The 112,649-nt window shown below is 44.8% G+C and overlaps 2 protein-coding genes across 3 annotated transcripts; one reads left to right on the plus strand and one right to left on the minus strand.

The window, feature by feature from the left end:
- The first annotated feature begins 11,906 nt into the window (after positions 1 to 11,906).
- On the plus strand, positions 11,907 to 82,108 carry ZCCHC14 (zinc finger CCHC-type containing 14). Of its 2 annotated transcripts, XM_004437041.3 has the most exons (13): positions 11,908 to 12,511; positions 36,296 to 36,419; positions 47,481 to 47,554; positions 64,595 to 64,666; positions 67,560 to 67,669; positions 68,489 to 68,583; positions 68,666 to 68,720; positions 69,720 to 69,999; positions 71,589 to 71,680; positions 72,024 to 72,151; positions 73,131 to 73,271; positions 73,356 to 74,816; positions 76,019 to 82,108. In XM_004437041.3, exons 1-13 carry the CDS (start codon positions 11,951 to 11,953, stop codon positions 76,072 to 76,074), a joined length of 3,249 nt encoding a protein of 1,082 aa, XP_004437098.2. In that variant the 5' UTR covers positions 11,908 to 11,950; the 3' UTR covers positions 76,075 to 82,108. The 2 variants fall into 2 exon arrangements, with proteins under 2 accessions (XP_014648131.2, XP_004437098.2); XM_014792645.2 differs by lacking the exon at positions 64,595 to 64,666 and having other exon boundaries at positions 11,907 to 12,511.
- A 906-nt stretch (positions 82,109 to 83,014) lies between these two features.
- MAP1LC3B (microtubule associated protein 1 light chain 3 beta) lies at positions 83,015 to 94,856 on the minus strand. Its single transcript, XM_004437042.3, has 4 exons — positions 94,702 to 94,856; positions 88,576 to 88,631; positions 84,097 to 84,203; positions 83,015 to 83,460 (listed from the first exon to the last, which is right to left on the minus strand). Exons 1-4 carry the CDS (start codon positions 94,739 to 94,741, stop codon positions 83,286 to 83,288), a joined length of 378 nt encoding a protein of 125 aa, XP_004437099.1. The 5' UTR covers positions 94,742 to 94,856; the 3' UTR covers positions 83,015 to 83,285.
- Between the last annotated feature and the right edge of the window lie 17,793 nt (positions 94,857 to 112,649).

The following is a 112,649-nucleotide window of genomic DNA, read 5'->3' on the forward strand; positions in this document are numbered from 1 at the left end:
AAAAGGTATCGGACCTGGTCCCTGCTCTCGAGGAGCTGAGAACTTAATTAAGCCACCAGGGCAAGTGTGTGGACAGGACTGAACTTCCGCGGGGACACGCTGGCACGGCCTTACCGTATTGTACAGCCAGGGACAGTTCTGACGGTTCCGACGGATGTTGTCGTGGAACGGTACCTCTGTGAAAAAGAAAATAAGTCTCAGCGCCAAGAATCAGATGTGTGACATATGGAGCAGTGGTTTAAAAAAATGTTAGCCACAGAAGCCACTCTTCAAGCAAAACGTTAAGCTGAAGCCAAATATACATTACATATATAAGCATACAAACACACATCTATATTAGCGCTGCTGTAGTTAAGGCGTGAGGGCAAAGGTCTGTAATGGTCTGGAAACCCCCAACATGATTAGGGTCACACAGTGGAGAGGACACAGGGTCTGTCCTTGCTGGCTGTCTACATGGGGCAAGTGGCCTCTCTGAGCCTCAGTCTCTTCATCTGTATAAGGAGAAGTGAGGGAAATGATGATGCAAAGTGCCCAGCCTCCAGCAGGTCTAGACGGGCATTTTAGCTCCTTGATGCCAGGGTCACCTGAGCCAGCGACCCTCCTCGCCCACGGAGCTGTCATCCTGGCCAGCCTCCACCTGCAACTGTGCTTCAGGGGATGGGGCAGCAGGATTTGGGATCAGGAAATGTTTGTTCCAGCTGGAGCTCTGCCAGCATCTGCTCTCCTTCCCTGAGGCCTGATCGCCTCCTCTGCCAGGTGAGGATAACGATCTATTGATTTCAAAGCGTGTCACGAGGGTCAAATGAGGCGTGACAGTACTTTGTCCCTGGCACTTCAGCCCTTCCTGCTCTCGGTGCCAAAACCCAGAGCTCAGCCAGGCTTGGCAGGAGGCAGGGTGAGCGGCCAGCCTCGGGGCCTGGCTCTGTCACTTGCTGTCTGTCCTTCGGCAAGTGACTTACTGCTCTGTGCCCTGTGGATGGAACCCCCTAGATAAATGGCAGCGGCCATGATGATATACAGCCATTATTATTCTCTGACACAGGAACAGCCTGAGCCAAACTCAGGGGGGAGTCTATGGTGTAAACAGGGTACACACACTAAGGTCAGGTACCATTCGGCGTCGGGAGCTTGTTCCAAGTCCAGATAGGACAGTTCTCACTGGGGCCCTGACTGGGCCCTGACTGTTGGTGGTATTCACAGAACTGGGCCTTTTCTGGGCCCCCCACCCACATCAGAACACGGGGGTGAGAGGCTCCCAGAAATTACAACAGCCACTATTTCTTGAGCATCTGCTAAGCACTCGCTAGGCATAATCTCATCTACCTCTCCAGCCATCTTCTTTTGTGTGTGTGTGAGGGAGACTAGCCCTGAGCTAACATCTGTCACCAATCCTCCTGTTTTTGCTGAGGAAGCCTGGCCCTGGGCCAACATCCGTGCCCATCTTCCTCCACTTTATATGGGACGCCGCCACAGCATGGCTTGACAAGCGGTGCATTGGTGCATGCCTGGGATCCAAACCTGGGCCGGGGCAGCGGAGCACGCACACTTAACCGCTTCGCCACCGGGCCGGCCCCTCCAGCCTTCTTTTGCAGTAGATATATTTATGTCCATTCTGTAAAGGAAGGGGGGAAGCAGGGAGAGGGGGCGAATTACAAACCGGGCTGACTACCAGAGGTCGTGCCCTAAACCTCCCTGGTCCACCAGAGGGAAGATGGGTTTGGGAAGATGGGCTGTGGGCAGACTTGGCATCGGCTAGGACTGCGATCAGAAGCAAGCAGCAGAAAGCCCAACCAACATGAACAAACATGATTTATTTTTCTCATGTGAGAAGTTTGGTTGAGCAGCTGGGTGACGCCAGGCTCGGGGTCTGGGTGAGTCTCCCTCATGCATGTCATTGCAAGGTAACAAGATGGCAGCCGTGGCCCCCAATGCCGTGGCCCCCCACGCTGGGGCCTCCCTCGACTGCACTGTGTTCAAGGAAGCTCGGATGGGAGGGTGAAGGGTGCTCTGATGCCTTTCCCCTTCTGTGAGAGAAGCAGATTTCCAGAAGCCCCTTGGCAGGCTTTTCCTTGCGTCTTATTGGCCAGAACTGGATCAATGGCTGTAGAGAAGCCGGACATGTGAAAGTGTTGTTTTCCAACCTTTGTAGTCTGCGACAGCGAGAGAAAACAGGTTGGGGACAGCCGTCAGGCAGTTCATGGCAGTGCCACACCCTCACCAAGTGTCAGTCCCCACCCTTGCCTTGGAGACGGGAGCAGTGTCCTGGGGCCACCATAACAAAGGACCACAAACTGGAGGGCTTAACACAACAGGAAACTGTTCTGTCACAATTCTGGAGGCCAGAAGTAAAAAATCCAAGAGTCCGAAGGGCCACGCTCCCTCCAGAGGCTCCTTCCTGCCTCTTGCAGCTCCTGGGGCCCCAGGCCTCCCTTTACTTGTGGCCGCATCCCTCCATCTCTGTCTCCACCTTCACATGGCCTTCTCCCCGTGTGTCTCCTCCTCAAAGGACACCAGTCCTATTGGATTAGGACCCACCCTTATGACCTCATCTCAACCTGAGTACATCTGCAAAGACCCTATTTCCAAACAAGGTCACGGTCACAGGTACTGGGGGTTAGGACTTCAACAAGTCTTTTTGGGGGACACAATTCAGCCCACAACAGAGACCGTGTCAGCCTTCTGTCTTCTTTGGACGGGAAGGTAAAGGGCCACGCTTGTCCCCTTTAGAGGGAAGCAGACATATTCCTCCAAGATCAGATCCCCCTGCCTTGCTGCAGTGGCCTGGGGTCACCCTGGCCTGAGCAGGGGCTTTCCCATCCCGGGAAGCCCTCCAACGCCCTCTGCTGCGGGGGCAGATGCTCCCCCTCCTGCTTGAGGGTTTTCCCAGACACCAGAGTCCCAAAGCCTGCCAGCGACAAAATAGTTTACAAACCCCTAAACTGCCCTGCTCCGAGCTGACCCCTCCTCCCCCCTGATACCTGGCACTGGCTGTCCTCCCATCTTCCCTTGACGCTCAGGGCTCCCGGGGGTTATCTTCCCAGGCAGAGGCTCACTCCTCCCCTGGCCCGGCACCAGCAGTGGGTAACGGCCCCCAGGTCACGTGCAGCCAGAGCTTGGAGTCCCTTCTCTAGTCCTCACCTTTTTGTTGGGATGAGGAAACGGCGCTCAGGAGACCTGCCCTGGGTCATGCAGCTTACCACCCATGATATGAGGGAGGAGGGTGCGATACGTGTTACACCGAGCATCACAATCCCAACTGCTAACACTGATGGAGCACCTGCTACCAGCCAAGCATCTCACACTCGCCCCTTCAGACTACGAGGTAGGAGCTCCCAGGAGGTAGGGGTACCTGCCCAAGGCCACGTGTACCCAGAGCTGCGATATGCAAAAAATTGCTCTTTACTTCTTTCTCTGGGGGTGGTTAGGGGATCCAATTTTCCATGACATCCTCCTAAATGGGAAATTATTTGTGTTAAGGGACTTTACCAAGATTCCTTCTAGTCTTAGAAACCTATAAAACCCCAGGATAAAATGTGGTTAGACCCATCTCGTCCCCGATCTTCAGTAACTGCTGAGCCTCAAGAGGGGACAGGTCTGATTTCCATCACCCTGTGAAGCCACTGAGGACACCCCATGCCCAACTCATCTTGGTCTCTTTATGTCTTGTGCAGGGACCAGAAGTTCTTGTAGATTGAATGGACACATGAATGGAGGTGCCACAGGGGGAAGAAATGGAATTGCCCAAGCCCAAATCTCTGTTTCTCTCTCATAATTTTTAGTGTCCCCCTACCCACACCCCAGACCTTCACCAAGAGCAGAGGTGTATTAACTTCTATGGCCGCATAACAAGTTACCACAAATTTAGCAGTTTATAACACCACCCATTGATCATCTGACAGTTCCACAGGCCAGAAATCTGCTCAACGGGGTTCTCTGCTCAGGGTCTTATAGGCAGAAATCAAGGTGTCAACCAGCTGGGTTCGTGTCTGTGGGAGAATCTGCTTCCAGGTGCATTCGGGTTGTGGCAGAATCCACTTCCTTGAGGCTGTAGGTCTGAGGTCCCCGAGTCCCTGCTGGCTGTAGGCCGGGGCCACTCTGCTCCTGGAAGCTGCTCACATTCCTTCCCATGTGGTCCCATCCATCTTCAAAGCAGCAATCATGTGTCATGTCCTTCTGACCCTTCTAACATCTCTGGTATGAAATGGGCCCTGTTTTTGCACAGAGGAATTTGTAGGAATCCGCCCTTAAGACTGAAGGAAAAAATGTAACAGAGGCCTGGCCTCCAAGGGGAAATGCAAATATTCATATGGGACAAACCTGTCTTCCACAAGGCTGTGGGACAGGCCATGTCTTAGCACAGACCTAGAAGAATCAGCCATTGGATTTTTTTCTCCTTTTCCAGACTTTTTAAAGTAACGAGCTGTCAATGCTTTTCGAAACTGATTCTCAGTGTGAAGTTCAGTGAGTTTCCTAATACAGTAAGTTCCTCGTCACTAGGCATAGATGATTTCAACAGCAACATAAGACATCTACGGAGGGTCCCCAAGCTCTCAGCACACAGGTTACAGGGGCTCCAGACAGTTCTGTCTGCCTCCCACTAGACTGAGTTGAATAGCGTCCCCTCAAAATTCACGTCTACCAAGAACTGATGAATGTGACTTTATTTGGAAATAGGGTCTTTGCAGATGTAATCAAGTTAAATGAGGTCATACTGGATTACAGAGGCTCCAAATCCAATGACCGGGGTCCTTATAAGAGGGAAATTTAGACATAGAGAGAACAGCATAGAAAGGCAGAGACACAGGGAGAAGGGCAGGTGAAGATGCAGGCAGAGACTGGAGTGATCTGGCTACAAGCCAAGGATTGCTGGCAATCACCAGGAGCTGGGAGAGAGGCCTGGAACAGCTTCTCCATCAGAGCCCTCTGAAGGAACCAACCCTGCTGACACCTTGATTTCAAACTTCTAGCCTCCAGAACCGCAAGAGAATAAATTTCTATTGTCTTGAGCCACCCAGTGTGTGATTTGTTTATGGCAGCCCTAGGAAACTAATATACCTACTATGTGGGTGTGTTTTTTAAATTTAACCTCTGGTAGGCCACAGACCTCACAGCTCCCTATTTTATTATAGCTTCACTCATTTACTTTCTGCCTGGCTCTTCGAAGCATTTTAATTTGCAACCCATGGTTTAATTAATACATTTAATAAAACTGGCTTTCAAAAGCAAATACTTCATACCATACATAAGAGTAAACTCCAAATGGGTCAGGGATATAAATATGAAAAAATAAAACCATATACATAATAGAAGAAAACATAGGTTAATTTCTTTATAACCTGGGCATAGGGAAAGGTTTTCTTACCACAACTCAGAATCCAGATGCAATAAAAGAAGAGATCAATAAATTTAACTACATAAAAACAAAAGAAAGTTTTTCAAGGTAAAAACACAATAAACGAAGTCAAAGGCAACTGACAAACTAGGAGAGAATATTTTCAACATAAATCACAGACAAAGGGCTAAAATCCCTAATAAAGAAAGAACCCCTAAAAACTGACAGAAGCAAAGACCCAAAACCTGATAGAAAAATGGGCAAAAAACATGAACAGGCAATTCATAAAAAAAAAAAAAAGATACAAAAATGGCATCCACATCTGGTTCTCTGACTCTGCCAGAGACTCTGAGTTCCCTGTTATAATTTAATGAATTTGTTTCTGCTCAAACTAGACATAGTAGATTCTGCTGTTTGCAATTTATTTGGTGAGCAAAGGCTATTTCCAGATATCTACCCACCTTGAAGCATGAAGACTTTCCAGCCCAGAGTACATCCAAAAATGATTTACACCATACTCTGGAGATCATTTTAAAAGAGAAGTTCACGGGCGTATTTTCAAGCAATCACAGTTTTATTGCAATAAGATCACTGCCTTCCAGGGTGACCACTTGGAAGTAGGGAGAGGTCCTGGGTTGGGTGAGCTCTGCGATGTTCGTTAAAAAGAAACCTTCTGTTTTAGAGTTATACCTTGTCACCCAAACAACACGTTCTCTTTGGAATGTGTTTTTCACCCACACTTGAGTCTGGGTACGTTTTGTAACCTCAAACCAAGCAGTGAAGGCCTATTGGGATGGCATTGGGACACAGTCCACTCCCTCCATCTTCATCCCTACTCATACTTCTCGACCCGGAGCAGGATCTAGAGGAGGAGGATCAAGTTTCAACCTGGCACAAAGTCCAAGGTAAGCAGAACTGCCTTTTGAAACTCAATCAGCAGAGCACAGAAACAACCCGAATGCCCAACAATAGGGGATTAGTCAAATAAATCATGGTGCATGCGAACGACAGGATTCTGGGCCCCCCTTGAAAACCATGATTTAGACGAGAGTCCATGATATGGATAGACACCTGGGATATGTGGTTAAGGAGAAACAACCGATCACAAAATGTGGAGTACAATCCTGTGGAATATACTATTTTTGTAAAAATCAGTGTGCATAAATACACACGAATACAAAAGTGACTGGAAAGATATATTTTAAAATGTTAACATTGGTTATGACTGAGAACTAAGATTATTTGTGACTTGTATATTGTTTTTCACTGAGACATAATCTCCTTACAAGAAGCATGTATTATCTCACAGTCAGACAAAACGACACAGTAATAGACATATATATAAAATCCCCAATTTATTTGCTTTAAAATATTCCAGAAAGACAGTGTGTGTATCTCCCCCACTCCAGGACAAACTGATGAAATAGGAATGGCAAAACGTCGTCTCTGCTGAAGCAGGGCAAAGAGACATGGCAAATGACTACACTATCCTCTTGACTTTTGGGCACGTTTGAAAACTTCCATAGCGAAACTTAAACAAAACACACAAAATGGATAGCCGCAGTGAATCCACTGTTGGCTTTCAGAGGATCTCATTATTGTGGTGTAAGAAATGTAGAAATGTGGAAAACAAACAAATACACAACAGAAATAGGCTGCGGGACTTAATGACAAGAATCCATGAGCCATTGGCTGTGTGACCTCTGGAGGCCTCAGTTTTCCCATCTGTAAAATCGGGAGAATCCTTGCCGAATAGTAGGCCTGTAATCCGTACTTAGCTCTGGTTATTACTGTGGTTGCTGTTGTTCAATTCGGAGGAACATGCTAGAAGCCTGAAAGCAAGACCTCCCTCCCACAACAGCAGTTTTCAGGGTGTCCCCTGGATCACCGGCAGCTAGAAAAATGCCGATTCCAAGGCCCCACCCCTGGGGGGTCTGACTCAGTATCTGGGGTCAGACTCAGGAATCTGCATCTTAAATAAATGCCTGGGTAACTCTCACTGGGGAAACACCACATCCACCCCAAGGCCAAAGACACCCTGGAAAGCAGGTCAGCCCTGGAGGAAAGCATGTGGCTGTGCGGACACAGGGCTGGGTGTCGTTTGGGACAACTGCCCATTTATGACTCTAGGTGGACTTTGTCAGCAGTCACGGCTAGGAAAAACTGGCATGCAACAGACACCTTTGGAATCTTTAGTTTGCAGAAATACTAAACAAACAACTCATCGAGTTTGTGCTTTCCTCCCGGAGGGGCAGAGTCTGGGCAACTGACTTAGGTCAGAATCTGGTTCCAACACATACGAACTGCACGGCCCGGGGCCCGTGCCTCAGCATCTGGACTCTGTACAATGGGAATGATGGCAGCGACACCAGGAGCCGTCGCGTGGGGCTGCACTCACGCAGGCTCTCAGGAGCCAGGCACCAAGCAAGGATCCTGTCAGAAAGATTAGGGGCCCCCTTCTTAAGGCCTGCACACAAGGAGTTTGGGTTCCCTCTGCTTTCTCAATCACAGGAAAGCAGGGCCTAGGACAAAGGAAAGATGGAACTCAGTATGTGCGTCCAGCTGGAGATCTAGGCAGGGAGACTGTGTGGGCACCTCCAGCTCCGGCTGCTTAAGGATCCCTCATCTTAGAGGGACTCTCAGTCTTAATTCCCAGTTTTCATTTTCCTAATCACAACCTGGCCTCCAGGGTCCTACTCTAGGGCTGGGTTCCAGAGGAGAAAGGAGAAGCAAGGCTGAGCGCTGGACTCGGAGTCCAGGTGGCTGATCTCTCGTCTCAGCCCTGCCACCCCCTACTGCAATAATTTAGTCAGATCACTAATTCAGACTCAAGAAGTAATCCCAGGCATGTCACATCTTCATTGCTAAATCATTTGGGGAATTTGTGGCAAACTGTAAGTCTCTTTCTCAAAAATAATATTAATTTCTGCTCGATTCCAGCCCTGTGGAAAATGTGGACAGGCATACCATCCTGCCCTAGACCGTGACTTCCCAAGGGCAGGGGGCACCGCACCATCAGCCCCTGGCCCGACTTAGGCACAGGGCAGGGATGGCCTGAAGGAGCGAGTGCACCTGCCGTCCCACTCAGCCTCGTAAGGGGAATCTCTCCCGGTCTGAACACAGGGCCCCGCCTCCCTTTTACCTATAGTCCCATTTCACTCACGTGGAGGAATGCCTCATCCTCTGACCCACCCTGGGCCCCCTCCCCAGCCTCCCTCCACCATCCCCAGCCCCTCCACTCTGTAGATGGGAGCAGCTGACATCAAAGCAGAGGTGGGGACATGCTCAAGTCCAGCTTGAAGCCACGGGTCCCTTTCTGAAGAGCTAGAGGCTGTTTTAGGGAAGGACCCCGGGGGATGGGGGGCGAGTAGAGCAGGCACTGAGCTGAGAAAAGCACAGCCTCAGGACAGGCCTGAGACAATGTTCAGAGGGACCTACAGGTCAGCGTCCACCCTTTCCCTGGGAGGCCTTTGGCTGCTTCCGGGAAGGGAACAGTATGCAGAAGGAAAAGCTGTGGACAGATGACCCCACCACTTCAGGATGAGGAGTTCAGGCCACGAGCTCCTTCAAGTTGGGGGAATGGGTCCCATTCTCTTAGAGACCCCCCAAACCCTTAGTGAGGTCTGGTCCTGTAGGGTAGGGATTTAATATCCGTTGAATTGCACTAAATTGAGCTGGACTGAAGTTGAGGGGGAAATGACACTGCGAGTGTCCTGGGGCTGAGGAAACAAATAACTACAAACTTGGTGGCTTAACACAACAGAAATGTATCCTCTCCTAGTTCTGAAGGCCAGAAGTCCCAAGTCAAGGTGTGGGCAGAGCCACACCCCCTCTGAAGGCTCCAGGGGAGGTTCCTTCCTGCCTCCTCCAGCTCCTGGGGGCTCCAAGTGCTCCTCGGCTCCAAATCTCTGCCTTCATATGGGCTTTTTACCCGAGTCTCTGCTCCTTCTTTTCTGTTTCTTATAAGGACACTGTCATTGGGTTTAGGGCCCACCCTAATCCATGATCTCACCTTGATTCTCATCTCAATTATATCTGCAAAGACTCTATTTCCAAATAAGGTCACCTTCTGAGGTTCTGGGTGGACATGACCTTTTGGGGGACACTATCCAACCCAGCACAGGCATTAAATAGCAAACAGCACAGCCAGAAATGGCCCAAAGGTGGTCGGGAGCTGGGGAACCTGGATCCAGGGACTTCTGTGGCTCAGGTGTTCCAGCTAGCGAGGGCTCCCCTTAGCATCTCTGACCTCCACTGCCAGCTGGGAGGTGGGGTTCCTGGCTCCCTTTTACAGAGGAGGAAACTGAGGCTTGGAGGGGTTGGGTGAACAGCCAAGGTCGTACAACCAGCTAGAGTTGGGACTGGAATCCAGGTCAGCTTAGAACCAGAGCTTGGGGGGTTCACAACCAGGCCAGGCTGGATTTGAGGAACCCCTTGGCACCATGAGGTCCCAAGACCTTTCCGCTCCGTGGAGCTGCGTTTATCAATAGAAGGCAAGGGTGTTGAACTGTCTTGATCTTCATGTTCCTTCTCTTCTGCATATCACAGATTTTGGAATATGGCTACTACCCTGGAATCACTTGAAAAAATGAGGTCAAAGGGAACAAGGATTAATTCAATTATTCATAGATATTAGTCTGTACTGGGAAATAAGGTGAGGAGACTCAGCTGGACCTAGCCTTGCCCCTGCTGCCTAGGCGTATTTTATACCCTCGGGAAGCTACCCTGACCTTCACCTGCATTCCTGCTCCTTCCTACACTGGCCAAGAACACCGCGGTGGCTCCGGGAAAATTTGTCCAAGGTGTGGAGAGGGGTAGGGGAGTGCGAAGCAAATTTTCTTTTTACCCCAACTATGGCTCTGCAATGTCCGTTCAACTGTGAAGTCCCAAGGCTGGAGAACGTTTTGTTAGGAAGTTTCCAGTACCTCGGAACATGTCCTGAAGAAATTCCTTTATTCAATAACTCGCTGGTGTGTACTGCCCAGAACCAGGGTGTAGGGTCCACGGGAGGAGGGAACTGCTGTGCACCCGGCCGGCCCCCCAGGCTTAGAACCTGGCACGCACCAGGCCCCCATAGAGCTGCTGAACTAATGAATGAACAGACCCCGTTCCAGATCACAAGACATCAGGAGAGGGTTCTCGAGCAAGCGCAGGGAGGAATGAATTTCTTGCTTCTGGCCTCGGTTTCCTTCTCTGTAAATGCTGGGCCCGCTGCCTGCGGTTGTAGGTCCCCAGCCTGCAATCCTGTGCCCACGCAAATGCCAGGGGAGGGGGCTTTCCTCCTGCTCCCTGATCCCTGGCCCGTGTATCTGCATCCTCTCGGTCCGAGCCGAGGAAGTAACCCGCTGACTAAGGGCTTCCCGTCCCATCCCCAGGCAGGTCAGCCGCCTCAGAAATGCGTACGCCGGCCCTCTGTGAGCTCACGGCCTTCTCACGGGCTCCCCGGGGCTGTTCTTAGTACCCTCTTCTTCCGGGGCAGCGCTCAGGGCTCAGAGAGGCCAAGCGACTGGCCCAAGGTCACACAGCTTGGCAGGCAGAGCCGGGATGGAGACTCGGGTCTCCGGAGGCCCCCTCCAGCGTCTTTTCGAAGAGCCCCGCCGCCTCCCTATTGTGACACTCCAGAATAAAACAGGAAGGCCAGACGCCCGGCTTTCACCCCAAACAAAGCTCCACGCAAATCTGCGGGAACAAAAGCAGCCAGAAATCCGCCCCAGGTTTTCCGCTCCGCCAGCCCCGTTGGCCAATCCACTCCGCCGGCCGCCGAGGGGCGGAACGGGGCGGTTCCAACATGATCGACAGCTCCCGGGAGGCGTGGCCTCGGCGCGGGCGAATCGGATTGGGGACTCGGAACAATCACGGGCCGAGAAGGGACAGGCCGAGCCAATCAGCGCTGGGGGGCGGGCCCCACCGGCCCGGCTGTCGCGAGAGGCGGCCACCCCGCCCACTTGCGCCTCGTCCCGGCGCCCGTCAGCAGCGGACGCGGCGGCGCGGCACGGCTCGGATCCGTCCGCGGCGCGGGGAGCCTGGACGCGAGGCCGCGGCGAGTGCCGGCGCAGATCCCTCCGCCGCCCGCCCGCCCGCCCGCGCGTCCCCCTCCGCCCGCCCGTCGCGGCCCGCTCCTGAGGCGCCCTCGCGAGGCGCCCGCCCGCGGCCTCGTCCCGGGTAACGGCCGGCCCAGGCGCGGCGGCGGCGGGAGGGCCCGGGCGGGTCCGGCGGGGGCGGCCCGCAGTGACAGACCCTGCGGCGCGGGGAGATGGGGGCGGCCGCCTCCCGGGCGACGACGACGACGACGAGGACCACCCGCCGCCGCCGCCGCGCCCCGGCCGCCGCTGGGGACGGGCGCGGGCCAGGAGCCCGGCCGTGAGCGGGGGGCCCGAGGCCGCTCGCCGCCCCCGGCCGCCCCGGCCGCCCTGGGCCCCCGGCGCCCCGCGCGCGCCCGCCCGCCGGCCCCTGGCGGGGTCTCGCCCGCGCCGCGCGCCCCGGCCCCGGCCCGGCCCGCGGCGCCCGCCCGCCCTCGCCCGGCCCCGGCCCCGCCGCGCCCCCGCCCGCGCCCGCCCGCGCCCCCGGCCCCGGGCGGCGGCCCCCGGCCCCGGGCCCCGGCGCGGCGCGGGCGGCAGCATGGTGGAGAAGCGCTGCCCGCTGCAGAGGGACGGCGTGTACCGCTGGTTCTCGGAGCTGCCGTCGCCGCAGCGCGTGGAGTTCCTGTGCGGCCTGCTGGACCTGTGCATCCCGCTCGAGCTGCGCTTCCTCGGCTCGTGCCTCGAGGACCTGGCCCGCAAGGACTACCACTCGCTGCGCGACTCGGAGATCAAGGCCAACAACCCGGCCGACCTGGGCAGCCTCACCAACCTGACGGACGAGGTGGTGCGCAGCAAGCTGCTCGTGTCGCTGGCGCTGCTGGGCTCGGAGCAGCGCGAGGCGGCGGGCGTGCTGTACCGCACGCTCACGCACATCGACTCCATCATCCACAACTACGGGCTGCAGCTCAACGAGGGCCGCACGGGCGATGAGTTCCTGCTGCTCTTCACCATGGCCTCCAACCACCCGGCCTTCAGCTTCCACCAGAAGCAGGTGCTGCGCCAGGAGCTCACGCAGATCCAGAGCAGCCTGAGCGGCGGCGGCGGCAGCGGGGGCCCCGGGGGCAAGAGCGTGCTGCCCACCTGCCCGGCCTGCCACAAGGTGCGTGCCCGCGCGGGGCGGCCGGCCCAGGCCCCAAACCTCCACCCCGCGCCGCGAAACCCCACCCGCTCTCCAAGCCTTCACTCCGGGCCCCAAACCCCCACACCTCCACTCGCACGTCAAGCCTCCACCCCAAACCTCCACAACCCCTTACCCTCACCTCAAGCTTCCACCTCGCGCCCCCAGCCACCTCCTCGCAACCCAGACCTCCCACCCAAACGCCCACTCGCGCCGTAAGCTTCCGCTCCGCGCTTCGCTCCGTGTCCCAGGCCTCCACCCTAGACCCCAAACCACCATGCACCACAAGCCCCAGTCCCGCAGCCTAAGACCCCGCCCGGCACCCCGCGGCCCTTGGGGGCGGTGGCACTCATCTCGGGCCGCGGCTGGGTCCCCGGGGGCCTCCCGGCCAGGGCGCCCGGGATCGGGGAGGCGGGGGGCCCGCGGTTCGTTTCGGTTGGGTTCTGCAGGAGAACGCCCCGGGCGGAGTTTGCGGCCCCTTTGTGCCTCACTTTTCCCATCCTCGGCTGGAAGCGCTCTAAGGTCTTTGTTTCTTTAGTTGGGCTTTTGGGTGAAAGATGAGTGTTACACGTTGTGTCGCCTTGGTTTCTTCAAATCTGGTGTTTATTACCAGAAAAGGAAGCCTCTAGTGAGGTGGAGATTAGAAGGCGCTAGAACCTTGACGTTCGCTGGGTGCCGTGCTGGTGCTCCCAAGGCACAGATATCCATTTCCCCTGAGTGGGCGGTGTCGCCGCTGGGAGATTAGTGTCAGCGGTGGGCCGCAGACTACGGCGTGTGCGTATAAGCATGTACATATGTGTACGCGTGCCTCTGAGCGTACGTGTATACGTGTATATATGTACTTGTGAATGTGTACGCACATGGTACGTATGTGTGTAGACACGTGTATATACGTATATCTTTGTATTGTGTGTGTATACTGTGTGTATTTAAGAACCAGGCTACTGTAACAGACAGGAAAACATGTTTAGAGCCTTGGATGCGTGTGAAACAGTTATTTCTCGGTGATGCGCCTTCCTTTGTAGAAACAAATCCCAGGCTGACTTGGAGTCAGAGGGTGTCGGACTCATAAGGAATGTTAGGTTAAGTCAAGATCTCCTGTCTCCAAATTAAACAGGAAGGGCACGGTGGTCATCCTCTTAGAAATGTGGACTTTTGTCTAAATGTTTCAAAACTATGTAAACACAAAATGTTTGGGGCTTAGGCTTATTTTTAATAGCCCCTTGGGACCCAGTGCCAAAATTGTGCTCCAAGAAAAAGAGTTTCTATTTGGCCAAGTGTGGTGTGTGTATTTAGATTACAAACTGACTTTCTTTGGGAAGGAAGAGATTGCAGTCAGGACCAGTCGTGCTCAATACGGTTTGACAGTGTCTGAGCTCTGAGTTAAAGCTTTGATATTCTCTGGTTTGCTGGTGGTGGTTTCTAAGCTGTCTTTCAAGCCTGGATTGCGGCTTTTCTTCTTTAATGTCTTCCTCTAAGATGTGGTTGTGGTACCTACCCTGGTTTTAATCTATGTCGTATCTTTTTTGGTGATGTTGACCTCTGAGACGGGTTTTCTTTTTAAGTGTGCAGTCAAGTTCCACTCTGAATCCTGTTGTGCACTGGGCAGAAAAATGTCATTGCAGCTACAACAAAGGGAAGGCAGGGTCCTAGAGAATGTGGTTGTCTTGGGGAGCTCAGCAAGCTCTGGGGTGCCAGTGGAGTGTCACCTGTTCATGGGCTTTCGGTCCCTTCTGGTCGACTTCACGTGCTGTTCGTCTTCTGTTTAGATGTTGTACATTGATGGTGTCTATGGCTGTTACTCCAGTCGTGTTCAGCTCTTGAAGGGGAGTTTTTTCTGTGTGCAGCTGTATCACTTTATCGAAGCAGAAGATGGCGATTTTTATTTTGGCAGGGCAGAGTGCTAAAGGTAGAACGAAAATACCTTTTATAAGAGAGCCTTTCTGTCCAGCCAAAAATCCCTTTGATGAGAGGAAGGGACTAATCTACCCCCCCCCCCGCCCCGCCCCACTCCTGCCCACCTGGGTGCTGAGCTGACCAGCTGTGTGACCTTGTCCTCCTCCTGGTGTTTCCCTGTTGGAGCAGAGGGCAGGTTACCTGCCTCAGAGGTGGTGGAGGGTTACATGAGGTCACATGGGGAGTGCCCAGCAGATGTGCAGTGAGTGCCTCCTTCTCTGCCCCTGTCCTCTCTGTCTTTACAGGGGTGCTAACTTGAGGCACATTGTTATAGAGGGAAGTGTTTATGTCTCAGAGTGTTTGTGTTTTCTAAATTGATTTTTGAGTAGTTACTTGGAGGTGACAGTTTTTTTTTGTTCATCCATGGGAAATTGGAGAATTCTGCCTCACCTTTAATAATGAGGTTATAATGAGTAACCTTGGGGCCGTTGTTTCCATAGTTCAAAACAATCGTGGTGTCTGGTTTTCCCTACATCCTCTGTGTCACTGCTAAACTCATTTCAGTGACATTCATTTAACTTTCTCTTCCTTTGCTGCTTTAAAGTTAGAGCCTGACATTGATAAACACTTTGCTGCTTGGAGTCAACAGTTCCTGAAATCTAGCATTTAAGCATTTTGTCTTCTTAGTATCTCTACGTCTAACATTTAATGTAATCCTGAAAAAGCAACCCCATTAAAGCTTTTTTTGCATTTCTTTTGTAAGCTATTGTATTTTGTTTTGAACTCTTTGAGCTTAGAAACTTTGTGTTTATCTTTGAGATAAAGATGTTGATCTTTTTAATTCTTTATCCTATTTAAAGTGATACTTCTTTTACCTATATTTTCTGATATAGTCATTATTTGCAGTTGCTTCTCCAAACCCTCACTGTGTTATTTTAAAAAAATTCTTATTGCTTGGAGGATGTGTAGAAGAAGTTGAAAAGTGTGAGAATGTGGACTAGATGTTTATTCGTAGCGGTAAAGCTGGTGGGAGCCTGCAGTAGCTGGACTGTGCTCAGTGGCCGACAAGTGCTGTAGGTGTGCTGCTCCTTAAGGCACATGCCGGCTAGTGATAATGGTCGGTTTGGACTCACACTGCCTCTGTGCTTTGATTTTATTTAAATATAAAGCTATAATTTTTGAAAAAGTTTAAATTTATCCTTTGCAATCTTTTCTCTGTGTAAGTGATAATGTGCTAAGGTATATGGTTTTTTTTTTAAATAACAGCATTCTTGAGATTTAATTCATATGTCGTAAAATTCCCCCCTTTAAAGTGTACAATTCAGTAGGTTTTAGTATATTTACAGGGTTGTGCAACTATAACCACTATCTAATTCCAGAACATTTTCCTCACCCCTGAGAGAAACCCGGTGCCTATTTGTAATCACTTCCCATTCACCCTCCCCCAGCCCCTGACAACCACTCCTCTACTTTCTGTCTGTAGATTTGCCTGTTATGGACATTTCATATAAATGGAGTCCTGCAAATATGTGGCCTTTTGTGGTTGGCTTCTTTCACTCAGCATAATGTTCTCAAGACTCATTCATGTTGTAGCATGTGTCAGTACTTCACTCCTTTTTAGGGCTGAACAATATTCCCTTTTGTGGGTAGGCCCCATTTTGTTTATCCATTCATCTGGTGATGGATATTTGGGTTGTTTCATGTGCTTATTTTTAGGCTTTTTTCCTTCATGGTTAATAGGCTCTTGTCTTAATCCCTTATACCTAACACTTAGATCTTTGAAGCATTATCAACACATAGCTGTCCTGAGGGACCTCATTCTCATGACCAGAGTCCGCCTGGTGGGTTGCTGGCCTTGTGTGCAGCACCGCGTAGATCTTCCCTTGGCCTCTCTTAGGAACTGCAGTGGAAGGTGGCCGAGAATACACTGTGCTCTCGAGACTCAAGGTCTGGTCGTGTTGGGTCAGTTCAGTGGTCAAGAGCTGGGTGGAAGCCTCAGCTCCAGCCACTCGCAGCTGAGAAGCTGCGAGTGCCCTCCCACGCTTGTGTTCCAGAATCCTCCTGATATCGGTGGAGATCATAACGGAACTACTTCGTGCAGTTGATTTGTTTTTTTAAGGGGGTGCTGAAACAGTGTTGTTAAAGTGCTCAGTGCAGGAGTGTGATGGGTGGTGGGTGGTGGTCTTCCTCTGGGTGTGTGTTCTGTGGCACAGTTCTGGAACTGTCTGCTGTGGTTTCCACCATGAGGGCTCTAGAGTAAGCACTGTAGAAACTTTGGGTCTACACACATACTGTGAATAAGCCTGCTCATAATCTCCTGCCCAAGGCAAGCAACAGCTTGCTTTGTTTCATTGCTTTTCCTTAACTGCTGAAAATCATTCAGTTCAAAGGTGAAACATTGGGTAGTTTGCCCTGTGGTTATCATGTGAGGTATAAATGGCTTCTTCTGGTTTCTCCTTTAACCCTAAATTCTTTGCCTGTTGCAGCTGAAAGTAATCTAGCATTCCACAAGAAGGGACTTTGTCTGGAGCAGTTGTTGCTATTGCTAATGGTTAAAGGAATAGCTGTGACCTAGAGGCACAGTTGTGTCTCCACCTTTAACACTTGTTCTGCTCATGAAATAAGTCCATGGAGTCTGAGCTAAGTCTGGCTGTCTTTGTTTACATTGCTTTGTTTATTATGCTACAGGAGATAATATCCTAAAACATACTGGAATTTTTTTGGGGGGAGGGGCAGCTTTTATAGGTCCCAAAACCGTCCTCTTTTTATAGTGAAGTACGTGATATAGCAATTGAGACATCCTGGGATGCAGTTTCCATTGCTTTCTTGTTGGTGGTGTATTCATTGAAAATGAAAACTAACCACATCTTGGAGTTGCATCGTATTGCTGTTCTGCTATGTTATGTGGCAGTTTGATTACTGTCCCTTGCCCTCACGTTAAATTAAGGCTGTCTCCTTTCACATGAGGTACTTTATGTTTGCTTTGTTCAGCTCAGCAAATGTCTGAGTTCCTATTCTTTATTGTGTTCTGGAGTATAGATGTAGAAACTGGAAGTTTTGTGTTATATTAGGATGTAATGAGTAATGTGGTAGTATTACTTATATAAGTTAGAACATAGTTATAGATGAACATCAACATTAGCCTTTTTTCTGCAGTTATTGGAGTTCGTTGTTTACTTAGGCTTCATTTTACCCATTGTCTCCTCAGCCCTGTATGCTTCATTTACCTTCTTTTTGGATTGAGGACATTTTGGATTAATTTATGTATTTTTCCAACGGGTTAACATATGAGTCTTACAACTTCAAAGGCAAGCTAGTAGAGGGTATCCGTGCTGGTGCATTTTTGTTTGTTAGTTGGTGACTGCTGACCTCCGTAGAGACTGTTAGTAAATCAAAAACAAATTTTTTATTATGTCTAGGAAAAACAGTTTCTATTTAAGTGGGGTTTTTTTTCCTGCCTTAGATGGATTAGATTTTAGAAAAAGATCTTTTTGCTGTCTCTCTTGTTTTTTTTTTTTTTTTTGAGAACCCCCCACTCAGGAGACTAGTTATTTCATTAGTTTAAGTAAGAACTGTTGCCACAAGTTCACTATACAGATAATTGAAGGGTTTCTGATTTTGGACTTTAGCCTTGGCATATACAGTTTAGAGATTAGTTTTAATAAGGTAGGTTTTCTGCAGTGTCTGTAGGTGTTTTGAATGTGAAGAGCCCTAACACATTATAGAAACATTTCCTTTCAAAAGTAAAAGGTGATAATCAAGAACTAAGAAAACAGGTTAATGCTTAAGCAGTTTGTTTTGTTCTGGGTTAAGAGGCCTGAAGTTCTTTAGAGTGAAGAGAAGACAAAGGCAAGACAATATCTTTCAGATAATCGATGTTCTGACAGCCATTTGTAAGGCATGATCAGGGTTTACTGAGGAGGACCAGACTTACGGTGCAGTCCACGAAGGACTTCGACAGAACTGTGATGGTGGCGCTGAAGCAGAGGGGAGCATGTGGGCGTGGGGACCGCTTTTCACTAGTGGACTGGCCTGTAAGGGCATTTGGGATTTTAGGTGGATGTTTTGCAGGTTCATAGAAAAATCACTGGCCCTTGAAATACCTTATCTGTACCCATACCCATCCGTAATTTCTCTTCTTCTGTTGCAGAGGCAGAGGTTTCCTTTCTGTCACAGACTGGTCCCTCTGTCTGTTTTGGTCACATCTTTCTGTTTCCTCAGGGACATTGTTAGGTCAGATGTCTGGACTTTGCCATTTCCTGTCCTTCTCCCTTCCCGCACACCAATCTTTGACCTCCACTGTTTTTCCACTTGGTGAATAAATACTTTCATGGTCTCTTATTTGTCTTTTAAACAAATCGTTTCTTTAACATTGCCTCTATTAACCATTCTTCTCTTGGTCCCTTCATTACCCAGTCCTCTCCCCAGTCAACCAACAGAAAGACCTTGCCATTCCTACTTCCTGGGGATAGTCCATTTGTAACAGTTTGGTGTGTATCTTTCTGACATTTTATTGCATATATAAATATATATTTATACATTCTTTTAAAACATTCTATATACGTATTTAAATACAAATAGGATCTCCCATACATGCTGTTCTGCGCCCCTCCCCCCTACAATGATATAGAATATAGCCAGGCTTTCAAGAAATCGATACTGCTATCTCTGACCCTCACCTTCAGTTTTTCCCTCAGCGTCCTGGAACCTGGCTTTTGTCCCCTACCTCTTCAACTATAACAATTTTTATTAAACGAAACTCAATATTCTCTTAAATTAAAAAAATTTAAATAGATAATATAATCAGAGGTAAAAAAAAATAGAAAATATACAAAAGGATATTTGATGAAATGGTCCCCCTTCCCTCCATGCAGTTGGGGAAGGACACACAGGACATTCAAGGTGTGAATAACGTTCTGTTCCTTTATCTGGGCATTGATACCTTTTATTTCACATTAAAAACACAAGGTTTCTTACCCTTTGCCCTGCCATCTAGTTCTGTTCCTGTTTGTTCCTTGTAGAACCTTCTAGAGAGACTGCATATTTACAAATGGATAACTGGTTTCTTACTCCACACATCGGTCTGTTCTTTGCTTTCTTCTCTTGGCAGTCTTTCTTAATGAGCATTCCGTATCAGTCCATAGAGCTTCTTCATTCTACTTTATGGTTGCTCTGCACGAATGTGCTATTTAAAATAGTCCCTGTTGATGGGCATTTTGTTCCCATCTTAATATTACAACTCATTGTTATTTACATATTATGTACATATCACCTACGTGTGACAAACAACTTGTGTGGCTTGTCACATTTTGGTAGGTGTGTTTGTAGAAGAGAAACCTGCAGGTGGGATTGGTGGTGGGTCAAATGGTCTGTGCCTCTATAATTATTTTAGATACTGCTGAGACCCACCTTTTGGAATGCCCACAGCAGTGTGTGAGGGCCTGTCTTATACTTCAGCGAGCGTGGAGGGTTAGCACACCGGCCGAGTGCTGCCATTCAGTTTGGTGAGAAATACATCTCAGTGTAGTGTAGTTTTATTTTGCAGTCCTCTTACGAGTGAGGTTGAACGTTTTTTCAAGTGAACCATTTTATTTATTTGTAGCCAGCTCTCCATATCCTTTGCCCATCTCAGTTGGGTTGTTGATCTTTTCTTTATTGTTTTTTAGGAGCTCTTGAAGTTTCAAGGAAATTAGCCTTTTGTCTTTAGTAGAAGTTGCAAGTATTTGTTTCACAGTTTCTTGTTTCATTGTTTGTTGTCTTTTGACTTTGGCATGCAGTTTTCTTTTTTTTTATGTCATGTTTATCAGTCTTGTATGGCTTCTGGGTTTTGTGTCATAATTAGAAATGTATTATACATTATGCATTGTACATATTATTATACATATGTGTATATTATGCTCATATACACATTATGCATTATTCATTATAAAAACATTCCCTATGGTGTCTTCTGGTATGGAACTTGTATGGTTTCTCATTTTACATTTAACAGATCCATCTGGAATTTATTTGGTGTAAGGTACAAAGCTAGTTCTGTGTTTTCCAGATAACAAGCCAGTTGTCCCAATGCGATTTGTTGAATGATCCATCTTTTCCCTCTCAGATTTGAAATGATATCTTTTATCCTATGCTGCATTTCCCATATATATTTGGGTTTACTTGTAGACTGTCTATTTGGTCGTTGATGTCTTTGTCTGGGTGATCTCTTATTTGCCAGATTCATTGGATACTTTTCAATCTTTATCTTTCTTATCTCTTATTTGTTCTATGGGTTCCTGCTGAGTGGAATCCCCAGAGCGGGGAGGGTTTTTTTTTTTTTTTTTTTAAAGCAAATAGGGCTGCTGTGGTGCCTCCCCAGATGCTGGCTTAGAGGGGTCTGGCCGTGGCCTGGGCAGCCTGCCGGAGAATCCTGCTGCTCGTTTTCCTCCCAAGTCCTCCTGCTTAGCATTTGTTTGCAGCTTCTCCTCTGCTTTCCTGCCCTTTGGATGAGGGTATTCCTCAGACTTTTCTCCTCTTTTCCCCCTCTCTTCTTACTTTATAATTTGTGACATTTTCAGCTGTGATTTTGACACTCTCACTGATGAATCCAGCTGGAGGTTCCAGGTAGCTCAGTATGTCCAAAGGCAAGTTCTTCTCTTCCCATCCTTGACTGCTCTGCCCTTGTCCCGGATGCCCCCAGCCAGAAGCCACACCTTTCATATAGTCTACCTTCTTTTTCATCCCTCTAACCAGCTTGTTACCAAGTTCTAAATCCTATAGATTAATTCACCGACACAGCCACATCAAACCCTGAATCTCTTACAGATTTGTTCTCCATCAGCATGGCCATACTAAGTCCTAAATCTCTTACGGATTAGTTCTCCACCGATATGGCCCCACCAAGTCCTCAATCTCTTATAGATTTGTTCTCCATCAACACGGCCACACCAAGTCCTAAATCTTAGAGATTTGTTCTCCGTGGCCATGGCCCCACCAGGTCCTAAGTCTCTTAGAGATTTGTTCTCTATGGACACAGCCACACCACATACTCAATCTCTTATAAGTTTGTTCTCCATCGACACGGCCACAGCCCAGGTCACTGTTCTCCTTGTCTGTCTGTCTCGTCCTCTCCCTCAGCCTCTCCCCACCACACTTGGCATGATGGTCGCATATATGGCACACTTATCTGTAGGCAGACTTAGATGTTGGGCACAGATTGAAATGGTCTTCAGGGAACAAGCATGGCCCTAGCCTCACTTAACTCCATTCCTTCCCCAGAGTCAGGAGCGCATGCTGTGATGCAGGTGAGTGAGAAGCTCCTTAGAGATAAGCTGTGGTCATTGTTTGAAGTCTGCAATAGACAACTTTATAGCTGCTCTATTTTGTTTTTTAATTAAATCATTCAGAAACTTTAGTACCTTAACTCTTTTTAGAAATAACAGTGACAGCCCACCTGGGTCTAGTCTACTATAACCCCGTGGAGTCTCCCGGCCCTGCTCTTAGCTTCTCACAGCAGTGCCCAGGGTGTCCCTGAGATGGTCTTGGTGAGGTGGTGTAGAATTCCTTCTCTGTGGCGTGCGGTTCTCGGCGCGCTGTGCTGTGGCCTTTGGGATCTGTCCATCGCCTGTCTGCTCACCTCTGTCTGTACTTGCAGTTCCTCGTGTTCACTCTGTTCCTCTTTCCCAAGAGCCTTTGCCTGTGCTATTCTCTCAGATGAGACACCTGGTACCAGGGGCACCCCAACCCCCACTTCTCGGCTCACACATACCAAGCCTTCTGTTGTCTCCTCTGTCCTAGACTTCCCGTACTATTCTAATGAGTTTCTTTAAGCTTCCATCACCAGACTTTGACTTATTGGAGGTTAGAGACCATGTCTTTCTCTTTTGAGCCTAGTGGTCCCTGTCCCCCAGTAGGGGCTGTGTCCTGAGCATCTGTGAAAACCTCGTGGGAGGAGGGGGTGTGGGGGCTCATGAAAGGCCACCCTAGTGAAAGCTTGTTTTTTCCTACTGCTTTTCCTTTCTGTGGCCGTATTAGCAACATCTGCTGCCAACTCATACTCTTCCTTAAATGCCTTGATCCGATGGCTCGTCTGTCATGCATTACATAGCTATAGATTTTAGTGAATTTTAGCATCTGTATTCTACTTTCTTCTTTTGCAAAAGCTGGCATGTAAAAGCTTCCATGACAAAACCAGGTTTATGGATGAGTATGCAGAGAGCTGGGGAAAGGGTGTGTGGTCTTGGGATGCTCTGGTAGACTTGTCTCCTGGGGAGCCGTGCATGTGGATTACTTCATCTCCTTGCAGTAGTGTTTGTAGTTCTAAAAGTAACACTGTTTTCATTATATTCCTTTAATGTTTACAAAATTGTAAATCATGATAAGCCTAGATATTTCAGTTTGCTGTAGAACGACTGTTAATCATCCCAATTAAAGTTCAGTTTACATTTCTTTTATACTTTAAACAGTGACATCAGATTAATTATAAGAAGGGAGCATTATAGAGTCATTTCCTAATTATTTGGGACTTTTACATAAAAACTTCAATAGAATTACTAGAAAGAAATTAATATATCCTTAGGTATCTTACTGATTCACAGTGAATCTAATTAAAATGTGTATATGTAGGAACTACTTCTAGAAATATTATAGTCTAGACTAGAAAAAATAACTGTTTGAAAAAGGAAGAGAATTAATTTATCGGGAAGAGAAACAATTCCCTCTCCCATCTCTTTTGGGCATTTTAATAAAATGTAAAAGCTCGGGAGTAATGCTAACAACCTAGCTATACTAAAGTTAATAAAATGAAGGAGCTATTTTGAAAGTACTGAGTGTTGAAGTTGTGTGGGAAGCACTATGTGGTGTGTGTACTCTACCTGGACTCAATTAAATATTGAAATACTATTGGGAACTTGCACACAAGTGGGAGGGTGGGTTCTTCTTCCGATTCCTGCTTCCTGATAGAATATCTTTCTTGAATGGGTACTTCTGCAAGGTGGGGTATTGCTGAAAACACCTGTATGTGTGGGGTTTTTTTCTTTAGTTTAAAGACTTGGTATGAAGGTCATGAACCAGTGTACTTTTAATATTTGTATTGGGGAGGCTAATTTACCAGTCAGCATGATTTTTTTCCCTTTCAGAATTATCGATAAAGAGATGAAGTAGAGAACAAGTAGTCAGAAAGAGGGAATGATGCCAGTGATAACATTTCAGATATTTACTATGTGCAAGGCACTACTCTGAGTGCTTCCAGTGTGTTTATTTAATCCTCATCACAATTCAGCAAGTTAGGTTCTATTTTTGCCCCCATTTTAGCAGTGAGAAAACAGACACAGAGAGGTTACGTATCAGTAATTTTCCAAAGGTGACATTAGTAAGTGGCTATTTTTATTATGTGAGTTAAAATTATGTTTAAAATACTTTTTTTACTTAATCATTAAAAGTGAGAGGAAAAACCTGAAGACTATGAAATGAGAAGAAGAAGGGAGGCCTACGCTCCATGTGACTTGTAGAAGTAGGAGGGAAGTGTGAGGTCACCTGTGCTTTTGTTCACGCTGCCAGCGCCCAGCCGCTGGGCCTGCTGCTGAGGTCTTGTTCGGCATCTGTCGTCTTTATAATGTAATTCCTCTCCCAACCGTCCTCGCCCCCAGTTATTCATTTTTATTCATTCAATAACCTTTAGTTGATAATCCCCAAGTTCAATGTATATATATATATATATTTTTTTAATTTAAAGGTAAAACTTACATTTAGCGAAATACACACATTTTAAATGTATCATTTGAGTGTTTTTTTACCATTCGAGTTTTGATAAATGCATAAACCTGTGTAACCAAGCCCCTATCAAAATACAGAACATTACTATCACCCCAAAAAATTGCCTCATGTCTTCTCTGGTCGGTTCCCACCTTCACCCAACAACCCTCTCCCACACCCTGCCTTTTTCCTGTTCTATTTTTTTCCCACCATTGACTAGGTTTGCGTTCTAGAGCTTCATTTAAGTGGAATCATGGAATTCCATTTTAGCTATCGGCTTGCCTTTTTGCATTATTTTCAGCAGTTGGTCTAGGGATTATAGGTATTCTTTTTTTTTTTTTTTTTTTTTTTTTTTGTGAGGAGATCAGCCCTGTGCTAACATCTGCCAATCCTCCTCTTTTTTTTTTTTTTTTTTTTTGCTGAGGAAGACTGGCCCTGGGCTAACATCTATGTCTGTCTTCCTCCACTTTATATGGGACGCCGCCACAGCATGACCTGCTAAGCAGTGCATCAGGTGCGCACCCGGGATCTGAACCGGCGAACCCCGGGCCACCGCAGCGGAGTGCACGCACTTAACTGCTTGCGCCACCGGGCCGGCCCCATTATAGGTATTCTTAACTTTTCACAGTCTGCCTCGATGGAGGTAATACTGTACCCTTCACGCCTCAGATAAAATGTAAGGATCTTGCAATTCTATTGCACCCACTTACCTTCTCTGCCCTTCATGCTGTGGTTTTCATATGTATTCTGCATATGCTGTTAACGCCCACAATAGAATATCATTTTTTGCTTTAATGTGAATGTATTTTTTAAAAATTAAGAAAAATATAGTCTTTTATATTTCTGATGCTTTTCATTCCTTACTGAAGACCCAGTTTGTTACCATATCCTTTTAGTCTGGAAAACTTTAATTCAGCATTTTTTGGAGTGCCGGTCTGCTGGCAAAAAATTGTCTTAGTTTCTTTTATCCAAAAATGTTTTACTTTTGCCTGTCCTGTTAAAGGGTATTTTCACTGGATGTAGGATTCCTTGTTGACAATTTTTTCTTCCCGCATTTAAAGAAGTTGCAACACTGTCTTCTGACCATCATTCGTTTTGTTGTTGCACTCTATCCAATGTGCTGTTTTTCTCTGGCTGGTTTCAAGATCATCTCTATGTCTTTGGTATTGGAGCAGCTTGACGTGATGTGTCAAGAGTTGTTTTCTTGAATTTATGTTGTTTGGTGTTCTCTGAACTTAACTGGATCTGTAAATTTATGTCTTTTATTAAATTTGGGGAGTTTTCAGCTATCTTTTCTCCATAGTTTTTCCTGTCTCAGTATATCTTTCCTTCTGGGACTCCAGCTGCAGGTATGTTAAATCTTTTGATGTTATTCCACAGGTCCTGGAAGCTTTGTTCATTTTTTTGTTTTTTGTTTTTTTGGTGAGGAAGATGGGCCCTGAGCTAACACCTATGCCAGTCTTCCTCTATTTTGTATGTGGGATGCCTCCATAGCATGGCTTGAGGAGCAGTATGTAGGGCGTCACCCAGGATCCGAACCCTGGGCCGCCGAAGCAGAGCACGTGAACTTAACCACTATGCCACCAGTCCGGCCCCCTGTTCATTTTTTTTTCAAATCTTTTCCTCTCTCTGTTTTTCTGATTGGACACTTTCTAAGTTGATCTGTCTTCAAATTCACTGAGTCGTCTGTTAATTCTAAACTGCTGTTGAGCCTGTCCAGTGGATTTTTTAATTCAGAAATAGCATTTTTTCATTTTAGAGTTTTCATTTTTTAAAATGTTTATTATTTATTTATTTTTTAGAGCAGTTTTATTCACAGAAAAATCGAACATCATAACCCTAATATAAACACTCAAAGTTTATAGTTTACATTAGGGTTCACTCTTGGTATTGTATATTCTGTGGATCTGGACAAATGTAAATGATATGTGTCCATCGTTATAATATCATACGGAGCATTTTCATTGCCCGAAAAAAGTTCTGTGCTCCACCTATTCATTCTTCTCCCTCACCGCCAGCCCCAGCAACCACTGATGTTTTTACAGTCTCCATAGTTTTCCCTTTCCCAGATGTCATAGAGTTGGAATCATATAATATGTGGCCTTTCGGACTGGCTTCTTTCACTTAGTAATATGCATTTCGGGTTCCTCCATGAATTTTCATGGCTTGACAGTTCGTTTCTCTTTATCACTGAATAATATTCCCTTGTCTGGATGTACACAGTTTATGCACTCACCTACTGAAGGACATCTTGGTTTCTTCCTGAATTTTCTTTTTTTTTGGGGTAAGGAAGTTTGGCCCTGAGCCAACATCTGTTGCCAGTCTTCCTCTTTTTGCTTGAGAAAGATTGTCCCTGAGCTAACATCTGTGCCAGTCTTCCTCTATTTTGTGTGTGGGATGCTGCCACAGCCTGGCTTGATGAGCAGTATGTAGGTCTGCACCCGGGATCCAAATCCGTGAACCCTGGACTGCTGAAGCAGAGCGCATGAACTTAACCACTATGCCACCGGGCCGGCCCCCTGAATTTCCATTTTTTAAAAATAGTTTCTCTTTCTCTCCTAGGATATCCTTTTGGTTCATATGTCATGAGCATAGTTTTCTTTATGTTCTTCAGCCTCGTTATGACAGCCACTTAATACTCCTCGCCTCTGATTCCAGCATGACTCACTTGTGCTTGCTCCCCTTTTTCTCTTTGTGTAAGTCATGTTTTTGTTTCTTTACATGTCTAGTAATTATGGATTGCTTCTCAGATTTTGTGAATGAGCCATTTTAGAAACTCTGGATTTTCTTCTCTCCTCCTAATAAAGAGTATTGATGTTGTTTTGTTTGTTTTAGCAGGCAGTAAATTTGCCTGGACTCAAAATCCAGAACTCTCTTCCTTGTGTTGATCAGCAGCTACAGTCTTTGTTCAGTTGTTTGCTCTGAGCAGGGAGTCTGCCCCATGCATGCCTACTTCAGGGCTCACTTGGAGATGCCAGCAGAATTTATATGCAGAATTTGGTGTTCCCTTCTGAGCTGCTCTCCTTTTGGGGATTTCCCCTCTCTCCTTCCAGCCACTCGAGTCTACCAGAATTCTGATCTCTGGTGTTTCAAGTCACTAAGACTGTGGGGTTCTATCTGAGCTTCAGCTGCCCCTTTCTCTGATGAGGACTGGGCCTGTAGGACATAAAACTCACCCATCACGAATCTCCTTTTCCAAGTGGAGACCTTCCTCAAGTGTCTGCCTGCTTTTCGTCCTGTTCAGTTTATTGTTTTTAATAATTTGTCCAGAGTTTGTGGTTATCTGCAAGAAGATTGGTCTAACTACTCAGCCATTATTGAAAGTAGAACCCACCTGCTTTTTAATCCAAGTGTTGTGGTAAATATTGACCATGTGCTCTAGGAAGAACTGGTTCTGTCTGAGGCAGTGTTGCTGTGAAGGAGAGTTTTACACCAACTGTGACACCTGTCATTATAAAGAGTAGGTTCTGTGCAGAGGAGAAGAAATGAGCTGGCCTGGTCCTTGAAATCAGAGGGTCGTTTGGAGAATGTGAGATGATTATTTGAATGTTCTGGCACTTAGTAGGTGCTAAATAACTGAAAGGAGAATCAGGCGCATGGATGAACTTGCAGCAGAAGTGTGAAACGACAGGCTGGGGCTCTGTTTTAGCTTTAGCCGTGGAATTCATTTGGGCAAACACCATTTATCTGTTGGGTGCAGGATCTGGTTATATCTGCTGTAGGTGCTGAATCTGGAATTTCTTGACCCGAATGTCTTTTCTGTTCAATCCAGTTGAGCCCTTCCTGGCCTGATTTTCCCCAGCATGGCTGACCATAGGAGATTTGGTCTCTGACTCTCTGAGCAGCTTTGCCTTGCTCATACTGGGTGTCCTGTCAAGACTCATTGAATGGAATTTGTGGTTCCTATACACATAAAACCCAAGGGCCTGTTTTACTGCTTCTGGACTTCTGATACACTCTCCTTTTCAGCCAGATGCTTCCTCTCATTTCCAGCTTCTTTCACTGCCTCCTCTTCCCTATCCTGGATGCCTGAATGTTCCGTAAGTGAACTTACACTGTGGTTCATATCCCATGGGAATCATAAAGTGACCATTTTAATGTGCTAACTGCTCTGAATGGTTCATCTCAGGCAGTTGAATATTATATCAGCAACCAAAATGGTCATCACAGCACAGTTTACTTATGATCAGACATTGAGCCAGTTTCTCAAAGAAAACCCCAATATTTAAACATACTTCTGGCCAAAATGTGCACAGTAACAGTATTGTGTGTAGTATGCACTTAATGTCAGAAGTCCTGAAGGTGAAAATAACCAACAGCGACGCCTTGTCTTCCACCCTTTTGGCTCTGCGTCCGCAGGATGAAATTCCACCTGAGATGCAGCGGAGCGGAGGAGTGGCTGCGGCTCCGCATCAGAGGCTGTTTCCACTATGAACCGTTTTTGATAATTTAAGTTTTTCTTAAAGGGGGAGGGAGTGTCTTTCTGGATGTATTGTTTTATATTCAAACACAGTGTTGCCTTCACAGTTTATTAAAATTGGGATGTTTGTTCTTACATGGCTGGGCCTTTTTGTGTGTGTGTGTGTGTGTGTGTGTGTGTGTGTGTGTGTGTATGTGAGGAAGCTTAGCCCTGAGCTAACATCCAACGCCAGTACCCGTCTTTTTGCCGAGGAAGACCGGCCCTGGGCTAACATCCGTGCCCATCTTCCTCTACTTTATATGGGATGCCGCCACAGCACGGCTTGATGAGCAGTATGTAGGTCTGTGCCCAGGATCCGAACCTGCAAACCCTGAGCTGCCTAAGCGGAGCGTGCGCACTTAACCGCTGTGCCACCGGGCCAGCCCCTGGCTGGGCCTTTTAAACTTCTGCTTCTGTTTGTTCCCTCCTGTCACTGGTTGCTCCTTACTGCTAACACTGCTCCTTTCTCCAGCAGCCATTGAGTCTCATACTCCCCTCCCCCCACCTTAAATTTGCTGCCTATCATCTGCTCTGTTCTAGGAGAATACACCTGAGCCTGTTGAAATTGTGTTTAAAATAAAGCTCTGAATGAGAGGCTGATGGTGTGGCTATTCAGGTGGAGGCCTTTCTTGCTGTGCCTACTCCTCAGGTGTGTCCCTGATCTGGGCCATTGTGGCTCTTTATTGAGCACCTGCTATGTGGCAGGCTCCCTAAGAGCCACCTTCCAGGGACTGGGTACTTTAATCCTGTAACAACTCTAGGAAGTTAAGATGCTCTTTAATCCCATTTCATAGGTTTGTAGAGCTGGGAAGTGTTGTCTTCATCCGACGCAGGGCTCGTGACTTTGAACCCCTGCGGATTCTGTGCTGCAGTCTCCGGAGCAGCAGTTCTGGGCGCTTGTACCCGAGTGTCGTCCCCCCAACCCCAGGTTCTGGTTTAATTGGCTTGTTGTGGGGTGTCCTGGAATCTGAATTTCTAAAAGCTTCTCAGGTGTGCAGAGTCAGGGCTGGAACTCCTGGTAGAGGCTGCACTCCCCTGAAGGCTGCTTGTGGAAGAACTTTGCTTTGTCGTCACTTTGCTGGAACTCGTCTAATTAAGTAGTTGGTACTTTTTGCTGAAATTTTTGAGCAGTAATCTTTTTTCTCTTTTCTTTTTTTAATGAGTAGAGCTCTAGGGTAAGAAATATTAAAAGGAATGTTTTTACATGGAAAACGGTTTTTGGTTAGTATTGGCTTTCACTTGGCCTAAGTCAGCAAATAGCTTTCACTATTAAACTATCTATTTTCTTGTTCTGGTTTTTAGAGACACATAATTACTATTTTAGTAGAATGCTTACAAATCACTTTTCTTTTTGATTTTATGTGTTTTTTTTCCATTGACTTAAAAGTATATAACAGATGTTATTCTTTCCTGTGTAGAGGTGGGTTACTTGGAAAACAAGCTGAAAATAAATGACTCTGTGGTAGACATTTTGGAGTTCACGTTTGTCCTTGAGGACCGCTGGGCCCTGCTGCCCTCAGTGTCCTCAGCTGCAGCCAGGAAGGCCTCTCTGCCCGGTTCTTCTTGCCTCGGGCCCACTCCTTCTCTTCCTAAACTGGAAATGCTTCCTACTGGTCCTCAGTGGCTGGCCCCTTGTCCACTTGGGTCTCAGCCCCGTGTCGTTTTTGGACCACTGGGCTTCATGCACCTCCCCCACCCTTACTTTCTTTGAAATTGTCTTATTTATGTACTTGTTTGCTCCGCCACCCCCAGCCGGGCCAGCATCTTTCATCTCTTGTTGGCACTGCTCAGCACCTCCAGTAGCTTCTTGACAGCGCCCAGCTTGGTAAGGAGGTGGTGGACAGTCATGGGAGAGATGAGCAGTTGCAGTTTTTTGAGTTGCTCCTCTTTTACTTTTTTATTTTGTTTGTATCTTGTAGGAAATAGTTACATTTAGAGTTAATACCTTTAACTTTTTTTCTAATTCTAATAGTGACTATTCTTTGTAGAAAAATTGGAAAACAGAAAAATATGTTTTTAAATCACCCAGAGATAATAAATAATATTACAGTGCATTTTCTTCTGTCTTGTTTCACTACCTTTGTGTGTACACACATTTGATGTATTATAAATTCTACCTTGTTTTACTTATCTAAGTGTGAGCATTCTCCATGCCTTTTGTTTTCTGAAATTATTTTTAAAAGGCTGCATAATATTTAATTGTTTGAATGTAAATTTATTCACATATACACATATTAATCTTGCTGGATATTTGTGTTGTTTATATTTATTTTTGCTCTTTTAAAGCTAAGATGAATCTCCTTGCACACAAACCTTTGACTGTATCACTGATTATATTCTTAGGATAGGTTCCCAGTGGGATTAGTGGATCCAGAAGTACAGATGTAATAAAAGTTTGTTATATACGCCTAATTGCTGTTGAGACAGTTGCACTGATTTGCACTTGCTAGTTGGGCTTGAGGTTGCTCCACTCGTGACATTATGAGCATTGACTGTTAAGAGCATTTTGTCTAACTGTAGTTCAGATAATTAAATGATCTTTTCAGCTTTTATGTGCTAGTTTTAGAATAGCTGATAACTTGTCATAGGAGAGTCCGTTTTTATGTGGCGTGTCTATTTAGAGGAGAAGGTAGCCCCGCAGATTCCAGGCAAGGTGACACGGGAATTGTGGTGGCTCTCGGAGCTCATCCCGAGGCGTGTGTCACTAGTGCACCTTTGCATGTGTGCTCTGCTGCAGGGTGGAGACAGTGGGTCAGGGATGGACCTGCCCCCGGGAGACCCAGCCTCCGGAAGAGGTCCCTGCCGGGTGTTCTCACGGAGCTTGTCCCTGTGACGGCACTGGAGCCTGTTTGATTCCTTCCCAACTAGACTGGTGGCACGTGCTGTGGAAATAATAGCAGCTAACATTTTAGTGACTACTGAGTCTTTTCCCAGCACACTGACTACGTTAAATGCATTTTATTTAACTCGCACAAAAACCCTATGAGGTGGGTGCAGTTATTCCCACTTTGCAGTGGAGGAAACGGACCCTGAGCGGAACGAAGTCTTGGCCAGATGAGGTCACACAGCCAGCAGGGGCTGTGCTGCTGCTGGAACCAGAGCTGTCACCTCTGCAGTCAGCTCTGCTCTCCCCCTGGATGAATCTGCACCACTCATGAGCCTCTGCAACTGCAGGACTGGTCCCTGCTGGCCAGCTGACCTTGGAGAAGTGACTGATGAGTGTCAGTCGTTCTTATTGTTCAAGTGGAGGTAGTGATTACTGCGAGGATCACATGGATTAATGTGTATACAAGCATACTAGATGAATGATAAGAACTGTGCAGAGTGTGGTTATAATACTGGTATTTTTCACTTTTATTCTCCATGGCCTCTTACAAAATGTTCACATCTTAGGCATTCACTGTGCACCTTGCTTTTTAAACTTAACTCATATCTTACAGTCTTTTCATGTCAAAACGTAGCTTTCTTAGGTTTTGACATGAAAAAACAACCCTTCCTTTCTTGACAGCTGCCTAGTCTTCCAACGTGTAGATGTGTCATTTTATTAACCAGTCCCATGTTAACGGCATGTAGTTGTTTCCAGTCCTTTGCTATTATGTACATCGCAATAGTGGAAAACCTAGTATAGATGTCATTTTAAATGTGTTTGGGTGTCTCTGAGGGTAGGATTTGGAACTTTAGCTTCATGTGTGGGGCGGGAGGCAGGCCATTGTCTTTTGTAGGAGTTCCCCAAGTAATTCTGACAGAGGGCCTCACCATTGAGAAGCATTGCCTTGTTAATAAATGGGGAATTTCATTCAAATTTGGTGATGCAGTCATCCATTGTGCAGATACTTCTCAGGTGCCTGTTTGTGCCAGGCACTGGTTGAAGTGCAAAAGGCACAGGAGTGAGCAAAGCAGACAGAAGTCCCTGCCTCCGGGATTTTCGAGAAGTCCTCGCTAAGCAGGGGACACTCAAGTTTAGATGTGACAGCAGTGAGGGGGCCATGCAGATGTGGGGTTGGGGGAGCATTCTAGGCAGAGAGTACAGCCAGGGCGAAGGCCTGCAGGCAGATCCGGGCTGCTGAGTCCAGTGGCTGCAGTGGATTGAGCAGAGGGGAGAAGTGGGAGATGTCAGAGATGACAGGAGCCCAGAAGTGGAGACCCTTGTAGGTCATGGGAGAGGCTGGCAGGGAAGATGAAGAGAGTGATTAGCTGGTACTGGGGAGCATATTGAGCGTGCATTTAGAAATAAAGCAAAGTGCTTGCAGAAAAAAGGACTTTGAACTTAATGGAAAACATCCGTCAAGGTTGAGTTGGGCTCTGCCACTGGAGAGCGTCTTCTCATTGCCTTCCTAGTAGCAGCAGAAGGCAACATTTGGAACTGATCAAGTCTTTATTCTTGTGTACATCAAGCTGATGACTGGAGCTCTGCTTGTGAGCGTGAGTCAGAGAGCATTTGAGTTAAACTACGTAGGTCACGTGGGGCAAATTAACTTAACCAAAAATAACCCCAAAAACAGCATTTCTGGGAAATGCAAGTGAAGACAGCTTTCAGTGTAAACAAAGGAGCAAAGTAAAGATAAAGGCTTGGTTGGAAAAAGTGAACATTTCGAAAACTAAGAAGAAATGCTTTGGGGAAAAAATACCAAGGAAAACAAATACTTCTTTTCCAGTAGTTATAATGTTAAAGAGTTTTCTTTCATGTACTTCGATAGGCTAGCTCATAGGTTTTCCCTTTCTCTTTGTAGCTGTGGCAAACGGACCTGTGCCCTTTAGCTTTTCCTGGTAACCCATGGAAGGAGCTCCCTGTTCTCTCTAGGTTTCCTCTTGGTCCTTGTGGGAATTGACAAGATGATGGGTGCAGCCGAAAACCTGGACATGGGGCCATCAGTGGTTCTCAACCTGGCTGCAGTTAGAATCACCTAGGGAGCTTAACACACAAAACAAAAGAACACCACAGCCAGTGTCTCGGCCCCACTCCAGAAATTCTGATGTCATTGGGTACGTGGGACAGGGCATTGGCATGTGTTCTTCCAATGCCTTTGGGGGTTCTGTGTGCCGTCGAGGTTGAGAAACACCGTTTCAGTCCAACTCTCCGTATTTCACAAGCTGTGTTCTTCTGGCCACAGCATTAAACGTTGTGACTGTAATGCGTTCTCCTCCGCTCCTCCAAACCCCACCCTGCCACCAAAAGCTGAGTCGGGAGGTTGGTTGTCTGTTTGTGGCTGTTGGGGATGTTTTAGGGTAGGCAAGTGGTGTATGTGTGTCTCTGCTTGGGGCAGGAGCGGTTTGTCACTAGCCAGCAAAGTTGGTACTTCTGTTGTTGGTTGTCCAGACAACTCAGCCTCTCTCTTTTTAGGACCAAGACTTAGAATCACTTAGCAGGGTAGCTAAGAGAATATGAAGGTTCGTATAAGTCAGGCCAAATAGTATAGAATCTGCTGTGGTTATGTTTGTTATATCATTAAAAATGTTAACCTCTTGGGGCCAGCCCGGTGGCATAGTCGTTAAGTTTGTGCACTCTGCTTTGGCAGCCCGGGATTCACGGGTTCGGATGCCAGGCGCAGACCTGTGCACCACTCATCAAGCCATGCTGTGGCAGCATCCCATATACAAAATAGAGGAAGATGTGCACAGATGTTAGCTCAGGGCTAATCTTCCTCAGCAAAAAAGAGGAAGATTGGCAACGGATGTTAGCTCAGAGCCAGTCTTCCTCACCAAAAAAAAAAAAAAAAGTTAACCTCTTGAGTTGTTTCCCAAAGTAATATTTACTATTTGGAAAAGTCTTACTCTTTGAGTAATTACTTGTACCTGTGGTTCTATTATCTGATTTAATGGGAAAGAAGTTCATTTCTGGAATACACTGACTAGTGGATGATGAAAGAAACTTTGCCAAATCTAAGGGAAATAATCCAATTCAATTAAATTACAAATATAAGTAAAAATTTTAACTGTCTTGATAACATCTTGGTAATGTTATCAGAAGAATTGACTTTTTGGAGGAGTGGAGTACTGGATAGGTAGGATTTATTTCCTTGAGTTATATAAACTTCCAAGTTAACTAGACTTGTGGTGAGTTACTTTTCTTGCACGAGGTCTCCCGTGTGATATAGGACCTGTTAGTCCTGTGCGGTGCGTGCACAGCAAGACTTATGTGCACAAAGCAGGAAGGCCTTGCTGCTGCAGTGTCTTTGACAAAGGTGGAGTAGAGAGAGCTTGTTGTGTATGTGGCGTGTGGTCTTACTGCATTATCTGTCTGTAAATGATTGGATGTCGCTGTCTTTCTAATATGGAAGTGCTAGTTCAGCCCTGCAGGAGTGGCAGCCCTCTCCATCCTCGCCTTCTCTCTCTTTGCCTTAAAGGCCCCCTGGCCAGACCTTTATACAGCTGGTGATGGGATCTGTGCTCGCAGGGAACTTACAGGTTCTTTTGATCAACTCCCACCTACCATCCAGGTAGTGAAGTAAACTAATGAAAATGAAGGCCAGAGAGCTTAATGACATGTGTGTCTCAAGTCAGCTCCGAATCAGAATTGTGATCAAAAAGTCCTGCTCCTCTTTTTTCCCACACTTTTCCCCTTTATTGTGTGCATAGCATCATGTTTCTCCACCTTTGAAAACTCGCCTCTTTTGGTAAACTTTAAAATCTTAACTTTTCTCTACTATTCTTTGAAATTTTGACATACATTAAATTGTGACTCTGAAGAAGATAAAGCATTGGTCATTCTTATTTTTCTAAATCCTACAAGTCATAAATATATTTTGGCTCTTATATTTTCGAATACTGATGATTATTAAGGGGGAAAAAAGACAGTTGTTGCCCCCTCCCTACCCTGCCCAAGAAAATCTCCTCTCTCAGAGATCACTGCAGTGAAGTTTGCTGTATCCTTCTGGGCCCCTGTGTAGTTATGTACACACAAACACGTTCACTTTAAGCCAAGGAGCCATGCTTTATGACTTGTTTTTTAAACTTTGTATGTGTTGAAGAGCTTTCGTTGTCAGTACAGAGGACCCTGTCTCGTTCTTGTATGACCATATCATAGTCCATCAGTCCTTCAGTGAGTCGGGTCTCTATCGAGAGCTATTGGAGATATTTTCGTTTTTTATCATTACAAACACTGCTGCAGTGAGCATCCCTACACACACCTTTTTTATGTGTAAGTGCTTTGTAAGATGGATTCCTAGAAATGAAATTGTAATGTAATTTTAGAATGTGCTTTTGTGTAGTGTACCCCCAGATCCATTGTATTCTGTTCTTTACTGTTGTTTTTAGAGCATTTTATGATTTATTCAAGATTTATAGAAGGGCAGCTTTAAGTCCTGCTGTGTAGTTAATTTTATAGGGAACTATGTGATGAGAAAAAATAAAAAATAAGGTTTTGCCTCAGATATAGGTATATAATTCATGCCAACTTGACTGACATAGTTTCTGTCCAGTCAAGTGAACCACTGACACAAGACATAAACACCCCTGTTTGCTTAAGGTTATCTGGGATGTTTTTAAATTTCACTGGTGAGTAAGTTAGATGGTGAAATGTTTGTCTTTTGTAGGAAGTACTTATTATTACACTAGTAATACATGTTTTATAGAAAAATTTGAAACTGCAGTAAACATAAATGACTTTTAAATAACAATGAAAATCATTCCATATGAACTAAAAGGAAGAAAATAAGATGATTGTATTTTTGTCCCCTCAGGTCACTCCAAGAACCGAGACCCCCGTCAACAGTGTCAGTAATAGTTTGGAGAATGCACTGCACACATCAGCACATTCCACTGAGGAGTCGCTGCCCAAGAGGCCTGTAGGAAAACACTCCAAAGGTGAGTCTGTCTGTCCAAAGGTCAAAGGAAGGAAGATGCATAGAGTGTAGAAAGGACATCTTTGCAGTGATGCTTGGTTAAATACTTTCAGATCTTTCATAAACGCTGGTCTTAGTGAGGTATATTATTTTTATAAATTGTGCAAGCGATATGTGAACATATCTTGGCTGTAAAAATCAAATATTGATGTTTATTAAGGGGAAAAAAAATGAAAGTTGTTACACCCTCCTCCCTGCCCCACACCAAAATAAGTCTTATATTCTGGAGCACTGCTATCCTGTAGAACTTTCTATGAGATTGGAATGTTCTCTATCTGCACCTGGTCAACACCAGACACATGTGCCTTTTGAGCACTTGAAATGTTGCTCATGCAACTAAGGCCCTGAATTTTATTTTTATTTCATTCCAGTGGCAATTGCAATAGCTCAGTATGGAGAGTGGCTACCATATTGGACAGTGCAGCTCTGGAGATAACAGAGGGCGCGATTCAGACAAAGCCATGAGTCTCCTTGGTTCTCATATGTCTGACTTTGTGCAGCCATGCTGGGCAGTCACAGAACGGAGCTTATCGGGCAGTTGGTGAGCTGTGTGGAGGTGCGAGAGACTTTGCAGGAGGAGAGCGAGGGGATGTGAAGGACCAGGCGGGGTTGACAATGAACCCCAAGTCTCAGAGTTGTCACAGGGGCTAGGATGACTCTGACTTAGACCGCTGGCCATGAGGTCCTGGGGCACACGAGGCTGGTCCCTCGCTCAGACAGGCTGGCCTTTGTTTCTCTTTGTGTTTGTGTCTCTTCTGGAACTGAGCTGCGCCAAGGTTGGGAGCCACGCCCTGCTTGTCTGATGTATTTTCCCTCCTCTGTCTCCCTCGTATCTCAGGCACAGTGCTTTGTACCTCACAGATGCTTAACAAGTACTTCACTTTTAAAATAAAGCCCCATTCTGACAAAATCTTACAGAGCCAGCCATCACTGACTTAGGCCATAAGCTGGAAGTACCCATGTCCTAACGGCTGTACCCGTGTTTCTGTCTATGTAAGCAGGTTATGGTATTAAAACAGTGAACCCTCACAGCAACCCCGGGAGCGCATGGTCAGTTCATTGTATATTCTCTGCTGGAGGGAGTGTCACTGTGAAGACGCAGCAGGACCTCAACTTCCAGCACAGATGGTTGTCACTCAGTCATAGGGACTTTCTGCCCCTAAAACTGCTCTTGTCCTTTTTCTTCCTACATGTTATCCAGGAAGAAGTGCCTCCCAATGGAGTGTTGCTTCCTTTGTCCCAAGACCATCTGGCTGGGACCTGTGCCCTGCACCTCCTGGTCTGAAGGATGGCCTCTTCTTTACCATAGCACTTTTTCCTCAAGACACAGTGACCAAGACCCCTCATGCCTACTTTTTTAAATATAATTGCAGAATATATGGCTCTTCTCTCTGTCATTCTGTTGTCTGTATGCTTTGGTGCCCTGAGAGCCAGTGGGAGAGCCAGCTTCAGCATTAGCCATGGCAGACATAGCAGGAAGGCCCATCTGTAGCAGGACCACTACTGTCCGTTCTCAAACACCATAACACTGAACAACATAGTAAGCTAGACATCGTTAATTATCTACGTTGTTCTCTATTCGGCGGTCGTAGGTAATAGTTTCTTCTGTCCAGAAATTGGCAAGCAAATTAACTTGGTTTTATTAGTCACATTTCTTGTGATATCCCTGTTGAACCTTGGTGATGGCTCTTCACAAAGTCTCAAGTCACTCTAAGTGTTATTACTATAAAGTTTTCTTGCTATCTTTTCTGTGTCTCATGGGTGCTTTGGTTTTTCTCTGGAAGTCTTCAGTGATAACAATTGAACTCAGAGAGAGGACAGACTTTTACATTTCTTTTGTATAAAAGCTCAGGGAGGGGCCGGCCCCGTGGCTTAACGGTTAAGTGCGCGCGCTTTGCTACTGGCGGCCTGGGTTCGGATCCCGGGCGTGGACCGACGAACCACTTGTCCGGCCATGCTGAGGCCGCGTCCCACATACAGCAACTAGAAGGATGTGCAGCTATGACATACAACTATCTACGGAGGCTTTGGGGAGAAAGAAAAAAAGGAGGAGGATTAGCAATAGATGTTAGCTCAGAGCCGGTCTTCCTCAGCAAAAAGAGGAGGATTAGCACGGATGTTAGCTCAGGGCTGATCTTCCTCACAAAAAAAAAAAAAAAGCTCAGAGAACAGTAGTAAGGACAGTCTGAACCCTGACTGCTCTGGTCAGGTGGTGTTCCAAGCTCATGACATATACTAACCCACATAACCTTCCTGAGAGCCCTGTGGGGCTCAGCTATACTCGTTTAATTCTAGTAACAATCCCATGAGGAAACTGTTACCCCATTTCACAGGTGGGAGATGGGAGTCACAGATAAGTGACATTCCTAAGGTAAACTGGGATTCCAGCCCAGAGCCAGTGCTCTTCACTGCTGTGTTGGACTGAAGAGAACAGAAGAGGGAAGTTGGGTGGCGGTGCTGGACAGTGCACACTAAGGAGTGGCAGCACTCTCTTGTGAAGAGTGTCAAGGGCAGCAGTCGAGAGAACCGTGCAGAAGCTCCTAGCATGGGAGCATGGACTGTGTATTCCTCTTGGGGCGTTGAATCACTCGGGAATGTCGTGCACGCTTTGGGAGAGCTCGGAGTTTTCGCCAGACCCTGTCCCTCATGGTTATTATCACTGAAACGTAGGGAACAGTCATAATGTACAAGGTGAGGCTGAAGTGACTTTTACTAATACTCTCAGTGAAAGAAATTCTGTAACTTTGTTCTCTTGACTTCAAGTAATTGTTTTTTAAAATTATCCTTTTGTGAGACAGTGCAAGAGAGTTTCATTAAACTTAATTGAATTGCAGAGCATTTAGCAGCAGTTCTGAAACTTTTTGGTCTCAAGACCGCTTTGCATTCTTAACAGTTAAGGATTTCAAAGATTCAGAGATTCAAACAGATTTTTTTTAACCTTAATAAATGCTGTTTGTTGTGTGCCACTGAGGTTTTTGTGTTTGTCATGCAGTATTATTATGATGAAAGATAACTTAAACATTGAACCCCCAAAACTGTGTGCTTTCTGTAGAACAAAAGCCAAAGAATTAGAATATGAATTCTAATAAGAGAAGAATTATAATAAAACCTAAATTCTAAAAGACCAGTAGTATATTACCTTTCTTGGTTTGCACTGGGGATTCTAATTTGCATTTGGAATTGAGAAGCCTTGATAGTTTTAATTTGTGTGTTGGCTCTTTATTCATCATTTTATTATGAAGACTTTAAAAGATACAGTAAAGTTCAAAGAATTTTACGGCGAATACCTACCACCTAGATTCCACATTTCATTTTACGTCACTTGCTTCTTCCCTTATCCGCCCATCTCTCCATCCATCAAGACACTGCATTTTTTGATGCATTTCAAAGTAAGTTGTTCTTTTGGCTTTTTTGCTGTACTTTCATGCATTGTTATTACTTTTTAAAAACTGGTTGCTTGCAGCCTTCCTCAGCCAAGGATTCTCATTTGAACCACAGATCGTAGCATTATTTGAGTGACTATTTTCTGAATTCTCCTAAAGAGAATGTGGTTAGAGACATACGAGAGGAGTTGATTCATCCCACGATGGCTTCTTTGGGACAATAGGGCTTACTTCTCCCTCTGGACCCCTGTTGAGAGAAGCTGCAGAGATTGCAATGTACATCGTTAACTTTTCAGGCTTTACTTCAAGGTAATATTGAACCACTTCATGTAAAATATAAGAATCTTACAACTGTGTTGGTCAATGGTGTGCTGAAGCCAGCTCATGCTGGCCCATGAGAGCAGTTGTTAAAGTTCAGGAATGTCACGTTGATAGCTTGAAATCAGCCGTGGTAGAAGTATTTACACCTTGGAAGTCAGTAAAGACTACAAATTAGGGACTGCCCTGTCAGCCAGTTGTTAAACACAGCCCGGGGCACCACTGGTGTGGTTCTTCCTCACCTGCCCTTTATGGCCATGTGTACTAGCTACATGGACATATGTACGTACAGCCCACAGCTCAGCTCCAGGAAGAGGAGGTGGGTTGTCCGTGACCCTTAGCCACTGCACCCTGACTTCAGCACTCCTTCTCTCTGAAACTGCTCTCATTGAAGGTCACAAATGACTCCTTGGCTGACAGATCGGCCCATATTGTCTTTACTTGGCATTTGTGATCACCCCACCCCAAACTCTGTCCTCCCTTGCTTTCTTCCCGTTTGTAAACTGTGGAACATCACACCTACAGCAGCGTTGGTGTGGCATGCTCTGTTGGTCTCTTGGTAACACACTTGCCTGGTTTCCTCTCGCCTTCCTGTCTAATTCTTTTTCCTTTGAGATTCCCTCTGCCCCGTCAGCATTACTGCTCTCTCGGCTCTTTTCTGTCCCACACCTGACACTCTGAGCCCATGCTGGAGCCACCCTTGATCTGGTGATGACTTTCAGATTTGTGAGTGCACCTGAGACCTTTCTCCTGGACCCCAAATCCCTGTGAACCTGCTGGTCATCAAATATTTCCACCTAGATGGCCCGCTGGTACATCAGTCACTGTGCCTAGAATGGACCCAGTACTTTCATGGCCGCCCCTAAAATGGCTTTCCACTATTCATGATTGATACCAACATTCAGGCACTTGAAGCAAGACCTGGAAGTCCATGATACAGCTCTCTGTCCCACAAGGGGGTCTCAGCCCTCAGCCCTAGCAGATCTGCGTCATGGTTTCTTTATGTCACCACGGCCACCATCCTGGTTCAGGCCTCCATCTTCTCTGCTGCCTGTGGGTTCTCATCTCTGGTCTGTCCTCCAGGTGGGGATCCATCGAGGATGCTGGATCACGCTCCCCTACTTAGGAAGCTGGTCAGCAGCACTTATGGCCGCATCTGATGTCCTACAGCCGTGACCACCACCAGGTGCCCTTGCAGCGCATGTCCACCTGATTGATGCCACTGTCCTATGAAGTGGGAACTATTCTTCCTTTTGTTTAGGGATTAAATAACTGCCCAGAGTCACTGAGCTGGGAAGGGTCACGTTTCAAGCTGAACCCCTCTGACCGCAGAGCTTGTGGGTTTGCCATGACCTGCATGGAGGCTGAGTTTCTTGATATGCCCGCGTGGGGTTTGTGGGCTGGCCCGTCTGTGCCTTTGCCTCCTCTCTGTGCTGGGCTCCTCTCACTCCTCTCTTCGCTTTCGTTGCTCCAGCCGCAACTGACCTTCCTCACTCACCATGTGCTGTCATCTTCTGGGCCTTGATCACTGTCCCTCTGCCCAGGTGGGCCCTTCCCTTTGAAGTCTCACTCAAACAGGCCTACTTGGAACTGTGTAATTTTTAAACACTTGTGGCGAGTGCTATGCCTGGTACATACTAATGCTGAATAAAATGTTTGCCTTAATAGGTAAATACGTGAAATTCCTCAGGACCCTAAGTTCAAGTGCTGTATCACTAACCATATCACTGACCATTCACAGGGAATGTGTATGTGTTCATTTCCTATTTTTGCTACTTTAGAAATGTCTTTTATCAGCTTTATGTTTTCTAGGTCATGCACTCTTATTTCTGTCTATTTCTGGAGAACTAACAAATCAAATTAATGCAAGGTAGCTACATGATAAAAAATCAAAGAAAGATAAATGATAGATTTCTTAATTGTAACCTGATCTGTCCTAGAAAGATGTAGGAAGGATCAGTTTCACCAGTGTTGAGAGTGTTAGCATTTCAGCAACAGCTGGAAGCAGCAGTGCTTCTCAGAATTATCCCCATTCGCATCGACAGCGAAATGGGAGTGAGAGAGTAAGGGGGTATTTTAAGAACGTTATTATGCAACTAATACTTTTAAGAATACAGTTTTCAATTTTTAAATGAAACTAGGTTTCAGTAATAGAATTGTAAAGCAGAAGCATCTTACGTGTTATTCTGGTTCTGTTTCTTGATTTCAAGTATGGAGACATGAGTTTAACGTATAGAACTTAGGAGAAGGAGGTGTTTAAAGTGCCAGAAAATGATTTTTTTTTCATATTTTCCCTCAGTCATAAATAATATCCTCTTTACAATGGTTTCTTTTAGCATAGTTTTGGTACTTTTTGAAGTGGTTTCTTGTTATTGGGTGTATAGAATTAAACTATCTAACAAAGGTACATTGAGATCAAGTAAAAGACATATTTGGCAGAAAACTACCAACCACCCATTTTTTTCCCTCTAGACTTTAGGGTAGAAAGGGGAAATCTTTCAAAAGAATGATTCCTTCTTGGAACTGAAATCAAGAGGCTGTGCTCCTAGCCCTGGCTTGGCACCCACTGGCTGTGCGGCCTCCAGGTCGGCCCTAGTCCTGAATCCTCTGTGACTTTGTGCCAGCCCCGCCGTGGAGTACCTGTCCTCCCTCTCTCACCTGGCTGTTAGACCACGCCTTGAGACTTGCTCTCCTGTACGGAGTTCCCTCCCTCTTTCTTCAGCGACGTTAGTGTATTGTTTTTTAAAATTAGGTATTGATCCAGTTATAAAAATGGTAATTTAATGCAGTTATACCTTTTATTAAAGCCTGTGTGATCTAGCTTGTAGATTTGAGGAGAATTCCTAGTGTGTATCTTCAATGAGAAAAGAAGAAAAGTTTGAACAAACAAAATTTAAAAGGCAAAAGCACACGGTCCTTTTCTTTCTCATCACAGCATGAGAGAGCAGGCTGATCTGGCGTCGTGTCCCTTTGTCCCAGCCCCGTCTCTCTGCCCTACACAGACGTGCCTACACATAGTCTCCTCATTCCACAAGTTTCTCCCCAGGTCGTAGCTCCTACCTTCCCAGGCCTCCTTTGAGAGTGCCTTCCTGGCATGGTGGGCTCGTGCTCTGGCGCTCTGGCCACGTGGAAGCGAGCCCATCAGGCCTTGAGCCTTTGCGGTGCTGCCAGTCTTCGTAGTCACCTTTGGCTCTGCTCGCTCCCTTCAGGTGACGGACTGTGTCTGGTCGCTCAGATTCACACACACTCCCTTGTACGCTTGAGAAAGTAGTGGGCCTTCCTGGGTGACAGGTGACACAGTCTGCAGGGCTGACCAGGGAGGTGAGAGGGAAAGCGGGTCACTTTATCCTCCAGTAGATGTGGAGTGGATCGTAACTAGGTATCTGTACGCATGTAGGTATACACTGTAAAGTTATGAAACCACATTACGGAAATTTGGGGAAAAAACTGCCCATAATTCCACCACCCAACACAATTGTCCTTACCATTTTTGATAATTTATTTTTAGCCTCTCTTTCTTTTACATTTTAAACAACTATAATCATGTTAAATTTATAATGTATAATTTTTCAGTTATTATTATGAGTGTTTTCTTATGTTTTTGTTTTTATAATCTCGATCTTTAGTAGCTCTAAAATTGAAAGCATGCTTAAACATCTTTTAATCCTAATTAACATCTCATAACCGCCCCCCCCCCATTAGCCTCTGTCACTACCCACATCTGTGAGAGAAAGTCACTCCACCAGCGCCCTGGTGCCTTCCCCACCTTCAGAGCCCCGTGTGACCATGGTGGTGTTTGCAGGGCGGGCAGCATGGAGAGGACTCGGCTGTGAGTGAACAGAACCTCTCCACCACGTATTTGGTCCACAGCAGCCTGCAGGTTGATGATGGTGCCGCCTCACGGGGCTGACACAGAGCACCGCGCTGGTTGGTCTGACGATTTCCAAGAGGTCCCACAAACCTTTCAGTCGTGGAGTTCAAAATGCCTTTTTTATTTGAAAACAGCCGAGTAACATTCATCTGCTTTTCACATTTTCCTGTCCAGATATGAGTCACTTCCCACTGTCAGTCCAGATGGGATGTTTTTCTTTTTACTTTTTTTTTCTAAATCGTAATATTATTCAGTCCTGGAACAGTTAGCTACAAACGTTAGTGTTCTGTGGCCAGGGAAAATGCTAACTACGTTTTTTTGTATTTATTGACTTTGTGTATTGTTTAAAAGAGTAAAAGATCTGGATTAGAGTGATGTCATCGTGGGTAAGTTTTAAGAAATACTCGTCGGGAAAACATAAAAGCTGTTTATTTGCTGACGATCTGACTTGAGGAAGTCAGATGGGAACAGTGAGTAGTTTCCCTGAGTGAAAATAGGGAGGTATACAACCTCTAAGTGTAGTGTTTGCTTTGTTTTGCCAGGAAGGAAGGAAACATTCTTATTTTTTTAGAGTAAATCCTTCCTGTAAGGTGCTATTTTAAGCTTAAAATACCCTAAACCGAATGGGCTCTCGTATCTCCCAAGATGCATATCGACCTTGATGCAACTTTACCAAATTAGAGGGGCTCATGAGAGGAGAATTTAGCAGATGAAGGGGCTTTTCCCCAATAGACCGTAACCTCTGTGGGTGCAAGAACCCATCTGTCTTGCTCCTGCTATGTTCCTGGCCCTGAGAACATGGCCTGATACCCAGAAGGCACTTGGTAAGACATGTTGGTGAATGAACGATTGCTGGTTTAGAGCAGGGATCTGAAAATATTTTCTGCAAAGATCCAGAGGGTAAATCTTTCTGGCTTTGGGAGGCATAAGGTGTCTGGTGCAACTGCTCGGCTCTGCTGTTGGCAGGGTGGGAAGCAGCCGTTGACGATATGTAAACAAATGGCATGGCCATGTGCCAATAAAACCATTTACACAGACAGGCAGAGGGCAGCCTGTAGGTTGTCAGCCCCTGGCTTAGAAGGGCGCTGTCCAGGGCCGCCTAGTGCTGTAGTGATTAAGTTCAAACACTTGGCCATGGCGGTCTGGGGTTTGGAGGTTCGAATCCCGGGTGCGGACCGATGCACCACTCATCAAGCCATGCTGTGGTGGCGTCCCACATACAAGGTGGAGGAAGATGGGCACAGATGTTAGCTCAGGGCCAATCTTCCTCTGCAAAAAGAGGAGGATTGGCAAGAGATGTTAGCTCAGGGCCAGTCTTTCTCACAACAACAACAACGAAAAAGAAGGGCACTGTCCGGTAGAACTCTCAGTGATGACTGAAGGTTCTGTGTCTATGCTGTACAGTCTGGTAGCCACTAGCCACATGGGGCCTTTGAGCACTTAGAATGTGGTTAGTGCAACTGAGGAATTAGATTTTTAATTTTATTCAATTGTAATTAATACAAATTTACACAGTCACATGTGGTTAGTGGCTACAGTATTGGGCAGTGCACGGTTAGCACCTTCCCCAAAGCATGATGACAGAGCAGTTCGTTATTCTCTGGGATGTTCATACACGTTAGGGGAAGAAAGAGTTCTGTGGCTAAAGCAACTGGGGAATTGTTGTTGATAAAAATAAAAATGCAGGACTTCTCAGAACCTTTAATATGGTTATGTACATGGACAGTCTATAGGAAGGAGTTTCTTAGATTTTTCCTCTAAACTTTTTGACCATGAAGCTTTTTGAGGGTTGCCTTGAGCATCTTACAGTACTGGTGTTCCTTGGAGAAGACTTTGGAAAACGTTGGTGTGGCAGACCAGGAGATTGGGTGTCTGCAAGAAGTGTACCATCATAGTTTTGATAAGTTATATTGAGTGTTTCGTACTGGACAGTTAGATTTTAAAGATCTGTAGAAATCCCATAGTACATTGTCACATGACGTCTAAAAATAGTGAAAAATAATGGAGGAAGGTGTATATAATGTTCACGTATTGAAGCCTTCCTCGTTTGTTATGGTCTTTCCTAGTTATCTGTAAAAGGTGGATTTTTTGACTGTTCGTGCCTGCAAAAATACATAAGCTTGAACAATTAGTTATATTGGTACTTGAGGAATGTTTGTGTTTGAATCAGAAATAGGACATACATACTTTACTCTGGTTTGGGAGCTTGGAAACTGCATTATGTTTGATAAGTGGCTGCTGTTGTTTTGTAAATTTCGGGTGTACATCATTATATTTCGATTTCTGTGTAGACTACATTATGTTCACCACCCAAAGACTAATTACCATCCATCACCATACACGTGTTCAGTCACCCCTTTCGCCTTCCTCCCTCACCCCTTTGATAAGTGGCTGTTTTATCTTCAGCACATTTTTTTTTTTTTTTGGTGAGGAAGATCAGCCCTGAGCTAACATCTGATGCCAATCCTCCTCTTTTTGCTGAGGAAAATTGGCCCTGGGCTAACATCCCTGCCCATCTTCCTCTACTTTATATGGGACGCCACCACAGCATGGCTTGACAAGTGGTGCATCAGTGCACACCCGGGATCCAAACCTGCGAACCCTGGGCCGCCAAAGCGGAGCACGCACGCTTAACCGCTACGCCACTGGGCTGGCCCCTATCTTCAGCAAATATTTGTGCTCAAATATTTGCATCTTACATACCTAATTTATATCTTAAAACTTCAGTTTAAGTGCTTAAAAACTTAATTGTATCATTTTATTTTTGAAGAGAAAGAAAACGCCCCCATGTATGTGGAAAGGGAATTATAAAGAAAGAGAGGACTCGAGAGATCTCTGGGGACGGAGTGTCCTTCCTGTCCTTGTCTGTCTGCACAGCTGCCATCCCTGACAGTCCTGGTTGCAGTCTTTAGAGGTGGCGTTAGGGGTCTTCACTGTTTCTTCGGTAACTGCTGCCCTGATCACCTCCAGCCTGGCCCTGTCAGTCAGAAGGATGAGACCGCATTCTGTTACCAAGAAGATCCGAATGAGATTCTGGGCAGCTGTGTCTAAAACAATCATAGATGCAAGTGCTGGGCATTAGCTTTCCAGAAATTAGAATAGATCATAATTAATCTGTAGTTATAATTACAGTCTCTACTCTTGTGCACTCAAATAAACTTAGGTTCTCTTTTCAAGCATTGTTCTCTTTTCTATGATTTGTTTTTACTTTTTGCCTGTCTTTTCTTTTTACTTTTAAATTCACCCTCTGTTCCTGAGTATCATGGCTTTTTGCCTTCCTCTGCAGTTTCTTGTTCCAGGTGAGCACTCCACAGAAGAGACTGAGCAGCACTAGGCGTTGAAAGCCTTATTTTGAAAATTGCTAAAATGTGCAATGCTAACTAATCATATGTACCTCAAGGTTTTATTTCATTTTTGTAATTTTGTTTTTTGTTTCTTTTTTACTTTACAGTGAGTGTTGAAAAGATAGACCTGAAGGGATTATCACACAAAAAAAATGAAAGAAATGTTGAATGTTCCTTTGAGGTAAGATGCTAAGTTTTTTTCCCCTTTCTCCTCTAAGAGATAGGAAGGAAACATTTACCATAAATAGATACTTTTATTTCCCTAAATAAAATATGGGCCTTTTTGCAAAGCCCTGTGCCATTGCAGTGGGGATAGGCAGCTGGGACTGGGCCTCATGGGTGGACCGTCTCCAGCATGGGCCCTGTGGGGCTTCCACCTGGGGGACTGCACACCCCCTGACCTCAGCAGCCTCCACGAGAGGGAGGGTCCTGGGCTCTGGAACAGCCTGGAGTTAACAGTCCAGTTCTGTCCCTGTTAGCCCTGTGACCAAGGAGAATGCCAAACTTCTCTGTGCCCCAGTACCTTCATTCAGTAAAGGAGGATGGGGCTAAATAGAATTAAATGAGATAACCCATTCAAAGCACTCAGCACAGGATCTGGATATAGTAAGTGCCTGCAAACATGAGCTGTGCTTCTTCTATACCCACTAGATGACAAAAACGCCTTGGTCTGTATGGTGAATATTCTCTAGACTGACATGCTCAGCTGCTGGTAGTTGGTCACCAAAGTTGGCTAAAGTGGAGAATCGTGAAACTTGAGAAATACTGTATATCAGGATTGGAGGCCTACTATAACAGTGGCTTAAACAACAGCATCACAGTATACAGGGAGGCAGCCCGGGGCTGGTATGGCAGCTGTGCTCCATAAAATCCTTCAAAGTCCAGGCTTTCTCCAGTTGACTGCTTTCACATCCCTAGGAGGTGGCCCTTAGCCTCCTGGTCCAAGATGGCAGCTAGGGCTCCAGTCCTCACATTTTATTCTACACAGCAAGACACAGGATGAAGAGGAGGGGAAAAAGTTACTTTTATCTTTCTTTTAAGGAACATTCGTAAAAGCAGCCACTAGACACTTCCACTGATGTTTTATTGAACAGAACTTAGTTTCTTGGTCCCACTTAGCTGCAGAAGAGGCTGGGAAATGTATTTGGCTAGCTGTGTCTCCAAGGTTCTGTTACTTGCCCATCATGTTGCGTGAGGTTCCCCTTTGACCACATGCGTTGTAGAATACTGATTGAGAAGGAAAGTTCTCAGGAATAAAAGCTTCTGGCTAGTATCTGGTATGTATACTCTCTGCAGGTTTACTAACTTTTCAAAGAGTGTAGCTACATCAAAATACTAACTTTTCAAAGAGTGTAGCTACATCAAAATACTTTAGAATACTTTGGCTACTAAAAGGATAACATCTTCATTTGATACGGGGGGTACTGCATCATGAGGAATCAGTTATTACACTGTAGATGCGTTTTTCCAAGATGTACGAGAAAGACTTAACGTTAGGTTTTGGAGGTTGTTAAGCCTGCGACCAGCACCAAAGTCTCAGCAACCAGAGACCCTGGGATTCCCACTGTCTTCAAGGCCTAGTAGGGGTCAGGGAGCCCAGCAAGTCCCTGGAACGCTGGGCCTGTTGTCTCCTCTCCTCCACTCCCTGCCTGCACGTGTCTAGCTGTCGGATCTGCCCTGAGGGGCTGATGGTGGTCATCGTCTGCCTCCATAGGGGCTGCCTATTTGGGAAACTGCTGAGCTTCAAGCCATTTTAGACTTCTAGATCATCACAGACTGTCTGATCACTCTGGGCTTTGCTTCACCCCCAGGCTTCAGTCCCCTTCCTTGTAGCAAGGGAATCGGGCTTGTGCAGTGTGAGATGTGGCAGCTGTATACAACGTGACTGTCTGCGGCTTCTCTCTAAAGGAATGAGCTTTGGCAGAATAGATACCTGGCCTCCCGTGGCCTCTCCCTGAAGCAGGGAGTTATGATCAGGACGAGGGAGGCAGCAGGCTGGCGGGGACAGGGCCATGGTGCCCTGAGTCCCCTGAAAGCAAGCTGGACAACTCCAAAAGCAGCCTGGAGCTACTGGCCTGCAGGCCACTCGCAGCTCTGAGATTGCTGCATTGGCTAGGGACTGTTGCTTCAGGTTGACACTGATAACTGTCACCTAGGGTTAGGTGTCCAGTTTAAGACGTTGCTACCCCAAATAGTTAAGCTGAAGTGTGTTAGTACTTAGAGAAAAAGGTTATCTGAAGAGCTTACGTTTCCTGATGTGAAAACTGATATAAGTATTCTTATATTTAGGAAAGTGTTATAATCCTTTACTACCTAGCAATCCAACTATTTTTTCTTTTGGGGTGCTAACTTGATATGCTCTAAGGAATTTACAGCCTGAAGTGCATTTGTGGGATGATACTTCAAGGCACAAAGGAAAGATATAATCAACATTTTTTAAAAAATCTGTCTTGGGGGCTGGCCAGGTGGCGTAGTGGTTAAGTTTGCCCACTCCGCTTCGGCAGCCCAGGGTTCACGGGTTCAAATCCCAGGCACGCACCTACGTACCACTTATCAAGCCATGCTGTGGCAGGCGTCCCACATAAAATAGAGGAAGATGGGGACAGATGTTAGCTCACTGTCAGTCTTCCTCAGCAAAAAGAGGACACTTGGCAACAGATGTTAGCTCAGGGCTAATCTTCCTCACCAAAAAAAAAAAAAAAATCTATCTTATTATTTACAACACACTGTTGATTTGTGCAGCTTTAACTGTGTGCTTGTTCTATGCTGGTGAGTTGTCCTCTTCTACTCCTACGTAAGTGGCTGCTTGGAGGATGCTGATGCGTATTGTTCATGTGCTTGGATTCGGGACTTCTATCACGTAAGACAAGTGACACCATCTTCTGGTTACGTAGCTTCTGGCATTTTACTGCAGTCACTCTAGCTAGCTGTCTTAGCTACTCCAGTTCTGTAAAGAGGGAGAACTGAGGGACAGCATGAGGAGAAGATGACTTCACAGCTAAAGATGGTTAAGGTGGCATCTTTAAACTTACAAACTTTTCATCATCTTGAATGACTCTCTTCTCAAAAATAAGTCCCAGTAGGATTTTTCTGTTTTAAAAATCAACAGGTTGATTCTAAAATTTATACAGAAAGAATTGTAGAGTAGTCAAAACAATTTTGAAAAGAAGAAAAAAGTTAGAAGACTCACACTACCCTGTTTTCAAGACTTACCATGAAACTGCAAGAATACCGACCCTGGCGTTGCTGAAAGGTGGAGGCGTGGATCCATGCACAGAACAGAGTCCAGAGTTAGACTCCTATGTCGATGGGCAGTTGGTGTTTGATGAAGGTACAAAGGCAGTTCAATGAAGAAAGGATAGATGGTCTTTTCAACAAATGGTTCTGGAACAGACATCCATATGCAAAGACATGAACCTTGCCCAAACTTCACCTCTTCTACAGAAATTTACTTAAAATTGATCATAGACCTAAATGTAGAGCCTAAAACTATAAAACTTTTAGGAGAAAGCATAGGAGGAAACTGTGACTTAAACTAGGCAAAAATTTCTTAGATACAATACCAAAAACATAATCTATTAAAGACAAAATAAATAAATTAGACTTGATCAAAATTTAAGCCTTGCTTTTCGAAAGGCACTGTTAAAAAAAATCATAAGACAAGGAAAGAGTGACGTCAGCATCATGGCGGAGGGAGTTGTTCCCTCAGTCTCTCCCCTTTAAGTTACGACCAGATAGACATTCATTAACCAGCAGAGGACTTCCTGCACAGCACAACAGGACTTCTGAGAGATCCGCCCAGCTATACATCTGAAGGTGGGGGGACTGCATCCCTGGGACAAAGTGAAACTAAGTGCACCCCTCCTCCTCCCCAGCGGCAGTGAGCCAGTTCGCAGATCTTCACACAGCAGCTGTGCATGACTGTAAGAGGAGGTAGGGATAGGCCTGTGCTAACGCTTTCATATTTGCAGCCCAGCCCTCAGGAGCACCCAGCGTGCCATGGCAGCCCTGCCCATGGGAACGCTCTATACTAAGTGGCGGCACCTCAGCCCCCGCGTGAGTGCCCGCCACCCTTAGCGCAGCGCTGGTGAGAAGGCGCCCCACCCGCTCAGACGGTGCCCCCACCTGCGGAGTGCCCCAGCCCACGGGATCCACCAAGTGGCGGCTTAGCCCTCACATAGACACCTCTCCCACCTAGCATGCAGCAGCTTAGCCAGTCTCCTGCCAAGCACAGAGGCCCCACCTACAGTGCCCGACCTGCCCTCCCAGCACAGAGGCCCTGCCCATGTGAGTGCAACCTGCCAAGCAGCTGTGGCCAGCCTGCGCAAATGCAGAGCAGCCCTACCAGCAGATGGGGCGGGATCAGAAAACACAGGTCCTTGGGGCTGGGCCCGTGGCGTAGTGGTAAAGTTAAGCACGTTCTGCTTCGATGGCCTAGGTTCTCAGGTTTGGATCCCAGGAGCAGACCTATACCACTCATCAGCCACACTGTGGCAGTGACCCAAGTATAAAAAAAAAAAAAGTAGAGGAAGACTGGCACAGATGTTAACTGTGGGCTAATCTTCCTCAAGCAAAAGATGAGGAAGATTGGCAACAGATGTTAGCTCAGGGCCAATCTTCCTCAGTAAAGAAAAAAAGAAAACACAGCTCCTGCTTACCCCCCAGTGGTGGCCAGTGGAATCTGTGACCTGATACTACCACAAATGCACTGGCAAAGGATAAGTTCATCAAACACCATGAAGAACTACAGTAGCACTTCAAAGCAGAAGGAAAAAGTCTCCAGAAACTAATCCTGAAGTCACAGAAATTTACAATCTAAATGACAGAGAATTCAAAGTAGTTGTCATACAGAAACTCAATGAGTTACAATTGAGTTTTCTGAGAAAACTCAGAAAGACAGTTCCGTGAGCATAGGAATAAAATTAATGAGCAGAAGGAGTACTTCACCAAAGAGATTGAAACTCTGAGGGAAAAAAAAAAACATTCTGGATATGAAGAACACAATGAGATAAAAAATAATCTAGAGTTGATAAAAAATAGAGCTGAGGGGCAGCCCGGTGGCGTAGTGGTTAAGTGCACGCGCTCTGCTTAGGCAGCCCAAGGGTTCGCAGGTTCGGATCCTGGGCGCACACCGTCGCACTGCTTGTCAGGCCATGCTGTGGCGGCATCCCATATAAAGTAGAGGAAGATGAGCACGGATGTTAGCCCAGGGCCAATCTTCTTCAGCAAAAAGAGGAGGATTGGCATTGGATGTTAACTCAGGGCTGATCTTGCTCACAAAAAAAAAATAGAGGTTATGTTATGGAGGACAGAATTAGTGATTTAGAGGATAGAAATATAGAAATGCTTTAGGTGGAGGAGAGAGAGAACTAAGATTTTTTAAAAAATGAAGAAATTCTTCGAGAAATATCTGACTCAATTAGGAAAAGCAACATAAGGATTATAGATATTCCAGAGGGAGAACTGAGGGAGAAAGGAAAAGAGAGCTTGTTCAAAGAAATAATAGCTGATGGGGCCAGCCCAGTGGTGTAATGGTTAAGTTCGTGCACTCAGCTTTGGCGGCCTGGGGTTCGCAGGTTTGGATCCCAGGTGTGCACTGATGCACTGCTTGTCAGGCCATGCTGTGGCAGCATCCCATGTAAAGTAGAGGAAGATGGGCACGGATGTTAGCCCGGGACTAGTCTTCCTCAGCAAAAAGAGGAGGATGGGCATCGGATGTTAGCTCAGGGCTGATCTTCCTCACCAAAAAAAGAAAAACGAAAAAAGAAATAATAGCTGAAAACTTCCCAAACCTGGGGAAGGAACTGGACTTACAAGTACATTAAGCCAATAGAACTCCTAATTACGTCAATGCAAAAAGACCTCCAAGGCATATAATAGTAAAACTGGCAAAAGTCAATGACAAAGAAAAAATACTAGGGGCAGCAAGGCAGAAGAAAATAACCTACAAAGGAACCCCTATCAGGCTTTCAGCAGATTTCTCAGCAGAAACCTTACAGGCTGGGAGAGAATGGAATGATATATTCAAAACACTGAAAGACAAAAACTTTCAGCCAAGAATACTCTCTCCAGCAAAACTATTCTTCAGATAAAAATGGAGAAATAAAAGCATTCCCAGATAAACAAAAGTTGAAGGAGGTCATTGCCACTAGACCTCCCTTACAAGAAATGATGAAGGAAGCCCTCCTACCTGTAACAAAAAAGCAAAGGTTTACAAAACCTTGAGCAAGGAGATAAATAGACAGATTCAGAAAATTGCAGCTCTATTTCAGAATAGGTCAGTAAATAATTATAACATAAAAGACAAAGGGAAGAAAAGCTTCAAAAATAACTATAAACACTTCAGTTTAGACACAAACTCACAATACAGAAAAGAACAATTTGTGACAGTAACTCAGAAGGGGAAGAGGGAAGGGATGGAACCTGCTTAGGCTAATGGAGATAAGATGCTATCAGAAAATGGACTATTTCATCTATGAGATCTTTTATACAGACCTCATGGTAACCACTAAATGAAAAATCGGAGCAGAGCCACAAATCATAAATACTGAGAAAACCATCACAGAAAACCACCAAACTGAAATGGCAGCCAGAAACACAAGGGAAAGAAACAATGGAAATATAGAACAACCAGAAAACAAGAGGTAAAATGGCAGTACTAAGCCCTCATGTATCAATAATCACTCTAAATGTAAATGGATTGAATTCTCCAATAAAAAGACAGAGTGGCTGGATGGATTAAAAAACAAGACCTAATGATATGCTGCCTCCAGGAAACACATCTCAGCTCTAAAGACAAACATAGGCTCAGAGTGAAGGGATGGAAACTGTTACTCCAAGCAAATGGCAAGCAACAGAAAGCAGGTGTTGCCATACTTATGTCAGACAAAGCAGACTTCAGGATAAAAAACACAATGAGAGACAAAGAGGGGCAGTATGTAATGATAAAAGGGACATTCCACCAAGAGGACATAACACTGATGAACGTCTATGCACCTAACACAGGAGCACCAAAGTGTGTAAAGCAACTATTAACAGACCTAAAGGGAGAAATTGACAGCAACACAATAATAGTAGGGGACCTCAACACCCCACTTACATCAATGGATAGATCATCCAGACAGAAAGTCAACAAGTAAACAGTGGCCTTAAACAAAATACAGACCAGATGGACTTAATAGAGATATATAGAACATTCCATCCAAAATCAGCAGAACACATATTCTTCTCAAGTGCACATGGAACATTCTCAAAGATAGACTATATGTTAGGAAACAAGCCAAGCCTCAGTAAATTTAAGAAGATTGAAATCATATCAAGCATCTTTTCCAACCACAATGCTATAAAACTAGAAATCAACTACAAGAAAAAGGCTAGGAAAGTCACAGGTATGTGGAGACGAAACAACATGCTGCTGAACAACCATTGGGTCAATGAAGAAATCAAAGGAGAAATTAAAAAATACCTGGAGATAAATGGAAATGAAAACACAACATACCAACTCATGGGATGCAGCAAAAGCAGTCATAAGAGGGAAATTTATAGCAATACAGGCCTACCTCAACAAAGAAGAAAAATCTCAAATAAGTAATCTTTTATTTTATTTTATTTTTTTATTTTTTTTCCCCCAAAGCCCCAGTAGATAGTTGTATGTCATAGCTGCACATCCTTCTAGTTGCTGTATGTGGGACGTGGCCTCAGCATGGCCGGAGAAGCAGTGCATTGGTGCACGCCTGGTATCCGAACCTGGTCCGCCAGCAGCGGAGCACGCGCACTTAACCGCTAAGCCACAGGACCGGCCGTCAAATCAGTAATCTTAAACTACACCTGGGAGAACTAGAAAAATAAGAACAAACAAAGCGCAGAGTCAGCAGAAGGAGGGAAATAATAAAAATTAGAGCAGAAATAAATGAAATTGAAACCAAAAAAACAGTAGAAAGGATCAGTGAAACAGAGCTGGTTCTTTGAGAAGATAAACAAAATTGACAAACCTTCAGGCAGACTCACTAAGAAAAAAGGAGAGAAGGCTCAAATAAATAAAATTAAAAATGAAAGAGGAGAAATTATCACGGATACCACAGAAATATAAAGGATTATAAGAGAATACTATGAAAAACTATATGCCAACAAACTGGATAACCTAGAAGAAGTCGATAAACTCTTAGACTCATACAACCTCCCAAAACTGAATCAAGAAGAAAGAGAGAATCTGAATAGCCCAATCACAATTAAAGAGATTGAAACAGTAATCAAAAACCTCCCAAAAAGCAAAAGTCCAGGACCAGATGGCTTCTCTGGAGAATTCTACCAAACATTCAAAGAAGATTTAATACTGATCCTTCTCAAACTATCCTAAAAAATTGAAGAAGATGGAACGATTCCTAACTGATTCTATGAGGCCAACCTCACCATGATACCAAAACCAGACAAGGACAACACAAAGAAGGAAAATTACGGGCCAGTATCGCTGATGAACACAGATGCAAAAATCCTCAACAAAATATTGGCAAACCGAATACAGCAATACATTAGAAAGATTATACACCGTGATCAAGTGGGATTTATACCAGGGATGCAGGGATGGTTCAGCATCTGCAAATCAATCAGTGTGATACACCACATTAACAAAAAGAGGAATAAAAACCACATGATCATCTCAGTAGATGCAGAGAAAGCATTTGACAAGATCCAACATTCATTTATGATAAAAACTCTCAGTAAGGGCCAGCCCGGTGTCATAGTGGTTAAGTTCATACACTCCACTCCAGTGGCCTGGGGTTTGTGGGTTCAGATCCCAGGCGCAGACATACACACTGCTCATCAAGCCATGCTGTGACAGTGTCCCATATACAAAAAATAGAGGAAGATTGGCAACAGATGTTAGCTCAGGGGCAATCTTCCTCACCAAAGAAGAAAACTTCTCAATAAAATGGGTACAGAAGGAAAGTATCTCAACATAATAAAGGCCATATATGACAGACCCGCAGCCAGCATCATACTTAACAGTGAAAAACTGAAAGCCATCCCTCTGAGAACAGGAACAAGACAAGGGTACGCACTCTTGCCACTCTTATTCAGCATAGTTCTGGAGGTTTTGGCCAGAGCAATTAGGCAAGAAAAAGAAATAAAAGATATCCAAATTGGAAAGGAAGAAGTAAAACTCTCTCTGTTTGCAAACAACATGATTCTATATATAGAAAACCCTAAAGAATCCACCATAAAGCTATTAGAAATAATCAACAACTACAGCAGAGTTGCAGAGTACAAAATCAACTTACAGAAATCAGTTGTGTTTCTATACACTAATAACGAACTAGCAGAAAGAGAAGTCAGCAATACAATCCCATTTACAATCACAACAAAAAGAATAAAATATCTAGGAATAAATTTAACCAAGGAAGTGAAAGACGTATACACTGAAAACTATAAGACATTATTGAAAGAAATCGAAGAAGACATAAAGAAATAGAAAGATATTTCATGCTCACGGAATGGAAGAATAAACGTAATTAAAATGTGCATAATACCTAAAGCAATCTACAGATTCAATGCAATCCCAATCAGAATCCCAGTGACGTTCTTCATGTAAATAGAACAAAGAATCCTAAAATTTATATGGAACAACAAAGGTCCTGAATAGCCAAAGCAATCCTGAGAAGAAAGAACGAAGCTAGAGGCCTCACAATCCCTGACTTCAAAATATACTACAAAGCCGGGCCGGCCCCGTGGCTTAGTGGTTAAGTGCTCACGCTCCACTACTGGCGGCCCGGGTTCGGATCCCAGGCGCACACCGACGCATTGCTTCTCCAGTCATGCTGAGGCCGCGTCCCACATACAGCAACTAGAAGGATGTGCAACTATGACGTACAACTATCTACTGGGGCTTTGGGGGTAAAACATATATATATATGCTACAAAGCCATAGTAATCAAAACAGCATGGTACTGGCACAAAAACAGATGCACAGATCGATGGAACAGAACTGAAAGCCCAGAAATAAAACCACACACCTATGGATAGCTAATCTTTGACAAAGGAGCCAAGAACATACAATGGAGAAAGGAAAGTTTTTTTGATACGTGGTGTTGGGAAAACTGGACAGCCACGTGCAAAAGAATGAAAGTAGACCATTATCTTACACCATACACAAAAATTAACTCAAAGTGGATTAAAGACTTGAACGTAAGACCTGAAACCATAAAACTCCTAGAAGAAACATAGGCGGTGCATTCTTTGACATCAGTCTTAGCAGCAGCTTTTCGAAAACCACATCTACTCAGGCAAGGGAAACAAAAGAAAAAAATAAACAAATGGGACTACATCAGACTAAAAAGCTTCTGCAAGGCAAAAGAAGTGATGAACAAAACGAAAAGACACCCCACCAACTGGGAGAAAATATTTGCGAATCATATATCTGACAAGGGGTTAATTTCCAAAATATATAAAGAAATCATACAATTCAACAAGAAAAAGACAAACAACCTGATCAAAAAATGGGCAGAGGATATGAACAGACATTTTTCCAAAGAAGATATGTAGATGGCAAACAGGCATATGAAAAGATGTTCATCACTAATTATTAGAAAAATGCAAATCAAAACTACAGTGAGATATCACCTCACCCCCATCAGAATGGCTGTAATTAACAAGATGAGAAATAATAAGTGTTGGAGAAGATGTGGAGAAAAGGGAACCTTCATACACTGGTGCAGCCACTATGAAAAATAGTATGGAGATGTCTCTAAAAATTAAAAATAGAAATATCATACAACCCAGCTATCCCACTACTGGGTATTTATCCAAAGAACATGAAATCAACAATACAAAGAGATCTGTGCACCCCTATGTTCATTGCAGCATTATTCACAGTAGCCAAGATGTGGAAGCAACCCAAGTGCCCATCAACTGATGAATTGATAAAGAAGATGTGGTGTATATATATGCAATGGAATACTACTCAGCCATAAAAAAAGACAAAATCGTCCCATTTGCAACAACATGGATGGACCTTGAGTGTATTATGTTAAACAAAATAAGCCAGACAGAGGAAGACAAACACCGCAAGATTTCACATATATGTGGAAGATAAACAGATGGATAAAGAGAATAGATTAGTGGCTACTAGAGGGGAAGGTGGGCACATATGTATATTGACGGATGAAAACTAGATTATGGGTGGTGAGCACGATGCAATCTGTACAGAAACTGATATATAAAAATGTACACCTGAAATTATACAATGTTGTAAACCAATATGACCTCAATAAAATAAAAAAAATAAAATGAGAAGACAAGCCACAGACTAGGAGGAAATATTTTCAAATTACATACCTGATAAAGAATTTGTATTCAAAATATATAAAGAAGTCTCAAACTCAATAATAAGAAAATAACCCAATAAAAAATGAGCCAAAGATTTGAACAGACACTTCACCAGGGAAGATTATGGATGGCAAATAGTGTATGTGAACAGATGTTCAGCGTCATTAATCATTAGGAAAATACCAGTTAAAACCACAGTGAGATAATACCACATGCCTGTTAGAATGGCTGAAATTAAAAAGACTGACCATGCCAACTGTTGGCAGGGATGTGGAAGAACTGGACCTCTCCTGCACTGCTGGGTTGGCGCTGGGAATGCAAAATTTATGGTACAACTACTTTGGAAAACAGGTTGGCAGTTTTTTAAAAAGTGAAACATATCCCTAAAATATAACCCATCAGTTATACTCCTAGGTATTTACCCAAAGGAAATGAAAGCACATGTTCACAAAGATTTGTACGTGAATGTTCATGACAGTTTTGTTTGTAACAGCCCAGATATCTGTCCTCAGGAGAACGGTATCGTATCCGTACAGCACACCACACTCGGAGGAAAAAAGAGCGAGCTACTGCTAAACTCAGCAGTGTGGATGAAATTCAAATAATTATGCTGTGTGGGAGAACCCAGACCCCCTCTTCTGCCAAAGAAAAAGAGTATATACTGTTATAAGTCCATTTCCATAGAATTCTAGGAAATACAAGCTAATCTTCAGTGACAGAATGGTTTCATGGGGAGGGGCAAGAGGAAACTTTTGGGGGTAAAGAATGTGTTCATTATATTGATGGACTTGATGGTTTCATGAGTGTATGTGTACATATGTCAAAACTACTAGATTATGCCCATTAAATATGTGCAGCTCATTGTCAGTTAAAACTCAATGAAACTTTTTTTTTTAATTACCTGGGGATTAAACCCTTCCTTCTGTCCACTAACTCCTAACTGATGAAGGTTAAATAAATTGTCCTTTAGTAGGTTGTTCTTTGTACCTGGAAATAAATAGCTATTATACTGTGAGCAGGACAGTAAAGCCTTTATTAGGAACGTCTGCAGTACCTGGATGAGGGATGACAGTCTACCGATAACAGTACAGGGAGACTCCAGGAAACATTTTTTTCCTGAAAGCCTCCACTTATTCAGGGAGAAAGCGACGACTGTGCCCCACCAGTTTTCTCAGCCTTGTGCATCTCTAGTTTGAATTTTTATGTATCATTGTTTTCCAGGATACAAATGAAAGATTACTCTTTTATAGGAAGACGTAAGTAACCAGAGTAAGAAGATGTCAAGATATACAAGTGTCCTTCGAATAGGAGTTGAGTCTCCTGTTCTTTTCCGTGGAGTTGGTTTTATTTTTGCTGAAGTTGTAATTGCTAGTTACTGGTGACTGAGGAGATCAAATCAGTATACAGGCAGGAAATGACAGAATGTTTTTAAATATAAAATTAGTATGTAATTGTATACATGTGAAATGTCCAGATTTCACCAGCTTTTCCAGATTCATTGTTGCAAAACTGAAATGACTAATTATTATTTCTTAATTAAAATTATTAAGTTATAACTTACTTATTGCGCATGAAGGACAGGGAGGGAAAAAAACATCAAAAGATTACCCAAACCCTCGAAACATCTGTTAGACTGTAGAGTTTTATTGACTTAAAAAGAATTATAGGGGCTGGCCCTGTGGCCGAGTGGTTCAAGTTCTGCGTGCTCCGCTTTGGTGGCCCAGGTTCACAGGTTCAGATCCCAGACGCAGACCTACACCACTGGTCAGCCATGCTGTGGTGGCAACACACATACAAAATACAGGAAAATTGGCACAGATGTTAACTCAGGGCAAATCTTCCTCAGCAAAAAAAAAGAGAAGAATTATACTAATAAAAAACATTCTTTTTATGTCATTCTTTCTTAAGAACCCAGACATTCCATTTACTTTAGTGCTATATCTTTTCTTTGAAAGTTTATTTTTTCATCTCCAAACAATCTTAACTGGTTAATATTTTATTGCTACTAGCAGAGGATGAGTCTTATCAACTGTTTTTTTAATTTAGTTTTTGTTTTCATCAGCTCTACATGTGCAGAGTTTGTGCTGAAGAGTATAGTGTATAATTCTGCACACACGGCCAAGAGGAGCAGGGCGCTGTTTCCTTTGATGTGTACCTCAGTGCTTGTGTGCTCATGAGCATGACCCTGTGAAGGTTGTGGACACTGGAGCCATATGGAATATGCTCAGTACTTCTCCTTCCCAACATTTTGTTCTCCCTGGAGTTGATTGTCTGTGTGTGTGTGTTTGTTTTTTTGCTTAGGGAGAAGTACTTAGAAAACAGCTTCACCTGTGAGGTCTCCCTTGGTTGTCTGAAACTCCTCTCATTGCGTTCAGATGTCCCCGGCATCCCACTGGTTTCATATTTGGAGCTGTGGCTCTGCTCAGACCTGGACTCGAGGGTCTTCAGCCTGGTACACAACTCTAACTGGGGATGTCTCCTTTCATCCTCGCCTGGGGAGTTTCCTCCTCCCTGCTGGCTCTGATCCCCTCTTCTCTAGTCATCTTTTGTCATGGTTTAATCCTGGTTTTTAGTGGTTGCTCTAGTAGCTTCTTAGATAGGGTACCTGAGAGGGACAGTTTTTGAGACTTTCCATGTCTGGGAATGTCTTTATCTATGTCCCCTGACATGTGACTGAGAATCCAATTGCAGATTAGACGTCATTGTCCCTCAGGGATTTGAAAGCACTGCTGCTCCCCTGTCTTGCAGTGCTGCTTTTGAGAGGCACTAATCTGTTTTGATTCTGATCCTGTGCTGTGACCTGTTTTATAATCTCTAGAAGTTTTTAGGGTATTCTCTTCATGTCGCAAATGTTTGCCCATTTCTCAGAGACGTGCTTGGGTGTAGGTCCGTTTTCATCCATTGTGCTGAGACTCAGTTTACCCTTTTAGTCTGAAGGGAAGACTCACACCCATTAATTTGGGGGCCTTTCCTTAAATCATTCCTTTTGATTTCTTCTGCTCCGTTTTTCTCGTTTTGGAACTCTGCTGTCTGCATGTTGGACCTCAAGACTGTCCTTTGTTTTATTTTCTTCATCTGTATTCTTTCCCCTTTGATTTTTTTGATCTACTTTATGGAAGATTACCTCATCTTCCATCTCTTCAATTGAATTTTTCACTTCTGCTATCCTGTTTTTAATTTCAAAGAACTCTTGTTCTCTGACAATTCTTTTTTCATAGCATCCTATTCTTGGCTCTGCTTTCTTTCTCTTAGTTCACTGAGAATATTATGATAGTTTTTCAGTCATTAAACCAGCTTTCTTATCCATGCATGGTTTGTGCTTTCTCCAGACTGCATTGTTCTATGTGACTCCTTTGTCTTCGGCTTCATAGCTCCTCAGAGGTCCAGTGATTTGGCGGCCCCGGGCTGCCTGTTCCCTGTCGGGTGTGGCATGAGCAGTGGGCAGGGGCCTCTGGCTGGACTGATCCTGTGCAGAGTGTAGAAAAAGCTGCTCCGTTGCTCCAGAGTGTGATGCTGTGTGGACAAACACAAGTGTTGAGAACTGAGTTGAAAAGTGAGTCAGAGGAGTTAAGACTCTGAGTGTGAAGAAATCCTAAGTATATATCTATTTTGTTATATTTTGCTTTTTGTGTTTGCTTAAGATATGTTAAAATCTGTCCCCATAAAGCTAAGTAGCTCTTTGAGTAAGTATAAGTGATAGGAAGTAGTTGTGTAATTTGATTGGCAACGTTTTTTCTTGGTGGTGTATGTAAAATAATTGTACAAAAAATTTGTAGCTTACAATTGATGTCGTCTTGGATTTGACGGGATCCGTGTCTCTCTAGCATGTGGCATGACATGAGACTGTTCTCCCATGTCCATGCTCCTCCTGTCCCCTCCTCTTGTGCAGGGGCGGGGTGGGCAAAGGAGGCAGAGGGCGAGCCTGAGATAGACCTACGTCATATGCAGAGCCGGGGGCTGGCAGTTCGGCCTGTCAGCGAGCCTGCTGTCAGTGGAGGTTGAACTAGCAACTCCATTAGAAGTGAAAGAGAATCCCAGCAGGACAGACAGCCTGGGAGGGCGGCACCTGTCTACAGTACGTTTTCGTGGGGAAGCAGACTGTCTACTTCAACACCATGCCATGCTCCTGCTTGGGTGTTGGGTTTCATGTTTTAGTTGGGTTAGGATGCCCTCATGCAACGTGAATGTGGAAGGAAAGAGAGGAAAGATTCAAATCAGAAGCAGGTGTTTATCATGGTGCAGGAGTTGGAAAACAGAAGTTTTCCATGCATATTTACTTTGAAAAACACAAGATGTTAACAGTGCTTTGGGTCAAACATTCAATGACTAGGAAGTTTTCACCTTTAATCATAGGTGTTACTGGTGCTTTATGTGGATAGCAGCTCGCTCCCCGCCTCACACTTCTTTTTAATGTTGTTATAAGATTTGATTATTTCCAACAGAAAAACGGTTTTGGATTTTTATGTTAGTGTAGATAGGTTTTGGATGACCAGGCACGTTCATTCAGAGAATGCCAATGCTCGCCTTGTCAGTGCATTCTGTAGGTGATGGGAATGTAGAGAGAAAGAACAGGGGTCCGTTTCCTCAGTTAGGTTGTATTTATGGGTGCGTGATGAAACCAACACCTCACTAATTGTTATGTGGTGTGACAATTACTGAAATAGAAAGGGATTCGTGTGAACTTCAGTAGAGACGGCCAGCCCTTCCAGGCCCAGGGAGACATTAGCAAACATGGTGGGCCGTTTCTCAGAAGATGAGGGTGAGTGGGGAGCAGGAGTTTTGATATCTCCAAGCTCTGTTTGCTCAAAATCAGTATAAATACAGTGCTTTCTTTTTGGTAATAAAATACATTGGGTCATTTTATTTCCTGACTTGAAACTCTCCAGGCTTCTGGGTTTTAGGGGGAAGTTCCTGTTTCGTGGTTTAGCCCTTCTTGCTCTGGCCCCTGCCTCCCTCTCCTTTTACACCTTCCCGTCTGTCCCTCTCACTCCTTTAGCGGACTACTTACTTGCCCTTCCGAATTCAGTTCAGGTTTTCCTCAGTGCAGAAAAGCCCTCTGATATGCCTAAGCGCCGTCTCCCTCCTGACCTCGTGTTCCCTTAGCACCTTAGGCGGTGAACGTTGTGACGAGTGCTGGGAGAAAACTGAAGAAAAAGGACGGCACCCCAGGGAGCAGACGGTCTGTCTGGGGAGACTGCGAATTTTGAAGGAATTAAATAAAACTACCCCCTCTCATACGTGCAGGCAAGGAAGAACAGGTGTGCAGTCAGGTCTGGGCCTAGCAGGCATCGTGGAACTTCCTCCAGAAAGCCCTTTCTCATACTCTCCCTGGGTTCTTGCTGCTCGCTCTGATGGAAGATTTTCTCTGCTGTTCTGGTGCTGACGGCCCTGGCCTGGTGTCAGGGGTCTACTCCCATGCCGCCCCCCAGTTCTGTCAGCTTCCTGAGGGCAGGGACCTTGTCTCATTTTGTCAGTGTATCCACAGCACCCAACACAGAAGGAGCACTTACTGTTTGGATGAAGGGGCTGACTTCTGGTAACTTCTTGATTCCGTATTCACAGTCATGTGGACGACCTAAGAGGAGGATGTACACTGGCAGACACAAGCAGTCATAACTGTCAGTGACTTTCTAGAACTTTGAGGAGTAAGCCCTAGACTCCATGCTGGAGTAACTCAGTGAGATTTGAATAACTGCACAAACCAGTAGGGTAAGCTTTAATGGACTTGGGTTATGTGAATGTTCTTTCTATAACAGGTCAAGGGATGTGCAGATGCTCCATCCACAGGTGCACAGTACACTAGGGCTTGTTGTGCCAGCGAAGAACACCTGGACAAGTGTGTTGTGAATTAAGTATGTGGTGTCTGTTTTTAAGGTTTGTTTGTTTATTTGTTTTTAAGGTCTTGTGGTCTGATTCTTCAATAACATCAGTAACCAAATCTTCCTCTGAAGTGACTGAATTTATTTCAAAGGTAAGGTGATTAAGGGCTCTTATAAAAATTAAAAGGATCTCATTCCCCAGTGGTTGATAATACTGCAGATAATTTCAGTGGATTGCTCCTTTCAGTTAGCAGAATGAGTGCAGTGCTGGAACTCATGCCTTTCTACAGTGAAGTCCAAGGTCTGCTTCTGACAGGGTGCGTGGCCATAAACATATGGTCCTCCAGGCCAGGATCTCTGCTGCTTCCGGCTGTTGAGGAGGAGATGAGGCAGAAAGATACGACTGCACAGATGACTGAGGGAGTTTGGTTTGATTCTGTTACAGAGGCTGAGGGAGAGGGGCACACACAGGTGGCCTAGTGGTCAGAAACCTCACCTAGTTCCACCCTCATCTGTTTTACATAACTGGGTTTTCCAGTTCATCTTTAAATTGATTCAACAAATATCATTTGAACAAAACGTTCCACTAAATAAATACCTCTTTACCTATATATACACGTGTCCATACATACATACGTACGTGCCAACATGTTTAACACGTGGTTAGAGTCCACTGGCCTGGGCCCCAGCAGTGAACCACTGTCTTAGCCAAAGCAATGCCTCTTAATTGTCATCTTTGTGTTATGGAATAATATATCTGAAGTGTCTCCAGAGTGAGTCTTAGCTTTTCATTATAAAATCGAGAATATGATCCTGTAGGAGAAAATCCAGTTGATGGATCCTTTTCTGAAGCTTGGACAGGAATTCATTTGTGTCTGTCCTTTCGGCGTCTTGGGCATTGAAGAGCACCACCACAGTGCCATGCTTTGTAGGATTCCTCATCCTTCCCGGGATTCACAGTTTCCACTCTAACATTCAGCACACTGAATTTCCTCTCCTTTGTGCCTAGCCTTGTGTTTTGTAAAAAAGCAGTTTCTCTGGACTCTCCTGTTGCTGGCGGGAACTCTGACCTTGCATTGGTCTTTAGTCTGAGTGTTTACGGTGGCTAACACTAACCTGGCTTTCAGTTCTCTGACCTTCCTGGCTATCTGGTTTGCTGTTTTTCATTAATTTTGGAAAATTCTTGTCTGTTTTCTCTTCAAATATTTCTTCTGCCCCAACCCTCTCTCTCTCCTCCTGGGGCTTCAGGTACCGTGTCCTCGGACCTGTGACATTGTCCACAGCTCTTGGATGCTCATTTTGTTTTCTTCCTCCTTCACTCTGCGTTTCAGTTTGGATAATTTCTGTTTTCACGTTTCTTGATGTTTCTTCTCAGCTCTGCCCGGGCTGCTGATGAGCCTTTTGAATTTGCTGAATTCTTCATCTCTGGTACCATGGTTGTTTGTTTTTCTCAGCTGTTCCATTTAACGTGTCTTTTAATAAAGTTTCCATCTCTGCTGAAATTTCCTGTTTGTTCATGCACGTTGTCCTTGTTTGTTTGTTTGCTTTTTGTTTTACCAAATCCTTTAGTATGTTGATCTGGGTTATTTTAAAGTCCCTGTCTGTGAGTCCAACATCTGAGTTATTTCTGAGGCTGATTCTGATGATTATCTTGACAATAGTTTTTTATTCCCCCTACTTTTTTGTGTGTGTCTTGCAATTTTTGATTGAATGTTAGACCTTGCGTTTTGAAAATACAGAGACTGAGGGAGCAGGATGTGTGCCTGGAACTGGGTGTGCTACTGCTCCTGTCGGACCATGAGGGGGTCCTTGAGTTGATCTGGTCAGGAGTTGAGCTGGGTTTGGGTTTGTTGTTGCCTGGGTTACCTTCACACAGGCTTCAGATCCCTCCAGTGGAGGGCTGCTGGGAGCTTGAGCCTCCAGTGGGGCCCAGACTGTCGGAGGGTTCTTCTCAGTGGTCCTGCTTCACCCCCAGCTGTCAGCAGTCCTCGTGTGCCCGTGGCACGGAGGGGGTCTCCCTACTCTGTTGACCCCTCATGCCCCGGCGTAGACGGCTGTTACTTGTTGCCTGGGGATAGACTTGTGGTGGGAGTGAGGGGGGTTCTCTGTCCTCCTGGTCCAGCCTCAGTGCCAGGCACAGGGCCTTTGGGAGGGTCTTTGTCAGCATCCCTGCCCCTTCCTTCCCCAGCAGCCGGATCCTTGGCCCAGGACGGCTTCTTGCCCCTTCTTCAGGGCCAGAGACGTTTTGCTTTTGCCTCCTCTAGAAGCAGAGCATCTTTGCCCACGGCCTGGTACCAGGAGGCCCTCCTACACCTCCCCCAGAGGCGGGAAAGTATTGCTTCTGCCTCATCCCCAGAAACTTGAGGTCTTTGCTTGGGCTCTGGGAGCAGGAGCAATCTTGTCCCTCTCCCAGCAGTTTAAAGGCTTTTGCCTTGGATTAAGAGAAGTCTCCAGGGAAAGGCACAGGGTTTCCTGCCTGGCCCCGAGGGGCGGTGACCCACACCTGTGCCGCCTGTGGAGGGTCTCTCCAGTCTCCTGCCTGTGGAAGAGAGCTGGGGAATGAGGCACACTCCCCTTGTGTCTGGGCCTCCTGGGTGACTGATGTCTGGCCCACATCCAGCCCATGGGGATGTCCCCAACTTAGTCCATCTCCTCTGTCTGATTGGGTGGCGGCCACCTCTTCCTCATGCTCTGCCACAGCTGAGACAGTTCCTGTGTCCTGTCTCTCCTCAGAGGGGCAGGTCCCTCTTGAAATTCAGTTCACATGGTGGCCTGGCAGCTCAGCTCTCTGATGGGCTCAAGGAAAGGTACGATTGTGTAGATGAGTAAGCTTTTTCTTGATGTTATGGTGGGAGTGTGATCTTCTTTTCTGGCTTTCTATATCCTAAGTGGATGTAGAACCCCAAACAGCTAAGAGAATGGTGTATTGTATCAGACCAGCAGATGTCACCATCTAGCACCTGCCCGGGGTTTTCGTAAATGGAGGAGTAAATGCTACTGTGAAGTGGATTTGACACGCTCCCTGTGCTGCTTCTTTTCTTCCAGCTGTCTCAGCTGTACCCGGAAGAAAATTTGGAGAAATTCATTCCTTGCTTAGCTGGCCCAGATTCGTTTTATGTAGAGCGAAACCACATGGATCTGGAAGCGGACCTGAGGTAATGTTCTTCACTCCACCCAAGGGCTGTGGGGGAGCAGCCCTGCTGCTGGCCCTGCAGTGACCACTGCCCGTCTGTGGTGTGGGCAGGGCAGGGCTGGACATGAGCTGCCTGGTCATCCAAGGAGCTCTTGAGGTACCATGCTGCCCTGGATGGTTCAGGCCTCTACTTTGCTTCTAGGGCTTCTCATCATTATGAAGGATTTGAAGGATCTTAATAACCTCGGTGTGACTTTGAGGATCTGAGTAAAGAAATTTCAGAGCATATGCCACCATTTTGGGCAGTCTTATGAAATAAAATCTGATGAATGTTTCTGACGTATAGTTGAAAGTTGAGGCTATTCCAGGATAAAACAAGGGCCTAATAAAAAGTCTCTTCGGCCCTTGTCCTTGCACCCTCAGCCACATCCTGGCATACTGGTTCTGTAAAGGTGCGAGCAGGGGCAGGCCTGCCACCTGGGCTCTGGGACTGCACACGGACGGACATCTTAGCACCTGAGACTTAGTTGCAGCGCAGAGGCTGCAAGTCCTGGATGATTGTGAGGGCACTGACTGTGTTCACGTACAGCTCACTGCCCATTTGGTGGGCCCAGAAAGTCTTGATTCATACAGTGTCCATGAAGAAAGAGATGTGGGAAACAGTATGGATCCCGACAAGAATTAGATGGAATCAGAGCAGGAAGAACACAGGTTAAGGTCTTTTCTGTTTAATTTTTCCTCTAATATATATTTCTCTTAATTGAAAATAACAGTTTCTCTCCCAATTAGTTTTTGGTAATACCATTTTGATGTTGATAAAACTACTTTGTTTAATTTTTAGGTATTTGGCTTCATTACCTTCTCACATATTAAAAAATGACCATGTTAAGAAATTTTTCAGCACTTCATCTCCCACCCAACAGCTTCAAAGTCCAAGTGAGTTTGTAAAATGTGATTAAATAAAAATAAAAACATTTTTATTGTCTGTACGTTTTATAATATCTATTTTCCCTTACAGGTCCTGGCAACCCTGCCCTTTCTAAAGTCGGTACCATGATGGGTGTGTCTGGAAGGTGAGACATTACCATGTGACCAGCACGGTTCAGATCAGCACTGTGCACAGGTTACTTCTAACTGTGTGTAAATAACTGTTTCTAGAGATCAGTCATTCTCCATCTTAGTCTTGAATAATACTGAGAGAGGAATTAGATAGAGATAATCCAATTTATGATGTCTCCCAAAAAAAGTGGTTCTCTGAGCCACTGGAATTGGAATTCCCAAGGACCCTTATTACAAATGCCAGTTTCTGGGCCTTGCACATTCCAGGTCACCAGAATTTCTGAGAATGTTCATTTTTACAAGCTCCTACCACAAGGTGCCAGAGTTGCTGCTCTGGGGGTCCTCTGTCAGTGTGAGACCCCTCAATGATTGTGATAGTGGTCAGGTGACAAACAGGCTACCTGTCTGGACTGACAGCCAACGTGAAAATGGGCTGACGTCACAGAGAGCACACACACACGGGTCAGATAATGAGGTCTTTGAAAGTGCTGGCTTGTTTCTGCACCTTCTGCCTGGTACGTTGTCAGCACGTAATAAATGTATGTGGGTTTGCAGTTTAGGGAGGAAGGGGCAAGGACAGAAGGTAGAATGCTTTTTGCTTCCTCCAGCTTTCAAGGATTTACTTTTCAAAAAAATTAATTAAAATATTAAAGATTTGAGAGTCAGTTCAGTATCATCCTATGATAGAAGTAACAGAAGGTAAGTAGGCAGCTCAGCCACAGGTCTGGTGGTGGTACACACACGTAGACACACATTTATGTATTTAGATAGATAGACACACTCGCAAGCACATCACACCAGTAGACACATGAACATACATGCACACACTGACATGTGTACGTTAACTTCAGGGTGATGTGGGGAGGGGCAGTAGCAGAAGAGGCTCTGTGTTAACAGTGGACGTGACCTCGGAGGCAGTCCAGGGTGTGGAAGCCGGCTCGGGCAGACCTCGAACAGTGATCTTGTGCAGAGGCTGTGATCCTTTGAAAACCAGCTGTCTGCTGTCCCCACAGACCTGTGTGTGGAGTGGCTGGCATCCCGTCCTCTCAGAGCAGCACCCAGCATCACATGCAGCACTCGGCCAGCGCAGCTGCCCTGCCCCACTGCTCCCACGCTGGGGGCACGGGCTCGGCGCTGGCCTACCGGACCCAGATGGACACCTCGCCTGCCATCTTAATGCCTTCCAGTCTGCAGACCCCTCAGACACAGGAGCAGAATGGGATTTTAGATTGGCTTAGGAAGCTCCGTTTGCACAAATACTACCCCGTCTTTAAACAGCTCACAATGGAGAAGGTATGTTGGTTACTAAGCAGGCAGTATAGAATTTGCTTGTTTTCTCAGGAAACCTGTCTGTCTTCTGACCTCGTTCCTCGAGGAATTGAGCTGGGTGTCTGAACTGTTTATGATGTGGGAATCACACTGCCTGGTATTTAACACCTCCAGATGCGTGCCCTGAGTCTTGCATGCTTGCTGGAGGCAGGCATTGGGTTTGACTTTGAAGGCTGCCTGCAGCCGAAGCAAAAACTGGAACCTGATTGGTTGTAAACAGCTTTTTTAGATAGTTTGGGGTCTTCACAAATTAGATCCTCTGTGTGATGTGAAGGAGATTATGTCTCCAGCAGCCCTGCAGTAGGTAGCAACAGTGACCTTTGGTGCCCAGGCCCCCCTTTCTTAGGTGTCTGTCAGTGCACCTGTGCACATGCTGACGCTCAGTTCAGGAAGGCCGGCTTTACAAGGGGCCCAAATACTTAGATCCGAGTAGGTGGCTCTCTAATGATCTGGCTTGATGTAGGGTCATATAGCTAAAGGAATAGGTGAATTTGACGTCTTCCATCATGAAAATGATGTCTTTCAGTTCTACATAAAAAATTTTTTTTATAATAGAGAGTTTTGATGAGGAGCATTTTTTCATTATTAAAAAAAACTCTGAAATTTCTTAAGTCTCGGTATCACTGATAAAACTAAATTAGACCTTACACGGTGTTTCAATTCTGAGCTCCCCCTGCTGGATAAAATGACCTGGTGGCTTTTATCTACATAAAAATTTCATTTGTCCAAAAATCTGCAATTGAACGTAGAAATCAAGCTTTTACTACATATTAAAAAACAAATTTTAAGTATATTTGTAATACTTTCGGTTTAGGATTCATAAATCTTAAAAACAACAGATTTGGGCCGGCCCCGTGGCTTAGCGGTTGGGTGCGCGCGCTCCGCTGCTGGCGGCCCGGGTTCGGATCCCGGGCGAGCACCGACGCACCGCTTCTCCGGCCATGCTGGGGCCGCGTCCCACATACAGCAACTAGAATGGATGTGCAACTACGACATACAACTATCTACCGGGGCTTTGGCTTTGGGGGAAAAATAAATAAATAAAATCTTTAAAAAAAAAAAAAAAAAAAAAAACAGATTTTACTAAACTTGGTCATGATCAGTTTAAAGTTTTAATCTACCGTCTTGAGTTGAGATGGCTGAAATCACCAATCACATTTGGACTGTCATGAGAACCAGGGTGTGGTTTGTCTGCTTAGTGTAAGGCGGGGGCGGCGTGGGGCCGGGGGGGCTGTTGAAACTGCAAGACATTTTCTTGAGTCACCTGCCCGAGTAGCACGGACCTCCCAGGTGCCCGTCCTCACCAGCCATGGCTCAGCTGCCGGTGCTGAAGGCGTGGTGCACACAGCCTGTGACCCTCAGACACAAAGTGAGCGCTCATATTTTGAACTGTGGACACCAAATCATTTAGCAAGTAAATGTTTTAGTGTTTCTAGGTCTTGTATTATCTAATTATCTGTTTACATATCCTAGAGGTAGAGTATGTTTATTAAACTCTTTGTTTTCAGAATCCTAATTCTCAGTAACTTTGTAACTTGTTTCTTCTATGGAAGTTTCTGAGCCTTACTGAAGAAGATTTAAATAAATTTGAATCCCTCACCATGGGAGCAAAGAAAAAACTGAAGACTCAGTTGGAGCTGGAGAAGTAAGTGTGAAATGGCTGTGAGACGTGTGTTCATTTTAGTTTCTAACGTGCTGGACAGATGCTGGGACTTACAGTTTTGTTAAATATCAGTGACTGGATTACTTTTGATTGCTTATCAAACCTTAATTAATGCTTTTAAAATTCTGCAGATGTGGCTTTGGTTGCTAGGAAAGGCCCTTTATAGTGAATCTGACAAGTCAGATGGGTTATTTTCCACCCTGGAGATTATTTTGATGGAAGTCACCTTTGTATAGAATATAACTTAAGCAGAATTTTGTGAAACATTAAAAGGTTCTTCAGGAGAAGAATTGAACACTCGTTTACCTGCTTTCTTATTGCACAGGGAGAAGTCAGAGAAACGGTGCCTGAACCCCTCAGCCCCAGCCCCGGTCACCAGCAGTGGAGTGGCCCGTGTCCCCCCCACGAGCCACGTGGGGCCCGTGCAGGCTATGCGAGGCAGCCACGCTGCAGGTGGGTGAGGGCCGGGTCGGCCTTGACACATGGCTCATGGTCTGTTCTTCTTGGTAGTAATTAGACTGTAGATCACACCCTTTTGCCACTTACATTTTTCAGTATTTACAGTTACATTTCGTTATTTTAGCTGTTATTGTCTCTACCATAGGAAAATGGAAGAGACATTTGGGTTAGAAGCTGGAGACTGGTGACTCACCTGAAGTAGTTTGGGCAAAAGAATTAGATCTAGAAACTAGAGTGGCTCGAGGGAAAGAGTAGGAAGTACACAGAATAGATCAAAATCTCTCTTCCTCAAGATGGCTGCTGAGAGGTCATGTTTAGGCTGTGACCTGGCAGGTCCATCTTGACTTCTCCTTCGTGCCTGACCACGAGCCTTCCTGCTCTCAGGGACCTGAAGCTTCAGTGATCTCATTTTTCAGCCACCATCCTCCTCCTCTCCCTGCCTTCTCCCTCTGCTCAGAAAAAGGTTGGGGACGCCTGTAACAGTTGCTTTGTTGTTGTCTTTATACGGTAGAAATATCACAAGTCACAGGAAACCAGGAAGAAAAAAATGCCAGTGTATCTTTGAAGTGGCTGTTTGACTAAAAAGGTCTTCTGTCCCTCGCCCTCGTAAAACAGGGTGTCCCCCCTTGTTTGTGGGTGAGGACTTCTCTTAGCACTGTGGTAGTTCAGGAACGCTTCTCTCTTGTTCCCAGCGTTTGAGTTAGCTCTGAGAGCACTGTTGTGTGGGCATCTGCTGCGTCCCTAGCTGTGTGGCCTCGGGCAGTTGAGCATTTCTTAGACTCTCCGAGCCCTGTCTGAATGTGGACGTAAAGTAGCTGCCTCCTTGGTTGGAGGTGGAGAAACGGGTGCCATAGACGTGCGTGGAGGTGAGCGAGGAGGGCGCAGCAGATGCTAGCTGGTGCAGCCCGTCGGCGGCCTGCAGTGCGTGGCTGTGGGTGCCACCTTCAGACTGTCACCTGTCCCTTCTCTGCAGCGCTGCGGGTGGAAGTGGAGCAGCCCCCTCACCAGACGGCCCGGGAAGGCAGCTCCTCAGAGTGCTCTAGCTCCTCCCCCAGCCCAATGGGGGTGCAGGCGCGGGAAGAGAGCTCGGACAGTGCCGAGGAGAACGACAGACGTAAGGGCGCTCAGCGTGGCTCGTGCTGTCCTGCCTCTGCCCTGGCCCGTGAAGCTGTGTTGACCGCTCTGTTTCCATCTCTAGGTGTGGAGATCCACTTGGAGGGCTCTGAGAAGGAGAAGCCTGTAATGCTCCTCAATCATTTCACTTCAAGTTCCGCCAGACCCACAGCCCAGGTTCTCCCTGTGCAGAATGAGGCAGGCTCCAACCCGTCAGGCCACCACCCACTGCCTCCACAGATGATGAGCGCAGCCTCGCACATCGCACCCATCCGAATGCTAAATTCTGTGCACAAATCGGAAAGGGGAGGCGCGGACATGAAGCTCCTCTCGTCCTCTATGCACTCGCTACTGTCTCTAGAAGAAAGGAGTAAAGTCTCCGGACCAAGAAGTGGCATCAAAGTGGACAAGAGCTTTGGCAACGCCATGATGGATGTGCTACCCGCGGCCGTCCCCCCACAGCCCATGCAGGTCCTCTCTGGACTTGCTGAGAGCAGTTCTGTGTCTCCCACCGTATCCTTTGGTCCCCGCGCCAAAGTTGTCCATGCGTCTGCACTGGACAGGGTAATGAAGCCGGCCCCGCAGCCGGCCCTGGTGGTGGAGACGAGCACGGCAGCTGCGGGGACGTCGAGCACCGTCTTCCACGTGGCACGGCCACCCATCAAACTTCTGGTGTCGTCATCCGTCCCTGCGGATTCTGCCATTTCTGGGCAGACTTCCTGTTCTAATAACGTGCAAATAAGTGTGCCCCCTGCAATAATAAACCCCCGGACTGCTCTGTACACAGCCAACACCAAAGCTGCCTTCTCTGCGATGAGCAGTGTGCCCGTGGGCCCCCTGCAGGGCAGCTTCTGTGCAAACAGCAACACTGCCTCTTCCAGTAGCCACCCTTCCACATCCTTTGCAAACATGGCCACTGTGCCCAGCTGCCCAGCCCCCAGCTCCAGCCCCGCACTCTCCTCGGTCCCTGAAAGCAGTTTCTACAGCAGCAGCAGCGGCGGCGGCTCCCCCGGCAACATTCCTGCTGCTGCTCAGAACCATCACCACCACCACCACCATCAGCAGCAGCCAGCGCCCCAGCAGCCCACGCCCGGCCCGCCGCCCGGCTGCGTCGTGTGCACGTCTTGCGGGTGCAGCGGGAGCTGCGGCTCGAGTGGCCTGACCGTCAGCTACGCCAACTACTTCCAGCACCCGTTCTCGGGGCCGTCCATGTTCCCCTTCCCCTTCCTGCCCTTCAGCCCCGTGTGCGGCAGCGGCTACGTGGGCACCCAGCAGTACGGCAGCGGCGCCTTCCCGGTCGTGCACTCGCCCTACAGCGGCAGCGTGCCGCCCGAGCCCGTCCTGGGCGGCCAGTCCACATTCGCCGTCCCACCCATGCAGAACTTCATGGCGGGGGCAGCGGGCGTGTACCAGGCCCAGGGGTTGGTGGGCAGTAGCAACGGTTCCAGTCACAAAAAGAGTGGGAATCTCTCATGTTACAACTGTGGGGCCACCGGTCACCGCGCTCAGGACTGCAAGCAGCCGTCCATGGACTTCAATCGGCAAGGTAAAGGCGGGCCGCGGCCAGCTGGGCTCCGGAGGCAGACTGGGCTACACTGGTTAGCAGTGCAGCGCTGCCTCCGCGGAGAGGTACATACCACAGTTTACTTCCTATGAAAATAATAGTAAACTTTCTTCTTTTTAAAGCAAAGAGTAATTTTTTGAATGCTCTTGGAAAAAGCGTGAAATTCTTGGTAGGCTCTGAAGCCCCCAAAAAGGTTACTTTGGTTCTAAGACCATCTGTATTCCTCATTCTAGAACGTGACTGGCTGGCTGTGGAGAGGGGCTGTCTGGCCCGATGGCTCCGTGGTCTGTTATTTCTTGCCATGTGACCGGGGGAGCAGTGTGGGTAATCGAACGCCACCCCCAGCGTTTAACCGAAAGCCTAGGGCGTGGCGCCTGAGTTGAGAGGCTCCAGGTGGCACTCGCTGTGCCCGCTTCTGTCCTCCCCTCCAGGGTGGCCGAGGCTGTCCTGTGTGAGTCGTGATGTCTTCACTCACTGTGCTGCTGTCTTCCTCCTCCCCTTTCTTACTTCACTCCCTCTTTCTGTCTCCTTTAGTCAAATTCAAGTGTATGTTGATGTGTTTATTATAACAGGTTTGTTCTTGCTGTTTGTTTTGGAAAGAAGATGAGACTGGGCATTGAGAGCGTTGGGCCCAGCTACTGACTAGTCACTGGGCAACCTTGGAAAGTTACGTGATCTCTGTAGACTTTCGAGGGTTGCTCTAGACCTGTCTGTGCGTCTTAGTCACCTGGAGAGCTTTAAAGACAACTTGGCCTCAGTAGGTCTGGTGGCAGGTGAGGGTGACTGTGGGCTGTGGCTACCCCTGTTGATACAGTGCTGCATCTCCCGAAGCAGCAAGCCCAGAGCCCGTGGTGATGGTCAGGCCTCCCTGCCCTTGTCCCTTGTCCCAGGGAAGGGTGCACGTTGGATGGCCCACCAGCTGTGTGCCATCTGAGTCCCAGAAAAAGAGCTCCAAAGAATAAAGCTCTCCAGTCCCTTTTACCCCTTGTCTGATTTGATCAAGTTGGACCATAGCGTCCAGTTGAGGAGTGGGAGAGGGGAGCTGGGAATGGTTAGAACAGGTGGTCTAGATTTCTAGCACCCGGGTCTTGAGCAGTGACTCTGGACGTAACTTTGGACAGATCGGTTGTTTGTGGTAATTCTACAGTGATTCCAATTTGATCTCTTTTTTCCCCTTTCTCTAGGTACTTTTAGGTTGAAATATGCCCCTCCAGCAGAAAGTCTGGACTCCACAGATTGATATTTTTCTCTGGCAACAGAACACTATTAAGCCATGGAGACATAAGGAAAATTAAATACAAAACTGAGAAGTCTAGTTGCTGTTGAGCTTAATATTTTTAATCCAAAGGTGCTTTACTTTACTAGACTGGATAGAAAACCTAGTGTAGGAGTGCAACTGTTTTATTGCCAAAATCCTAGATTGGAGCTTGATGTCAGGACTTGCCGCGGTGGGTCTCTCCGCGGTGGGTCAAACTGGCCACCTCCACCCTTGGCTGCAGCGCAGAGACCTCCCGTCTCCTGAAGAGCATTGCCGTGATCAGTCCTTCTAGGCTCACGCGTAATTCCAGGGCAGCTACGCGAGAGCGGACTCGAGAACCGAAGGTGCGAGTTCTCCAGGTGGAGTGCCATCAGGCAGACTCTCAACACCCCTGGGTGAGGGAAAATGTAGCCTTTGTTTTGTTTTTTGTTTTGTTCCTGAAGTGGTTAGGCACTAATCTCTGGGCTTTTTAAGGATTGCACTAGCAAAGAATGTAACCTGACGTCAGTTTCTGCAGCTCGGGGAGAAAGACTCCCGAGCCCAGTCGGTGTAGGAGCTCAGAGAGGCTGTTTTTAGAGAGTTGGCACCAGCAGGCTACATGACTTAGAACACAGCAGAGATTTCAGTATTTCCTTCCCTCCTTAAAACACTTGTAGCAGTTTCAGGTTTTTAATTTTTTTCTGCAAATAAATTTAAACTACATTATTAAATAGAAATAGTTACTCGCAACAACTTAATTTCCAAGGGTCCAAGTCCCAGAGAATCCCTAGTTGTCAGAGCTTTGAGAATACCTTCCTTCCCAGCCCTTCAGTAGCTTTGCGTCCTGTCGTCTTCTACCACGAAGTAATCTTGCAGAGACAGGGTGACAGCGTGGCCTTTGTGAGTGGGCTCTGACGGATGCTGCACATCCTTAGCACAGTTTGCAAGTTCTTTTATCTCACACGGACTCCCCAAGGACCCCAAGGCTTCCTGCTAACGGATCCACACTTGAGACAGACATTTCAACAATAATACAGCCCTATAATTTGTGAGCAAAAGATTTGAGATTTTCTCCTGTCAGCTTCTTTTGCATTAGGCTGTGTATTGATAGTTCCATTAAAAATTACCTGGACAACAACAATAGAAAGTGGTAAGACTCTGAAAGAGACCACACCAACAGGACAGAGCTACAGATCTGCAGAAGTCTAGTCTGTCAAGGTGGGAAATACAGTCCTCACTACGCCGCTCTCAGCTTCACCTCGTTGCGAAGAGAGCGTTTTGGTCTGAAATTTAGGAACTTAAATCTTCAAGGCTAAAGGGAATTTTCTGCTCAAATAATAATAATAATTTAAATGCTAAAGGCTTCAATATTAAAATATTGATTGGTAAGGCCTTGCCCAGGGATTTTCCAGTTGAATATTTATTTAAAAAAAGAAAATCACAATATTCAGACCATTCTTAAAATGGGACAATCAGCCTCATGCAAAATTGGTGTGAATCAAAAACACTACCCTCAAATTGGAGGCACTGTGATGCGAGGCTTCACATTGTGAGATCAGTTTCCTGGCTTCACGGAAACTAAAGCAGAAAGTTGTTACATTTTTTTATGAAAGGCTTTTAGTAGAATTTCTTAGAGTTTTATTTTAGTAGAGTTTTATTTCTATGCAATGCAGAATTGACAGACCTCTGTATTCTCTCTTCCTGGTACACAGTATTACATACAGTTTTGAAGCAATGGTGATGCTTACAACAGCTTTTTTGGGGAATGTTATATCGATCTCTTAAATTATAAACACTACAAAATGTCAAAATAATGAGAACTGACACAACTTTGCCTTAAAGAGTACTAGACTGGAACTTGTCATATTATGTTAAAGGAAGGCTTAGAGTGTTCACTGATGTTTACGATTTTAATATTTCTGAAGGCCGTTACAGTGGCCTGGATATGTGCTGAAAGCCAAACTTTTAAATTTTTTGGTTTTTTAAACAAAGACATATTTTAAATAAATCCTATTTCAACACAGTGAAATTGTTGAAAACTGTCTCATAACAAAAGAAAAAAATCATTTAGGTTTTTTGTTTTAGTGGTCAGTATCGGGGATTGAAAGCATCTGTTGTTACCCTTATAAATATTTTGATAAATACTAGAGGTTAGCATTAAATACAACAAAAAATGAAAACAAAAACCTCGATTTGAAGTATGACATTCAAATTGAGTTATACAAGTTCAGACATCATGTGGCTGTGTTCCAGTCAACAAAGGTCTTAGAAAAATTCCCAGATGTCTTTGAAAGTGCGTGTGCGGTGTGATGTCTCCAAGGAGGCCCTTCCAAGTGGAGAAGTGTGAAAGGTGAATGTGAGACACACAGGACACACAGCATTCGGCTGCCGACCTGTGGGATCTCTTCCCAAGGGAGTCCTGTACTGGACTGGGTATATCTGCCAGCAGTATTCTCTGGGGAATTTCTCTCGAACAGTAACCAAAGTCAGTAAGCCTGAAGAGCATTTTGTGTTTCCTCAGAGGACATCCTCAGCAGTTGGAAACAGGTCAGACTGACCCTTTCAAAAGCTATTTAGTCATTTTCCTGAAATTGTGGGCTCAGTTTCCAAATGATGTGGCAACCAGGTAGGTGTGGCACCAGCCACTTTGCTTTGTGTAGTCTGTCATAAAGTTTCTAACCCAAGAATGGAGACAGTGGAATGTACAGATCGAAGTAGATTACAATGTTAAGATAAAACAACTATTTAATCTTTTGTATTTTAAGCAAAACACTCAATTTTCTACCTTATTTTCTAATTTTTATTTCACGGCAGTATTGAAAATTGGAAAGCGTTTAAACGTTAAAACTCCTAATTGCTAAAGAGCACTGAGGAAATGGGAGCTAGCACTTATAATGAAAATAAAGATAAAATCATTTTCTTGAAAGCAAATATGTGATTGGGTAATAAAAAAAACCAGCATCATCTATAATCTCCAAAAGATTACAGGAGTCAGCTTGTTAATATAGTAGTTAGTAGGTTCAGTATTTTAATTCACTGTTTAGAATTCTAGGTCCTTTATCGCAAGAAGTCAACATAGTTAGTTTACACTACACTGTACGGAGGCGCAGGAGCAGTGGGAGTAACTTCGCCTGACGGCATACAGCTGTGATGTGTTTCCTGTTTGGGCACAGGCTGACCGAGGCTCTCACTCGTCCACTCACTCCAGTGTTGCTGGTATGCACTTGCTGCGCGGGAATTGGGTTGCACCCTCCTCACTCCCTGTCATTTTGTCACTCTTCCTGCTTCCATGGTGGTTTATTTGATGCCTTGCTAGTTATACATACTGATAACTGATGGTGTTAGATGTAGACTCTTAAAGGTCATAAGGGAAACCATGTCCCTGCCTCAGCTGGACCGCCCATCCCAGAGGATGGGCCTGGAACCTGAGCGGGTTAGCCGTCCTTTCCAAAGTGCAGTTGACTCCCCAAGAATGAGTCAGGTGACATTTAAAGCCATGGGGTTCTGAAGAGGCTCAATTATTGAAAAGTCCTGAGGTTGTGAAAGTATTTTTAATCAACACTCACAAAACTACATACTGTGCTGGTTGAGGCCAAAGGTCAGCGTTACTATACTGTTGATGGAGGGAGGGGAGTGCCGTTCGTGGGTCCCGGGTATTGTACCAGCCCCTCATGTGCTGGGTTCTTACATGCACAAAGACAAGGCTTTGGTACCTAAACTGAAGACCTCGTGTACTCAAGAATCTTCACAGCTTCTATTGGACATATTTTCTTTTTAGGAATGAAGGAAAATTCTCCCATTTTTGAGCCATTCTTTTATGTCAATTCTACAAAATTGCATGTAACTTTATAAATATTTTTAAAAGATATAGTTTTGTAAATATTTAATATTCTGCTAATTTGATTTTGAATTGTAAATGTCAAGTATTCTGTTTTTGGGATTTTTATGTTTTATTATACTTTGTTAAAAGGAAAAATTGTACATTTTTAGAATGTTTTTATGAGTAAATTTAATGTACTGAAAATAAAAATTAAAAAAAAAAAAGCTGTGTTTCATTTTATTGGGTCTTGGTCTCATAGAAGATGAAGCACACATCTTTTCAAATAAATTGCAGTTCTTGCTCTCCAAACTAGGGCGTCAGTCCTTTCTGCCCTCTTCCCAGCTTTCCAAATGGGATACCTGGTCTTAGAAAATGGATTTATCAAGTTTCCCAGGTTTTTAAAAAATGTCCTTGCTGTGAACAGAAATGTGAATTCTTGACTTGATGTTTAATGATGTTTTATGGAGCTGTAGACTCCATAAAAAAATCAAGGTTGCCATTAATAGATCTCAAGTATCTTTGAGTGTTTCCTAATATGTGGTGAATGTGGTATGAACGTGCCCTTGCCTCTAAAGCTACCATCTGGCTCTGTGGATTTGCGACGGTGGCAGTCTACTGAGCATGTGCTCGCTGAGGACTGCGGTGTTCTCCTGAACAGGGCCAGGCACCAGAGGGAGGATTGTGGCACCTTTTCCCTAGCAGAGATCCCAAAGACCTCTGGGTCTTGTCAGGTCTGTGGTTACACAGAGGAAAAAAAACATGCATGCGTGCACACATAAGCACACAGTTCCAGGCATGGTTAGGGCTCCTGCCAGGTAAATGACAGCAGGAGACACAGCTGGCCCTTCCTGGCACCCGTTAGCAGCACCTCTGACAGGGAGAGCCTTGTTCTGTGTGGGGTCACTTCCAGGGCCTCTTGGTTGTCGAGGGAACCATGCAGGCCAGGCCTCTGAAGATGGGGGACATGTGCACATCTGAGCAGTGAACTCAGGGAAGCAGAGCATTTCCTTAGCTCATGTGTTTTTTTTTTTTCTTGGTGTGGAAGATTGGCTCTGAGCTAACATCTGTTGCCAATCCTCGTCTTTTTGCTTCAGGAAGATTGTCGCTGAGCTAACATCTGTGCCCATCTTCCTCTATTTTGTATGTGGGATGCCTCCACAGCATGGCTCAATGAGCAGTGCATAGGTCCACCCCTGGGATCCAAACCCACGAACCCTGAACCACTGAAGCAGAGCACACAAACTTAACCACTAAGCCACCAGCCAGCCCCTCATTCCCTGTATTCTTCCACAAACATTTAAGGGCCAACTTCAATTTGAGTTGGGTCCAGTGTTTTCCGACGAGTAACGCAGCTCCCCACTGGGTCCTCGTGTGAGGGCCCATAAACCACATAGTGCCTTCTTGACCACACACAATATTTTGTTTTACTTTGTTGTTCATTTAGAGTGGTAGGTTTTCAAGTGTTTATTCATTCCCACAAAACACCTAGCTCCCACATCCATCCTCATACTTGGTGGCATGTCTGTAAGTTCTCAAGGTTTTAGTTTTATACAGACAAGACTAGGTGGCAGGACCTTGACCAAGGGGAGGAAAGTGCCCGTGACAAGGCAGAGACCTGAGCTGCGTGTCTCTCCACCCAACTGCTCCCCCAGCACAACAAAAGCAGCCTCAACGCTCCGTGTTAGGAAGGAGATGACCTACTTGGCTTTGGATAGTACAGACAGTATGCAGGATTCCAAGTCTCAAACACTGATCCATTAAATTGAGCTTTGATGACAGTTTTTAGTTGTGCCTTTATTCACCTTAGTTCGTTAAAAATGTACTTGTTTTAAAGATCCTATAAATAGAGTGATCACCCACTAATGTGGGATGTAAGTCACCCCTCTCACCATGGTATTTTTGTTTTTTTAAAAAGCAGAATTTCTTACAGGAATCTTACTGATCACAGTAGTTACAAGAATGTCAGATATAATGCTGTATACAATCTAAACGAGACAAGCTGATTAAGAATTTACATAATGTAAAAATATACATATTAAAAGTTGGCCATGTGGACAGATGCATGCAGTGGGAAGAGTAGTTGACGGGAGGTTGGGGGCTGAGGGCCCATATGCAGTAACATTGCTTTTCCCTCCATTACAGAAAACACCTTCACCAACAGATACAGGCATTCCACACATCTAAATACACAAGAGTGAGTCGTGACCTGCTACATTACAGTCTAAGCAGTCTGTGATACTCCCACGAAAATAGTAAACAGGAACCCCATGCAGGTAGTAGGAAGCATTGGGCATTTATTCTAGCTGGACTCGGGAAGTGTTTAACTCTGGACATGAGTATCTGGAAGAGCGTATGGCTGCTTCTGCTATGTTTTCTTCACAACTGACATGCACCTAGTGGGGAATTGTGATGGTTTGACCTAACAGTGATAACTGAAATACTCTTAAAAGTGTGGTAACTTTTGAATAACATAGTTTAATCACACACTTAACATAAAACATGGATCATCTACAGCTTTAAGCCAAAAGGTAGAGGAAGGGCATCTGAAGGTTAATGCTTTTAGTTTCAGTATTCTATAGTTTCTACCACTGTCCTAAAGCATGAAACTGACACAACTGCTTGTTTATTCACCCAAGCAGGCACTAGTACGAGCTAAAGAATAGCCAAAACAGAAGAAATGTCACTGTTCATCTCTGGGCCTTTTGAGAAACTAGACCAAAATTATAAATTATTCAGGGTTCCTACTGAGCCATGGTGCTTTTCTATGCACAACCATCTAAAGAGCAAATCAAAGAAGAACGTACTGACACTGCAAGAGTGTTGACGTGGGGTAGACTTATTAGGAATCAGGAACCTCAGCAGTTTAGAGTTTTCTCAGACACCCCCATTTACCCTGCTTTTTGCCAACTATTATGGCAAATGCGTTTTGTGGGGGCTATGCTTGACAACTTATGCTTAAAGATCCTCTTGCAGAGATTTCTCTAGTTGAGTAGAAACCCTTCTATAAAAAGTTGGCAGGTTCCGTGAACCTAGAGAGGAGACAATGTCTCTGAATGCTCAAATTGCAAGTTCCTATTGGGGAAAGAGCATTAAAATAACTTGAAGGTCTATTTTATTGGCAACTCAGAATGCAAAATATTTTATTTTTAAACTTATAAATTTGAAAACAAAACAGCCTAGGTTAAATAATAGTTTTCCAAAGCTGAATGTGCTCATTTGGAGCTCAGTTTTTCTGCTTGAAGTACAAAAACAACTTCCTAAAACTCCTAGGCAGGAACACTACTGTTTTGATGATCTGTGATTAGATGAACTCATCAATCTCAGTTGGTAACATCCCTTTGTTTTTCCTTGGTAAGGGTTTAAAAGATTCTGGAACAGACGCCTTTTTCCAGTCTTACACTGACAATTTCATCCCGAACGTCTCCTGAGAGGCGTACACCATATACAGGAAACCATCCTCATCCTTCTCACTTTCATACACTTCAGAAATCGGTGTGGACACACTCACCATGCTGTGTCCATTCACTAACAGGAAGAAGGCTTGATTAGCATTGAGCTGTAAGCGCCTTCTGTTGAAAGAAAAAAATGTGAAGAAATATTGATACATCAATAACTGGGGAGCATGTGTAAAAACACCACCCACCCTGATCAATATACAAGTATAAAGATTTTTGCTGCTTCGGGCAAAATAAAGTGTGTGCCTTACTGATGATGATTCTAATCTTTCTTCTCATAAAGAACAGGACATTTTATATGATGATATTCATGATCAGTATTAGTGATAATCCTTGACAGATTATTCTTACTATATTCCTGAAGCCAATTTTAAACTAGTATACTGTCTGAACAGCCATTAGTATCTAATGTGAGAAAAACAGTTCAAAATATAATTTACAAACTAAGATCTAAACTGGTGCAATTTATTACCCTTGCACCAAGTTACATTCTTTTACTAATTTTGCTATGCAAAACTTATAACTTTTCTGATTAAGAGACAACATCTACACTAGATGTTATGATGAAAGAATCAGAAGGGACATGAGATCCAACAGAAAAGAAATATAAAAACTCAGAAATGAAACATCTTATAGGTTTATTAAGCTTGTATAGATTTTAATCAGAACTAGGCTAAAGATTTATCTGTAAGTCTGATAAAGAAAAGAAGTTACCCAAAGAAATAAAAAACAAAAAGAGTGGTTAAATACCTAATTATCTTGATGAGTTCACTCATGTTGACATGATCAGGTACAAGGAACTTGGTTTTATCCAGGACAGGAAGCTGCTTCTCACCCTTGTATCGTTCTATTATCACCTAGAAAAGAAGCCAGAAAAGTGATTTCAAAATAGCTATCAACCTGGGGCCAGCCCAGTGGTGCAGTGGTTAAGTTCACGCACTCCACTTTGGCAGCCTGGGGTTCGCAGGTTCAGATCCCAGGCCCAGACCTACACAATGCTCGTCAAGCCATGCTGTGGCGGCATCCCACATACAAAATAGAGGAAGACTGGCACAGGTGTTAGCTCAGGGACAATCTTTCTCACCAAAAAAGAAAAAAAAAATAGCCATTAACCATCAGAGCCAGCCCTGATGGGCTAGTGGTTAAAGTTCAGTGCCCTCTGCTTGGGTGTCCCAGGTTCGGATCCTGAGCATGGAACCAAACCACCCGTCTGTCAGTAGTAGCCATGCTGTGGTGGTGGCTCACATAGAAGGACTTACAACTAGAACATACAACTATGTACTGGGGCTTTCGGGAGGGAAAAATAAAATAAGATGGGTGAATTAAAAAAAAAAAATAGCCATGGGCCAGCCCTGTGGCTTAGCGGTTAAGTGCAGGCGCTCTGCTGCTGGTGGCCTGGGTTCGGATCCCGGGCGCGCACCGACACACCACTTCTCCGGCCGTGCTGAGGCCGCGTCCCACATACAGCAACTAGAAGGATGTGCAGCTATGACATACAACTAACTAACTATCTACTGGGGCTTTGGGGGGAAAAAAATAAATAAATAAAATCTTTAAAAAAAAAAAATAGCCATTACAGAGAAAACTGTACTGTGGTTACCAGGGGCAGTGGGGGTAGGGGGTTGGCACAAAGGGTGAAGGGAGACACGTATATGGTGATGGACAAACAAAAATGTACAACCCAAAATTTCACAGTGTTATAAACTATTAAAACATCAATAAAAAAACAGCCATTAACAATGAAAAATAGATAAAATACTTCCTATGTTGTAACTGGCACATGCCAAAATGGTGTTTAAAATAGCACATTTGTTAGTTTCCTCATAGATCTCCTGTCAAGAGTAATCATTTATTAGCTTAGACGCTATCCCTTACAAAACAAGGTACATAACAGACAAAGTGGCTGCCTCCAGGGAAGTGAGCAGGGTGGCTGCAGGGTGGGGAAAGAAACTTCACTATGTATTCTTTCGTTATTTGGAACCATGAAAATATACTACCCAGTCAGAAACAGACCCCAAGCCTTAAAAGAGCAGAGAGGCTGGTACCAGGTTAACATGTAAAGATTTGAATCTGTCAATTCCAATACCACCATTTCCTGTGACATGGCAGGAGTCTTTTAATAAAAGTGTAAGGAAGATCTTAATTATGGTAATAGACTCGATATAGACTCGATGTTTTTTCATACTAGAGATGTGTTTCTCTACTTGACATGAAACAAATCCTAAGTAACTATTTGACAAGTAAAGCCCATGATTAGCTGGTTCCAGAGACAAATTTGGTGCTGAAAGAATTGAAGATTCATTTTGATAAAATATTCTTTTTTTTTTTTGGTGAGGAAGATCAGCCCTGAGCTAACATCCATGCCAATCCTCCTCTTTTTGCTGAGGAAGACTGGCCCTGGGCTAACATCCGTGCCCATCTTCCTCCACTTTATATGGGACACCGCAACAGCATGGCCTATCAAGTGGTGCATCAGTGCGCGCCCAGGATCCGAACCCGGGCCGCCAGCAGCAGAGTGCGCACACTTAACCGCTACGCCACGGGGCCGGCCCCTGATAAAATATTCTTGATATTTCTTTAATGAGTTTTAAAAGTCAAGAATCTTGAACTACGCAGGGAACAAAAATAGTTTCACATTATAAATTGAAATAATTAGCCCCTTGCCATACTTCCATTCCATAGAGGAAAAAGATGTTTCTTTTATCTAGTTCTAAGCCACTGTAAAAGCTCTGACCACAGACTGGTGACTGCCTCTGAGCCTCATTATCATCTATTTACTGAGTAGTGCAGACATCCCTCCCTCTCCACGTACAGCAACTCTCTACCCTGTCACAACAATGAGAAGTTGAGAGAGCAATGGAAAATCTTTACGTAATGTTTCTTTAGAAGAGGGAAAAACGCTTCTCTGTACATTGTTCTACTGTATGGGACCTACGTGAGGTTCTGTGTAAGTCTAAATCAAGCTGTGATCACCTTCCTTGGTAACATCAAGAGCTTTATCTACACGGCATGTTCAGAACATGATATCCACAAGGAAGTATCAGTGGGTACACTTGCCTTGGTTTAAGTGGTAGCAGAAATCAGAGGCAATACAGAAATCTTGGATTCTTGGCTCAGGAGGAGGCAGAAGTAGTCAGAGAATGAGAAGAAAAATTCAAGACCTTAGAATCCTTCCATTAAAGGAACACACAGCAGCCTAGGAAATGCTGGATAAGATGACCTTGGGCAACTTCTGCTCTCAGTTGCTGAGTCTGGTCTGCCTGGAGGGGAGCTGTTCTAGTTGCTCCTAACTCGCTATGTGGTGGTGATCTCCATGAAAACACAATCCCCTATAAATGACTGCTTTACTTTTTCAGTTCTTATTTTTTATTTTTCCTTTACTCTTCTAATTTAGGAGAGAAGATGTATAAGTAATGGGATAAGGCATTTGGCTAGATCGGAAAAGTGCCCTCTCAAATGTTTCACTTAGATCATAGGGTTATGGACAGGAGCTTAGAAGAAAAAGCCGCCTTTGGGGAATGGAGCCTGGAGGGCCCGCAAGCTGCCTATGCCTTCCTTCTCTGTCCATCCCTCCTATTCTCAACGAGTGCCTGTGAGTCTGGTTCTCAGATTCGTTCAGGATGTCACAAGCACGTATGTGGAAGTATGAGTATGTGATTTCTGCAAACAGCCTGAAACTTCTAGCAGAAAAGATGACCAGGAATGTAGGCAGATATTCACATTTCAAAAGGAGGCTATGCAACATATCCTGACAGACTGTTGGGCTGGCTTTTTGTTTCCAACCACTAGCATCTGCTAGCAAATAGACGTAGTAGGTACTCAAAAGTGAGGAAAAACCTTAAAGTTAAGGAAATTCCCCAGAAGGCTCACCCCCAGGCCTTATACTGATGAGGACAGATTGTGAAATTTCCAACCAGCTCAAGGAAAACAGAGAACATGTCTTTTACTGTAGAATCTTATAGTTATGAAACCGCTGAGCAGACCCATCTCATTCTCTTTTCTGTGCACCTTACAGCACAACCCCACGGTATCCGTCATCTTCATCTTCTTTCCCCTCACTTTGGTATGAGATGACCAATCACACAGCAAAACATGAAAGCTTCTATAGAATTTAGCAGTGGAGTTTCTAAGTGGTCTGTAGAATTAGTAGAAGGTAACAACCATGTACCCAGAATTATGCAAATCTCTCCAACAACCACATGGGATGGGATTCTCTTCCCATTTTGCAGATGAGGATCTGGCAGCTCCTCTCAGAATTTTAATAACTAGCCTAATATCAGTAACCTTGAACCTAGGGCCTGAACTCAGCCTCTGTCTGAAACCAAAAGCTCCTTTTGACCATTTCTCTCTAGACCTAGTGCCTCAGCAGAAGCCTATTTATGGTCCACCACCAAAGGATTTGGGGCACAGGGTGTTATTGGCTGGGCACAGCAACAGGCATCTGAGGCCCCTACACATAACAAAAAAGAGCAGCGTCTTTCCTCCATCTCTTGCAAAGAAGCCAAATATAAAGAGACTGCTCTGAGGCATCAAAAATCAGGCAGCCTGGAATATGCAGTCTCATTTAAATCCTGAGAACTACTGACTTTTCCACAGAGGTAGTTTTGCTTCCTTTAGAAGACGGTGCAGGGCTGGCCCCGTGGCTTAGCGGTTAAGTGCACGCGCTCCGCTGCTGGCGGCCCGGGTTTGGATCCCGGGCGTGCACCGATGCACCGCTTGTCCGGCCATGCTGAGGCCGCGTCCCACATGCAGCAACTAGAAGGATGTGCAACTGTGACGTACAACTATCTGCTGGGGCTTTGAGGGAAAAATAAATAAATAAATAAATAAATAAATAAATAAATAAATAAATAAATAAATAAATAAAAAGAAGATGGTGGATACTTCCTTCCATTGATAAAATACTAACAGTTCTAGCCCCTCTATCCCTTTCCCCCTCAATAAGTACATTTGATTTGTGAAGTGTGTAACATTAAGGCAGCAAACTTAGACACAGGAGTAAAGAGAGCATGATTACATTTAAAAAAAAAAAAAAAAAAACCTGTGGGTCAAGCTATCTCAATTCTACGTCACAAGATTGACACAGGGGTTGCCTGTCTGAGGATTCCCACAGAAAACTCCTGTCAGGTAGCTGCGCAGAGCAGCAGTGTGCTGAAGTTGCACCTTAAGCAGTGCTCTCTTCTGTGTGCATTATTAGTGACTGAAACATAGGTGCCTGGGACTACCTACCGGGATTTTGGTAGGATGCTGCTCTCGTATAAGTCGAACATCTTCTACTCTTTGTTCTGCAACAAAAGGAAGAGACATAGGCATTATTGAGGGCCAAAATGCAGCTTCTTTCCTGCATTTTTACTGGTGACTTCCATATCTGAATTCACCTATTCTTAGCTGTAGCAGAGCAAAGCAGTAAAGATATCTTTCCCAGAACTGAGAGAAACCAAACACCAACACCACTTTGTATCTGGCAAAGGCTGGTATGTGAGGCCAAAGGCAACTTACATGGAAACCAACATGAAATTACATGGCTCTATCAGGTAATATGACATAAGACCAGGAGTACAGAATTCCTCCTTCTGAAGGGTTTGGGAACCCAGGTTTATAGTCAGATATAATCAGCAGATTAACTGTGTGGCATTACCGATCTTTCCTCCAAAGACTCTTACCACCTTGGTGACAATGTTTGTGAATTTTCCACAGTTTAAGTTGATATAGAAATCCACTATAAACCATAGGCTCGTCAATCCCATTTTCTCTAATTACTTCCAGCTTTTTAATGATATAGTGCTTAAAAGAAAACTGCCAAGAGAAAGGAATATGGAAAAAATGCCCTGAGTTTTAAATAGTTATGCTCAGCGCCCAAAAGAAATTAAAGTTTAAAGCTCAAAGTCTATTGCTGAATACGTTTGTGAGAATATCTCTGTATTCTCCCCCTTAATAAAATCACTTATTTATACTTTCAACAACTGTACTAGGCTCTCTGGGGAATATAGGAAACAAACCAAGCCAAGTCCAGTTCTCAATAAGGTGACAATATAATTGGAGAGACATGTCATATATAAAGCAATATATGAACATATGATTAAGATGGCATTAATTAAAACCTTCCAATAAAAAATTAACAAAATCACCTTGATTTACTACAGTAGGATTCATTCTTCTACTGTTTGCAAATAAATGATCAGTCATGAACTTCCTGAGAAAGTGCTTATACTGGTAGCTCCAAGAAAAAAGATGCTATAACCTATATAAATATGAATTTATGCCAACATCATTGTCAATTTTGTTTGGATTTTTAAAACCATTTTAGCATCACTCTTCATAAAAACTCTTCACGTTCAAATACAAATATATAGGTTCTATTTCTATTTTCCCATCCAACATTTCTAAATCAGCTTCTAAGATAAATTACTAAACATATTTGCTAAAGACAAAGAAGACTGAAACTTATGGACTCCTACCAGTGCATATTCCTATTCAATACATGAGAATAAAAATAAATTTAAGGGCCGGCCCCGTGGCTTAGCGGTTAAGTGCGCCTGCTCTGCTGCTGGTGGCCCGGGTTCGGATCCCGGGCGCGCACCGATGAACCGCTTCTCCGGCCATGCTGAGGCCGCGTCCCACATACAGCAACTAGAAGAATGTGCAGCTATGACATACAACTATCTACTGGGGCTTTGGGGGGAAAATAAATAAATAAATAAAATCTTTAAAAAAAAAAAATAAATAAATTTAGCTATTGTCAATAGTAAACTTAACCTAGTGGTCCTCATCTGTGATATTGTTGTTTATAACAAGAAACATATATTTGGTCTGGCACAGAGCTCCCAAACCCTTGGAATTTCCTAAGTGATAAGAGTGATAAAGGTGTCTTTTGTATAAAAGAGTGATAAAGAAGCCCTGTTCAACCATACCAAAGTTTAGGTTAATGAGATGACTTTCAGAAAGCCCAAAACGATGGGGGCTGGTTGCCAGGGGAACCAACCATGATTAGGTTGGAGCTTTCAGCCCCACCCCTTAACTACCAGGAAAGGGAGATGAGCTGAGACTGAATTAATCACCAATGGCCAACAATTTAATCAGTCATGCCTAAGTGATGATGTCTCCATCAAGACCCAAAAGGACTGGGTTTGGAGAGTTTCCAGGTGCCAGGAAGAGTGGCACATACCAAACTCCACAGGGACAGAAGCACCTGTGCTCAGGACTCTTCCAGACCTCATCCTATGTCTCTCTTCATGGGGCTGTTCATTCACATCCTTTAATATCCTTTATAATAATCCAATAGTCTAGTAAGTAAAAGGTTTTCCTGAGTCCTGTGAGTCCCTGAGCGATTTAATCAAACACGAGGGGGTCGCAGGAACCTGATTTATAGCCAGTTGGACAGAAACACAGGTAACAACCTACACTTGCAATTAGCATTTTAAGTGGTGGTGGAGGAGGTACTGAGCACTTAACCTGTAGGATCTGAGGTTATCACCAGGTAGACAGTGTTAGAATTGAGTTAAACTGTAGGACACCCAGCTGAACTGCTTGATGCTCTAAGACCTGTCCCTATGTCTGTCCTATTCTGTAGAAAACGTGCTCTACCATCTAGACTGAGCTATCAACCCTCTTCACAACAAAAGCCTTCGTTTTGTCAGGGTAGATTATTTCAGAGGTTAGGGGAAACCACAATTTAATTAATTCACTCTAGCAAATGAATGATAACTCTTTAATATACCCTGGAATATGTTTCACATTTAAAGACTTATCCTAATAAATCTAAAAGGTAAGTGGAAACATTCAGACAGAAGGGGAAGAGATTTTTTTTTATACAAGGAAACAGGTTTATTTTGGTAAATGGAAAAGGAAAAAACTAAATAGGCTCTAAATGTGAGGCTTCAAAGTCAAACTATAGTGTCAAAAGTTTTCTATATCTTGATTTATCCCCAAAATATGGCCCAAAAATGAAGACAATGGTGATTATTTTTATTAAAGGTGAGAAAACTCAGGTACGAAGACAAGTGACTTCCTTAAGGTGAAAAGAGTAGCATCGAAGTCCCATAGGAATGTCTCTAGTGTCTTGGCCAGCTGCAATGAAAATGCAGTGGTAAGCCGGGAATAATTGAGTAAATATGGTATATGCTGATACCTCAACTCTTTTTGAGTAGACAGCTATTTTCAGAGGCTAACAGTATATTTAACAAAAGCATTACAAACAACTCAGAGCAAAGGCCCATATGACCAATTCTTTTACTCAATTATTTTCATAATACTGTAATGATCTGTTTATCATTTGTCTTCCTCAACAGACTGCCCCTGGCAGTCAGGGACCCAGCTCTAGTCATCTCTACATTCCCCAGGGCTTAGGCTTATACATAGAAGATGGTTAATAAACAAATGAAAGGGGCCGGCCTCATGTGTTAAGTGTGTTAAGTGTGGGTGCTCCGCCGCTGGCGGCCCGGGTTTGCATCCTGGGCACGCACCGACGCACCGCTTGTCCGGCCATGCTGAGGCCGTGTCCCACATACAGCAACTAGAAGGATGTGCAACCATGACGTACAACTATCTACTGGGGCTTTGCGGAAATAAATGAATAAACAAATGAAAGCTGTAAAGTGGAAATAAATACTGTTCCAAATGCCTATCAAGATATACTTCCCCAAATTCCTTTTCTTCCTGTCTCTAAGAATCCTTATAAGCCTTACAAACAGATAAAAACAGAGGACAGGGGTCTAAGGTGTCTTATTTTACCAACATATCATTTGCAAAGTTGCTTTGAGATTCCCTAGGGCATTTAAAGTAAAACTTTACTTACATATATTTTTCAGGATGTATTTCACTGAGCGAAATGGAAGCGTAATACATATTTTCCTCAATCTGTCTATAAATCATAAACGTAATACCCAATCCATCAATCAGTGACACAGCTTAAGTTCATGGAGTGCTACCTGCGTTTTGGCATAAATCTCACTCTCCAGTCTAGCTATTAGAATAGTTGGAGCTATTAATTCTAGACCAACACATAAACTTCCCCCAAGACATGCAAACCCTTTCGTTATTAGAGAGAAGCTTAAGACCTAAGTCTGCCATTAATCTCAGCAGAACAGTGTCTGGGAAACAGATCTGTTATTAAATAAACTGGGGCAACCCCAGAAAAAAAGGGAGTGAAATGATTACATTTGAGAAAACAGAATTCAAAATTACTTGCTCAAATACAGCTTTTGAAGTTCATAAGGTTTTTCAAAACATCTGCAAGGATACACTATGCTTCTTGACTCAGAGTGTTAGTCTACTTCATGTACTGGAAATGATGGCTACCTACTGGAAGATGGAAGAATTCATGGCAGACGGTTAAAAGTACAAGTCCAGACTCTGCCACTAGGTGGACCATGATGTTCACCTCTCTGGGCCCCACCCAGTTTCTTCAGCTACAAAAGCATGGGGTTGTTTTGGGTGAGCCCTAAGATCCATTTCAACCCTCAATCCTGGCAGAAGATATCAGCAGAGCTATCTTCAGTTTTAAATTAACCTCAACTCACTCACTTGAAAAGAGAAACAACTGCTCAAGCTAACTGGGGTTGGTCTTAGGGTCTATAGAGGTTCTCTCCAAAGAATCGATTTCCCTCATTTATTGTGCACAAATCTCTGAAAATTATCAGTGCTGACAGTCAAGACTACCATAATCAGGAGCAAAGAAAGGCAGTAGCCATTAAAAGATAATTTGATGCTTTTCTGCAAAATGACTATTTAAGAGATCTTTAAGGAAAAAGGGGGGGGGGTAAAGGTGAGCTAAGGGAAAGTGTATATAAGATACATATATACAGTATATATAAGATAAATTAATGGGAAAAAAATGGAGCATATCTGCTAATTCACCCCCAGGAGCACAGGTTCCAGATGAATTCCTTCTAATTCATTAGGATGAATTAACCTCACTTATCCTATTCTTACCACCTCCTCTTCTACAGAGATTTTTCCAGAATAACCTAAAAATACTCTAAGCAAAAGGAAAGTAACTATAGTTTCAGTCATGAGAAAATGGGCATCCTTCCCACACAAATGTCCCCAGTTAACTTTCAAATGCCAGAGTCAGTGAGGACGGAAGCCAGACACAACAGCAAACCCGCTTCAAACGTTGCTCTCAGGGCTGCACAAAAGCTAAACAACATTTCGAGTTCACTAAGGTCACTAAAGAGAAAACCTCTAACAAGAAAGGCACGTCTCAGCCTTGGGAACCAACAAGCTGCCTCAGGAGCCTGTTTGGAAAAGAAATGCTTGGCGGGCCGAGGCGAATTTCACCGGCCGAAGCTTCTCAGGCACAAGAAATCAAATAACCAACAACAGTGAGATCTACAGACCCATATCCAAGCTCAAAAGAACGCTCAGCTCTTGCTAGACTCCAAGAAACCAGGCACACGTAGACGCGCAGGACAGCGCTTAAGATCCCCAAGGAGACGCCCGCAGGCAGTCCCCGGGGCTGGAGTCGCCGGGACCTGCGCGTCCCCGCTGCCCACGCACAGCCCGCCGGGGCCCGGGGCCGCAGGAGGCTCTCCCCGCCCGGGAGAGGGCCTGCCGCTCCTCTCGGCGGACGAGTCAATACCGTCGCCAGATCCCTGGCAGTGTCCCCCAAACGCCAGCGAGCCTCAGTGGGGTCTCCCGACTAACCCGGGAGAGGGGTGACCACCGCTGGGGCCCCGGAAAGCACGGAACCGCCGGCCACGGAGAAGACGCCCTCCCAGCCCGCCGGCCGCTCACAGGGCCGAGACGCCCCGCCGGCAGGCGCGGACTGCGGACTCGGGGGCTCGCCGGCGTCACCTCTGCCCGCAGACAAGCTCCTGCCCTACCTGAAGACGACCGCCTGCAACCCGGAGTCACCGCCTCGGAGGCGCGGCCGCGGCCGGCGCCGCGCTCTCACCGGACGGGGCTGCGCGCGGGGAGGGGCGGCGACCCGGGCTGGGGGCTGAGCAGCTCCGTGCAAACCTCCTCCCGCCGCCCGGGCCCAAAGGTGATTCAGCACCTCCGCGCCTGCGGCCCCGCGGGACCCACGGTGGGCGCCCCCGGCCCGGCCGTCCTGGGCCCCCGCCGCCTCGGCCCCCCGGCCCGGCCCTCCGTCAGCCGCGGCCCGGCCGTCCTGGGCCCCCGCCGCATCGGCCCCCGGGCCCGGCCCCCCGTCAGCCCCCGGCCCGGCCGTCCTGGGCCCCCGCTGCCTCGGCCCCCCGGCCCGGCCCTCCGTCAGCCCCCGGCCCTCCCGCCGCCCTCAGCGCTCCCCGGAGCCCTTCAGCCTGGCCCTCCGTCAGCCACCGCCGCCTTTAGTCCCTCAGCCCCCCGGCCCAGCCGTCCGTCGGCCTCGGCCGCCCCGGCCCGCCCGGCACCCACCGAAGGTGCGGCGCTGCTTGAAGGTCTTCTCCGACGGCATGGCGCGGGAGGCTGGGCGCGGGCGGCGAGGCAGGGGGGTCCCGGCTGCTCCAGGCGGCGGCGGCTCCGACTGTGGCGACAGCGACTTCCCTTGTGTCTCCTCAGCCCGCAGCCGCGTCAGGTGACCGGCGCGGCGTCTGGGGAGGCGGGGCCAAGGCCGGCTGTCGCCACCGCCATGGCGGGCGTGGCGGAAGAGGGAAGTGCGCAGCGCCAGGGGCGGGGCCGGTGCGCGTGCGCAGAGAGGAGTGCGCCGTGCGCATGCGCGCTGGCTGGTCCGGGTTCCCGAGGTGACGGCCCGGGTGTGCACGATGTGCCGGGTCAGCCGGCTCCGGGAGGGAGCCACGGGACCGGTCCACAGTCCCCGGGCACGCGTGGGTGCGCCTCCGGGCTCAATTCCGGGCGGGCGGCGGCGAACCCCAGGCGCGCCCCCGGGTCCCGGGCGCTCACACCCTGTTGGGCGGACTGGGACGCGGGCCCACTGGGTACCGTGCCGAGCGGCGCAGCCGCCTGTTCTTAGCCTCGCATAGGTGCCCGGCGCCAGGTGCTGATGGCCAATAATGTTTCTACCCGAAAATAAAGTAGTCTTGTGCTCCCGCGCCGTGAGGACCCCCGAGTTAGGGGCTGTGGTTATTTCTCAGGTGTTCGCTTTTTGTCTTTTCGTTTTCATTGGCTTTCCAGATCAAGCACATCTCAGTTTTCTTTTTTTCTTTTTAGGAAACTGTCCACTGATAACTTATTTCTCAGGTCCGAACTAAGAAAAGAACCTAGACTGAGTTATGTCTGATTGTGTTTAATAGACGCTAACCTTGGAGAAGGTCAAAGGATCATTGTTCGTGTCTCAAAGCCTCTCACATTGGGCAAAGTCTTCTGACACGATGCTGGAGCCGTAGGTGACTTCCGGATGGTTTATGTGTTGTCGCCTCAGCCGTTACCCATTGCCTGCCCGATGTCATTAGTCTGCTGTTTTCATTTAAGGAGTGTTTTCCGGTCTCGCAAATACGGAATTTTATTCGTATCCATACCCCTCAGTCTTTCAACCACTAACCAGCTGAGCAACCTTGAATAAGTAACCATTTTTCTGAGTCTCAGACTCATTTGTAAAAGGGCATTTTAGAACTCCAGGTGTTTTGTAAGGAGCAAGTGAAAGTGGCCTGTAGAATGGAGATCACCACACAGCGTTTAGTTACCAGTTCAGGTATTGCTCACCTCCAAGTCTGATGCACACGTGTCTGTATTAATAGTACTTGACTCTTTGGCTGTTTTTGTCCTTTCATAGCTTTTTTTGTGTGTGTGAGGAAGATCAGCCCTGAACTAACATCCATGCCAATCCTCCTCTTTTTGCTGAGGAAGGCTGGCCCTGAGCTAACATCCGTGCCCATCTTCCTCCACTTTATTTGGGATGCCGCCCAGCCTGGCCTGACAAGCAGTGCGTGAGTGTGCCTCCCTGGCCGCCAGCAGCGGAGCACGCGCAGTTAACCTATCCTCCAGGGGGCCGGCCCAGTGCTTTCACAGCTAATTTTTTGAACGATCCCCATACTTTCAGACTTTTTCTCCTTTTGAGTTTGTAAAAGCCTGTCTTATATGTTTGTTTGATAAAGTAATTGGATTGTGCTAATATACATTATTATACAAACATACAAAACATACCAACATATACTTCTCAACGTGAGTTTAATACAGCTGGGACTTCTTTCTTTATAGAGAGGCCAGTATGTCTAGATCCTTGTATAATTATTCCTCACCACCAGAACAATGATGTTAGTTGTAGCTCTTTATTCTGCCACTCTTTGCAAAAGAACAGTGTGTTTGTGTGTGTGTCACTTTCTATCCCAGGGTTTTTTCCCTCTTTCTGTCACAGTTCTTTACCATAAAAATCTCTGATAGTAAATAGTGAATAAAGAAGAGCACCTAAACATTCTGTCTGCTTTTCAAAAGTTCCCAAAGAAGGTTTTAAGTTCCAAGTGTACCATCTTGGTTGTTTTGTATTTATTCTGTGAAGATTGAAAAAAAAAAAAAATCCAGTAAGTGCTTATTATGTACCTCCCTTCTGCCAAACATAAAATGATCAGTTTTGAAGTCTTAAAAGGGAGTGTGGACTGTGTGTTGCTTTCTTTTCTGGATTTTTCCATTAGTAAGTACTGACTGGTGAGTGCTTTCTTGGCTTAATTGCAACTTTGTGAGAAATGGACTTTTCGTCCTCTTGCTGGACAACTGTTCCAAATGCTGGAAGAGGGAAAAAATCGATATCTGGCATATGGAGGTGGGGGGAGGGGAAGAAGAGTTTCATATTTTCCTAGTCCCTTAGGCATCCGTAAAGCTTTACCAAATTACCCCAGGCCTTGGGTTCACTGCCTTAGGGATTAGCCTTAAGGGCTGTGCATCCCCTGTGATGGGACAGGATTACTCTGTGATTTTCAAGTACTGAAATCCACATTTGCAGTGGCTGTTATAGTTCTACCCCTAACCTTGATTCCTACTTGAATCTAAAACCACATACATATCCCTACATGTTTCTCAGAAAATCATCCAAAGCAGTTGGCGTGTAAAGATGTCTCATAAGCATAGTCTCCAAGTAGGAATAGCATATTCAAATAAGTAATATATAAATTATATTTAAAAATTATTAATTTATATTCATATACAAATAAATTAACAAGCAACTTCATATAACTTTTGTAAACAAGTGTGCTTGAGTGTGTGTGAAACATTTCATGTGCCCCCAGATTGCAGTTTAATAGAAGTTTGATGTAGTGAACAATATTCAGAGTGGTAAATTAAAATTGTTCATGAATTATTTTAAGCTAGTTAATATAAACAGTATGATTTATTTTTTTTTTGTGAGGAAGATCAGCTCTGAGCTAACATCCATGCCAATCCTCCTCTTTTTTTGTTTTTGTTTTTGTTTTTTTTGCTGAGGAAGACTGGCCCTAGGCTAACATCTGTGCCCATCTTCCTCCACTTTATATGGGATGCCGTCACAGCATGGCCTGACAAGCGGTGCATGGGTGCGAGCCCTGATCTGAACCCAGGCTGCCAGCAGTGGAGCGTGCGCACTTAACCACTACGCCATGGGGCGCGCCCCACAGTATGATTTATTTTTAAATGAATAACATAAATATTACTGTTCCTTGAAATAATCCATATAAAGTAGAAAAGTAGGGCTGGCCCTGTGGCTTAGCGGTTAAGTGCTCGCGCTCCGCTGCTGGTGGCCCGGGTTCGGATCCCGGGCGTGCACCAACGTACCGCTTCTCGGGCCATGCTGAGGCTGAGTCCCACATACAGCAACTAGAAGGATGTGCAACTACAACATACAACTATCTACTGGGACTTTGGGGAAAAAGAAATAAATAAATAAAATTATTTAAAAAAAAAGTAGAAAAGTAAGAACACATCTTTCATTTAAATTTATTCACTGTTTTCTCCAGAATCTCAAGGTGCTTTTAAACTATCAGATAATCATTCTAGAAAGCCAAGCAGTGTTAGTTTTAAATAACTCTCTCCTCATTCCTTTTTTCATAACATTAAATGATCATAATCGTGGGGGAAATAATGTAACCGCTAAAAACGGAATTTGGCGTCCCAGCATTAGCGGTGTAACATGGCTGTAAATCATGCTGTCTAGCTATTGCTAAGAATCTGTTAAACCAGGCATGAAACATTAACCCGCAGGACAGAACACATTGGGATTATTTTTGCCACACTCAATATGGAGGGCAGGTCACACCAGCAATTAGTTCAGCTCCTCAGGCCTGCCTGGCCTGTCCCACCTCAACTCTTTCTGATTGGAAGGGATATTCCACCCTCAAGGTTGTCTGGGCGACTATTGGCCAATCCTCCAATCAGTCATGTGTCATCTCTTTGCTGTTTAGGACAAGTAAACAAACAAGTATTGCTCAAGACAGGAGCAGGAGCTATTCTCAGAAAGGATTCAGTCCGAAGGATTTGGAAACTGACACTCAAAAGACTGCGGTCTTTAGGAATGTCTTGACTGGATCTTCGGAGGTATTGTCGGTAGCAGAGAGAGGCTGCCTCTCCCAAGGAGGCTCTGCCTCTGGTGTATAGCTTCAGAAATCAGCAAACTAGTGCAGGCAGGAAAGCGACCAGGAATCACTCGTATAACCTTCCGTGATTTCTTACATATCATGTAACAACTGATAGAACTGGCTGACGTTCCATAGGTTTTCTGTTTTCTTTTTTGTTTAATTCTAAACAATTTTAAAGGATTGCTGTTTTTCCAGCTTTTGCCCATATATGGGACTGTTAAGGGATGAAACTCTTACTTTAAACTGTGAACCTCTTGTTTACCCTTTTTTTCCCCTTCTTTCCATTCACCTTGACTGTTTCTTCTGAGCAGTGGGTAAGATGCCATTTTTCACATCTGGATCCTGAGACCCAGCATGAGTCAAGTCAACACGGTTTGCTTAAGCCCAAGCAATACTACTTTCAGTGACTTTTGAGGCAACCAATTGAAAAATGCCCTACCCTCTTTCTGTTTATTTTCTTAGATGTTATCATTTCTCACTAACAAGGAGTCCATTATTGTAGTCTCATCATAGTGTTAAAACAAATGATCTCTTCTATCTAGTTTTTCCTCATTTTAGCATGAATGCATCCTCCTTAGTGTTCTTGAAGACAGTACCTGAGGTTTACTGTAAATATTCAATGAGAACGTGATTATCTTTTGACCTTGTTCCCAACACAGACTTAGATGAAAAGAAGTTAATGTTGTCAATTTGCTGTTTTCTTGTTTAACCTGAGGGGTGACTCAAGGGTCACAAGGATTTATGAGCTTGTTTTGCAGAGGAAAAAGAATGCCTTCAAGGAAGTTACAACCACCAGATAACATGCTCCCAGCTGCCATTGATGCCCAGAAGTCTGATTGCCCAAGGGCTTATCTGGAGTGAAAGAAACATGGATTACCCCTTTGTTTCTCTGAAACTCCTCCTGCCAAGCCCCTTAGCTCTATAAAACCCCCTGCTTTCTTCTCTTGTTAAGGTGGATTTCAAAGAACCCATCCTCCCGCCTTCTCCTTTTGGCCAATTTGAATAAACATTTCTCCATCTCCAAGCACCAATGTCTCCATGATTGGCTTACTGCACATTGGGCATGTGAATTTGAGATTAAGAAGTACTGTATCATTCTTGGTAAAGGATACAGTTCCATATAAGGGATTGTAAAAGTGTTCAAGGACACATGAAGCCTCCAGGGTTCCCTGTAATAGTTCTCTTCTGTACACTAACTCTTGGTTCTGCTTCCTTTCCACCAATAATGACTAACCAAACTCTCACAGTCATCCTTTCTTTCTTTTCTGTGGTCAGCACTAATTCAATCCTTCAACATCTTTGTGGGTTATTGTACAAAGCCTTGTGTTATTACTGCTGACAAGAATATATAAATATATCTTTTAACTTTTCTTTTATAGTTGCATAACTCAAATTATGAACATAGAATAGTTTAACTATTCTTCTAAAAATGGAAATTTAACAAAATTAGTTTGTGCATTTTCATATACTCTCAACTCCTCTAGGAGAAAATTGTATTTTATTAATAGGGCCTAGTAGACAGTAGATAGATTTAAAAAAAAAAACTGCCTGAACTATAATGATGCTGGCTCAACACAAGGTTGACGTGAGGGAAGCCATATTGTAGAAAAGAAATCCTATTGTAACTTTGAATGACCTCTGATTAACTAACCCAGACTTGCTCTGTGGATTTTATGGCCCCTCCCAGCTGCTATAAGTTGAAAACTTTGTTCTTTTGAGTTCCTTAGGAATGTGCTGACCCCAGGCAGAGTCTATGCTGACAGCCATCATCAATGACAACTGAAAGATCAGGGTATAGGGCATTGCTCCAGTCTCTGATGCATATCAAGTAAAACAAAAGACTATCAGGAACTAAGACAAGATGTCTGCCTCCACTCAGAGATCAGATGGATGCCCCCACGCTGAAATTACATGTCTGCCTCCACCTGGAGATCAGATGGATGCCCCTACTCTGAGACCAGATGCCTCCCCAACCCAGAGACAAGCTCCCTATATAACTGGCCTGTAGTCTTTGTTCTGTAAGATGGTTCTTTCAGACTTTAGTTGGCCGTCTTCCCCCTTGCTAGCAAGCTGTAATAAACTTCTCTTTCTCTGCCACCATCTTGCCTCTTGATGATTGGCTTTTGTCTCATGGTGAGCAGATCATGCCCTTTGTGCAGTAACAGAAATCTAGCGACCATGAAGGGACCCTAAGACCTGCTCGTGGCCAGTCGAGCTCAGATGGGCAACCTGTCGGGTAAGTCCCTAGTGGCTGCTGAGGCTCTGTTTGTCTTAGGGATCTGCCCTACCTGCTCTCCTGTGCCAATGCCGGCTGCCTCCTAATGCTCCCTATGGTGGAAAGAGAAACAGCTACTTCTGGTGGGTTGATGGGCTCACATCTTGAGTAGGGTAAGTCGCCTTGGGGGTGCACCACCGAGAACTTTTCTTCCCCCCTATCTGGGGTCCACTCTTTGAGAGGGGGGACCATCTGGTTAACATGGTGCCCTGCCAGAGTGGGAAGAGGTATAGGACTTCACCTAGAATCTAGGAACCAGTTTAGTGGTGTCTGGTTTGTCTGTGTCTGTGTCTGTAAAGAGCTCCAGGATCAGATGTCATTTGTATTTGGGTGAGTGACCTCATTAAAATGCACCTGTGCCTAAAACTGTCTAATATCTCATCAGGATAGTGGGTTAGAGGCCCCACTGGTGAGATTTGGTTGCTGGGTTAAAGTCCCAAGGCTAGGATTGTGGGAGATGATATAAAGGTTACAGCTGCTGGGGCACTCAAAAGGAGCAGGTTAGAGTCCTGAGTTCTGGGTTAGAGTCCCAGAATATTGGATTTTGGTGTCTGTTCATGTTTGTTTATGTCTGACTGTTTTATTTGTTAAAAACGGCAGTTTGGAGACCCAGTTTCTCTGTGATTGTAACAAACTCTCTTTATAATTACCTTGTTTTTTTGTGGCCACCTTGGGAAAATCCCCCTAAAATGGGGATAACTGTAAACAGCTGGCAAGATAACCTAGGATAATTTAAAATTACAATGGCCATTTGGGGCTCTTTTCGAGCCTCCAAACCAAGGAACAAGGGAAAATCTATTATCTTTAAAGAGTCAAGGGCTCCATCTTTTGACCAAAAGTTTCCAGGAGGTGTAGATGTTTATAGAGAAGAGCAGAATCTTACCAAGCTTGCTTTGTGTGCTGAGGGCTTGCCTTGATAATTGTCAGGTGGGAGGGGGTCCCAAAATACAGTTAGACAAAAATATGGTTACACCCCACTTTGTGGTCAGGGATAGTCGGACAGAAATGCAGGTTGCGCTCCTGTTTGTAGTTAAGAGTCCTACAAAACTGATGTCAGCCTCAGGGGAATTACATTAGCTGTTAGGAGAAAGCCTTGGCTGGGCCTTCATTGTAAGTGTCTTGATTTTGGGGATGCTTGAAATTTTCGTGATCTGATTCTAGCTGCAGCATAAATATACTTTTGACCAGGCATGTCTAAATTCTGAGACAATGAGAGACGCTAATTTGATCCCCACCTGTAACCCCTTAGGCTGCATGCTCATGAACTGGGCAACTTGCAGCTGCAGGTAAGTAGTACGAGCTACTGAGTACTCGTTGGTTTATTGATCCTTCTCCTCCCCGAGACGGCACTATTTTTCCTTGTCTGTTTTTGTGTCATTTGTCATAAAGGAAAAACTATAGAGCAAGATGCAGGCATCTCCATAAGCCTCTTGCCTGGGTGGGCCCACAGTAGACTTTGCCATAGGGCCCACCTATGGAGTATGTGCATAAGGTGAAAGCTATTGCTAAGGGCATCTTGGAAGCCAAAAGAGCTGCAATATTGATGGGTGCAGGTCGAGCAGTTAAGAGCCATTAGGGCACTCGCCACCTCAAGAAGTCTCCCGTGAAAGGATAAGTTGGTCACAGAATGGGGTAGATGATGACAGGTCCCCCCACCAAACTTAAGAAAATGTCCATGCAATGATGTGGTACTCTATGAAGCATACACAATCCCCAACCCTGTGGCACCTCTCCCTTAGGTATTAGTCTGGTTCCGGGAGACCCAAAGCATAGCTAAAGCTATTAATGTGCATATAAGATGATGTTTTTTTCCTTTTTGTCTAGTGCTATATCTTTAGAAGCTTGCCTTTGTGACCTCTTTGGTCATGAGGGATCCTAGTCCATCAGAGGCCTTTGTCTCAACCTTTGTTGTTTGTTAGTGCACTACCGCCTGTGCAGAAGAAGCCTTTGATTTCTTGGGCTATTTTTGGGAATGAAAATGTCTGAATCTCTTTTGGGGATGCCTCTTGTGTATGGTGAAGCTTATTGGTATGAGTTGCTGTTAAGATCCTACTCATCAGTGTGACCAGAGGATGGATCATTTAAATTGGAAAAACTTCTAAATTGGGGGAATAATTTTTTTGTGAGAGCTCTCATCATAATTGTTTTATATTGGGGCCGGCCCCATGGCTTAGCAGTTAAGTGCACACACTCCGCTACTGGTGGCCCGGGTTTGGATCCCGGCTGCGCACCGATGCACTGCTTCTCTGGCCGTGCTGAGGCTGTGCCCACATACAGCAACTAAGAAGGATGTGCAACTATGACATACAACTATCTACTGGGGCTTTAGGGGAAAAAAAAGGAGGAGGATTGGCAATAGATGTTAGCTCAGAGCCGGTCTTCCTCAGCAAAAAGAGGAGGATTAGCATGGATGTTAGCTCAGGGCTGATCTTCCTCACAAAAAAATAAAAATAAAAAATAACTGTTTTATTGATACCTATAAAAAGGCCAAATTAAAAAAGGGAAAAAAAGTAATGACTAGACTTAAGACTCTAACTCAGGTTACAATTAAATTGAGAAAATGTAAAAATGTAAGTGTTCATAAGATTATAAAAGTTGGAATGTTTGAGCTAATTTTATACAAAGAGTTTATATCAGCTTTGCCTGATTATGTTTTAAAATATCTGACTGGGAATGCTTCCCCTGTCCAAAATTATAAGACCAAGACCTATTGATAAAGTCCTAATGAATGCTATGTTTAGAGGTATAAGAGTTGATAGAATTCGGATGAAATTTTGTAGAAAAACTGATGTATTTATGGGCTTTATGTGAAGTGATTGTATCTCTTTTTGCCTTATTGTATTATAGATTTTATTGTGGGGATAGACGTTGTGTCTCACTGGGGAATGTGTCCCCTGCCTGATGTAAGACAGCATATAAATCTGGCCTTCAGATAGTGTTAATTAAAGTTACAAAAAGGAAGTCAATAGGGTTGCCTGAGCCCGCACCATGTGAGATAAAAACTAAAGGCTAATATCAAGTGCTAATAAAGAAGATAATGGGGGCTTTCCCTGCCAAGGTCAATTGGTCAAGGGTTAAATTGTACACTTAGAAAAGAGGGCCCTTGTTAAATGCTTTGTTCAGACTTTTAAAGGTGTGATACATTGTCCTGAAAGTTTTAGAACATAACAAATCTTTTGTCACCTCTTAAGTTAAAAATTTCCCTGATAAAAAGAAACAATTGGAAGGGTGTAGCTGGAGGGATGAATCAACCTCTTTTTGTCATTCAAAATGTAATCCAGTTCTTTGGGGAACTGGAAGCAACTGTCTTTGTCTTGCAAATTTCTGCAAGGCTGGAAGTGTGGCTCTAGAAAGCAGTTCAAAGTTCACCTGTCTTTTGCCAATCCCAAAGCCTCCCTTGTTGCTCAAAATGCTCCTAGATATCGATTGAGACAAAAGATTCAGACATTAGAAACAGATAAGGCAAATATGCCCCAGAAACTCCATCTTTGAAGAAAACTTGACTGCTTTCTCTGTGTCTTTATGAGGTAGATTTTCTGCTCCCATCTTCTCTAAGACCTGAGACCCATTCTTTGAAATGCAATGTTTCCCAGAAACTAGTGAGTTTTGATTCATAACAAAAATTTAACGTTACTGTCTGTGTCCACCTGTGTGTTTATGTTTGTCTATATGTATGTTATACATGTGTGATATTTTCCTCCAGGTGTTATAGCCAAAATTAAGAGCTCTGTTTAATTGACTTCAAGTAAGTGCTTGTGTGTCTTTCAAGTTAACGTGATGTGAAATAATGTTTGGTGAATGAAAGCTTGTTTAAGTTTGTTGGTTTGATTAAAATAGACATGTCCTCAGAGTTATCAGCACTGGATGTGATGCAGACATGCAGCCTGGGTTTACTAGTGAGATAAGCTCATGTCATCCCTGTTACAAATTTGTCAGCAAAAATAGCTTAAAATGATGGTGAATTTTGTCTAATGTCTCATGAAGTTTTATAGGAATCTAAGTAATTATTGGAAACAGGTAAACTGAATAAATGTAAAAGGGTAAAAGTTTTTGGGGAAACTTTTTAACAATGATTATGTGTCACGATGTATGTACTTAAAACAACTTAAGATGATGGCTAACTGCTTTAGTGTCACATGAAGTTTTTGTGAGTAATCTAAATGATTGTTACAAACAAATGGTCTAAATGGTTGTTACAAACAAATGGTCTAGATGTAGGTGGGATAAGAGTTTATAGGTAAACTTTTAGCAATAATTATAGTTTATGACATGAGTGCTTAAAATAGCTTCCAAAATCTCTTTGGTAACTTGAAACATTGAAGTTTTGCTAGGTTACATTAGATTAAATAATAAAAATTCGTTGAGTATTTAGATCATTTTCAAATAAGATAAGATATTAGATATTGATTGCTAAATATAGGTTTATCTACTTTGGGCTTATTACAGAAAAACTAAAAGGTGTTTTGGGTGTATTGGTAAACATGTCTTGTGTTTTATTAAGATTGTACTATGAAGTAACATGTTTCCAGAAATTGTGAAAAGTGTTTTTAGGTTTGTCAGGCCATGGAATGCTAACATTAAAGAAAGTTTATAATTGCTTACTTCTTAGTTTTTACTTAAAAATTAAGGTTTCTAAGGATTAAAAATTCTAATATGTGATTAAAGCTACTAAAAATTAAAGAAAATATGTTTGTATTCAAGGAAAGATGTGTATTTTCAGTAAAGAAGTTATAAAGAATGGAAATATTTTTGTTTGTTTTGTTAAGAAAGATAAATTTGTCCTAAAGTACTAGAAGGGAAGAAAGGAAGGCATTCACAAATTCTGAATGTGAAAAGTAAGTGACAGAAAGTTTGTGAAAGTAAAACCCTGAGGAGTTTTATGCATGGTCATGTTGGCTAAGATTAAACTAAATCTAATTAAGTAAATGAGTTTTAATGTCAAAACTAAGCTGGTGCAAAATTAAAATTTGGTCTTTCTCTTAAAAGGATAATTTTCTTGAACTTTTCGTCTACTCTTGATAAAGGGGTTATAAAAGGTTTTTCTTTACCTTTGAGTAAGTCTACCTAAAAGACAGAAAAACTATGTTTTGTTAAAATAACTTCCTATGTTCAAAAAGACTGAAGTCTCTCTATTAAGATTTTTTTGACTGTTTTAACTCTTTGTTTGCCCTTGACTATTTCTGTTGTCACTTTGACTGAATGGATAACTGGGCATTGTTTCACAGTGAGCATTGTTTCCTACTTGATCAGGTGTTTTAAAAGCTTTTGATATTTTTGACAAGCTTCCACCCACCAAAATATTCAAATCCTGAATGAAGTCTTTCTTTTGACCCAGAAGAAGAAGAGAAAAAATTTTTTTTCTTTGAGAATTTTCAGAAGGCCCCTGGAATTCTCCAGGAAAATTCCTCTCTTCCTATAAGAAGAAGATACTAAACTTATTAGGCTTATTTGGTATGTTCAATTACGTGGGAAGCATTTTCAAATAAGTGATGATAAATACCACCTTCTTAGGTGGTATTATGTGGGTAAATGTTACTGATATAAGTGTTTTAAAAATTATATAACATTCCCAGAATTCTGGTCTGTCCTGGTTATCAGTCATAATTCTAGTTATTATCTTAAAGTGTTGTATGTCACAGAAATTAACCAAGTTTCTTTGTCAATTGTCATTTTTAAGTCTTTTGGTGTTTACAGACAGTTATTGTTTTACTCTGATGCTTTTGCAAATGTTGTCATCTTCAGAGAGATTCACAGAAAGGACTCTGACATTTACTCTGGAATAGAGGATTCTGACAAACTTTCAGATTATAAAGCTGAACTGGGTAAGAAATTACAGAACTCTAATGGAGACACTGATGGCCCCATAAAACTGCTAACAGAAGATTAAGATCAAAAATCAATTACACAGGACTGAATGAACTGATGTTGATGATTATAATTTTTTATGACTTTTGTTTGAAATATTGCAGATGTTTTAAAAAATAGTTTTTTTTCATATTTAAGGAAAAGTTTTTCTCTTTTCTCTTAAGCCCATTATGACTTAGCAATTTGGTAAATTATACTTTTGTAAACAGAATTGAAGCATCTTTTTCTCTCTACTTGATCCCTCCAGAATTTGGAAACTCTTAGTAAGTGAATATTCTTATTTCATGGCAATATAGTTATTTGCATAAGTTAAGAATCTTTTCTCGGGGCCGGCCCCATGGTGTAGTGGTTAAGTGCACACACTCCGCTGCTGGCAGCCCAGGTTTGGATCCTGGGCATGCACCAATGCACAGCTTGTCAGGCCATGCTGTGGTGGCATCCCATATAAATTAGAGGAAGATGTGCATGGATATTATCCAAGGGCCAGTCTTCCTGAGCAAAAAGAGGAGGATTGGCATGGATGTTAGCTCAGAGCTGATCTTCCTCACACACACACAAAAAAGAATCTGTTCTCCTTATAATGGGACACAATTGAAAACATTGGTTATATTACCAAAGCTTTGACTGGAATGTCATATGAGAGAAACATGCATAGACTCAGATATGACCAGACAGTTTTTGAGAGACAAAGATTGGACTTTCTGGAATAAAGCCACTTGGAAATATTGGCCTGATACCTTATTTACAGAGTTCCAAGCAATCTTACCCAGGTGAGTAAGGAAGGTCACTTCTCTTACAGGTGCAGAGAACCTTGAATATTTTGGGAGACCTCGATAAGAGAGGACTCCACCCAAATCTGTAGGTATTGCAGGCAAAGTCTAATGACAAAGTCCCTGGTTTGGCTTTTCTTGCCTCGAGAGGCCTTTAAAGTTCAATGTGAGATTCCTTATAAAGAGTTCCAGCAAAGCAGGTTTAAAAGAGCCTGAATGATCAATTGCTATTCTTGCTGGACTTACGCAAATAAATGAATCAAGTTTTATAGAAACTAGTCTTATTTGGCAAACCAGTTAATCTTTTTTGTGTGTGTGTGTGATGAAGATCAGCCCTGAGCTAACATCCATGCCAATCCTTCTCTCTCTTTTTTTTTTTTTTTGCTGAGGAAGACTGGCTCTGAGCCAACATCCATGCTGATCTTCCTCCATTTTATGTGTGATGCCACCACAGCATGGCCTGACAAGCAGTGCTTTGGTGCGCGCCCGGGATCCAAACCTGGGCCGCCATCAGCGGAGCGCGCACACTTAACCACTACACCACAGGGCTGGCCCCAAACCAGTTAATCTTAATTTGACTATCTTTTGTAAAAAATGAGGGTGATTACAGAGAGAAAAATTATGTTTCAGTAGAAGCTATAGTACACATTAATGGATATTATATTCTAGTTCTGTTAATTGTATTTGAGGTTTTTGTTATATCTGTTAACTGGACGGGATCATGAATTCTTCTAGTCTCCTGATATCTGGCTGCAAATCTCCATACTAACGTTTTCAATTTTTTCCATAATTTTCATTTGGCATCATTGAGAACTGAACCTGCCCTTTTTCCTGAAGCCTTGCAAACTGAAGCTGGAAGACTTGATATAAACTTGAGAGGTTCATGTCTGTTGCTGTGTAAGCCACTCAGAAAGGTACCTGAATACCTAATGACATCATCAGAGACTTTTCAAACTGCAAAAGATGCTTGACTCTGACATCTAGAAATCTTTTTGAGGGGCCGGCCCCGTGGCTTAGCGGTTAAGTGTGCGCGCTCTGCTACCAGCGGCCCGGGTTCCGATACCGGGAGTGCTCCGACGCACTGCTTCTCTGGCCATGCTGAGGCCGCGTCCCACATACAGCAACTAGAAGGATGTGCAACTATGACATACAACTATCTACTGGGGTTTTGGGGGCAAAAAAAGGAGGAGCATTGGCAATAGATGTTAGCTCAGAGCCGGTCTTCCTCAGCCAAATGAGGAGGATTAGCACGGATGTTAGCTCAGGGCTGATCTTCCTCACAAAAAAAAAAAGAAAAGAAAAAAAAGAAATCTTTTTGACTGGCTGCTCACTGGCCTCAGAAACTGGTTTATAATTTGCTCCCATCATTAACTTTGTTTTTCTTTTTCTCTTATTAAACACCTGATTGTTTGCTTCCACAATGTAGGCCTAACTTTGGGAGCCCACCTGCATCACTGTCTTACTAAGAGACTGGTTCAATAAGATGGAACAACAGGATGTCCCTCAAGATCGAGGGATTGAGTGACAAACGGGGGAAATCGATGCCAGCTCAACACAAAGTTGACATGAGGGAAGCCATATTGTAGAAAAGAAACCCAATTGTAACTTTGAATGACCTCTGATTAACTAACCCAGACTTGCTCTGTGGATTTTATGGCCCCTCCCAGTTGCTATAAGTTGAAAACTTTGTTCTTTTGAGTTCCTTAGGAATGTGCTGACCCCAGGCAGAGAGTCTATGCTGACAGCCATCATCAATGACAACTGAAAGATCAGGGTATAGGGCATTGCTCCAGTCTCTGATGCATATCAAGTAAAACAAAAGACTATCAGGAACTAAGACAAGATGTCTGCCTCCACTCAGAGATCAGATGGATGCCCCCACCCTGAGACTAGATGTCTGCCTCCACCGGGAGATCAGATGGATCCCTCCACTCTGAGACTAGATATGTGCCTTCCCCAGGAGATCAAATGGATGCCTCCACCCTGAGACTAGACGTCTGCCTCCACCCAGAGATCGGATGCCACCCCCGAAGACCAGCCCCCTATCTCACTGGCCTGTAGTCTTTATTCTGTAAGATGGTTCTTTTGGACATTAGTTGGCCATCTTCCCCCTTGCTAGCAAGCTGTAATAAACTGCTCTTTCTCTGCCACCATCTTGCCTCTTGACTATTGGCTTTTGTCTCGTGGCAAGCAGATTGTACCCTTTGTGCAGTAACAATAACAGTAGCAAGGATCATGCTGTTACACCTGTGGACCCATGCAGAGCAGAGCACAGAGGCTAGTCAGGCATTCTTTCTGTAATATTTATTCCACTAGTTGATGCATTTCTGTTTGCTAAGATACCTACTAGCTTGGATCATCATGGTGATAATCCACCAGTCTTCTCTAAATCTGTTTCATGTTCCTTGATTTTTAGCCTTTTAGCTAGTTTGTTGTTTTTTTTCATTCAACAAACATTTAGTCAGTAAACATTCACTGATTATACGATGTGTTAGCATATCTATCATGTCACAGGGAATATATCTATTAAGGTTGGTACTGTCAATGCAAAATAACCGATCACCATTCTATAGATAAGAGAGATAAGGTGAGTTTTACTTGAGCCAGAGTGGGGATTATAACCCCGCAAAAGCCTTTTCCAGAAAGAAAGAAAGCCTTCCAGAGAAGATTGGTTTTCAGTACAGCTCACACCTTTTAGAACAAAAAATATGCATTAAACACACCCAGGATACATATTCATCCAAGTTTCAGAGAGGTATTCAGTTGCAAACTAGCAGGTCAACATGACTCTGATGTTGGGAAAGGGACTAATAGGGGCGTTACCAACAGGGTATTTACAATAGGGCATTACCAATGGGTGTGGGAAGGGAAGTAGGCATTCTCATCTTTTGTGTGTGTGTGTGTGTGTGAGAGGAAGATCAGCCCTGAGCTAACATCCATGCCAATCCTCCTCTTTTTGATGAGGAAGACGGGCCCTGAGCTAACATCAGTGCCCATCTTCCTCTACTTTATATGGGATGCCGCCACAGCATGGCTCGACAAGCGGTGCGTCGGTGCGCCCCCAGGATCCGAACCTGCGAACCCCGCGCCACCACAGCAGAGCATGCGTACTTAACCACTATGCCACCAGGCTGGCCCCGATGCATTCTTATCTTAAGAGAGTGCATTGTTTACTTTAATGGTTAAAGCAGATGTACAATGTAAGTTTGATATGTTTGATAGGCCATAAGTCAGCCTTTTTATGTCACTCTTAATCAGTTTTGAACTCAAATAGTAATATCCTATACACCTCAATATGTGAAAATCTCGTCAGTACAAAAGGAAGCAAATATTTATAATAAAACAATATGATGGTGCTGTGATAAAGGGACCCTCCTTCCTAGAAGGGGGTGTTATTTGAGGACAAGGAGGAAGGCGTTTGGTTGTTTCATGGCACAGCCTGGGGAGATGGGTCTTCCTGGCAGAGGAGACAGCTTGAGCAAAGTGACAGAGATGTGACAAGGCATTGTGAATTTCGGCTAAGGAATCGGATGGCTCCCATCGAGAGTGGTGTGTGGGGACCGGAGATGGGCCAGATTGGGAGTTTAGGACCAGACTGGCAGGTACTTCGTGTGACGTGATAAGGAGTCAATAGGGCAATTAAATACTTTTAACTAGGTGAGTGATGCGATGACTTGCTTTAGTTTATGTGTTACTATTGGAAGGAAGAGAGTCCTGACAACAGCGTAGAAGATGGACTGAAAAACCGTTTAGATGCAGGGAGGTCAGTTAGGTGCTGTTTTTCAATTGTGTGGACCTGAGACGGTCAAGATTTGAACTAAGGCATTGTTTTTTTTGTCAGAAGATGCACTTCCTCGTTTATGGGATTCTGTGGACTAGGGTTGGCAGCCCTCTTCTCCTTCAAGACCTCCTTATGCTGGTGGTAGTGAATAGCCAGGAATTTGTGGAGGCTGGGCCCAGGGAACTGGCAGGGTCGCTAATTTTCTATTTGATTGGCAAGACCCCACACTCAACCATAAGCACTGAGGAGGCTTCCATTTATTTTATTTTATTTTTTTGAGGAAGATCAGCCCTGAGCTAACATCCATGCTAATCTTCCTCTTTTTGCTGAGGAAGACGGGCTCTGAGCTGACATCTATTGCCAATCCTCCTCCTTCCCCCCCCACCCCGCCCAAAGTCCCAGTAGATAGTTGTATGTCAGTCATAGTTGCACATCCTTCTAGCTGCCGTACGTGGGACACGGCCTCAGCATGGCCGGAGAAGCGGTGCGTCGGTGCGCGCCCGGGATCCGAACCCGGGCCGCCAGTAGCAGAGCGCGCGCACTTAACCGCTAAGCCACGGGCCGGCCCAAGGCTTCCATTTAGATTCTGGGCAATTCCTCCAACACTTCAGGGCCTTGAAGTAAGTCTTGACCAGAAAGGAGTTGGGCCCAGTTGTAGACCCACTCCTGTAATGTATCCACACCCCTGCCCTCCTCTCTGGAAACAACCACAGCAGTAACAAGTTTGTTGTTATCACAAGCTGTTAAGGTGAAGCTGCTGTCACGAGGCTCTGCATCCTCTCTGAGGCTGGGCCTGCCCTATATGGCACGTGTGCCCTGGAGCACAGTAAACAGGGTAATTAGGGCGAGATCACCATAGACGACACAGGATTGGTCAGCTGGCATGATTTCCCCTTCTCACTGCAATAAGGGTCGACATGACTGAATGTGTTTTTAGACAAAAGAAAGGGCTGAGAGGCACAATTCTGGGTTCTATTCGGCTTAAGTAGTTGGGAGAGCTGTAAAAGTTTGCATCGCTCCACTGGCCACCTAATTATGCCTTCTGCTCAGCAGTCCTGGGGGCCGTCCTCCAGGGTGTCCTCAGTGGGGTCCTCCGGGGGGAGTTCCCAGAGAGGGTCCTCGGGGCCGTCCTTGGGGCCATCCTCAGGGGGATGTCCTGGGGGTCCCTCGGAGCC

This window comes from Ceratotherium simum, chromosome 30, assembly GCF_057802395.1.
Source record: "Ceratotherium simum simum isolate JZ-2026a chromosome 30, ASM5780239v1, whole genome shotgun sequence".
In the NCBI taxonomy this organism is placed as follows: Eukaryota; Metazoa; Chordata; class Mammalia; order Perissodactyla; family Rhinocerotidae; genus Ceratotherium; species Ceratotherium simum.

Bases quoted from the DNA above. Each gene is read 5' to 3' on its own strand.
- ZCCHC14 (XM_004437041.3), top strand. From the start codon at position 11,951: ATGGTGGAGAAGCGCTGCCCGCTGCAGAGGGACGGCGTGTACCGCTGG. The intron at 67,670-68,488 runs GTAATGTTCTTC...TTTAATTTTTAG, and splicing joins GATCTGGAAGCGGACCTGAG to GTATTTGGCTTCATTACCTT. The intron at 68,584-68,665 runs GTGAGTTTGTAA...TTTCCCTTACAG, and splicing joins CCAACAGCTTCAAAGTCCAA to GTCCTGGCAACCCTGCCCTT.
- MAP1LC3B (XM_004437042.3), bottom strand. From the start codon at position 94,741: ATGCCGTCGGAGAAGACCTTCAAGCAGCGCCGCACCTTCG. The intron at 88,632-94,701 runs GTGGGTGCCGGG...CTTTTGTTGCAG, and splicing joins CAAGCAGCGCCGCACCTTCG to AACAAAGAGTAGAAGATGTT. The intron at 83,461-84,096 runs GTATTTAACCAC...TTCTTTCAACAG, and splicing joins GAACTCATCAAGATAATTAG to AAGGCGCTTACAGCTCAATG.